This window comes from Micropterus salmoides, unplaced genomic scaffold (genome assembly GCF_014851395.1).
Source record: "Micropterus salmoides isolate LMB-PRFRI ecotype aquatic unplaced genomic scaffold, ASM1485139v1 Ms_hic_scaffold_13, whole genome shotgun sequence".
Taxonomy (NCBI): Eukaryota; Metazoa; Chordata; class Actinopteri; order Centrarchiformes; family Centrarchidae; genus Micropterus; species Micropterus salmoides.
The window spans coordinates 14171242-14315420 of record NW_024040374.1 but is presented as its reverse complement, the minus strand read 5'-3'; the positions used below and the strand labels follow the sequence as shown (position 1 = coordinate 14315420).

At 39.0% G+C, this 144179-nt stretch overlaps 7 protein-coding genes and 3 long non-coding RNA genes across 12 annotated transcripts in view; 3 read left to right on the top strand and 7 right to left on the bottom strand.

Annotated features, from left to right (window-relative positions):
• Positions 1 to 19293, bottom strand: part of LOC119901350 (5-hydroxytryptamine receptor 3C-like) — a 27615-nt gene extending 8322 nt beyond the window's left edge. Inside the window, exons 1-3 of the mRNA XM_038716981.1 lie at positions 19188 to 19293; positions 10933 to 11114; positions 6466 to 6480 (exon numbers count right to left, since the gene is read on the bottom strand). Of these exons, the coding sequence (XP_038572909.1) occupies positions 6466 to 6480; positions 10933 to 11114; positions 19188 to 19293 (303 nt within the window). The remainder of the gene's footprint in view (positions 1 to 6465; positions 6481 to 10932; positions 11115 to 19187) is intronic.
• Positions 19294 to 39151: 19858 nt separating this feature from the next.
• On the bottom strand, positions 39152 to 47639 carry LOC119900586 (5-hydroxytryptamine receptor 3A-like). The gene is made up of 8 exons (XM_038715673.1): positions 47478 to 47639; positions 44882 to 44926; positions 44598 to 44707; positions 43968 to 44137; positions 43577 to 43737; positions 42190 to 42400; positions 40733 to 41023; positions 39152 to 39524 (listed from the first exon to the last, which is right to left on the bottom strand). Exons 1-8 carry the CDS (start codon positions 47577 to 47579, stop codon positions 39307 to 39309), a joined length of 1308 nt encoding a protein of 435 aa, XP_038571601.1. The 5' UTR covers positions 47580 to 47639; the 3' UTR covers positions 39152 to 39306.
• LOC119900588 lies at positions 42335 to 49442 on the top strand. Its single transcript, XR_005444081.1, has 3 exons — positions 42335 to 42481; positions 43581 to 43672; positions 48887 to 49442. It is a non-coding gene; the product is annotated as an uncharacterized LOC119900588 (long non-coding RNA).
• Positions 49443 to 57916: 8474 nt separating this feature from the next.
• LOC119901349 (5-hydroxytryptamine receptor 3A-like) lies at positions 57917 to 65280 on the bottom strand (the record flags this gene model as incomplete). The annotated part of the gene is made up of 7 exons (XM_038716979.1): positions 57917 to 58752; positions 59231 to 59521; positions 60850 to 61060; positions 61883 to 62043; positions 64259 to 64428; positions 64886 to 64995; positions 65158 to 65280. Coding segments are annotated over 7 exons (1284 nt in total), but the record flags the coding sequence as incomplete, so codon positions are not given.
• A 208-nt stretch (positions 65281 to 65488) lies between these two features.
• Positions 65489 to 68881, bottom strand: LOC119900587. The gene is made up of 3 exons (XR_005444080.1): positions 68029 to 68881; positions 66425 to 66523; positions 65489 to 65643 (listed from the first exon to the last, which is right to left on the bottom strand). It is a non-coding gene; the product is annotated as an uncharacterized LOC119900587 (long non-coding RNA).
• A 6623-nt stretch (positions 68882 to 75504) lies between these two features.
• LOC119900585 (5-hydroxytryptamine receptor 3A-like) lies at positions 75505 to 83844 on the bottom strand. Its single transcript, XM_038715672.1, has 10 exons — positions 82968 to 83844; positions 82735 to 82789; positions 82249 to 82412; positions 81853 to 81897; positions 81610 to 81716; positions 80780 to 80949; positions 80017 to 80180; positions 77474 to 77684; positions 77133 to 77342; positions 75505 to 76836 (listed from the first exon to the last, which is right to left on the bottom strand). The coding sequence occupies exons 1-10, from the start codon at positions 82992 to 82994 to the stop codon at positions 76553 to 76555; spliced, it is 1437 nt and encodes a 478-aa protein (XP_038571600.1). The 5' UTR covers positions 82995 to 83844; the 3' UTR covers positions 75505 to 76552.
• Positions 83845 to 84368: 524 nt separating this feature from the next.
• On the bottom strand, positions 84369 to 85749 carry LOC119900584 (receptor-transporting protein 2-like). The gene is given in 3 exon segments (XM_038715671.1): positions 84369 to 84649; positions 84652 to 84761; positions 85484 to 85749. Coding segments are annotated over 3 exon segments (585 nt in total). The 5' UTR covers positions 85741 to 85749; the 3' UTR covers positions 84369 to 84431.
• Positions 85750 to 86290: 541 nt separating this feature from the next.
• si:ch211-276k2.2 (receptor-transporting protein 2-like) lies at positions 86291 to 113062 on the bottom strand. The gene is made up of 4 exons (XM_038715667.1): positions 112860 to 113062; positions 88772 to 88846; positions 87860 to 88034; positions 86291 to 86911 (listed from the first exon to the last, which is right to left on the bottom strand). The coding sequence occupies exons 3-4, from the start codon at positions 88006 to 88008 to the stop codon at positions 86581 to 86583; spliced, it is 480 nt and encodes a 159-aa protein (XP_038571595.1). The 5' UTR covers positions 88009 to 88034; positions 88772 to 88846; positions 112860 to 113062; the 3' UTR covers positions 86291 to 86580.
• dynlt2b (dynein light chain Tctex-type 2B) lies at positions 90691 to 94059 on the top strand. 3 transcript variants are annotated; one of them, XM_038715668.1, is made up of 5 exons: positions 90691 to 90846; positions 91258 to 91391; positions 91960 to 92029; positions 92908 to 92971; positions 93067 to 94059. In XM_038715668.1, the coding sequence occupies exons 1-5, from the start codon at positions 90800 to 90802 to the stop codon at positions 93145 to 93147; spliced, it is 396 nt and encodes a 131-aa protein (XP_038571596.1). In that variant the 5' UTR covers positions 90691 to 90799; the 3' UTR covers positions 93148 to 94059. The 3 variants fall into 3 exon arrangements, with proteins under 3 accessions (XP_038571596.1, XP_038571597.1, XP_038571598.1); XM_038715669.1 differs by having other exon boundaries at positions 93062 to 94059; XM_038715670.1 differs by lacking the exon at positions 90691 to 90846 and adding an exon at positions 90982 to 91104.
• Positions 113063 to 134066: 21004 nt separating the features above from the next.
• LOC119901387 lies at positions 134067 to 134757 on the top strand. Its single transcript, XR_005444183.1, has 3 exons — positions 134067 to 134198; positions 134341 to 134418; positions 134509 to 134757. It is a non-coding gene; the product is annotated as an uncharacterized LOC119901387 (long non-coding RNA).
• Positions 134758 to 144179: the final 9422 nt, after the last annotated feature.

Sequence of the window (144179 nt, the reverse complement as noted above, 5' to 3'; positions counted from 1 at the left end):
TGACGTGATGAATATGATGTTTTAAAAATTTTATAAGGATGATAATAATTGATACAATTTATTGAGACAACTGAGGATGATAATAAATTACCAGCAGTTTTAATAACAAATATGTGCTTTACCTGACAAAGAGTATTAGTATATATCAGCTGATCAGTAATTGGCAATAAAATAGTAACTTCCAGCATTGAAGCTCAGATAAGCCAGCTATACTTTTACTGCCCTGGTAGAAAGAATTTGTAGTTGGATTGTAATTTCATGTGGTTATTCTCCAGCGCTCTGTTATGGCTTTGCTATAAAACAGTAACAACATTGAAGTTCAGATCCACAGCTAAACATCACATTTTACTGCCCTGGTGGAAAACATGTATGTCTTTTTACTGCTAATGGTGACACGATAACAAGACCGTATGCCTATCAAGTGTCCAAAAATGAATACTTTCTGAATTTGCATTAAAAGTTTTTTTTTGTTGGATATTGCTTCGCTACTGTGCACACTACGCGATAATTTAATAATTCACATTGCCCATTAAAAACGTTGCACCGTTTTACCACTAGCTGAAATTGTCAGAACTGCTTTGTGTTTCTGTTGTATTTCAAAAAATAAAAAATATATTTTGGTAATATTTTTATGCTTATCTAATTAGGCAAAGCAAGAGGAGCCTTGATCCTCACCTGACAACGCCTTTGTAAACGTCATGTATTATGTGGTTTATAATGGACTGTGGTGCAGAAACAGTAAGGCTTACATTTTCCTGTTATCTGTCAGTGGTCATACTTGATGCACTAGATTAAATAGTTTTGAGATGTTCTTAATTTAAGATGTTACAAAATGTATGATTACAGTACAGTAAAATAATGTATTACAGGAGTATAAGACATCATGTAGCACTTTATTTCTTGATGTGGCTGTGGTTTAATGAACAAGTAACAATAATAATCACAATTATATATGGTTTTACTTAACAATTAAGTAAATATGCTTTCTTAATATATCTATCTTAAGAAGCCTAATTTTATGACTGGCAACTCTCTATCTCATACACGACATCTTTTGTCCTGTCTCAGGCACCATAGCTATAGTACTGGCTTGGATAGGGGAGGGGGCTGGTGCAATTTGTTGTAATTGGCAACTCTCACCACTAGATGTCACTAAAACTTACACACTAAACCTTTAAGCCTAGTCTTAAAAGTGGTGATGTTGTCGAAATTGGGACCCATTTCCATAATGGAGGTTCTTGATAAATTAATGCTCTGGCTACCACTTAACCTTAGAGACATTAGGCACTACAGTTGCATTTTGATAATGCAGTGCTCTAGTGAGGTATAATGAGCTCTTTGAGGTAAGATGGTGCCTGGCCATTTAACCTAACCCTTTGTAGGTAGGCAGAACAATTTTAAATTCTATTCCGTATTTCACAGGTAGCCAGTGTAGCGAGGCTAGAACAGGAGAAATATACTCTCTTATCCTGCTTCTCGGAATAAATGTGTGGACCAGCAGCATTTTGAGACAGGATGTTCCTGATCTTCTGGCCTGATCGATAGATATAGCGGAGAATCATCATAGCAGTGGAAATTCATGGCGTGGAAATACAAGATAACATATAGAATACGATTTCACAGAATTACCCCGTGTTTAATGGATTAATCGAGGTAAAAAACTATCGAGCAGTTTTAATGAAGGCAATTCCATTGAGGAAACCTTGGACAACAAGGGTTGGGAATAATCTCTTCCCAGTATGTTTCCAGTTAACTCTTAAATGGCAACACACACATTTTAAATGATGGTTCTTTAAAGGGGGCATTATGGAGTTTCCAGCAGCCACTAGTGGTGCGGTTTTAAGACTGCTACCAGGCGCGTGCTCGTACGCATGCTCGCTTGAACTCATGTGCGAGTATAATCCGAAACACAGCCACTTTCATACAGAAATCCTGCAATACACGCAGGAACACAAGCATGCAGGCTGTGGCTTTTCACTCAGACATGTTCAGGCTCTCTTCAACGTTCCCGTCTCAGAGGCAGATCAGATCAGCAGCTCCGTAACGTTACTTCATTCAGCGCAGCCAGCCGCATATCGGCACAATCCTCCTGGAAAAAGCCACAGTGACAGCTATAGACAGGCACAGGGAGACAGCTTCACACAATATACTGGAAACTCAGGTAAACCCCTACTGCAACGTTACAGTAATAGTTTTATCAGCTGCAGGTTGAACTAATCCACTAATCCTACTGTAACATTAGCTGGCTGTTCCTGGCTGCATCACTATAGGCTAATGTTAGTAAACAAATTCCTCCACATTTGCTTTTTACCGTTACATCCGTTCTTGCAGGCTAAATAAACAGTTGTACACAGGATAGTAACATGGGTCACGTTAGTTGGTGGAGTAATGTGGAAAGCCATATAACTTTGCACTGGATAACATTAGCAACTGCACGGCGTTACCCGGCGAGCTAACGTGACTTTCTCTATGTTTCTGCAGCTTTACTAATGCTCACTTTGTTCTTACTCGACATCATCTGAACCTGCTTGGTGTGAATCCGACCTGGAGTCTCCCCATTAAAGCAGAATAGTGGCTCATGCAAGCAACGGAGAAAACAGGCGTATGCTTCATTTCTAAGTGAGTTTCGAGCCCATTGACAATTAAGCAATGAAAATTTGATTAATTTCATTGAAAAACTTACATACAGTCCCTTTAAACCTATTATGCTTTTTCACATTTTATGACTTAAAATGCAGCGTCTCGACTGTTCCCGCCGTCAGGCCCTCCTCAAGGAACTGGGCCCCCTCAGGGCCAGACCCACAGTCTCCACAGGGTGGGGCAAGTGTGAAAGACCTGGCCCTCTGCCTGAGACAGCAGAGGGACCTGCCACGGCGGGCCCTCCAGAAGCGAGATTATGTCTGAGAACCATACTCGGGCCGGCCAAAACAGGGCTACTAACAGCAGGCTGACACCGTCTTGACGGACAGAACCCCCGGGAGCAGAGCAACTGGGGGAAAAGCATACAGACGCAGCCTTGGCCACGTCTGCACAATGGCATCCAGCCCTAGCGGGGCTGGGGGCGAGAGGGAGAACCACAGTGGACAGTGCCTCGGGGTGGAGTCTCCCTTCCATGGGCCTCAGCCCCTGTCTCGACAGCAGGTCTGCTCACTGATTCAGGGTTCCAGGGATATACATCGCTCTGAGAGACAGCGGTCTCTGCTGGGACCACAGGAGGATCTGATGTGCCAGCTTGCATAATGGGCGCGAGCGCAGACCCCCCTGGTGATTCAAATAGGCCACCACTGGACCATGGACCCGACGCGTGCAGGCGACAGGTGGGCCCGCATTGTCGTTGAGTCCCACACCACCCCTAGGAATGTAGTCCGTTAGGTGGGCGTCAGCACGCTCTTCTTTGCGTTGAGCCGCAGCCCCAAACGCTGAAGGTGGGCGAGGACGACATCTCGATGCCGAAATGCTAACTCTCGAGACTGAGCCAAAATGAGCCAGTTGTCGATGTAGTTCAGTGTGCGGATGCCCTGGAGCCTCAACGGGGCCAGAGCTGCATCCATGTACTTGGTGAACGTGCGAGGGGAGAGTGCTAGGCCGAACGGAAGAACCCGATACTGGTACGCCACGCCCCCGAAGGTAAACCTCAGGAACTTCCTGTGAGAGGGACGGCTGGAGATGTGGAAATATGCGTCTCGCAGATCTATCGTGACAAACCAATCCTCGGATTGGATGTGACTGACGATGGCGGGGATGGTGAGCATCTTGAACCTGAATCTCCTCAGAGATTGGTTCAGGGACCGCAGATCTTTTTGGGAACTATGAAGTACTGGCTGTAGAACCCGGACTCCCTGACTGATGGGGAAATAAGTTCTATGGCCCCCTTTTCCAGCAGAGAGCGAACTTCTTGTCCCAACACCTGGCTCTGCTCCGAGTGAACCGCAGTCCAGACCACCCCGTTGAATCCGGGGGGGTGGACCCGGAACTGCAGCCTGTAGCCATCCACTACGGTGCGCAGGACCCACGGGGAAATGTTCGCAAGGCTTTGCCATGTTTCTGCGAAATCCGCCAAGGGAACCAGCCCCTCGGGGTTTCCGACTGCAACCCCTCGAGGTGGGCAGACCGGTGAGAGCTCGCTGGTGGCTAGCATGTCCGAAACGGCGGGAAAACAGCGCCTGTTGCCTGAGCCACCGCAAGGGAGGGGACCTTGGTCATCCTCCCTCGGGGGGTAGGAGGCGTGGGGGTGGTAGTTGGCCCCCCTACTCGAAACCTCAGGACGTCTTTCCCCGGGCCCGCCGAGACTGAATGATGGTCGTCAGATCAGTTGGCGAGAGCGCCTCCTCGCGTCTCGGAGGTTTGTTGAGGTGGACCATGGGAAGCGACACTGGCCCTGATGGTAGGAGCTAGACGAGGGCTGAGCTCGTCTCTCTTCAGCCGTCGCCGTCCTGGACCCAGACCAGCGGCTTCAGGGATGACGCTAGGGTGGGAGAAAGGTAGCTCGCTAATGCGTCCTCAACCCGAGGCATCGCTCCGTAGCCACTCTGCTTAATCTCTGTCACATTGCTGTAATCCAGCAGAGGGGAAATAGTCAGCCGTGCAGAGAAGGGTTTATTCCATGATTTACACAACTCATTGTGCAAATCAGGAAAGAATGGCAAGGACCGGAGCGGGGGTGGTGCGTGGTGCTGCAGAAAACGCTCATTTAGTTTACTGCTGCCCGCCTTTAGTTCATCATAGCTGGGCGCAGACTGATGACGTCGGCCCGGCTCCCGGAAGTCATCCTCTATGATGCTAAGCACGTCTAACTCCTCAGAATCAGACTGTGTGAGCCTCTCCGGACTCATACCTCAGGCGGGAGAAGCCGAGAAACGGGCTCCTGAATGGGGAAGAGGGGAGGCGGAGTCAGCAGACGGGGACTGGGAAAAGGCCTCAGCTGTCCCGACGCCCTCGGAGATATCGCGCTGCAGATTTCCTTCCAGGTAAGAAAATTCCTCTCGTGGTTGTACTTTTCTCTTCGTAGTCTCAAACATGCCAGAGTTCGAGTTCCCTCGAAGGGGAACAACAGCCTGGTAACATGCTTCAGGTCTTGGCCAATCAAACAACAGTGGGCTTTGAGAGGGGGGGCCTTAAAGAGACAGGAGCATCTACAGCTTGTTCTGACAGAGGCTGAAATGAAGGCCTATACGAAGAATCAGTATAAGAAAAAAATTTTTTTTTTGAACTTTGAATCATGAAAAGCTGCCATACAGGAGTCACAGAGCTACAATATAGGACTGTAAAAGCAGTATAATAGGTCTCCTTTAAAATGAAAGCATCTTAGCTTGAGCTAAAATAGCATGCTCTAAGTGTGATTGAAAACTTAGTAGTAGCCAGGTCCAGGGGCTTCGTCTTAATGATGGTCGGTTTAAGGCTTATTTTAGGATGAGTTGGGGACAGACTGTTGCAATCCAAGCAACTGTAAACTTCCGTGAGCACAACTGAGGGCCCGTCTCTCCATTCATTAGACATCGGACAATGGGAAAAAATGCAAATGACGTCAGGCACAATATTTTCAACTTCAGAAAGGGGTCGGACTGCCAGAAAGGTTAAGAACCCCTGATCTAACCAATTAGATCAATGACCGTTACACATTTTCTTTAAAATTTTTAATCTTGGTGTCAAAATTTAGAATAACACAAACTACAACACAAAACTTTGTTAAAAATAACAAGATTAAAGTTAATTGTCATGTTTAATCTTTATAAGTAGTAAATTAAATTAATTACAGATCCATCCCAGAGATGGACTTGATTGCTATTATTGATAATTATCATAAACTTTGTCTTTACCTGCTGCCGTTTATATTGTATTTATTTTATATTGTTAGGATTTTATTGATACATTTTTATACTATTTATTGGTTCTGTTCTTTATATATACTCTTATTGGTTTTTCATTACTAAATAATGTTATTTAACAAAGAATATATTTAGAACAATAATACATTTTTTATATTTTATTATAACTAACTGTTTTCAGAGCAGCAACAAAAGTAAAGTTTACGGCAGCAAAGTCAGTATATAATGATGATGTACACAAGACACATTCTTATACCATATACACTGTTTTTGTATACAAAGGCACTGTTGTGTTATCACTACATACTACACTTTGACATGTGACACCTACAAATGTAATGTCACAATTGTTAAAGGGGCTATATGCAGTTATTCAATTAAATCACTTATTAATAAATCTGTTTATTGTATTTGTTTATTGTGTTTTTACAGATTCTCAGGTACACAGCTTCTCCACCGTCTCAGTCGCTGTAACTTAGGTGACAGCCCCTTCCAACTTGGACTGATCCTAGATTTTGCTGTAATCTGACTGGCTCAAGTTTACTGGCAGGAGTTTACTTTCCATCCGGTTTGTGTGACAAGTGCAACAGAGACGGTAAATATAGCAAAAAAATTTAATTTAGAAGAAAAATGTTGGCACAAGAGGCATTTGTAACTATTTTAGCCTTCTGACTGACTGTATACATGACATGTTGGTCGCATAGGTTGGTAGTTAACAGTATATTGTGACTTAAGTGTTCCTGCTCAGGTCAGACTGTTGCAATTTTATGTTTATTTTTCTTTCTCTGTGCTGGAGTTATTTTATGAACTTGATGGCTTTATCTAGTTTTTTATTTAATTTGTAATGAACTTTATCATGTGTCTCCTCTTTATACTCCCACGCAAAAAAGCTGTACACACCTGGTTGCAATCTTAAAACCTAATGGTCGCTGAATGGCCTGAAAAAAGGCACAATTTGAGTATATTAGTATGTTCAGTGCTTTTGGTTGACCATTTTGGTCAATGGTTACGTGTCAACAAACAGTAAAAGTGAAAATCAAAACTCAACATTAAATTGACCTGTCTGTCATTAGAAAAAGCACGACAGTGGGTAAATCACGATGATTGGTTATACACTTTATTTTATTTAATTAATTTTATCAGTGCGGTGCTATATCTGTCTGCGCAACACGCATGTCAGATCTCTCATTTGTGGCTGCCTGTCCTCGCGACTGTAACTTCCACTATTTTTATCTACACTAGAAAACAAAAAGCAGAAAAGAGCATGCATGTTACTTTGTGGCTATAACAACGCTGTTGACACTATGTCCACCATACCCTATAGTCCCTGCAGTAGCATGAGAACCACATAACGTTCAGTATTTAATGTTTTTATTAGACTATAATCAAAACGCATGTTTAGTCAAATTTTTGGGACAAACAGGAAGGGAGTCAGGACAACTGCTCATAATTCAGGACGTCTAGTCACTCTATGTGTCGGTGAGGTTAAAGATGATGGAAATGATGTAACATTAGACCTCTGTATTGTTTTAATATTTGTATTTGAGAACGTAGTAAAAGTGTGAAACAAGTAGGCTCAACGGTGTTACAGCTACTGGATGTACGACCTATGGTTTTGCAACTGGCAAATAGCAGTAACTGTGAGTCATAGTACCAATTAAGACTAGGAGAGCTTAAGTATTTTTGTTGAACTTAGCAACAAATTTGTACATGGATATAATTTGTAAAATATGTTATTTGACATGTTAAACTCCATGCTGTAATGCAATGCAAAATGTGTAATTTGTTAGAAGGAAGATTATTGTCAAAGTGGTTTAAAAGAAGAAAAAAGAGATATATTCTTTTAATAAAGACAGAAAACAGCCTGCTGAACGATCACAAGTAACATCTCCTGTCTCTGCTTTTCCTATACAAAACAGGACACAATATCTGTTCACAAGTCACTCATGCTTAAGGCCTGTAACAGACACTGACATAAATAACTGACATAAATAAAACAATGTCTCCATCTCGAGTTCTTCAACAAAGGAAGTGACAGTAAACAAATTAATATTAATATAATATTAATTAATATTAGTTTTCTGTAATTTTCCATGCAGTCTTATTAAGTATTATTTAGTGCATCAAATGTTACTTGGTGCTTCAAAGGATTTCACCATTAAAACCCTGCAAAGTGGGAGTCAAACTAAATCAGCTGTCTGGTCAAAGACACATCTTTATAGTTAATGTCAAAAAATAAAATAATATACCTTTAGATGAGTGGAGAAAGACAGTGATTTGGTTGCTCTTTTTCTTTGGAGGAAGACAAACGACAGCAGCTAGATAATTTAACACGAGAACACTGAGCCAGCGAGGCACATCACTGTTCTGGCTGGAGCTCCTGGACTGGATATAAGTGATAACACTGTCTCCAGCAGGCTGGCCACCATCAAAGAGAGACTGATAGAGAAAAAATGTCTGCAGGAAACAATAACAATAACATTTTAGTACATTTTAGTTTCCAAGCAGTGTAAAGCACTCTAAGTCGTCAGAAGACTACAAAGGAGCTATACAAGCACAGTGACATTAAGTACTGTATGTTTTACATGCACGTTAGCAATCTGGTTTTAAGTCACATCTTGGTTATGATCTAATTCTGGGAAATTATGATAACCTTAAACTTGAAAAACCTGTTATTTATCTCCTTGTAAAAACTAGGGCTGAACGATTAATTGCATTTGTGACATTATCGCGATATGATATGATATGATTAGCACTCACGGGTAAATTGGTGGTTGTGGTGGGTGAAATCACTTTGGCGGACAGGAACAAATGCACACCAGAAAGACACGTGTCGTAAGGTAAGCGTATTGTGGCTATCGGCGCCTATGTCACCTATGCCACCAGTCAGCTCAGGAACTATTTACGTAACAGCGTTTCAAACCAAACGCACAAGTCTGAAAGAGGACCAGCCTGTCTGAGTTATACAGCCTGGTTACAATTGTGCGCTGCTCACCAGCATCGGAGGCTGCACGGGAAGTCCGGTGTTGTCGGAGAATTACTAAGCTTGTCTATTAAACACGAGAAGTGTCACTTGGTTTTCTTTTCGTTGGCCAACTTTAGAAATGAACCTCAAACTGAGTATTTCTGGAGGTTTTTTATGAGAGATGGACTCATTAATTGGTGGTTGAACAGTGGGTTTTGTATTGAGCACTTACTGTATAATACAGATCACACTGGTGAACTTAGTTTTTCTTGTGGTCTGTAGGTAGGCCTACCTGATGATGTTATATCATATTATTTAATGCCATGACTTGACTCTCTAAATATCTTTCTCATATTATTATAATTTGATATTTAATCATAATAATAATTCATGCAATTCATGCATCACCTAATTTCATCATAACACAGGTCTGGCCTACAAGTATTGTGTTGGTCATACTATACACTGATTTACTGCTTGTCCGTTTTGAATAATACAGGAGCTAAAGAGCTTAAAAATTAATTGCATATGAAACTGCAATTGCAATATTGGTAAAAAAATTGCAATTAGATTATTTACCAAAATTGTTCAGCCCTAGTAAAAACCCAACTATCGACCCTTTACTAGGTATATACTATGTTCCATGTCTGTTTTATTTATATATTTTATTTTACCATCATTTTACCAGGAAGTCCCAGCCACTACTGCAGTTTTAACTGCTGACCTTGTTGGTGTGAGGTCCAAATTAACTACAATAACAACCAGGAGGAGATTACACGGCCACTTACATTTACATTTATTCATTTAGCTGACGCTTTTATCCAAAGCGACTTACAATTGCTATATATGTCAGAGGTTGTGCACATCTGGAGCAACTAGGGGTTAAGTGTCTTGCTCAGGGACACATTGGTGTCTCACAGTGGATTCGAAAACCAAAGGCATGTTGTCTTATCCACTGCACCATCACCACCACTTCCCTTTTACCTCAGGCACTAGCCCAGTTGGTGCCCCTCACAGTTCGAAAACCTCTGTTTTAGTGGAAATTAGCCCTGCAGTTTTGGTTTCATTTGTACAGCTTTTGAGACATTAGTCTCTGAGATTTCTGCTTTCACTCCAACGGAGGTGAACAGAATGTCGGCATTTAAAAACAGCACCATCTCTTTTCAAAAAGAGTCAGTGAATTCAGTGTTATTCTACATAATAAAACTAAATACAGAACTCACTTTAAACAACTTTCACTGGAACTTCTTTCAACAGAAACAGTGCCTATCCAGACATTTGATAATAAACACTTTCGTCTGTTGTTGATATTGCCACTGTTGTTCAGTTGCCTGCAGCAGTCCCTATGTGTGTGTGGTCAAACTAAGCAGCAGCTCTTAGCTTTAAAAGCACATGTGCAGTAGTGAATTTCATAAAGATGTGTATGTCCATATCCTTCAACTTTCTCTGGAATAAGATCACAGGTGTCACTTACTGATGAGGGGTGTTACTTTAGGTTTCGTGTCACATTGTATGTGTGTTATCCTGCATATTCTGACAGTGCTGTGGATGGCATTTCCCCATATTAACTTTAATAACTCTGAACCACTGAATATATTTTGTAAAATTCGTATGACTGAAAGTAGCCCACAGGTTACAATTATGTATTGCTACCATCAAACTGGTAAGGTATGGGACAGACAGACACCATCACTAATAGAGTCATTAAAAACAAATCCATACCTCCATACATATTAATTCCATGAGTATGTAGTGTGTTCACTCTAGATACATACTAGAACAATATGCATACGAAGAAACACTTGATTTTTGTCTGTGCTGTATATATACACTGTTCTCCAATAATGCAATGTATGAAGAAAAAAGATAAAGGTTTATCACAACTGGAAAACTTTCAGACTAATTGAGAGTGGCGATAAAACAGCTTTGTACAATTGTGTTATTCTTAAACTGCAGTTTGACTGAAGTGTCAAACTTCAGACTCTAAAACTTTGTGTTAGTATAAAATGGTTAATTATGTCGATTTCTTATATACTCAAAGCAAGAATTGTTAACTATCATCAGTATTTCGTCTATACTGTACGCAATTAGTGTGGAATGAGTACAGATATTATAATACAAAATAAGTGATCATGGACTAACTAGAATAATAAAAATGCTTACAGAGTATATGATCTCAGAGTAGCTTTCCCCACCAAACACCAAGGTAAAATTGCTAACGCCGATATCTATGAGTTCCCACTCCCCATTGGTCTCCAACACGGCTCTGGACTCCGCCAGAATCTCTTCTGACGAGTAGCCTTGAACCATCCTTATGTCCGTATCTTGAAAAACATTAAACAGTACAGTTTAGTTTTGAGTTATTAGAAGCTCAGAAGTGAAGTTTTGTGTCAACCCCCATCCATGGAATATTGTATCACTTTTTTCACAGGTGAATTTAATAAATAAGCTGAACAGAGATGATCCAACAGAAAAACTGAGCATGGAGCAGCTGTGATTATGGGTGAATTTTGGCTTGTAAATGTGTTCAGGGCAGGACTCTTATCAAACATATAACGTTTGGTGCAGATGTGAGCATGTACACTGAAGCTACAACAACTTCCGGTTTTATGCGGAATCATGGATTTTGGAAGCCACGCCACAGGCACGCCGTTAACCGAAACCTCATCACACTCATCACTCCTGTACAACTTTTAATTGTCAATGGGTTTAGAGTAGACAGTGACAATCTGAAGTTGGCCGGACTAATTCTCAAGGAGGAGTTTGTTAAAGCACAGAGTGTATAAATCATCCAAAAATAACCATAAAATTAAAAATGGCCGACTTCCTGTTGGGATTTGGGCATTGATCCATGAGTCTTTTTGGTACGTCTGGACCGTACACTGTACATGATAAATGGACGTAGTCATCGCGACATCACCCGTTGGTTTGTGGACTGCCATTTTGAAGCCCCGAGTTTGGCCGATAGGTCGCTGCCATGTTGAGTTTTTGCAAATAGGAAGTGCCCAGAAGTGCCCATATTTGGACGAGACGGCGGAGCTAACGGCCGTGTGCGGCGCTAGCTAGCTTGCTTAGCTAGGTGGATATGCAATTCATGTTAACTGTCATTTTAACAGGGCTTAACGAGTCGCCTCTAGCCTGATTGACAGGTAACGACTCGTCAATCTTTGATAATCCCGCACTGAAACACACTCTGCTTTATGGTCTATTTTCCTCTAAATGGGACCATAATTTACTAAATGAACATCATGCTGTATTGAAGATGACATGAAACTAGCCAATTAGACCATAAACTCATCAGGAAAGTGTTTACTGAGGTAATTATTTGGCATGTACATGTGTTCAGGGTGGGACTCTTATTGAACAGGTAAAATTTCGTACAGATCTGAGCATGTACAGTCAAGTTACAACAACTTCCTGTGTCATGGCGAAACATTTAACTTAACCGTCACGCCACGACCATGTCCTTAACCAAAATCTTACAAATTTTACAACATGGCCCCATCAATGACAGTTTTGAAGTTGATATGGCCAACCTGCTAGGAGTAGTTCATCACAACTTAAAATGTGTCATTTCCTGTTGCCAGCAGGTGGCGCTATGACTTTGAGTGAATATTGGCATATGAATGTGTTCAGGGTGGGACTGTCCAAATTTGGTACAGATATGAGCATCTAGACTGAGGTTACAACAATAACAGCAACAAAAGTCAACAAATGTAGCTAATTTATTGTTTTTACAGCTACCCTAAATCAAATATTAGAAAATAGAATAAATAATTATAAACATTAAACATTAAATAAACTTTTTTTTTTTTTTTTACTTTTAATGGACACATGCAAAATGTTTTATACTTTATGTGAATATGATATAATCCAATTAATCTTATTTCCATAATGTACAGACGTTGAATCCTCACGCTAAATTCATCAAGTGCGACCCAATTTGATAAATAATGTTGTATGTGGTTCTCATATCGCGCAACATGAAGACTTCACAGCCTCTCTTCAGGTAGGACTCTCATATTGCAACACTTGTCTTTGTAAAGAGAGAAAATGATAGGATCGCTAATCTGCCTGTCAGCTCGCTCTGATCCGTTTCAGTTACTGTACTATTAAGGCTTTAATACGTGTGCACTCCTAATTTAGGCACGGCAAGCTTAATCGCTTTCTCACAAACGAGTGACAGAAACAGACTGTTACCATAGTTACCTCAAAAGAAAAGTGGTTGTCTCGAGTCGGATGCCAAAGTGTGTGAGCGTGCGAGCTTACAGCAGCCCAGAGCAGCTCCCACAAAACACAATTTTAGAGGTTTGTAATGTTATTATAAGTGTAAAAGTGTGTAAAAATATTTTCGGTTTATTTTGAGACTATGGTGGAGCAAATTAGACTGTGGCGGGCTGCCATGGTCTCGTTAATTAATGTTACGTTAACGTACGCACCCTGTAAATGGTATAACATGGGTTAAAATTGCACTTTCAATTCCAAATGGCAGACTTCCTGTTGAGTTTAGGGTATAAGTCCTCGAGGCTTTCCAAAATATTTCGTGCATGTAAGTTGAACGTGGCCAGGGGGCTAAATTTTTCCAATATTGTAGGTGTCGCTAGCGAGCCATTTTGCCCTGCTTATGTGCAGGATCCATAAAATATGTAATTTTTCGCTACTTCTGACATGTGTGCAAAGTTTGGTGAGCTTTAGAGCATGTTTAGGCCGCCAAAAATGAGCTTACTTTGCAGTAAAAAGAAAATTTGTTCAGTTCCAATAGGGACCTCCCATGTTTCATGCTCGGCCCTAAAATTCATCCCTTCAGTTTCAATGGAGACCTCACACGTTTCGTACTCGGGCCCTAAAAATACCCTTGTTAATCCCCTGTCAACATTTGTCAATTCTAATCACTGCTTACACAAGACATTTTGCAGAGAAGCATTTTATCATGCAGTTCAAAGTTCACACTTTATATGTTCAAGTAGCCTTACCAACATGTAGAAATGATCCAAAGGTCAGCGTACAGTTTTGGATATCGAAGGGGAAAGTGTAGATTATTAATTGGCAAGTGGTGACCACTCTGGTTGGTTTACTATCAAAAACGAGACCTGTGTTGTGTAAGTAGACGTCGGGAGTTCGGGAAGGTGTGTCCTCTTTCGTACTGGAAAGAATAATAAAAACATTTTTATTTTCATTTAATTTATTAATCAAATTCACAAAATTTGATTAATAAAGGAAAAGGAAAGAGAAAAACAAAGACAACAAGCTTAATTTCTGTCTCAGACAGTCTTAATTTTTTAAAATCTGAATTTGTATTATATTTTCTTTCATGATGAAAAAGAACAGAGTAGAATAGAGAAAACATTTTACTTATTAATTAATTAGTTAATTATTAAAAGACAATTTAATAAGAGAGGAAAAAGACAAAAAGTTTCATATCTGTCTCAAAGGGATTGCTCTTTTCTTAAAAAAAATCATTTGCATTATATTTTCATCAAAAATCTGTTGGTCTTTTTATACTCTAAATAAAGTAATTATTATTAGCATAAAATGGATTAAAATGGGCAAAGATAAGATTTCTTATAGATCCTTAGTACGAATGTTGTTTTCCCGTGACATGGGATAATTTTCTTATGATCTTGAGATAGCGAATGTTGTTTTTCCGCGATGACGGTCTCATTTTCTCGTGATCTTGAGATAACAAAACAGTAGTTTAACATAGGGGTTGGCGGGAACCTTTCTTACTGGTAATATCATTGTGATTGTAAGTATCACTGGTTAGCTATCTTGTTATCTTGTAAGGGTTGTGATTCAATCCTCATAGAAGGCCATAAAATTTCATAATCCTCTTCTTCAAAGTTCATATGAAGACATTGTTTCACTAACTAATAAAATAAAGCACATGCTGGACTGTGTGCGTCACGGCTATTGGTCCACATCCATCAACCTATGGACTTTTAATTCATCCATCATTGCCAGGCAGAGGAAATTCCTGTGCTTCTCCTTCAGGGGATCCATTTAACATTACACATTTCCTGACGGCTATTTTGGAACCTTTGAAATAGCTGTCGGGAAATGTGTGATTGGATTCCCCTGAATCTCTTCATAACAACTTGCTGCAGAGGATAATAAAAACACACAAAAGAAGAAAAGAAATGTTGCAAAGAGCAGGAGTCAAAGACACAATCCTTTGATTGCAAGTCCTGCGCTCTACCAACTAAGCTAACCAGTGACACTGAATTTGAAAGTGAAGTTCTCCTAAAGAAACGCACCTGACAATGGCTGCCAACCCCTGTATGGTTTGTTATCTCGAGAAAATTATCCCGTTATCATGGGGAAACAACATTCGTTATCTCGAGATTATGAGAAAATTTCACGTTATCACGGGAAAATGGAGTAAAAAAAAAAATGTAATTGATGGGCGCTTAGGGCTTCCTGACCTTAGTATCAACAACCATAAGACTTTACACCCGCGGAGAGGTTTATCTGTCTTCTCTCAGGTTTACAGGGTCTACAATTGCTTTCCAAGTGTTCATATTTTAGATTTTTACTTTACTTCAAGGTTAATTCCTCTGATTTGGACATTAATCTGAGAAAGTTCACAGACTACTGAAAATCCTTTGAACGTACAGCTCTGTAATGTGGATGTCTGGGACCCACAGATTTGTTCGAGGGACAGAGACTCTTTTGGTTCCACATTCCTCCTCCTCCCAGCTCAGTCCCTCTATGTTCCACTGCTGCATTAAACAGAATAATACAGATGTGATGTGCAGCTTTAGAAAATGCCATCCATTTGAACTGTGTCACTTCATAAACAGAAAGAAAAAAGAAACACAAATATGGCATTTCATGTAAAATACTATATTTCAGAATCAGAATCAGCTTTATTGCCAGGTATGTGTACACATACGAGGAATTTGACTCAGGATTGTACGTTGCTCATGATGTGCTTACTCATTCAAAAATACCATAACACAATAATAACATAAAATCAGACACAAACTACAGTATAGACAACACTAATATACACACTATGAACAAAACAATATAGACATATTGACAAATAGTGCAGTGATCAGAGTAAACTATTATTCTCATTATGTACATGTTGAAGGTGGATATGATATACAGGTACACATACATGCATACATGTACACATGTACACAGTGTGATGGAGTATAGTGCAAAGGATGCTGGAAAAAATAAATAAGACCTATGACCTTACGACCTGAGGTAGGTGTATTGAACAGCACTGAAATAGAGAATGGTGAATAAATAAATAATAAGTGGTAACCAGTAAACAGGTGGCTGATAAGAGACAGAGTTACTGGGTTATTGCACAGGAATTGTTCCTGACACTGTGAGTCAGAAATCAGCTGTTCATCAGAATGATGGCTTGTGGAAAGAAACTGCTTCTGTGTCTGTTGGTTTTGGCGTACGGTGCTCTGTAGCGCCTACCAGAGGGGAGGAGCTGGAACAGGTTGTGTCCGGTGTGAGATGGAAACAAACCTACAGTAGAAACCATTCAGCTCGTCTACCAGTTGTTGAGTACATGCAGTGTTGGGGGATGGTCTCTTGTAGTTTGTGAGTGTCCACAAGCCACTCCACACTGATGCTGTTATTTAGCTTTTCAGCGTAGCACCTCTTTGCAGCTTTGATCTCTTTAGTCAGCGTGTTCCTGGCCTGGTTGTAAAAGACTCTGTCCCCACTTATGAAGGCCTCTTCTTTGGTCTGACGAAGCTGCCTGAGTTTCGCTGTGAACCAAGGTTCTTGGTTATTGTATGTGCGGAAGGTTTTAGTCGGCACACACATGTCCTCACAAAAACTGATGCAAGATGTCACAGTGTCAGTTAGTTCTAAGGCTGCATGGGGAACAGAGCAATAGGCATCCTTTAATGTTGTGTAGCATTGGTCCAGTGTCAGTTAATGTCCCTTGTGGGACACTTATATGCTGTCTGTACTTTGGAAGTTTGTGGCTGAGGTTTGCTCTGTTGAAGTCCCCAAGAACAATGAGCAGGGAGTCTGGGTGTTTTTTCTCCACTATCTGGTCGGCCAGGTGTAGTAACGCCTCACTAACAGGCCTGAGGTGGAATGTATAGAGAAACAGAGTCCGCCTCCCCGTGTTTTTCCCGTGAGCTCCCTTTCGCGATCTGCGCGGATGAGATTAAATCCCGGTAGATGAAGTACGCTGTCCGGGATGCGCTCGGTGAGCCAGGATTCGGTCAAACAGAGGGCAGCAGATCTGCAGAAGTCTGAGTTAGTTCTGTTGAGGAGCAGCAGTTCATCCATTTTGTTGACCAGAGAGCAGACATTCGCCAGGTGGATTGAAGGGAGCGCAGTGCGAAATCCCCGCTGTCTCAGTTTAACCAGCGCGCCTGCTCGTTTTCCCCTGCGCCGCTTCCGGAGGATCCCAAACAGAGCTGCTGCTCCTCCAACTAATAACTCTGGGAAAGTTCCAGGGTCAATAAAGAGCGGTGGAATAGTATGAGCAGTTGAAAGTCCAATGTTTAAGAGCTCTTAGAGGGACGGCAGAAAACAGCGTTAATTAACAAAAAGCACTATGGAGCGTAATCCTGAGGCGGCCTCTGCGGCGCCATCTTGGTTATTTCTGAATGACATATTTTAATTGTGCGGGGAAAAGTCGAAATGTTACCATGATGAGGATAAGCATATAAGACATTTCAACATTTTGCACAAAAATGTCTTTTGTCACAAGTTAATGACCAATAGCAAGTAAATTAAGAGTAAAAAGTATCATTTGGAATAAGAAAAAAATTTTTCGACAGCTAGAACCTGCAAATTTCTGATGTTGGTGCCTCCAGTGGTTGTCTCCTAACCTTGAATTGGCTTATTTTGCTATAAATAAAAATTAATGTAATGACAATAATTCTGAAGATTCTATAAAGATATAAAATATCTACACATGGTGGATTTAATTTGACTAAGAATTCAGAATTTATTGATGTTTATGTCAGTGCTCTGAAAACTTACCAGATCTTGCCATAAGACTGTTGTAAGGGTTTCAGCCTTGTCATCCCATGGATGAGACATATGTTTTGTGAGCCCGTAATAAAGAATAATTATGAATTAGAATGACTGACCATTTCCACTGCTATGCGGATGACACCCAGCTCTACCTGTCCACCAAACCTACCACATCTCTCCCACCCACCTCCCTCTCTGATTGCCTAACCGAAATCAAATCCTGGTTCTTTTGCAAATTCCTCAAACTTAACAGTGACAAAACTGAGGTTCTCCTCATTGGCACCAAATCCACTTTGGCTAAATCTGACAGTTTTTCTCTTACAATTGAAAACTCCCCAATTTCCCCCTCCCCTTCGGTCAAGAGTCTGGGTGTGATCCTCGACAGCACACTTTGAATAATAACCCAGGCGTCCATATGGGACAGGCCTTTAATTCCTTTTTGCACAAAACTGAAACTACTATGAAACAGTTTTTTTTATTTCAAACACAAAACTTACTGTACAAAACTTATCCAATAATATCAACACCACGAAAACAACATGGTGCAGGATGAGAGAAGTTAGCAGACAGAGAGTGATGGACTTCACATGACAGGATTTACAACTTGGATAAATTTTTATGAAAAGCTGTTTTGATTCTTTTTTATCGGTGGACCCTTACAGACTAAAGAAATATAAATAATCAAGGAATGGACACATTTGGACTCAACCAGCGGACTTAACGAGCTCTTCAAAGGTAACGGCATTCATCACCTTTTTTCCTTTCCTCTCTCGTACCATGCAGGTTCCGCCAGTAAATCTATAAGAATTAGACTTTGGGGCTCGTTGTTTGAATTGTGGAGAATCTAACGATCTAACGATGTGTAGCATTACATACTGACATATTGATCATACGTTTAAACATTAATAAGGGGTTTAAGAGGTTTTATACATCCAAAGAACTTCTATAAAAACCAGACCAGACATTTAATGGGGACATGCGTTTATTTTTCAAAATGTGTTCCCACACCAGGCCAGTACAGGAGATAGGTGGCTATTTGGGACTCGGCTATTAATTGAAGTTTTACAGTAATGTCACTCGGTCTGCATACTTCCATTTACGTAACATTACTTTCCTCCGACCGTCTTTCTCACCCGCTAGTACAGCCAATCTCGTTCATACACTGGTCACATCCCGCATTGATTATTGTAATTCTCTTCTCATTGGTCTTCCTCTCAAATCAACTCTGCTACCCATATCATCACCAGAACCCTTTCTATAAATCATAACAGCTTCATTGCCTCCCAGTTAAATACTGCATTGATTTCAAGACTCTGCTCCTGACCTTCAAGGCCGTTCAAAACCGTGCCCTCTGTACCTCAATGACCTCCTTCATATTAACACATCCACCCGTACTCTTAGGTCGTCTTCTTCTATTCACCTCACTTTACCTCCTGCTTGTTTGACCACCATGGGGTTCAGAGCCTTTAGCTGCTCTGCCCCTCGTCTCCGGAACTCTCTTCCACCAGACATCTGCAACATGGACTCGCTTTCCATTTTTAAATCCCTCCTGAAAATACATCTTTTAACAACTGCCATTTCCCACATGATCACTATTTTTCAGGTCACAGCAATCTAAAACCAGTTGTTATGTACCCTGATTTTTTGCACTGTAATTATAGTTGTTAATTTTATCGATTTATTGCTGTACTGTTTTATTATGTTTTGTGAGGTGACCTTGAGTGTTCAGAAAGGCGCCTATAAATAAAATGGATTATTATTATTATTAAAAAACGTCATAATGTGCAGGCATAAATAGGTGTTGTGTAGACTCACCAATCCTAAAACTCCCACCACAGTGATATCAATGGTCACGTTAGTTGGATTTGAAAAATATTTGACGGGACGCACCAGTTGTTTTTGGAATAATTCCTCTTTAAGTGCATCAAACAAGGAATCAGGAGTTGGGCTGGTGCAATTCAATGCTGCTACAAAACCTGAGTTTAAAAAGAGAAAGTAGAAAATGAAATTTGTGAGAAAGCTCATACATGCACAAGGAAGTACAGCAGCTCTTTTATTGTGCTATTATGCGCACAGAAGCATTGTAGCTCTTTCTTTGTCTGCTGTACACAATATGAGTATGTTAGAGAAGCCAACAATGGCTGTGGTTACAATAGTTTTGTTATCTTGAGATCACAGGGGTAAAATTAAATTACTACAATTGCTGTTATCGGCTTCTAAAGGTAAAGGTACTTTCCTGTCACATACACATACAGTACATAGCGAAATTCATCCTCTGCATTTAACCCATCCCCCAAAAGAGCAGTTTGCAGCCACTGTTCAGCGCCACTTGGGCACTATGCTGTGGTGGGAGACTGCACACATTCAAGAGCTTCAGTCACATTATAGCCTCTTGCCTTTGATACATCTGAAAATCTGAGATCTTTAGAGTCACTGTATGTCTTTCAGACACTTATAAAAAGTGTTAATGAGTTGTAACTGAAGGCTTCATTAATGGTCAGTGAAGACCAGCTTTTTCCACAACATGGCAATGCAAAAGTTCTTATAATAGCTTATAATGTCCATAAAATATTAGTAATAAATGTCCATAAAATATTAGTAATTAGTAAGTATCAATATTAATCCGCATGTGGACCTTTGGTGGTCTTAATTCAGTCATTAATAAAGGCCCAAACATTGTTTATAAAATAAATAAAGCCATTAGTCACAACTTACAAAAAGCTTCCAGTATAAAGGGTGCCTCAGTAGAATATAGGCACTGTTTTTTAAAAATCACATTTGTGCACAATAACTTTGACAATCTTTTAATAACCACAATAGAGATGAATTCTCTGAATTTCTGAAAAATAAAAGTTAGAAATTATTATTATTACACTTTATTGTCCACCTTAGTGGAAATTTGTCTTCGATTCCTCAGAACAGATAAACAACAGTGACACCACAGTTAAAATTATAAATTTAAATAATAAATGAATTCCTCATAGAAACAAGGTCTGAAACAATATTTATAAATGTACCATGTTATAAAACTAATTTAGTCAATATGCAAACTGTTATATATATAACTGTTGGCATATATTAATTTATTTATTTTCTTGTCTTTTATAACTACATATATATGTTCTAAAACGGGAAAGGGCAATACTTGCATTTCACTTGAGATTGTTTGTATTTTATGACAACAAATCTTAAGTTAACTTTCAACTAAACTTTTTTGAAAGAGGTTTCCACTGTATAGGACCAGAAGAAACGTGCCCAACTACCAACTTGCAATGTTTAAGACTTTGACAGGTCATCTTCTTAGCTTATTTTCTGAATAGTCATAATGTATTCCTGCCTTATCGTGAAACAGCATGAAACAGATGAAGATGAGCTCAGCAGGCTTTAACTCTGTCATTTTCATTCTCAGTGAAGCCTCTACTATAATAAGTGCCTCAGATCACATACCAAAGAAGTCAAAACAGTGTGCTCCATCAGAGTGAGATGTTCTGCAGGGGTAACATCAATTTATCAGTAATTAGGTGAAATTTGTAACCACCTCCACTGACTAATATTGACTCAGTTGACTGATTGATGTGGCATGACTTAAGCCATAGGGGTTTTCCCAGTTGCTTGCAGAGATCCACTCATTTTTGAGTAACCATATTTGCATAATGATTGCATAGATTGTACAACAGGTTGTTGAATCATCAACAGGTAGATTTGCTTCATAATGTGTATTCTTGTATTTGTGACAGCTGAGGCCAAGGCAAACACAAAGGTAGGCACTTGGATGGTTGTTGTATCAGTTGAGAATGTACAAAAATTATGCTTTGCCTCTTTTAGTGCTGCGATGGTTAAATATGTTAGTGAGGCTGAGGAGGCTGAAAATCAGATACCTTTAGTCATATCAATTCAAATCCATTCAATCTAGCTTTATTGGCATGAATGTAAAACAACAAATGACACTGCCAAAGCCACAAATAAATTACAAAAGAGCAATTCATTTTATACAGTTCATTAATAACTATAAAAAATAAAAAATAAAGATAAAGTAAATAATACAGTAATAGGGTTTGTGTATGTGTGTTAAAAAATAAAATATTAAAATTTAAATAAATAAATAAAACAGTATCAAATGTGAGATTAAAAAAAAACTAATATATTTAGTGCATGAGGTTAGAAAGTGCAGCTCTGTCTCTACCTGTCGTCTGTCACACTGGGAGCAGATTCTCTTCTCTATCTGTGGCGACCCTTTTCTATGGCCAGGCTGTGTTCACTTAGTCTGTATGTTGTCAACATTTTTCTTAGTTTAGGACATTTTATTTTGCTCAGGTAATATGCCAGTGTGAATTCTCTTTTTAGGGTCAGATAACATTGTAATTTACTTTGTGTTTTGATCGTTTCTTTCCAGTATTCAATATATTTTTCTTTTTGCATGCTGATAATTTGGTCTGGTCTGCTTGAGTTGGTGTTGCTGTGCTGAGTCTGGAGACTTGTTACTGCAGAGAGCCTCAGGATCAGCTGGCTGAGGGGCCTCTTCTCTGGTTTCAGCTCCTGGTATGTTACGGCTTTGTGATGGTATATCTGGGGGTTAACTGATTTTAAGTCATTGTAAAATTTAATTGATCTTTTCTGTATTTTTAGTAAGAGGGGGTATTGGCCAAGCTCTGCTCTGCACAGATTATTTGTTGTTTATCATTGCACCTGCAGGATGCTCTTACAGAACTCGGTGTGGAAAGTTTCTATGATTGCTTTGTCCCACTTGTCAAATTCATTATTTAGTTTTGGTCCTACCATATAGAATTATTGGTTCTAGTACAAGAGAAAGCTGTCCTTGCTTTGTCCTAAAGATCTTTCACAGCCATGTTGAGTTTTCCTGTGTATGTAATGTTGAGGCCAAGGTAATTTTTGTACGTTGCAATTTAGTGGTGTTTTTTTTTGTGTGTAACCTGATTTCTGTATTGTTTCTGAAAGATCATTATCTTAGTCTGTGTTTACTGTCAGGGCCCAGGTCTGACAAAATCTCTGCAGGAGATTAAGGTGCTGCTGCAAACCTTCTTTAGTAGGTGAAAGCAACACTAAGTCATCTGCATACAACAGGCCTCTGATCTCTGTGTCGTTCAGGGTGAGGCCATGTGCTGTGGAACGCTCTAGTTCAGGGGTATTCAATTAGAATTCAAAGAGGTCTAGTTAGAGAAAATTTCCCGAAGCAGATCCGGAACATCGATTAACTTACGTTATCATTCAGTACCATAACATATGTTTTTAGTCAACAACGGACTGTCAAATCAAATAATATTTCAGTCAGTGCCTAATTGTTTGAAAAAATGAAATAAAAAATGTAGCTTGAAGTGATGAAGTGTAGTCTTAACAAATTTTATAATAAACACTCAACACATCATAACAAATGTACAGCTGTAATGCCTCCTCTTTTACTAATACTAATACTGTGTTTGACCCCCTTTCGCCTTCAGAACTGCCTTAATTCTACGTGGCATTGATTCAACAAGGTGCTGAAAGCATTCTTTAGAAATGTTGGCCCATATTGATAGGATAGCATCTTGCAGTTGATGGAGATTTGTGGGATGCACATCCAGGGCACGAAGCTCCCGTTCTACCACATCCCAAAGATGCTCTATTGGGTTGAGATCTGGTGACTGTGGGGGCCATTTTAGTACAGCGAACTCATTGTCATGTTCAAGAAACCAATTTGAAATGATTCGAGCTTTGTGACATGCTGCATTATCCTGCTGGAAGTAGCCATCAGAGGATGGGTACATGGTGGCCATAAAAGGATGGACATGGTCAGAAACAATGCTCAGGTAGGCCGTGGCATTTAAACGATGCCCAATTGGCACTAAGGGGCCTAAAGTGTGCCAAGAAAACATCCCCCACACCATTACACTACCAAATTCTGACTCTACCATCTGAATGTCTCAACAGAAATCGAGACTCATCAGACCAGGCAACATTTTTCCAGTCTTCAACTGTCCAATTTTGGTGAGCTCTTGCAAATTGAAGCCTCTTTTTCCTATTTGTAGTGGAGATGTGTGGTACCCGGTGGGGTTTTCTGCTGTTGTAGCCCATCCGCCTCAAGGTTGTGCGTGTTGTGGCTTCACAAATGCTTTGCTGCATACCTCAGTTGTAACGAGTGGTTATTTCAGTCAAAGTTGCTCTTCTATCAGCTTGAATCAGTTGGCCTATTCTCCTCTGACCTCTAGCATCAACAAGGCATTTTCGCCCACATGACTGCCGCATACTGGATTTTTTTCCCTTTTCACACCATTCTTTGTAAACCCTAGAAATGGTTGTGTGTGAAAATCCTAGTAACTGAGCAGATTGTGAAATACTCAGACCGGCCCGTCTGGCACCAACAACCATGCCACGCTCAAAATTGCTTAAATCACCTTTCTTTCCCATTCTGACATTCAGTTTGGAGTTCAGGAGATTGTCTTGACCACCACACCCCTAAATACATTGAAGCAACTGCCATGTGATTGGTTGATTAGATAATTGCATTAATGAGAAATTGGAAAACAGGTGTTCCTAATAATCCTTTAGGTGAGTGTATATTAGCTGTTAAGATCAGTGGAGATGATGCACAGGGACAGGATGATGACCCCAGTCATGTTGAGGAGGAGGAGGAGGAGGAGGAGGAGGAGGAGGAGAGAAAGTAAATGGAAACAGACAAAACAGTGACAGGTACATGGGTTTGTTTGTCACCTGTGTAGCTGTACAATCAGTAAAAGCAGACACACACACACTCTCACAGCATTGTAGTTTTTGAGGTGAAGGTCTTCAGCATAATCTGATTCACTGTATACAACACTAATATGTATTAAAATAACTGCAAAAAATATTTCTCCCCGCCCCCAAAGGGCGCTTGCATAGAAAACCTCTCCGTCTCAATGTCCCGGGCTGAATTTCAGTCAGGTGTTTACAATAGACTGTATAAAGGTGTTTACACCTTTACTCAAGCACTGGAGGTTTTCAGGTCAGGGGCGGGGGGACAGAGCAGGGCATGATAGCGGGGTGTGGTGCCTAATTGGGAATCGGAGCCGGGCGAGCGGGCACCTAAACTGCCCTCGGCAGCCTCCCAGTAAACACGGCATGAACAGGACCAAACACAGCCTCAGAGACCAACGGGGAATACAGTACCGAGGTGATTTACAGAGCTTCTTGATGGACAAGATCTTGATGATAGTTTTACCTTTTGCTAAACCACTAAACGCTGCAAGTAGTCTACATTATCTGTCTGTCTCTGTTAGCTCGGTTAGCAGTGTGGCTAGCGCTCCTATTAGCTGACTCAGACCCGGGGTGCCGAGACCCAAACCTGGCAAGAAAACCACGTAGGGACTGTTTTACCAGTGGTCAAACTGGCCTCTGTTGGTCTTGAAGGATGTGTTCGGTCCTGGTGCAGCTGCCGTGTCCACTCACTGGGACAGCACATTCAGTGCGACACGTCGCATGACATTATGATGTCTGCTGATTCTGGAAAATACACTGTTCTAGTTCTCTTGGATCTGTCTTCCGCCTTTGACACCGTCGACCATCAGGTTTTGCTGGAAAGATTAAGGGATCAAGTAGGGCTGTCAGGGTCAGTTCTGCAGTGGTTCACCTCATATTTATCTGGGCGTAGTTTTAGTGTTACAGCAAACCAAATAAGGTCTGAGTCTGCAGACTTGCTTTGTGGAGTGCCTCAAGGCTCTGTTCTGGGCCCCGTTTTATTTTTGTTGTATTTGATCCCTTTGGGAAAGATCATACAAAGGTTCAATGATGTTTCTTTTCATCTATTTGCTGATGATATCCAACTTTACTGCTGCTTCAAGCCGTCAGAGATCTGGAAGTTAAACTCCTTGCTCCATTGTCTTGTGGAAATTAAAAAATGGCTAAGTGAAAACTCCCTGCAGCTAAATGCAGACAAAACAGAAACATTAATCATTGCCCCTGAGGATGCAATTCCAGGAATTAAACAATACTTGGGTGATTTAGGCCAGTCTGCTAAGCAAAGTCTTAGAAATTTGGGAGTTGTCCTGGACAAAGACATGTCGTTAGTGCAGCACTGCAAGCAGCTGACGAGAAACTGCTTCTTTCAATTAAGGAAAATCTCAAAACTTAGAAATATAGTTTCAAGAAATGATTTGGAGCTAATCATTCACGCCTTTGTGTCGTCGCGGTTAGACTATTGTAATAGTTTATTTTTATGCCTAAACCAGAAGGAGCTCTCTCGACTGCAATTAGTACAAAACTCTGCAGCCAGAATTTTAACACGTACTAATAGGAGGTCTCACATATCACCAATCCTAAAAGAACTTCATTGGCTACCAGTGTCTTATAGGATAAATTTTAAAATTTTGGTTTTAGTTTTCAGAGCTTTACATGGCCAGGCTCCACCCTATATTAGTGACCTGATTCAGCGTTATACCCCTGTGCGTGCTCTGAGGTCTGTGGATCAGAACCTGCTGACGGTTCCACGCACTCGCTACCGTACTAGAGGTGACCGATCTTTTCAGGCTGTTGCCCCTAGGTTGTGGAATGACCTTCCACCATCTATGCGCTCTTCTGATTCTGTTGATGCCTTCAAATGCAGACTAAAGACACATTTATTTGTTCAGGCTTTCAATTAGCTACTTGTGGGTTGATATGATCATGTACTGTCTATGCTTTTATTGTGTGTATTTTATGATATTAATGTTTTTGTTGTGAAGCACTTTGTGGCCCTATACCTGTGAAAGGTGCTATAGAAATAAACTTTTACTTACTTACTTACTTACGTCCCTCTAGCTTTGTGTTTTTACAGGAAACACGGAAGCAAATAGCATTGCGCTTTCATGGAAACATTCTGGTTAAAGTAATCCCTATGCATAATCCCCAATTTTACAAAATGTACCTGTAATCTGATTACATCTTTATTTCTGTACTGTAACGGAATACAGTTACTTTTTTTTGTATCCTGATTATGTAATGCCATTTAAGTAATCTGAAACACAAGGAGATTCCCCAACCCTGCAAATAGCCTAAATAACAGCAGCAAGGACTATAGCTGTCTCAATTTGCACACTTCCATACTTACACTTACTATTTTGAGGGCATAAGTGTGTTCACACTGAGAAGTACAGCAAAATGCAGTGCACTGAGAGTACCCGGATGGTGCACTCATGACGGCTAAAAATTTGTGTATGGAACGCTGGACACTTCTCACCCTCAACGACCACCATTTTAGCTATGTAGCGGAAGGGGGCGGGACCAACAACATGGGTGAAGCAGAAAGCAGCAGAGAAAGAGGCCAACAACAGAATGTCTTTTACAAGTTTTGTACACTATTTCATCACTAAATCCACTTCTGTGTCGATGTCGAATATTGACAGTTTTACGAAAAGTGAAGGAAAATGTGCTTGAATGTTTTTGGAGTTGAGAATCTACGCAAGTGGCGGTGGGACAAGCTCGCGCCAACCCTAGGGAGGAGCTAGCGAGGCCGGCCAGCTGTCCGCTCACAATCTGCCATCTGCTCCTGCTGTCACACAGACCTCTGCAGCCAACGCAGTGAGTTGGTTATGGCTGCATCTCCCGTCAGTCTTGAACGCAGCAGCAGACGAATCCAGCAACAACAGCAGAGGAAAACACAGCTGTAAGACAGTTTTAATGTTCGTACTGCTTACAGTAATTACATTACAGTAATTTAAATTAAAGGAAGAGACATCTGGCTCATGATGTACAGAAAATTCTTGGCTTGTGAAACTTAAAAAAATAAATAAACAGAAATAGTATGAAAAGGGGACTGTCGTTACTTTATTTATTATTATATCAGACATTACATTGTTGGTGTACAGTTGTGGTTACAATACTTGCTTATAAAGAAAATGACTTGTAAGTTTGAACTTGGCAATAAACCCGATTCTGAGCATTTTATTTTGGGTGATACAGCCAAGCTGTTATTTTGGAGCTCTGCAGGCGGCCTCGGGGTATTGGGCAAAGTTGCGATAGTCATTTGCGGTTAGTGCACAACAGCAGTGTTTGATTTGAGACAGCACTACCCTGTCGAAATTAACGCACTAAGCAAATAAGTCCATAGTGTATGCAGTGTACTGCATGCTAGTATACTCAAGGAAGTACAAGAATTGAGACACAGCATATGTTTTACAAAACATAACGTTTCTTAACGCCACTGACTAAAATAAAAAAAATGAAGCAAATAAATCCTGACCTTTGAACTTTTTCTGCACATTTATAAGAGCAGTATTGTAGTGTATATCTACGAGTTTCATATTGCTGTGCTGCCTTAGCAGATGCTTCAATAAATTAGATTGTTGAAAGCGTTTTGCTGGTTGCATAAAGTTTACAATTAACAACAATGTTCTTACATCTTAGACTGTGACACAAATAATGACAATACTTACAGCTTTGGAAAGAACGCCTCACCCTTGTTCTCCATTCTTTCTTTATCTTTTTGGCTAACAGCTGACCTTCCACGCAGTCACGCATTCACATCAAGAATGGTGCATTCTAGTAATGTAGTATTATTTGGATTAGTAACTGTAACAATATTAGTGTTTTTGAAAGAGTAATCCCTTACAATACTAGTTACTGGGAAAAGTAATAATATTACTGGTATATGTTTTATTTATCTAATTAAAACCACTATGTAATGTGTAATTAATGTTTGCTTTAATTGTACGTGGACATGTTTTATGTTTTATTTGTTGCACACCACTGTGTGTGTCTACGTTTTACAGTGATTGCTGTATAGCACTTTGTTACCTGTATTAAAAAGTGCTATACAATTAAAGATATTATTATCACTAGTGCAGTACCCATTCACAGGGGCCGATGTGAAACCTCCCTGCGCTTTTTAGATGTGCAGTGCTTGTTCAAAATGTGTGTCTCACATTAGTTTCACCTACAGCATTAATAACACAGCAATAACACTGAAACAACACGACAATGGCGGAGATAGCCTGCTGCTAGATAGGGGTGTGACGAGATCTCGCAAAGTTAAAACCTGTCTCGCAAGACTCACGCAATTGACATTTTTCACATGTTGTCCTGCCACAGATTAATTTTCTCACACAGTGTCAGGGAAATAATTTCTTCACAAAGAATACGGAGTCAAAAGATGTGATGAATCATTCTTTATATGTGGCCACGGAGAGAAAGATCATGAGTATCTCCCGACGTCTCCCTCTCCTTAAATACACTCCAGTAAATAACACAAACAACAAATGGTAGACTGCAGAACAAATGGCAAATCATGTCTGGAATATTTACACTCAATGGCTCTTCCTGAGCTAACAAAAGATTGCAAATGTAATTTAGCCTCAGAGATGCCCCTCCTACCCCAATTGTCTCATCCATTGGTCTGTGTTAAAATCTCACTTACTTACATGCAGCAGACGTTTGTTGTAAGATCCTTTGATTAGTGATTTACTGTGACCAAGACTTAAGACCAAGAGAGTTACATATAAGGAGTCCTAAGAATTTACAACCTAAAATTTGTTTCTCACATTTAAAAAACAATTGTATAACTGACAACTTTGACTTGTGGAGCCCAGTTGATGTGATCCCGGTGAATGCTGTGATAGTAATTGAGCGAACCTCTTGCTCTGTGAGTCCACACAGGAGGAGACAGTTTTGACGGAGCGGTAACATAGCTGGTAAATTATATATAAACTTATAATATAAACATCATACTGAGGCGCAAACTTGCTGTGTTTGGGACTGTGAGCTGCACTTTATGCGGTGTGCTGAAGTTAATGTGTGTGGATTTGTGGTGAGATTTCTGCCTGATCACAAGTGTTGTCGGTTACTTTTGGTTTCACATGCAACATGCAGTCCCAAACTGTGTCGGTCAAACAGTCTGAAGGAGAAAATATAAGCGGAGCAATAATGTAATGCACAGCAGCATTATTATTATTATTTAGGGCATCAAATGATGGTGATTTTGATGCTTCAAATGATTTCACCATCAAATAACTACAAAACTGGGGGTCAAACTAAATTAGTTGTCTGGTAAATGTCAATAATAATAATAATATATAATAATATATAAAAAGTATAATTATACCTCTAGTATGTGAGTTGAGGAAGACAGCGATTCGATTGTTCTTTTTCTTTGGAGGGAGACAAACCGCAACAGCTATATATCGTAACACGAGGACACTGAGTTATTTATTTCCTCGTAAGAACCAGAACATAAGGATACCAGGAACCAGGACACTAATGTTAAAGTAAACACAGTTTTTCTTTATACAGGGTGGAACCAGAGGTGAAGAGTAACAAATTACAATCACTCACGTTACTGTAATTGAGTAGTTTTTTTGTGTACTCATACACGGGGTGGCTGTGGCTCAGGAGGTAGAGCGGGTTGCCTGTTAATTGAAAGACTGATGGTTCAATCTCTGGCTACTACTGGCTGGCTGTCGCAGTGTCCTTGGGCAAAATACTGAACCCTGAATTCCCCCTGCTGACTGTTCCACCAGTGTATGAATGTGTGTGAATGTTAGTTTCTGTTTGAGGCTTGGTGTATGAATGGAGAGTGGTCACAAAAACTAGAAAGGCGCTATACAAATACAGCACATTTACTTATTTAAGTCGTTTTTATAATCTGTAATTTAACTTTTACTTAAAGGCTCAGTGTGTAAGACAGTGTGTAAGATTTAGTGGCATCTAATGGTGAGGGTTGTGAATAACAACCATAGGTCCAGTTTACCACTGCCCCCTAACCTTTCAAAGAGCATAGGACAGCGACAGTGTCTGACAAAGCACAAAAGGTGTCTCTTCTGAGACAGCAGAGAGTAGCCAGTCAAGAAATGAGGTTTCTTTAGGTAAATATATTAAGAAATTATATTTACTTAATAATTCAGTACAACCATATGTTACTGCAACTTGGCCACTGACAGATAACATGGAAAATGTAAGCCAAGAGTGTGAAACACTGTCACTGTTTCTGCACCACAGTCCATTGTAAACCACATATTAAATAAAGTTTATACAAATACTGACAAGGGAAACACATTCATTCTCTCTGTGATTATGGACCCTCGCCAAAACTGGCCGCCAAAAATAATATCTGGCCCGCGGCCAGATTATATTGCTTTGATAGCGGCAAAAAATATAAATAAATAAATACTCATGACAGCAACATTTACTCACATAATCACTTCCTCTTAAAGGCCCATTTATACTCCTGCGTAGGGTCTACGTGCGTACCTACGCCTAGGCATTAAGAGGCTAACCAGCCGACCAATCATAGAGCTTACAGTCCACGTCGACTCGATGTGTAGTTACATTTTGGAGGAGGTGCACGACAGGCGACAGCGTAGCCTCTGCGTAGCCCCGTAGCCTATGCCGTCACCTGCGCCGTCGATGTGGTTTTGCCTACAGAATAAAAGCGCGAGAAGCTTGTTTACTGCATTGCTGTATTTGGAGTTATACTGAGCTTTTACTTTGAAAAATTATGATCAACATTAAAAGAGTCTGTAGCCTGCTTGACAAACCTCTGAAAGAGCCGTCAGAAAACGTGATTCCCCTAAATGTCCTCTGCATGGAGATACTAGGGAATGATAAAGCGTATAGTACCATAGTTTGATCACCGAAACACAGAAACAGTGCAGCACATGCCGTGATCTGAGAAACGAGAGAAAAAAAACAAGTATTAACCCTTGAGTTACAAATCACACACCTTACCAACTGAGCTAACTAAGTCAATGTGGTGGCTTATATTCTCACCCACCATCTAAGGGTTGAAAATATTTCTCTGATGCAAAACATATTTGCCGACCCCTTTAGTATATTATTACTACTTCTTCTTCTTCTAACGTAGGTATTCAACACAGTGATGACTGTCTACACTGCCTGAATTCTACCAGAAGTACATCAAAGAAGAATGTAGTGACAAAACGCGCTCTGTAGCGCTTTTTGTCCGTTTTCAGCTACTGTAGAAACATGATGATGCAACGTGGCGACGTCCATGGAAGGGGGTGCCCGCGGTTATGGAGATATAAATGTCTCATTCTAAGGTAATAAAAACATAATGGTTTATTATATAAGGTCTTTACACACCACTGAAAACATAGTTATGGATCTTATATTGCATTTTTGTCGATAGATCCTCAGAAATATTACAAACTGAACCTTTAACTATGTTTTCTTCTATTGTACTTCACTGCATTTTAAATCACATCCGTTACTGAGTAAAAAAAAAGCTTGCACGTGGCTCAAAGACAGGACTGACTGTGACTCTTGCTGTGGAAAGTCCCCAGCTGCAGTAGCACATGCTTAAAACAGGAGCGTTGGACTTGATCTAGCCAAAGGGAACAGAGGGAACGATCACCAACCGTCCGCAGCGAGAAGGAGTGGACAGGGTCAGGGAGAGGAGGTCGCGGAGAAATAGCACATCATGTCTTTTTAAGAGGAGCCAAGCCTCTCCGTATTTCGCACCCTGCTTGTACCACAGGAAGTTGGTAAAAGAAGTTTTCATAGTTTGGTAAGAGGCTCAAATGCTCAAATTAGCCAAAAAGATATTGGTGCATGATATAATTAATGTTGATTGGCACTAGCAACCTAGTGGTAACTACTTCTTTATGCTTAGGCCTATGTTAATAGACAATTAATTATGCTAAAGCATATGATTTCCATTAAAATTACCACTTGTTTGACTGTAGCCTAAATAGGGAAATTACTTATTTCAAATTATTATTTTGAGGCCACAAATTAATAATTTGCTGCATGAGAAATATGGGTATTACGTACTTTTATTTACGGACAGTTCTAAAAATCCAGAGAACGGAAAATCAAGCTGTGCTTTTTACATTCTAGAATTAAAAATTAAGGTGTTTAAAAAATTAACCGATCATTTATCGGTATGTGCAGCAGAAATGATGGCAATCTTGTTAGCATTACAGTGGATAGAGGAAGTCAAACCCATGAGAATGCTTATTTGTTCAGATTCAAGTGCAGCTCAAGTCTGAAAAGTACAACATCAAAATGTAGGGAGGATATTATGTTTGATGTTCAGTTTTTATGGGTCCCAGCACACACTGGCATCCAAGGGAACGAGATGGCAGACACTTTAGCTAAAAATGGGTTGACTAAAAAAGGTGGCCAGTGTTGGGCAAGTCACTCAGAAATTGTAATATATTACTAGTTACTTATTACTCCTTAAAAAAAGTAATATTATTACTTTACTTATTACTGGGTGATAAAAGTAACTAGTTACGTTACTCGTTACGTTACTATATTACTTTGTTTGCTACAGTATGACAGCGCAGCTGGGGGTGCACCATTGTTCACAAGAGAGAGAAAGAGGGAGTGAGCGAGCGAGAGGAGGTGCTGCATGAATATGTGCTCCTCAATACAGCTCCTCAATCAAATATGATTTTAAATAAGCCTAGTAAAAGATGGATGACACCACCCTCATTGGGCTCATCTCAGGTGGGGATGAGTCCGCCTACAGGTGGGAGATCGACCATCTGGTGCAGCAGTCTGGAGTTTAACACTCAGACTTGAGAAAGAGCACAGCCCCACCCTCCCACCTCATCCTGTGTGACTCCCCAGTCACCACTGTGGACTCCTTCTGCTTCCTGGGCACCATCATCTCCCAGGACCTCAAGTGGGAACTGAACATCACCTCCATCATCAAAAAGGCCCAGCAGAGGATGAACCTCCTGTGGCAGTTGAAGATGTTCAGCCTGCCAAACTGACAATGATGGTGCACTTCTACACCGCCATCATTGAGTCCATCCTCACCTCCTCCATCACCATCTGGTACGCTGCTATCACTGCCAAGGACAAGGGCAGGCTGCAGCGCATCATTCGCTCTGCAGAGAAGGTGATTGGCTGCAATCTTCCTTCTCTTCTGGACCTGTACTCCTCGAGGACTCTGAGGAGTGCAGGAAAGATTGCAGCTGACCCCTCCCACCCCGGACACAAACTGTTTCAGACTCTCCCCTCTGGCAGGAGGCTGCGGTCCATCAGGACCAAAACCTCTCGCCACAAAAACAGCTTCTACCCATCTGCAGCTAGCCGCATTAACAAGGTCCGGGTCCCCCACTGACACTCCCCCCTTGCAAATGATACAAATGTCTCTGCACATGTAAATACTGTTTCATCTCGTGTCATGCACAGACCTGGCACGTTGCACATATTTGTTGTTGATTGTTGATCTTTGTTGTTGTATATTTTTATGTTGTCAGTTTATATATTTATATGAACACAATATTCTCTTCAGTTGCGTTACTTCTGCACGGCACAGACCCAGAGTAATTCACATATATATATCTGCAACATTGTTCTTCTACATTTATTTATGTCGACTGTATGTTTGTCTACATGTAGCACCTTATCACCACAGCAAATTCCTTGTATGTGTAAAGCACTACTTGGTAATAAAGCTCCTTCTGATTTTGACAAAGTCTGGTGCTGCTGACCTGCCACACCGTCACGCTTTCACGTCATGGATGGTGCGTTCAGTAACGAGTAACCCAGCGTTACTTGACTTAGTAACTGTAATATTACTATTTTAGAAAAGTACTTAGTTACACAACTAGTTACTGGGAAAAGGAATAGGCCTATTATTATGCGTTACTGGAACGTTACTGAGTAACGCATTACTGCCCAACACTGGAGATGGCAGTACCAGCAAAGCAGAGATCAAAGCATGGAGGAGTTTATGGGATAATGGAAATAAAGGAAGACATTTATACAAGATTCAGCAGAAAGTGAGGGAGGAAAGATCAATGGGGAAGAGCAGGAGGGAACAGTGTCAAGGTAGCAGAATTAGACTAGGTCACACAAAGTTAAATGCATCTCTGCACCTTATTGGAAAACATCCATCTGGAAATTGTGAGGCATGCAGTCAACCAAAAACTGTGGAATGTGTGCTGTTTGAATGCACTAAAAACTCAAAGGAAAGATTGGATTTAAGGTATGGACTGGAACATGAAGGAATTAAAGAAATGGACATTAAAACTATTTTCTCAAACAACTCCGGAAAGATGGTGTTTAAACACATCTCAACTTTTTTACAACAAACTGGACTGAACACAAGGATTTAAGCATATGTAACTACGATATAGTAGGTGGGGATGATGTTCCATCTGGATGCAAGTCGCCAGTAAAAAGGACCATCCTTCACGAAAGGAAAGGAGATAATGGCGTCCCATAATTCCTTGCGAAGTACGTTCTCAAACTCAAACGATAAAATCCATTGACCTTTAACATTTAGCAAAATCACTGCAATACAGACGCACATTATGATTCTTGAATAAGACAATTTGCTTCTTTCTTTTGGTTTGTTTTCTTTTGGCTTTGCTGTAATCTAATGCTGTTTAAACACCGATTTATGTTTCAGATTGTTGAAATAAGCTTACGTGTTGTATTAGAATTTTATGACGGATAAAGGATGTTGATCAAGTTACCAATGGCTATCAAGCAAAGTGCAACCTTATTGGTTCTTGGATGGAAAAACAGATCTTAGGGCTTAAAACCAGTCTCTAGCAACGTATTTGAAGCCTACTGTCGCTGCTTAATGAATGAGCGCGGTATTAAAATTTCACACGATCGTTAATGATTATCAGTAAGCTATGGTAACACTCAAGGCATGGCTGTCTCCCTCACCTTTTTCTTCAAATGACGAGTGAATGTGAAGGAGAGAGCGACAGAAAGTGACAGTGAAAGTTAGCGGAGGATAAGATCAGCATTAAAGTGTCAGGTTACAGCTCTGTCCTCTACTGTACATCCTGATAGTTAAATTAAATTAAAAAGAAAGGACGGTGTTGACCACGGAGGAGCTGAGATTAATAATGTTAAAGCAAATTAGGGATACAAACTAACGTTAGTCCTTCTAAGCTAATGAGGAGAAGTCTTTTGGATTTTGATGTACAAATGAAATGCTTGTAATAATACAGAAGGGAGGTGGTTCTCATGTTGCCTATTATTTATGTTAAATTCTATAATGTATAAAGCAGTAAATTAAGACACAAAAGTCAAACATGAATAATCTGTAATGATTCTGTGGTCATGTTTTCCTGCCATTATTAGGGGGTGATGCTCAAAACAGCTGAGTGCTGCGCAATGCATGTAAAATCACTGTGGAGAGCATCAAAACTAAATTTTCTCAGATCTAATGGTTATAATTCCACCCCAGTTGACTTATTTAGCAAGTTTAGCTTTTGGGGTGTAGTTTATTGCAAATCTGCTCTAGATTCCTATTACATTTCATACTTATTCACAGATGTGGTAATAACAATGTTCCAAAATTATGAGGAACTGCATATATCTTTATTGGAAAACATGAAGGAGGACCGCCAATCCCCCACATTAAAATACCATCTTAATTTTTTACATTATACTGCCCTGTGAAAGCATGTCTCAATCCCTATGGGCATTATTTCTGTTATTATTTGTAAATGTACCTTCTTTATGCCTGCCTCGACTTCTCCCTGCACTCACTCACTCACTCACTCACTCACACACCTATACCTCTGGTATCTCACTGCAAATACTTTGCACTTTACCTGCTTCTCTCTGTCTCCCTGTCTGCTCCCCTGAGTTTATCCATCAGCAGTAGGTTATGTTTTATAAAGTCACTGAAAAGACACAGAACTCTTTTCTTTTTTCCACCAGTGATCTATTTTTTACGTCAGCAGGTGCACCGCATGCCAGCTTGTTAATTACGTAGCTTATCAATATCATCGTACATCCCGGTGTTTCACTGTTGACATGACATCGTCCGATGCCAATTTTGTAGACATCACTCAACCCTAATTTGAACACATTGACTTACTCTGCAAGTAATTTTGTGACTGCATTTCCTTTGTGTGCTTATTTTTTTAAGTTGTGATATAGGTTTTAAATTTCATTCATAATGGTCTTAAAAAGTCTTAAATGTGACCAGGTGAATCCTGCAGAAACCCTGATATTGTTACATCACCTTGTCTACCTTACTTAACAATTTGCATAGTGTGGGACTTCTTATTTTAAACAATCTTTATTAGCTATCTTTATTTGCTTATGATTACATAAAACTCCACATTTAAAGCTCCCTTTTATATTATTTAAGTAAAAGTGCTGCTGATGAAATAAAATTATGCATAGTCGCTTTTTCCACAAAACACAGTAAAGTAAGTAGTAAAAGGAAATTTTTTTAGCTCAAGATTCAAGTTATCACTTAACATCAAAAAATGTGGAAATAGAGAATGTTTAACATTATTCCAAAAAAGAATGAAAACAAATTGATTATCAAAATTGTTCTTTGTTAATTATCTGATCAAGCAGTCAATTACTTAGTCTATTCAGCTTTATGCAAGATGTGCCTTATTTCGTGTCTGTTAAATGTAGAAATGACGGAAGATGTCGTGAGAAGATGATACTAATAAAGGGAACCTGAATTGTAATAATGGAGTTGTATTTGTATCTATCTGAAAATTTTGTAAATTTTAAGTTTACTAGTAGTAATTTTGTTGAGTAAGTTTCCATTAGTATTTGAGTCTAGCTCAATTAATTTTTTTGAGTAGATTTCCCTCAGAGTATAAGTTGTGCACAATTACATTTATTGAGTAAAGAACAAGTGGAATTAATTTTAATAAGCATCAGTGAATCGATGTAATTTAGTATGCGGAAATTAAAGGTTTTTTAAAAATTTATTATATTTAAGTTAAGGTTTACTCAAAAACTTTCCACATATATTTTGAGTATTCTGAAATTATTCGGGTTTACAGTGTATCATTACGCTAAATCCTCATTAATTTACTGTTAAATACGATTTAGGATAGATGTTTTCCTACAGTGCTATTACTTTCACTGCTGCTAATGCAAATTTTTGTATGTATAGAGCTTGCAGAGGGAAGTCCTGAATGGCCACCTTATTCCTACTCCATATCTCAGTCTGACATTTGTTCTTGTTAGTTGTTGTGGGTTGAAATAGGATTTGATTTGCGCCGACAAAACAGTGTAGTGTAGAGTTAGCATAAGTCAAGCAAGTTAACAGAAAACTACAATAAGATATACATGTTGATGCAAAAATATTTTTCATAAAATAATAATAAAAAAGGTGATTTAGTGAGAAAAGAGAGAAAGAAGTTCATCCACCAATCTTAGGCATCTTAGATTGCATTTCCAATAACCAAAGGGGGCAGCACTGTCGCCTCACAGCAAGAAGGTCGTGGGTTCAAACCGGCCTTTCTGTGTGGAGTTTGCATGTTCTCCCTGTGTCTTCCTCCTACCATCCAAGGCTAGGTTAATTGGTGTCTCTAAAATTGTCGTTAGGTGTGAGTGTGAGTGGTTGTTTGTCTATGTGTGGCCCTGCGATGGACAGCCAACCTGTCCAGGGTGTACTCCGCCTTTCGCCCGATGTCAGCTGGGCTTGGCTCCAGCCCCCCGCGACCCTGTACGCAGGATAAGTGGATAGATGGATAGATGGATAACCAAAGGGGAGACTGTGTTAAATAACCTTAAGACAAATAACTGAAACAATGAAGGTTCATTGAAGACAGAATGCCACATGTCATTATTGTGATACATGAGTTTATTCCATAATTCTCATGTTAAATTATTTTACATTAAACATTTCATGTGAACAACTTGTCATCCCCAAACTTGAAATTCGAAAAAAAGACATTCTGGTCAAAATATCACCTGACTGGAGGCAGTCAGCTTGATCTCATGACGTTATTGCTGCCTGTGTGTGACGCCACATCAAATCAGGAGCAAGTCACAACTACTTCAGACTAATTTGGTGCAAGCCTAGCTCAACTCAAGTACTCAGTACTGGATGCAGGCCATTTACATTCAAAAAATTGTCGAGTTGAATTATACCAGCCTTTTCAATTATTTTCCCAATAAAATTATTATTCAATACAGTCCAGGATGCACCTACTTAGAAAGGACAAAATAACTGCAGTTTTCAGTGATTTTGAAAAAAAGAAAGGTAAGCAATGGATGAGCTAGAAATTCACTCCTGATTACCCCTTACAATTCCAGATCATCCATTGCTAAGCAACTGAAAATATAAAAAAAACCAAAAACATAATGGGGCAGCATTTCAAAAACAGCAGGTAGATTATTTAAGGCGCTTAACTGCAACCTCCAGAGTTTTGGCATTGACAGCATTGAAAGTGGACATTGTAGCCAATTGTCTTGTTCCATTGTTTGACATGGAGGAATTTGGGGTCATGTTGATATTTTAGATGTTGCAAACTAATTACATTTACTGACAGAGAATAGATCAGGGGCTAATTGTGGGGGATTGGGGATTAGTTATCAACAGCAGAAAATAACACACGGGAATAGTAAATATGTTTTGTTGACGATGATGGTGATGATAATTACAATTATACAGTTATTGTCCCTAAACCATTATGTTGCATTTACTTATTAGTCCATCCTCTTGAAAACAAAACTAACAGTACTGCATGTACATGGAAAATCTAACAGAAAACAAATATGAATCTGATAGATGGTGGCAGAGGCTTTGTTTTTCCTTCTGCTTTTACTTATTGCTTTTTAGTCATTTGTAATTTAGGCATCCTAAGAATTGATCCCAGCGCTGGTTCACAGCTGACCGATGTCCCATTAGGACTGGTTGATCCAAACGCACCACATGAAGATGATGACCAGGGCATAACAGGAGATGAGCAGCAGATAGATGCGAAAGAGCAGGTAGTCGAGGACATATCCTACGTGGCACCACTTGTCCTGCAGCTCGCTCTCCTTCTGCAGCGAAGTGAGGTGGTCACGAAGGTCCCCTAGGTATTGACAGATCTGTTGCAGCTCAGGCAGAGCAGCAGTACCTGGAAGGAGATTAGCAATAGAAGGGATGACAGTCTACACCTAGTGAGCTGTAACTGTTATAGCTGTCTGAACCACCTGACTAATGTTAGCTTGCTAATATGTGATCTGTTTAGAGTGAAAAATTAAATAGGTAATATGGTCAGAAACATGACCTGCAATTTAAACTTTACTACTGTATAGTCTTTAATATCATATATCATATAATATTAATACATCACAACCCCTCCAGGTGTTGTCATCTGTGCTTTGTTTTGGTAGCTGGTATGGCTGCACATGCATGAAAGTATCTCCCTGTGAAACAGATAGCCTTAAGGAGAGTGATGTAATGGCTATTTTGTGCAGAGAACTACAGATTTATTTCCAACAATCCAGAGCTGGTGATTGTTTTCATCCAATCTTGAAATGTGTTTTTTACGATCATCTGCGAAGCCCCCATTTGTTTTGGTCTGAGATGGTGGCGCTCTACTGCGACATTTAGTGGCAGTAAATGTTGCATACAGTACCTTTAATAGCTAAGACATTTGATAAAGCAATAATTTTAAGGACTTCATACACAAGTAAGTTAGTTATTCTTATACAAATAGCTGGTGTAAGTTTGTTGCTTTAAATTGGCTTTGTGAATATATACACATATATTGGCAGGCTAAAGGAAACCATGAGGAGGCAGCAGGGAAGGCCGCCACAGCCAAAAACCTACAAAGAACAAGGCAGGACCTGAAAAGTCAGCTGAATGGGAAGAAGAAGACCGAGCAATCAACATATACGCCCTGCCAGTCATCAGTCTTTACACTAGGCGGAGCGAGAAACCGAGGGCTAGTGAGTGTCAAGATCACTGTCTAGGATGAAACAACAAATATCCAGGAGTACGTAAGGAAGAATATGTATATGTACTGTATGTGTATATATATACGGCATATATGGAAAAAAACTGCTTATGAGTTGTTTGATTATGGAGATGAAACATTATGAGCAAAAGCAAAAATGGTCTAACTAGCTTTAGTGAGACAGCTATCATCAGTATTAAACTTAACTGTGATTCACTGTTAGAGGCATGTCTTTTTTAGATGCTACATATTTCCTTTCCTGACATACATAGATTCATATTTTTGTTTGTTTTAATAGATAACATCCAGTATGTTCAAGGTCAGGGCACTGAACAGCTCAAAGTTGCAGGTAATGTCAAAATAGTATTTGTCTGTTTAATTACCTCCAGTGCGGGCTGGGTGCTGGGCAGGTGTCTGGCTTGCTGGTTGGATGATCCACGGCCCTGAAACGCCATTTGAGCTGTCAGGTTTATCCTTTTGTGTTACAGACGGGGGCTGGACATCCTCCGACCATCGGTAGCAGATGAGGTTGGCGATGTATTTGAGCACAACCACCCTTATCCAGTGTGGGACCTCTTGATATTTCATGGAGCTGTGGTGGAGGACATTGGTAATGACGACTGTCTCCAGTAGACTGATGACCATGAGGGCCAGACACACAGAGAAATAGATACCTAGATTGACGGATAGAGATCAAAGGATACACATTTCAGGACATACAGTATTTTTTCCTTAGTGAAAGTATATGGTCTCTGTTTCAATTAGTTAGCTTACCCATCTGTATTGTCAAAATGGTACTTTTATTATTTGTGTTAACTGAAAGTCACAACAGATCAAGTGCATGGTTCACTTTAACAACTCAGTTATAACACAAATTCTTATTTTTAATAAGTGTTGCACCAGTGTGGGATTCATGAGAAAATCTAGTTTCTCTCTGAATGATGGAGCATAATATGCAAATGAAGAGATGTATTGATGAACTGACTACTGAGTTTTGTAGTATAATTGTTGTAGCATGACAGACCTAGCTCTGCAAAATTTTGCTGTCTATTTTCACCAGTCCATAAAAAGTAATTACAATTCTGTGGTCCCAATTAAGAAAAAAATAGTCATTGAGCGCAATGAAATTTGTATTTTTTGCCACTACTTATGCCGTTACTTATTGGGACGACTTCAAGGAGGATTGTGACATTAGGACCTGTAAAAAAGATTACTTCTTTTTTAATTGACAGATACAGCATCTACTGAAGAAAATTAAAGTGAAACTCCCATGTGTGGTTGCTTGATTGCATAATTTCCAAAATTGATGTTTACCACATTGATATCACTAAATTAAACAGGTTTAAAATTACACTGTATGTTCTTTATAATTAATTTGTAGTTCCTACAATGGTCTTGAGAACAGAATATTAGAATGACTTGGGTCATGAGAATTTTGGGATGTAAAAATTGAGTTACTGACCAGAAAACCCTGAAAAATTATTTTTATTCTGACTATTTTGATTACTTTCAGTTATTTGTATCTATGTTGATTGGCTGTTGCATTGTCAGATATTTGGACTGTTTTGTAGTTTGGCAAAATCAAGCAAAGGGGAAAAATTTAAAACTGCGTTAATAGATTTATTGGCCACTTGGGGGCAACAGAAAACACAACACTACATATTATCACCTGACAGACTTATAATATCTAACATGTTGGCAAACGGAATACTTTTTACACATTTACATACATGAGCAATGTCTTTCAAATTCAAAAGTCATTTGATAATATTGGTTAAATGAAACCTTGATTAGTGCAGCTTTAAGAAAACGGCTTGTGGTGGGTGTCACCACTTCTGACCTATGATGGGCGTGCCGTTTGCTGTGCTGGGCAGCAGGTCGTTCATGATGAGCAGGAAGACGGTGTAGCCCAGGATGAGGGTCATCTTAAAGGAAGCGCGGTCAACGCTATGGGGGGGCAGGTAGAAGGACAGGATGTCGATGACCATGAGGAAGGAGCTGGGGATCAGCAAGTTGACCACATAGAGAATTGGCTGGCGCTTTATGACCACCTAGTGAAGAGTCAGTTTGAAGAATCTCAACAGATTTACTGTACAGGACATCAATAACCTTCTTCTAACAAAATGTTCATGGTAGGCTACTTATCATAACATATATCAAACTATCTTTACTATATGAAGAGGAAAAAATAGGCTACATTACAAGGTAACATGTACACCAAGTTAAAAAGAGTAATAATTCTTGAGGAAACATATATTTATGTATTGTTAATTCTATGTTAAACTTGCAATAACTGATGTCTTGGTCCTTGGTCCAAGTTGTGAACACTGTATTGACATATCATCACTTTTTAATCAATGACGAACTTGTTAGCAAAGAGTTGCTTTTTTACACATAGCAGGAATAGACAATCTTTTTAGTTATTTAGAGTCATGTTGCTGTCCACCTGATGAATGTAAGTCCAATATTCACTCTCTTTAAGCTGTCTGTTTTTGGTCTGTACCAACTCTTGAGGGACATATCGGGCTGTTTAGCTGCTAAAATATGGTATATGTTCACCAGCTAGTCGCTAACTATATGTCTGCTGTTTGCTGGTGAGCAGGTAGTGGACAGAGGGTTTTTTAGAGCTTTTCTCTGAAAACAGCTGCATGCTGTGGCAACAATGCTATGAAAGTGGTGAGAGTGAACCAAAACAGTAAAGTTGCAGGCCAGACAGATAGAGCTGAAACTCAATATAAAGCTCCGTAGAAGCCGAGAAGAGTCATTGATTTGGGTGAAAATGCTCTATTCGCTCATCAGTATGAACAACCACTTTTACAATGTCATATTGTTTTCACCTCATCATTTGATTTGATTTTTATTGCCACTTTTAAGGAATAATGTTACATTTTGTCCATACCCATTCGCTCTGTTAGATCAGATTTGTTGCTGCCACTTGCCAGGACACTCTTATAAAAGAGATTTTTAATCTCAAGGAGTTTTTTGTCCTGGTTAAATAAAGGTTTGAATGAATGAATGAATCAGATTATCAATACCATTGCCATGTTTGTATGTTAAAGGTACAGTATGTAGGAATTGGCCACTTGTCAAATTCCTACTCCAAATGTCAAACAATCCCTTTATCAGAAGTGACTGTTGTTACTGTACTATGTCTGATAGCCAGATGTTTTGTATACAGCTATTACATTTGCAGATGTAAGAGTAGTAAACTCAGGGGTTTTCCTCACCCAGAAGGTGATGATGTCCCACTCGTCAATCCCAAACTGGAGGATGGAGGTCTCCCCCAGTATGTCCACCAGCTCCCACTCTCCACTGGCTTCCAGGTAACGCTTTGAGTTTTCAGACATCTCCTTAAAGGTCAGGGCTGGACTCACCCTTACGTCCTTTACTGTGAAAGAAAGAGAAAAAACAATGAGAGACTGAAAACTAGCCTAATAGTTCTTCGCTACAATCTCAGCAAACCATACTGCAAAAGATCCCAAAAGTGCAACAGACTGTAGTTGCATTTCCTGACCCACTATTGAGCCAGCCTGAAGCTGGTTTGGTCTAAGTTATTGACAATATTTGTCTAAGTGTAGCCAATGGCTTGGTGAGTTTATGACTGTGTAAATGTCTTACTGGTGTGCATGTAGGAGCCAAATGTAAATGTGCAATTCTGCACGTCAAAAGGAAAGCTGAAGATCTCCAGGTTGCAGGCTGAGACAAGCCTAAGCATCCTGTCCCAGCGGATGCGACCTGTGTGGTTCAAGTAGACGTAAGGACACGCTTGGGAAACATCATCATCCACACTGGGAGGGTTGAATGTGGAGAAGTCAGGATGAAGTTAAAAAAATAAACAGAAACACAGTGACAGAAGAGATGAATGAGATGGTTAATTCAATGAGACTCCATGGGGAAACAAACAGAAGTAAAATCACTTTCACAATTCATACAATTTTTCTGCTCCCTCAACTTCGCATGGTGAATTTTAAAACATGTTTAACTAGAGCCGTCTTTCTCAACTGGGGCGCATCGAGCCACTTAAAGGAGTCATGGATTTTGAGCGGTCCTTAAGTTGCATAAATATGATTCATGTGGTGACAAAAAAAAAACAAAAGTGCTCTGATGCAAGCAACGCTATTTTGCTAACCTGGGGTGCAGCTTTTGCATTTTTTGGCTTCTGAATGGACCACTGAATTAGGGGGTGAGTACAAAACTCTCAACAATCCATCAAAAAGGAACAAAAGCTTTTACAGTTGGAGAACTTACAACTCATACACAATGATGTCCGGAGACCAGAGCCGACTCACAGGGAGAGAAATCCTGGTGACGCCGTCACACTCATCAGGGTCCCAAACTAGGAACTCATGGTGCCAGTACTGCAGTTAATTAGTCATCAATGTTAAACTTGCAATAGAAAACCACAATGTCTGCTTGCCTGTCATTTTATAATCTCTAAAGCGGTTCCTGCTGTGGTTACAGACACATGATACATATGTATCGGATTCCATAAAATTTTTTGAAAGTCTATTATTTCTTTCCGTGCTACTTACCAGTCTCAGCCATAAGAAAGTAGTGAGTATCTGTGTTTTTTCATTCTGAAATACAGTAAACAACAAGTAAACCTCACGTGAAGCTGATTGGTACCTCTTAGACCAGGTTAGAGTTAAGTCAAAAATGCAAATATCTATAACAATACATATGATCATACTGACCTGTGTTTACTGTGTTGGATATGTTGAATGAGTTACATTTAAGAATGGGAAAACAAAATTTAAATTTAGTTAGATTAAACTTACATGGAGCTATGGAAGCTATGAAAATAGAATTATTATATTATAATTGGCAAAATGTTTATGTTAAAGATGTTAATGATTCATATAATGCATTCTTGGAAATATTTACACAAATTTATGATAATCATTGAAAAGTCATGTAAAAAGAAGAACAAGCTATATATGGATTTTATTAAGTGTCCAACCAAGGAAAAAGAGCAACAGTATAAAAAATATAAAAATAGACTAACATCAGTACTAAGAAAGCAAAAAAAGGATTACTATCACCAGCTATTGCAAAAATACAGACATGATATAAAGGGTACTTGGAGGATTATCAATAACATAATGAAAAATCATAAAGAGAGAGACTTCCCATTGTGTATCAAACATAATAACACAATTATAGAAAATAAAGAGGCTATTGTTGATGCCTTTAACCAGTATTTTGTTAATATTGGTCCAAATTTGGCTAATGAGCTACCAAAGTTTAATAAGGAATATATCAGCCCTACATTTAATAATATTAATAAAATGTTTCTTGGAGGAGTATGTGACAGTGATGTTTTAGAAGTAGTAAGAAAGTTTAAAAATAAAAAGTCTACTGACTGCAATAATATTGATATGGACCTTATCAAAGAAGTCATCCACTGTATTATTAAACCCTTCACCTACATTTGTAATAGATCTTTCTTAACTGGAACTTTTCCTGATGAAATGAAAATAGCAAAGGTGTTTCCAGTTTATAAAAGTGGAGATAAGCAAACACTATCTAACTATAGACCTATATCACTGTTACCCCAGTTTTCAAAAATACTTTTAAAAATTGTTTATAAACAGGTTGGAATCCTTTCTTAATAAATATGATGATCTAAGTGAGCACCAAAATGGATTTAGGAACAACTGCTCCACATCCTTAGCTGTGATGGAGCTTGTTGAACATGTTGCAGTTGCAGTTGACCAAAAACTCAACACAGTGGGTGTGTTTATTGATTTACGTAAAGCATTTGACACTATTGACCATGCTTTATTGCTGAAAAAATGTGAACAATATGGTTTGCGAGGGGTCACACATCAGTGGTTAAAGAGTTATTTAAGTAATAGATTTCAGTATGTACAAATTAACAATACACAGTCACAATTAGAAACAGTAATATGCGGTCTTCCTCAAGGTTCAGTTTTGAGACCAAAATTATTTATTCTCTATTTAAATGACATCTTTATAGTATCCACAATGTTGAAATTTATAACGTTCGCTGATGACACAAATATTTTCTGTTCTGGAAAAAATATGGATGAATTATTGCAGTCGGTAGAAAAAGAATTAACTGTGTTAAAGAAGTGGTTTGACTATAATAAGATATCTTTAAATGAAAATAAAACTAAATTTATGATATTTTCTGGTAATAGGACTCACAGTAATGCAAAATTACGTTAAATGGAGTTGAAATTGAAAGAGTCTATGAAACCAAATTCTTAGGTGTGATCCTAGATAATAAATTTAGTTGGAAACCACATATTGAATACATTAGAAGCAAGGTAGCAAAATCAATCGGAATATTTTATAAAACAACAGATCTAACAAATAAAAAAGGCTTGAGTATTATATTCCTCCTTAGTTATGCCTTATCTGTCATACTGTTCAGAAATATGGGGAAATGCAAATAAAACAAACATAGATGTGTTAATTAAGTTACAAAAAAGAGCTATTAGACTTATTAATAAAGTAGGATATCGCAAACCAACCAACAAACTCTTTATTCAAAGTAATACCTTAAAATTCACAGATATTGTATATAAAAATATTGGAAATAATGTACAGAGCATTTAACAAAAGTCTTCCATCTTCCAAATTATTTAAGTTAAGAGAGGGTAGATATAATCTAAGAGGCCTGTTTATGTTTGAATGTGGAAAAGACAGAACTAATGTAAAATCTAGATGTGTTTCAGTTATGGGTGTGAAATTATGGAATTCACTAAAAGATGATTTGAAATTATATACTTCTCGTTTAGCTTCAAAAGATCTTTAAAAAAGAAAATTGTTAATGATTATTCAGTTAGTATGTAAATCTTGTTAATACTATGTAAAAAATGTATGTGCAGTATTGTATAATTATGTATACTGTTTTTATAATTTATAATGCTGATTCTTCAGGTATATGGTTAAATAGGGTAGGCAAATATAAGCCTTGGCTTCAGCCTACTCTTTTTTGGTTATTTCATTGTAAATTTACCAAATAAAAAAATCATTCATTCATTCATTCATTCATTCATACAATACATATGATAATCCATAGTATGAATTTGAGTGGTGCTAGCACATATTTTGAAAATGCTGTTAGAGCCAACATCTGTTTCTAATTAACAAACTCACCACCCCCAGGACAGCATACAGAGTGAAGGAGATGTTGGTTATGGTGGGATTGCTGAGGTTCACTGCTGGCCTGAAGGATTGTAGGTCAAACACAGCCTGCATGGATTCATAGGTTGGACCACTGTGGCCTTGTTTGCAGGACAGTTTACTAAAACATAGAGACACTGACGATAGAGAAAGAGAAAAAACATTTTTGCATTTATTACATCTTATTTGCACTTTCCCATTATCAATTAATGAAAATGAAGAGCTGTTTTCTAAATATTATGCTACTAAACAACTTAAAACAAAATGCTGTTTTTCTTTTACAAGTTTGCTTACAAACAAGGTTACTAACAAGGTTACTAAACTGATTAATATAAATCTGGAAATCATTATTATAAAAATCATTTGGACATAGCACTAAAAGATCTTTGAAAAATCATTATTTAATTAAACTGGTTGCCAAAAACTCTTATATACAATAACAACTCTATTCAAATTTGCTCAGGCAAAAAAAGAAAATATGACATTAATATATCACCGCATTGTAAGGGTCCTATTACTAAAATATTAACAGTACTGCTTATTATTCACATGAGGAGAAAGAGGATTGTTCAGTTGCAGAGCTAAACATGCATTAGTCTGGAAAACAAAATGCATACATAACTAAAAGCAATAAAGTAGTGAATAAAAATAGGTTATCATTACCTGAAATTAAGAGTAAAGCTGAGATGATGCAGATGCTCTGCTGAGACAGACTCATGCTGAATGTTTCTTATGAACCAAATATCCTCCACAACCACCAATCTAATTGTGTGTAAATCAAAGATAGTTCCTACTGCAGTGTAAATGCACACACACATGCATTTGTCTTAGCAAGATGTAGAAATTAATTCCCTGGAGACTTCCCCTAACTCTAACCACAACAACTACATGCCCAACTCCAGCCCAACCCATAACATAACCCTAACCTTAAACAAAGACTAAATCTCAAATTTGATGGTTTACATTTTAAAAAACAGCATCTTGTAGCTCAACATTAAATGAGTCCCCATAATGTGACTATGTGAACTTTTTTTATTCCTTACAGCATGAGTTATACACACACACATACACACATACAGTTGCATGCAGACTATACCTCTACAAATGAACAAAACAAGGGACTAATTAAAATAGGTATATGTTAATTTATTTGCAATTGTGTATACTTTTTCTTTCAGTACAAACCTTTTCAAACTTTTATATCACAAACACGTTTACAGGCAGAATATGTCCTCTCCTTTGAAGGGCATTCAGTCCTGATGAATAGATATAAATGAACAGAAATTAAAAGGACAGAACTGAGTTATTGCCAGATCATAAGCACATACAGGGACATGTTGTTTTACACCTCTGGTAACAACTTGTTTTCATTTTTTTTTCAGCACCTACACGTCCAAATGGGAGTTAGAATCTGAATGAAGGTGTTATTGGAGCAAAACAACTGAGCACCTGTGACAGTGGAATTGTAGGGTTGTAGAAAATAGTAGCCTTGACGATATGGCAGCTACAGAAGTTTGGAAAATGGCGACATACATGACGTAACAATAGCTAACCTGGCTAATTGTAAACAATGGCTGGCCTTTTTCCGACATGTAACCTTATTTGAAGATGAGTAGTACTGTTTTTTAAATAAAATTTGTGCCCAATAAGTTTGATAACCTTATAACCTAACCAAAAGAAAGAGACACATTCCCTGATTTTCTGAAAAATCTAAGCTAGAAATAATGAATAAATACCTCATAGTAACAAGGACTGAAACAATATTTATTAATGTGCCATGTAGCTGTTGACAATATGCAAACTGTTGGCATATATCAGTCTGTTTGTTATCTTGTATTTTATAACTACATATATATTATTAATGCATAAAGTAATAAAGAGCAGTACTTACAACAAACCTTAATTTAATTTTCAAATAAACTTTTTTACATTTACTCATTTGGCAGACACTTTTATCCAAAGCGACTTACATTTGAAGAACAACATACAAGCATCAACAAAGCATCAATACAGCAAGAAAGAGGTTCCCACTGTATAGGACCAGAAGTAACTGAAGTACCCCTTTACCTAACACCTTGCAGTGTTTAGGATTTTAATAGGTCATCTTCTTTGCTTATTTTGTGAATAGTCATAATGTCCATATTACCGTGAAGCCACATGAAACAATGATGAAGATGAGCTCAGCAGGCTATCACTCTGTCATTTTCATTCTCAGTTAAGCTCCCACTGTGTTAAATGCCTCAGATTACAAAACTAATAAGTCAACAGTCTGCTCCATCAGACTGAGACATTCTGCTGGAGCAACATTAATTTATCATAATTTGGTGAAATGTGTAACCACCAGAGGCTTATATTGAGTCAATTGACTGATTGATGTGGCATTACTTAAACCGGTGGTGTATTAGCGTAATTAATGCTTAGATTGTACAACAGGTGCATTTGCTTTATTCTCATGTTTTCGTAATAGCTGACGCCAAGGCAAACACAAAGGTATGCAAGTGGCATATATATATATATACTACCGTATACAACCGTACTTTGGGGTCACTTAGAAATGTCCTTATTTTTGAAAGAAAAAAGATTTTCTTCAATGAAGATTAAATTAATCAGAAATGCAGTCTAGACATTGTTAATGCGGTGAATTACTATTCTAGCTGGAAAGCTGATTTTTTATGGAATACCTACATAGGTGTACATAGGCCCATTTCCAGCAACCATCACTCCTGTGTTCTAATGGTACATTGTGTTAGCTAATCGTGTTGAAAGGCTAATTGATGATTACAAAACCCTTGTGCAATTATGTTAGCACAGCTGAAAACTGTTGTGCTTCTTCTTTTTAGAGAAGCTATAAAACTGGCCTTCCTTTGAGCTAGTTGAGTATCTGGAGCGTCAGTATTTGTGGGTTCGATTATACTCTCAAAATGGCCAGAAAAAGAGAACTTTCTTCTGAAACTCAACAGTCTATTCTTGTTCTGAGAAATGAAGGCTATTCCATGCGAGAAATTGCCAAGACACTTGAGATTTCCAACAACAGTGTGCACTACTCCCTTCGGAGAACAGCACAAACGGGCTCTAACCAGAATAGAAAGAGAAGTGGGAGGCCCTGGTGCACCACTAAGCAAGAGGACAAGCACATTAGAGTCACTATTTTGAGAAATAGACACCTCACAAGTCCTCAGCTGGCAGCTTCATTAAATGGTACCCGCAAAACGCCAGTCTCAACGTCCACAGTGAAGAGGCGACTCCGGAATGCTGGCCTTTTAAGCAGAGTGGCAAAGAAAAAGACATATCTGAGACTGGTCAATAAAAGGAAAAGATTAAGATGGGCAAAGAAGGGGAAAAAAGTGTTATGGACAGACAAATCCAAGTCTGAGGTGTTTGGATCACACAGAAGAACATTTGTGAGACGCAGAACAAGTGAACAGATGCTGAAGGAGTGCCTGACGCTATCTGTCAAGCATGGAGGTAATGTAATGGTCTGGGGCTGCTTTGGTGCTGGTAAAGTGGGAGATTTGTACAATCAACATATATTATTTGTACATAAAATGTCACTTGGTGCTTCAAATTTTTTACTGTCAAATAAACTACTGTCCCTGCAAACTAAATCAGCTGTCTGATCAAATATCTCACATCTTTTATAGTTAATGTCAAAATATAAATATATAAATAAACAATAATAATATAAATATATCTCTAGTAAATGAGTTGAGGAAGACAGTGATTTGGTTGCTCTTTTCCTTTGGAGGGAGACAAATGACAACAGCTAAATATTTTAACACCAGGACACTGAGCCAGTGAGGCACCACACTGGAGCTGCTGAACTGGATCTTAGTGATAAACACCGTCTCCAGCAGGCTGGCCACCATCAAAGAGAGACCGATGGAGAAGAAAATGACTGCAGGAAACAACAACAGCAAAAATTCAGTATACTTTTCATTTCCAAGATGTGGCTTAGAGGAACAGTGCCACTAATCAGAATATGAGATGCTCAGTCACTGTCTTCCCATGTCAAAGTGCCCTTAGACAAGATACTGAACCCCAAATTGCTGCTAGTGAGTGAGTGTGTTTGTGAAAGATGAGAAAACCTCTGTTTTAGTGGAATTTACCCTACCAATAGTTTTGGTTTCATTTGTACAACTTTTGACACATATGTCTCTGAGATTATTGCTCTCACTCAATTAGAGGTGAACAGAAAGTCGTCACTTAAAATATGTAATAGTAGCATGTCTTTAAAAAACTGTCACTGAATTCAGTGTTATTCTAAATAATATAATTAAATACTCACTTTAAACAGCTTTTACTGGTTCAACTTTCAAGTGAAGAAACAGTGCCTATCCAGACATTTGATAATGAACACTTTCCTTCCTTGTTCACATTGCCACTGTTGTTCAGTTGCCTGAAGCAGTCCCTATGTGTGTGGTCAAACTAAGCAGCTCTTAGCCTCAAAAGCACATGGGCAGTAGTAAATTTCATAAAGATGTGTATGTCCATATCCTTCAACTTTCTCTGGAATAAGATCACAGGTGTCACTTACTGATGAGGGGTGTCCTTCTGCCAGTGGAAGGCAGCAGGTTGTTCATGATGAGCAGGAAAACTGTGTAGCCCAGGATGAGGGTCATCTTGAAGGAGGATCGGTCCACACTGTGGGGAGGCAGCAGGAAGCTGAAGAGTTGTGATGAGGAAGCAGCTGGGGATCAGGAGGTTCACCACATAGAGGAGTGACCTATGTCTTAAAATGATCTGAGGAAAAGACATGAGTACAATGCTTTTGTGCTCCACTTTAAACTAATTGTGGATGACAATGAAACAGCTTTGTTTAATTGTGTCATTCTTAAGCTGCAGTTTGATTGATTTCTGATGACCCACATATTTTTTCATTTCATGTTATTATAAAATGGTTAACTATGTTGATTTCTTCTATACTCACAGAAAAAACAGTACACTGTCATTAGTATATCGTCTATAATGTATGCAATTATGATTTTTAAAGGATCTTTATTAAATTTCAAACATGACATAGCAATTCCAAAAATACACACCTAAATAGCCTAAACATTATTAAATCAACACAAAATGATTAAAACAAACCTATACATTAATAAAGTGCTTACCCAAAAGTAGAAAGTGCCATGTGCCAAGTGGTATGCAATTACCAGGCAGTGTGGAATTAGGTTTGATCAGCTATTACAATTCAAATTAAGTGATCATAGAACAACTAGAATAATGAAAAGTGCTTACAAAGTATTTGATCTGAGAGTAGTTTCCCACATCTTGCACCAGGGTAGAATGTTCCACAAAGATATCTATGAGATCCTACTGCCCATTGGTCTTCATCACATCTCTGGACTCTGCCAGGATCTCTTTAGATGAGACGCCTTGAACCATCCTTATGTCTGTATCTTAAATAACAGTTTACATTTATAACAGTTGGGGGGCACGGTGGTCCAGTGGATAGTACTGTGTGGTTGCTGGTTCAAACCCTGGTTGCCCCGGCCTTTCTGTTGGAGTTTGCATGGTGTTTGCGTGTCACCTAATTTTCCTGGGAGACTCCAATTTTTCATTGCCCTCCCCCGGTTTCCTCCTGGGTCACTGCAGTATGATTAATGTTACAGTTAGGGCTGTCCCCGACTAAGGATTTAAATAGTCGAATCAGAATTGCCTATAGTTGACTGATAGTCGAATCATGTACGTGTGTTTGTGTGTTCGTATGCTTGTGTGCGGCCACTGCGAGCGGAGGAGGGAGTGTAACACTAGCTCCGCTTTAATCTTGACAAGATGCAGACTCAGTGTCACTTACACTGTACATTTCCAGCTAAATTGAGTCTTATTTTTGACCCATTTCTCTCTCTCGCCTGCTATTCACCAGTCTTGTGCAGAGTTTTGCGTAAGCCCTAGTTACAGTAGTTGAGTGGTGGAGGCTAAGCTGCTGACAGACTTGATTGTAGATTTACTTCTGAAACAACCTGGCAGTTCCATTGAAGGGTCCTTCATTTCTCCTTGTTCATCACTTACTTCCTGACTTACTTCAATATTTCTAATTTCGCTTATAGCAGCTAATGGTGCCCATTGCTAAATTAGATTAAGTACAAAACTAGTTAATGCTTAACCAATGTAATTTCAGTTTGTTTCGATTGATGTAAACTGAGCCAATTGGAAATCACTTGAGGGGAGGGTAGAAAAAGATAGTCGGAAGAGAAAGAACCACTGATGTGAGGAGGGACCCCGCCCACGGGAATTGCATCACCGCGCGGACATCTACCTACTGCACCTCGCCATTCTGCTGTATCGTCTACCAGCCTGTGGATTCTTTGGAAGTGTCGGAGCGACGAGCCGCGTGAGTAAGGGCAGACTTTTCTGACCATTGAACTGTACTACCAGGGAGTTAAAAGATCACTCTTTCATTGAACTGTGATGGTACAGATGTGTATACTTGGGACTTTATTATACTAGAGTGGTACCTTTTGTTATTGATACCTGTACAGGTTACATTTATTTTCATTCAGTTCACACACACACACACACACAGTTTAATATTTTTTCTATTCCATCCTAAGAGAAACAAGACAGGGAAGTGTTACTTGAAGAGTACCAGAGTGGTTTGATAAAGCATCTTTTTGGCTATTTGTCAGTATATTAAGGGTTCATGTAAGGTTTAAGCTCTGAACTTGTTTTTGAGAGTACCGGGAAAGAAAAAATAAATGTGTGTTCCCCTTTTTCATACTATATACTGTTGTTGTTCATATTTGACTTACTTATAAGTACTTACCATTATTCTGGGGAACTTCAGTACAGTTCTGAAGGTGAGCTTAGTAGTTCCACAGTGGAGGCACCACGCTATTATTGTTCTTACACACATTGTTTATTTGTTGTCTATGCCTACTTATCCTGCCTGAAGTCACTTACCAAATATTAGTAAACAGGGAATATTTAGCCAGCTCGCCATCAACAGCTAAGAACCCAGGATCCTGTTTAACACACTTTTAATATAGTAGCCCGGTGTGATAGTAAGGTACACCTTAGGTCTTGTTTGATCAGCTCTACTGGTGTCAGTAAAGGGTTACAATAATTTGATGAGTCACAACCGTCACAACCCCCCCCAAAATTTGACACCTGAAAAATCCACCATGTGCTCCTGCTGCTGCTAAAGCTAGCCTCAGGTTGTGCTGCGCTCCCTATGGGTGCGCTGCTAACACTAGCCTCCTCCGGTCTTTGGTTAGCTTGCTTGTCATCTTACACAACTTCTTCAGCCTGATTCACTTCCTGGCTCCTTTTGAATAGATGGCACGTCTCAATAAAGACATGCCTCCCTCTCCTCTTCTTCTCTGTTTCGTTTGCTTTTACAACCACCACTTCTCTCACTCATTTTGAGCACGATAACTATCTTATTCCCACAGTCCGCTTGATTCAGCACTGGGTTATGAGATGACCGGGCTTTTACGTGCTTTCTACACTTACACATTTTTACTTCCCCTCGCTTGGGCACGTGCCCAGAATGCCCATTGGATAATCCAGCCCAGTGTGTATGTATGGACATTTGTGGAATCTTTTTGCCCTGTGCCTTCTTTCATTCCCATGAGAGCCTGAGTTTTAACCCTGACAGAAGCCTCCCTGTGGACTTCACAATTACTCCTTTAAATTAAGAGCCAGGAACTGCTTTAAATGTTTTAGTTGTCGGTTGCTCTGGGCTAAATGCTTTGAATTGCCCTTGGGTGTGCACGTCCTCTGGCCCAGCTGAACTGTTTTGAGTACTTCTGTTCATTTCTACTGAAGTAAATATCAAAACTTATTTATTTCTTCACTTCTCTACCGGGAAATATACAATTTCCACCACAGTTTCCGTTTGGTCAGTAGGCTTCATCTTCAGGGAATATGGTGCGTTCCATTTGAAATGGGAAGTCAGAATTTCTGAGTTCAAAGGTCAAAAGTTCAAAGGTCAAAATTTCAAAGGGAACGCCCCCTTAAGTCGGAATCCCGACTTAAGTCGAGAATCGCAATACCCCGACTTCGTGATCCAAGATGGCTATCAACAGTTAGTGAAAGCTGTAGTTTATACTGTTTATTAGTACTTCTGTGTACTTGTGTCTTATAGAAATGTCACAAGAGTCATGCTGCTAGCATGGCTGACAATACAGTTCACTAGTCTGGTTAAGAAAGCATACACCAATTAGCCCCATTATGACCACAGGTGAAGTGAATAACATTGATTATCTCATTACCATGGCACCTGTTGCACCTTACAGCTACTTACAGGATTTAATGGATCTGCCGCTAATGTCTTGATGCCAGATACCACAGCACATCTTCAGAGGTAGTGGAGTCCGTGTCTCCACAGGCCAGTGCTGTTTTGGTGGCAAAAGGGATCTACACAATATTAGGCAGGTGGTCACAATGTTATGGCTGATCAGCGTATATTGATGAATCACTCTCCACATTACATTGATAAGGAATCAGCATTAATTCAATGTTCAATAGCAGAGTTAGCATTGGTCAAGCAAGTTCACAGAGAACCACGTTAATATATAAATTTACAAGAATACTGTTTATGCAAAAAAAAAATATTTTGATAAATAAGCGATATTTAGTGATTTGCACAAAGCTATGTCCTGGAATACAAAAGTAGATATAAAATATAAATACGATTTTTTACACCACTCTTAGGCATCTTAGATTGCATTACCAGTAAAATAAGGTGAGACTGTGTTTTAATAACATAACTGAGGCAATGAAGGTTTATTGAAGACAGAATGCCACATGTCATGATTGTGAAACATGGGTTTATTCCCTAATTCTCATGTAATATTATTTTAATAAAACATTTCATTCGAACATCCTGTCAACCCCAAACTTATCTTCATCTCAAAAAAAAGAAATTCTGGTCAAAATATAACCTGGCTGTAGGCAGTCGGCTTGATCTCATGAGGTTATTGTTGCCTGTGTTTGTGTGACGCCACAACACAGAAGCGAGTCACAACCACTGCAGACTAATTTGGTGCAGGCCTAGCTCCACTCAAATGAACTTCAATAAAGGAATAGAAATAAAAATGGATAACATGAATCACAGAAAAAGTACATTTTATTATCATATGTTAAAACAATATTAGTTTTCTTTATTGCATTATTCGGCATGGAGCTTTCAGGTTGAATTATAGAGGTAAGAGAATCGAACCCTAGGGGACTCTGCTCAGATTTATGACCAATGGCAACAACATAGTCTCTGCTTTCAAAATATGACCTGAAAATGGGATAATCCTACCACTCAAGACATGTTACTGTAGGACTATGTGGTCGAGGTGGTAGAAGATAATCCTACTTTAGAAGTATTTCTGGACAGAAGCATCAAATGCTGCACTTAGAATCAGCAGTACAAGAACTAATGTTTTAACTGAACCAGTATTTGAATGTGCATCTTCATCAGTACTGTCTGGACGTGATTGGAAGCCAAATTTAACCTTGTCCAACAGGCCATTTACATTCAATAAATTGTTGAGTTGAATAAAAACAGCTTTTTCAATAATTTTCCCAATTAAATTATTATTCAGTAGAGTTCAGGATGCCTCTTTAAAAGGGACGAAATATCTGCAGTTTTCAAGGTTTTTTGAGAAAAAAAAAGATGCTTGACAATTGGATGAGCTCCTGATAACACCTGATAACCCCTCACTTTCAGCTCATCCATTGCTAAGCAACTTAACAACTAGGAAAGAACAGCCTAATTGATGTCTGTGAAGATTCTCAGTCATCCAGGTCATAGTTATCCAAAGAAGGTTAAAGTCAAGGGCAACTGGACTTGATTGAAGATACTAGAATACTAGAAGACGTTTCATCCCTCATCCAAAGGACTTCTTCAGTTCTGACTGACTGGTAGGGAAACTCAGCTATTTAACCTCAGTGGGGTCGTTTGCCAGGATCGTTGATACTGCTGGTTCGTTAGTGTTTGTGGCTGTCGTTATGGTTGGTGAACGACCATTGTTGGCATCCTCACCTGAGGCCAATAGGTTACGTTTGTTGAGTTTCCTGGGAAGTGATGAAAGGACAGCATTGTAAGTGGGGGATAAGTGGTGGCGTAGACCCCCTCATCTGTTCAGCGACGGCTTCTCAGCCCGGGTGTAGATGGCTTCCTTGACACCTCTTTCAAACCATCCATCCTCTCTGTCTAAAATGTGCACCTGGTGGTCCTCAAACGAGTGTCCTCTGTCCTTCAGATGTAAGTAAACAGCAGAGTCTTGACCTGAGGAGTTGGCCCTTCTGTGTTGAACCATGTGTTTGTGTAGTGGTTGTTTAGTCTCCCCAATATACAGGTCTGTGCATTCCTCACTGCATTGGACCGCATACACTAGATTGCTTTTCTTGTGTTTGGGTGTGCAGTCTTTGGGGTGTACTAGCATCTGTCTTTGTGTGTTCTTGGGTTTAAAAAACACAGAGATGTTGTGTTTGTTGAAAATCCTCCTGAGTTTCTCTGAAACTCCAGACGCGTATGGTCAACCAAGTCCAGTTGCCCTTAACTTTAACCTTCTTTGGATTGTACAGGATCTCTGTGGTGGTGTAGTGGTCTTCTTCCATTGTTTTGAAATCGAGGAATTTGGGGTCACTCTGATATTTTAGATTTTGTCCTTGAAGAAAGATGCAAAATAATAACATTTTGACAGAGAAAATATCAGAGACTAACTGTGTTTGGGGATTAGTTATCTTATCAACAGCAGCAAATAACACATAGGAATAGAATTTTTTTTTTGTTAATGATGATGGTGATGACAATAAAGAATATACAGTTATTGTCCCTAAACCATTATATTGTACTTAGTTATTGGTCCATCCTCTTGGATACAAAACTAGCAAAATTGCATAAACATGGTTTTCTAAGCAAAATCAAACAAAAAAATTTGAACAAACACTACAGAAACAACACCTACTAATAAATGGTGGCAGAGGCTTTGTTTTGCCACACTACTACTTCTACTTCTTGCTTTTGAATTTGTCATTTAGACATCCTAAGAATTGATCCTAGCAATCATTCACAGCTGACCGATGTCTAGTTAGGACTGGTTGATCCAGACGCACCACATGAAGATGATGACCAGGGCATAACAGGAGATGAGCAGCAGATAGATGCGAAAGAGCAGGTAGTCGAGGACATATCCTACGTGGCACCACTTGTCCTGCAGCTCGTTCTCCTTCTGCAGCTTGGTGAGGTGGTCACGAAGGTCTCCTAGATATTGACAGATCTGTTGCAGCTCAGGCAGAGCAGCTGTACCTGGCAGGAGATCAGCAATAGAAGGGATGACAGTCTACACCGAGTGAGCTGTAACTGTTATAGCTGCTTGACTCAAACTTTCATTCCATGTATTCAGACGTTATATATACAGTATACTTATATAAACTCAGTGTGTGTGTGTGTGTGTATAAAATTCAAAAAAGCTCAGGTCCTCTGCCAGAGGCACAGTTTCAGCATTCTGTGCAGTCTCTTAGCTGTTCCTAGTACTGCACTCTTGGCTGGAGTCACTCTCCCAGTTTGGGTGTCACAGCCCCCAGGGCTCTGATTACCACTGGCACCGCTGTTGCTTTTACTCTCCACATCCTTTTCGAAAAGTGTTCAACTGATGATTCACTGTTATAGGCATGTCATTATTATTATTTCTGTGTTTATATATAACCTCCGTATTTTCAAGGTCAGGCCACTGGGCAGCTCCAGTTGGCAAAGTAATGTTTGTCATTTAAATCTGTTTAATTACCTCCGGTGCTGGCTGGGTGCTGGTCAGGTGTCTGGCTTGCTGGTTGGATGATCCACGGCCCTGAAACACCATTTGAGCTGTCAGTTTTATCCTTCTGTGGTATAGACAGGGGCTGGACATCCTCCGACCATCGGTAGCAGATGAGGTTGGCGATGTATTTGAGCACAACCACCCTTATCCAGTGTGGGACCTCTTGATATTTCATGGAGCTGTGGTGGAGGACATTGGTAATGACGACTGTCTCCAGTAGACTGATGACCATGAGGGCCAGACACACAGAGAAATAGATACCTAGATTGAAGGATAGATTGAGAGATCAAAGGGTACACATTAAACATGTCAAATGGAAAACTTATTTCCTCAGTACCAGAAGACAGCCATAATGTATCTGCAGGGAGCAGATAGAGTTGTTGGTCAGTTCAATTTACTCAGTGACTCAGTCTCAGTCTTTTACAAATTTCTCAGATTTCCAGCTTTCAAAACTCACGTTCAAGAACATAATACAGTATAACAAAATATTGTATTGCCTCACCAGCAAAAGTGTGAAGTCTCTGTTTTAATTAATTTGCTTACCTATCTGTATTGTCAAAATGGAATTTTTAGTATTTGTGTTCATTGAAAGTCACCATCGATCAAGGGCATGGGTCACTTTAACAACTCAGTTATTTAACAGATTCTTATTTTTAATCATTTGTGTTGCACCTGTGTGGGATGCATGGGAAAATCTAGTTTCCTTCTCTATGATGGAGCATGTGCACAAGACGTGATGTGTTGATGTATTACAAAAAATTAACTACTGTATGCTGTTTTGTAGTGTATTATTGTAGCATGGCAGACCTAGTCCTGCAAAATGTCTCTGGCCCTTTCAGCAGTCCATAAAAAGTAATTACATTTCTGTGGTCCCAAATAAGAAAACAATAATAGTTATGCAGCACAATAATTTAAGTATGTATGTTTTGGTGCTACCTTTACTCATTGTGGTGACTCCAAGTAGCACTGTGTCAAAAGATTACTTCTTTTTTAATTGACAGGTACAGCATCTACTGCAGAAATCTAAAGTGAAAGACCCCATGTGTGGTTTCAATTCATAATTTCTAAAAATTGTTTACCATATTGATAAAACTAAATAGGTTCAAAATATATTACACTGTATGTTCTTTATAATTAATTTGTAGTTCCCACCATTGTGTTGAGAACAGAATACCAGAATTACTTGGGTCATGACAATTTTGGGATGTAAAAATTGATATGCTGACCATTTTCATTCTGACTATTTTGATTACTTTCAGTTATTTGTATCTATGTTAATTGGTAGTTGCATTGTCAGATAGTTAGACAGTTATATAGTTTGGCAAAATCACAAAAGCAAAGGGGAAAAACTTAAAACTGCGTTAATAGATTTTTTGGCCACTTGGGGCAACAGAAAACACAACACTGCAAATTATCACCTGATAGACTTATAATATCTAACATGTTGGCAAACAGACTTTTTACACATTTACATACATGTGCGATGTCTTTCAAATTCCACACAGTCATTTGATAATATTGGTTAAATGAAAACATTGATAAGTGCAGCTTTAAGAAAACGGCTTGTGGTGGGGGTCACCACTTCTGACCTATGATGGGCGTGCCGTTTGCTGTGCTGGGCAGCAGGTTGTTCATGATGAGCAGGAAGACGGTGTAGCCCAGGATGAGGGTCATCTTAAAGGTGGCGCGGTCGACACTATGGGGGGGCAGGTAGAAGGACAGGATGTCGATGAGCATGAGGAAGGAGCTGGGGATCAGCAGGTTGACCACGTAGAGAATTGGCCGGCGTTTTATGACCACCTAGTGAACAAGAGTCAGTTTGAAGAATCTCAACACATTTACTGTACAGGACATCAATAATAATAACCTTCATCTAACAAAGTTCATGGTAGACTACTTATCATAACATATAACAAACTATCTTTACTATCTAAGGAGGGAAATGTAAATGTAAATACTCCGTATTTGTATAGCTCCTGTCTAGTGTTTTTGCGACCCAGCATTTACACTATATTGCATTGAGCATTCACAGGCATTCATACTCTGTGGAATTTTCAATTCTTTCAATTAACGGGCAACCGCTGTACCTCCGCCAATATATAGGCTAAGATAACATGTAACAAATGTAATACATGCACTAAGTTAAAAAGAGTACTAATTAACAGTAATAATTCTTGAGGAAACATTTGTACTTTGTATTGTTAGTTCTGTGTTAAATATAATATATATAAAATGATATTTTGGTCCTTTGTAGCAGAAACAAGTTGTGACACAACATATCATCACCTTTTAAGTTACGGCAAACTTGTTAGCAAACAGTTTGCACATGTAGTAATTATGGACAACATTATCATTTATTTGAATGTAAGACCAATATTAATCTTCTTTAGCTGCTAAAGTCTCCAATATGATATTTTATATATATATATATATATTTATATATAAATAATGTGTGTGTGTGTGTGTGAGAGTAGTTGCTGATTTAGATGATAATGCTCCAGTGTCTCCTCTAGGATTTTTTTCAGCAGCAGGGGCAGGCCAATCTGTCTTATAGTCAGATGTTTTGCATACAGCTGTTAAATTTGCAGATGTAAGAATAGTAAACTCAGGGGTTTTCCTCACCCAGAAGGTGATGATGTCCAACTCATCAACCCCAAACTGGAGGATGGAGGTCTCCCCCAGTATGTCCACCAGCTCCCACTCTCCACTGGCTTCCAGGTAACGCTTTGAGTTTTCAGACATCTCCTTAAAGGTCAGGGCCGGACTCACCCTCAAGTCCTTTACTGTGAGAGAAAGAGCTATTAGTGTGCAGAATTATTAGGCAACTAAATTACAAAAATAATTCCTATCAAATGACTTAATTCTCAATTCTTAGAGTAAGTGTAACAACATAAAATGATAATTAAATAACAATTTTGGCCTTTCTTCCTCTTCCTGTGCCACTGCTTGAAAAAAATGATCTACCAGAAACTGGCAGTAGGTTTGGGAGTCAAGTTTCAGTCCATCTTTAACCTAAAAAGGTCCAACTATCTCATCCTTAATGATAGCTGCCCATACCAGTAGACCTCCTCGACCCCGAAGTCAAAGTGGTGCCCTGTGTCCATCAGTGATCCAACAATTGGTAAGAAAGAGGCGTGGTCCTGTTTCTGAACTTTAGTTACATTACTGCATTTAACTCTCGTTTTTGGCCCATTTTACCAGAGGTAATGAAGGTACAAGGTAAATGAATAACAAAATAATAAAGCTGCCTAATCATTATGCACACCTTGATACAAGGTGTGAGTCACTTTCACCACACCCTCCCCCATTACACAAATACTGTACATATCACCTGAAAATGATTAATTCCAATGAGCATTCAAGTTTACAGTTGGTACGGAAAGTATTCAGACCCCTTTAAATTTTTCACTCTTTGTTTCATTGCAGCCATTTTCCAAAAATCAAAAAAGTTCATTTTATTTCTCAGTAATGTACACTCAGCACCCCATCTTGACAGAAAAAAACAGAAATGTAGAAATTTTTGCAAATGTATTAAAAAAAAACCCTGAAATATCACATGGTCATAAGTATTCAGACCCTTTGCCGTGACACTCATATTTAACTCAGGTGGTTCTACACCTTCATTTGAGTCCAGCTGTGTTTGATTATACTGATTGGACTTGATTAGGAAAGCCACACACCTGTCTATATAAGACCTTACAGCTCACAGTGCATGTCAGAGCAAATGAGAATCATGAGGTCAAAGGAACTGCCTGAAGAGCTCAGAGACAGAATTGTGGCAAGGCACAGATCTGGCCAAGGTTAAATTTCTGCTGCACTTAAGGTTCCTAAGAGCACAGTGGCCTCCATAATCCTCAAATGGAAGACGTTTGGGACGACAAGAACCCTTCCTAGAGCTGGCCGTCCGGCCAAACTGAGCTATCGGGGGAGAAGAGCCTTGGTGAGAGAGGTAAAGAAAAACCCAAAGGTCACTGTGGCTGAGCTCCAGAGATGCAGTCGGGAGATGGGAGAAAGTTGTAGTAAGTCAACCATCACTGCAGCAGACACAAAGTTTGCTAAAAAACACCTGAAGGACTCCAAGATGGTGATAAATAAGATCCTCTGGTCTGATGAGACCAAGATAGAACTTTTTGGCCTTAATTCTAAGCGGTATGTGTGGAGAAAACCAGGCACTGCTCATCACCTGTCCAATGCAGTCTCAACAGTGAAGCATGGTGGTGGCAGCATCATGCTGTGGGGGTGTTTTTCAGCTGCAGGGACAGGACGACTGGTTGCAATCGAGGGAAAGATGAATGCGGCCAAGTACAGGGATATCCTGGACGAAAACCTTTTCCAGAGTGCTCTGGACCTCAGACTGGGCCGAAGGTTTACCTTCCAACAAGACAATGACCCTAAGCACAAAATAACAAAGGAGTGGCTTCACAACAACTCCGTGGCTGTTCTTGAATGGCCCAGCCAGAGCCCTGACTTAAACCCAATTGAGAATCTCTGGAGAGACCTGAAAATGGCTGTCCACCAACGTTTACCATCCAACCTGACAGAACTGGAGAGGATCTGCAAGGAGGAATGGCAGAGGATACCCAAATCCAGATGTGAAAAACTTGTTGCATCTTTCCCAAAACGACTCATGGCTGTATTAGATCAAAAGGGTGCTTCTACTAAATACTGAGCAAAGGGTCTGAATACTTATGACCATGTGATATTTCAGTTTGCAAAAATTTCTACATTTCTGTTTTTTTCAGTCAAGATGGGGTGCTGAGTGTACATTACTGAGAAATAAAATGAACTTTTTTGATTTTTGGAAAATGGCTGCAATGAAACAAAGAGTGAAAAATTTAAAGGGGTCTGAATACTTTCCGTACCCACTGTATGTGGTTTGGAGAAATTGTGCATAGAAATAATAATCGGAATCGGAATACTTACTTGCCTAATAATTGTGCACTCAGTGTTAAGCGTAGCGAATGACTTGGTGAGTTTATGACTGTGTAAATGTCTTACTGGTGTGCATGTAGGAGCCAAATGTAAATGTGCAATTCTGCACGTCAAAAGGAAAGCTGAAGATCTCCAGGTTGCAGGCTGAGACAAGCCTAAGCATCCGGTCCCAGCGGATGCGACCTGTGTAGTTCAAGTAGACGTAAGGACACGCTTGGGAAACATCATCATCCACACTGGGAGGGTTGAATGTGGAGAAGTCAGGATGAAGTTAAAAAAATAAACAGAAACACAGTGACAGAAGAGATGAATGAGATGGTTAATTCAATGAGACTCCATGGGGAAACAAACAGAAGTAAAATCACTTTCACAATTCATACAATTTTTCTGCTCCCTCAACTTCGCATGGTGAATTTTAAAACATGTTTAACTAGAGCCGTCTTTCTCAACTGGGGCGCATGAGCCACTTAAAGGGTCATGGATTTTGAGCGGTCCTAAGTTGCATAAATATGATTCATGTGGTGACAAAAAAAAAACAAAAGTGCTCTGATGCAAGCAATGCTATTTTGCTAACCTGGGGTGCAGCTTTTGCATTTTTTGGCTTCTGAATGGACCACTGAATTAGGGGGTGAGTACAAAACTCTCAACAATCCATCAAAAAGGAACAAAAGCTTTTACAGTTGGAGAACTTACAACTCATACACAATGATGTCCGGAGACCAGAGCCGACTCACAGGGAGAGAAATCCTGGTGACGCCGTCACACTCATCAGGGTCCCAAACTAGGAACTCATGGTGCCAGTACTGCAGTTAATTAGTCATCAATGTTAAACTTGCAATAGAAAACCACAATGTCATTTTATAATCTCTAAAGCGGTTCCTGCTGTGGTTACAGACACATGATACATATGTATCGGATTCCATAAAATTTATTGAAAGTCTATTATTTCTTTCCATGCTACTTACCAGTCTCAGCCATAAGAAAGTAGTGAGTATCTGTGTTTTTTCATTCTGAAATACAGTAAACAACAAGTAAACCTCACGTGAAGCTGATTGGTACCTCTTAGACCAGGTTAGAGTTAAGTCAAAAATGCAATGATTAATAACAATACATAATGTCACATGAATTCAAGTGATGCATGCACATATTTTGACAATTTTATTAGAGCCAACATATGTTGATCTACATTTAAATTGCCTGACATTCCCTATGTCAGCTATAGTGGAGGTTCTGAATCTGGATTCAGGTGCTCTTTGTATTTTCTTAGATTGCTAATCGATGAACTCACCACCCCAGGACAGCATACAGAGTGAAGGAGATGTTGGTTATGGTGGGATTGCTGAGGTTCACTGCTGGCCTGAAGGATTGTAGGTCAAACACAGCCTGCATGGATTCATAGGTTGGACCACTGTGGCCTTGTTTGCAGGACAGTTTACTAAAACATAGAGACACTGACGATAGAGAAAGTTTATAAAACACTTTATTTTTGCATTTATTACATCTTAATTGCACTTTTAAACAATTAAACTTTCCCATTATCAATGAAAATGAAGAGCTGTTTTCTAAATATAAAGCTATACTAAACAATAAACAAAATGCTGTACTTTTCATTTACCGGTTTGCTTACAAACAAGGTTACTACACAGATTATTATAAATCTGGAAATCATAATTATTTGGACATGGAACAAAAAAGAGCTTTCAATAGTCATTGTTTCATTAAACTGGAAGCCAAAAATCTTGAGTAATTATTATTATTATATATTATTGAGTAATATTATCTTGATATGATTTCACATGGCACAGCTAATACTGTAAGATAGTAGATGACATCCTTTAATTACTTCAACATGTTCTTCTTATCATAATTTACAACTCAAATTACCTAAAATATTCCTTTATTTTGAATTCAACACAAAACATAATTGATCACAAATTTGTAATACAGTGGATTGATACTTGATAGAAGAATGTTTTCAGGGTTTGTTCTTCATTTATACATGCTTACATACAATAATAGTATATAAAGATTTGCTAGAGTGCTAGATCATTGGAGTGTTACAATACAGTCTGACTGTACAATAACTAATACTAAAATAATAACAGTGCTGCTATTCACATGAGTAGCAAGAGGGATGTTCAGTTGCAGAGCTAAACATGCATTAGTCTGGAAAACAAAATGCATACATAACAAAAAGCAATAAAGTAGTGAATAAAAATAGGTTATCATTACCTGAATTTAAGAGTAAACTTGAGATGATGCAGATGCTCTGCTGAGACAGACTCATGGTGGATGTTTCTGATGAACCAAATATCCTCCACAACCACCAATCTAATTGTGTGTAAAGCAAAGATAGTTCCTACTGCAGTGTAAATGCACACACACACATTTGTCTTTGTCACTTAGCAGGATGTAGAAATTAATTCTCTGGAGACTTCCCCTAACTCTAACCACAACCACTACATGCCCAACTCCAGCCCAACCCATAGCATAACTACATGCAGACTATAACTCTTCAAATGAAGACAACACAGGACCAATTAAAATAGGTATATATATTTTTGCCCCATTAACTATTAAATGTATGTTTTTTTTTCTTTCAGTACTAACCTCAAGTTCAAACTTTTATATCACAAACACGTTTACAGGCAGAATATGTCCTGTGTTTGTGTGTGTGTATGTGTATATATGTGTGTATATATGTATGTATGTATATATATATACATATATAGATATAGATATATAGATATAGATATAAGTGAAAAAAGATAAAAAATAAGATAAGATAATAAGATAAATAAAAAATAGATAAAAATGAACAGAAATGAAAAACACAGAACTGTGTTATTGCCAGATCATAAGCACATACAGGACATGTTGTTTTACACCTCTGGTAACAACTCGTTACTATTTTTTTTTTCAGCACCTACACGTCCAAATGGGAGTTACAATCTGAATGAAGGTGTTATTGGAGCAAAACAACTAAGCACCTGTGACAGTGGAATTTGTAGTTGTAGAAAATAGTCACATATGTGTATCAGTAATTTTGAAGTCACAGAGAAGAAATGCTTTTAGGAGCTGCAAACCCACAAAAACAACATTTACTTCTTGCTGATGTACAAATCCTATGCTACAAATTACAAATTAATAAACTCATACACTCACATTTTTGCTATACTTGTGGCAGTGAAGGTGGTGCAAAACACATTCACACACCGGTATCAAGAAGTTTGAAGTCACTGACAAAACTTGCACATCCACAAATGAATATGTGAATTCATGCAATGAGAGTTGCTCACCTGTAGGATATTCTCTCATAAATGATTAGTTTTCTTCTTTGAGCACAAACACAAGGCAAAAACTACAACTGCTTGAATTTACTGCTACTAAGTCTCAAATATTGTTTTTTTTCTCATAATTGACAAGATCTACGCACTCTCAATATACCAATCAGATGAGGCCACTGCTTAACTGTGATTAGTCAGGATGATGCCAAGGGAAGCCAGCCGCTGTCTGGCTTCATGCCAAACAAATCACAGCATGCGATCAACGTCATTCAGATGAAATAACGGGAGCTGTTAGCAGCTTTAGCTGGTGCAGTTATGGAGGGTGGAGATTTGGAGTTTTTAGTTATAATTAGAGATGCAAATTATCAATTAATTCATTAATCATTAGTTGATTGACCTTATCGACTGATTAATGATTAACTGATAAGCGGCTATTTTCAATCAATAGTGTCTTTAACATAAATAACAAAATATTGCTTATATACTGAGTAAAAATGCATGTTATATTGCTCTATTGATGTTTTATTGTAGTTTAAGTGTTTGACCAACCTGCCAGCAGCTGCAATTACTCGGTTGACACCAGCAGCAGCGAATCCGTTGTTGACGGCCAGATTTAAAGTATGTGCAAAGCAAGAAACTGATTTCCAACTGACTCGTGCGGGGTTGTTTGCTGAGACGATGTTCCGAGCGTTGTCATGCACACAGGCTATTACATGCCCGGGGAGTCCCCATGACTCCACAGCCTGGTTGAGTTTGTCAGCTAAATTATCAGCTATATGTCTCTCTGAGAGGCTCTCCGTGAGAAGGACTGCTGACTTTACCTGCCAGTCGTTTTCAGTGTAGGACAAGTGATTGTAATGTAGCTTTCTGAAGTCAGTGACGTCCAACAATCTGTCGTCAGAGCCACATTAGCCGCGGCTAACTGTGTTTTTAGCTCAGCCTTCTCGTTTTTGTAGCGTGTTTCCAAGTGGGTAGTTCGAGAAGGGATATTATATCCTGGCTCCATGAAGTGTATTAACTCCCGAAATCCCTCACCATCAGTGGTGCTAACTGGCATCATATCTTTTTCGATCATGCCGCAAATCCTCTGAGTAATGCCCTCCGCTTTCCTGTGGTCACATACTCGCCTTCCCACCAAAGCAGCGATTGTAGGTTGTGAACGCGACAGACTTCCTCCCTGCAACACGGCTGTATGCAAGTTATGAAGGTGGTATCTTAGCAAACTCGTAGAGCTGTTGTACTTAATCGTAGAACCGCAAAGTTTGCATTGAGAGTCTTTGTCATCATCAATTAATTTGAAATGCTTCCACACTCCACTCCGTTTTGACCGCCTCATGTTTGGTTTCTTTTTTGCCGCCCCCAATTTGGTGTCGGGTCTCTCGCCGCCTGCGAGAATCTTGTGTCACGTTCGCATTGTTCAATTAGCCAACAATTAATTTAATTTAATCGAGCAAATTCTTGTAATGACAAGTAATCGATAATCGATTAACCGTTTACATTCCTAGTTATAATTAATAGTTTTACTAAACTACTACTACAGCAGCAATTTAAGATTAAATCTGACGGAAGACCAACGCCAAAACTGGAGCTGGGCGTGGAGAGAAAAAGGGGGTTTTGGACGTTCAATGAGGAAAACTATATCCGTACAGTGTGGCTAGCTGGTAGCGCCAAACTTCAACTGATCCTATTATTGCGGAGGACGAAAAGCCAGTGGGAAATTTTATAACTTGGTTATTGATCACTTCGCCACCATGACAGACAGGAGAATGCCCTTCCTTTTCAAATAGGGTGAGTGAAATGACACCTCCTTCTCTCTCTGAACTTAACTGAACTGCAGCTATTTGTGCGATTCTTAATGTGGTCATATTGTTTGTTTTGTTTGCTTGCCTGAATTTAGCTGTGAATGAATAGTCAGTTGAAGTAACCTTATTGTTTTTACTATGGTTGTGTACGCATAGATAATGAGCACCACAGACAGCACCTGCCACAGGGCACTGGGCCAGGTTAGGCTACCTGAATAATAGTTTTTACTCTGTTGGTCGGGTATTCGGTTGTTAGTCTTCAGTGATATTGTGAACATTTGGCCAAGCATTAAGAAGTATCTAGGCCTATTTGATACATGCACCACTGCTACTATGCAAATGTCTTCAATCGTCTTCTGATTGAGCTTGTGAATGCTTCTTTTATTCTTAACCTGCACCATAAGCCACGGGCTATGTATGCTATTTGGGGTGAGAGAGAGTGAGCGAGAGAGAGCGCAAGTCTCGATAAATGCAACTTTCAGCGTGTGTATTGATAACAGATAGTGCGCATCTTTAAAGTTTGATTAAATTTTTTTAAATTATACCCTGCACTGTAATAGCACAATGCATTAGATAATTGCCCTCCAAAAAGGACATCCCTCTGACTTGGCTTTACCCCACCCCATGCCACTGATCATTTTACCAATCCAGTTGATATGAAACCACGCCCACTTCCGTATGACGAAAGCCTCAATGGTATACAATGGCTAGTAGCTTGGAAAATAACGACATGGGGCACTGAAATTTGATGTTTAGTTTACTGTTCAGACTGTTGACTAATGGGAAAACTTAGTGGTCATAATATACTAATTTTCAGGTTAATAATTTCATTTAGGAGTTGTACCAGAACAGGTTTGCATGGTTCCATTTTTTTCGACATGCTGCACATTGCTGCAGCACCTCTTTTCACCCTGTGTGTTTCACTGAGCTACCAAGGGAAAATCTCACTTCTATAAGATTTTTGGTGGGAGTTGCACATGCGCAGTACCTAGGTAACTACTAGGCAATCAGAAGCAGAGTAGCGCAGGTCCTGGCAAACAAGGAAGTGTGATCCAAAACAAAGCCGCTCCAGGTAGTAAACACAGTTTTGGTTCAGCCATTTATGATCCCGAAACACAGGCAGAACATCCCGAACCAGCTGGACTGACTGGACAGACTGGAGCAAGATGTTGCCCCTCATCCTGTTTTAATGAAGTAAGGGTCATTTCCCCAGACTTCAGTCTGAAAAGAGGCTAAAATAATCAGTGACACATCCCTACAATGGGACAATTCAAACCCCATAAACTGTTACACTAACAGGTGTTAAAATCTGTAGGTTGGACTTTCCAATCAAGAGTTTGAAACAACAGGCACTTGAAACTTTTGTCTTTTGTAGCCTCACTTTACTGATAAAACAGGTGTATTTTTCATATAAGGCATACATCACATCCACTGATAAAATGAGAAATATCTCTCAACAAATATCAAATTTTCCCTTTTACTAGCTTGCACACTGCGGCCTTCAGTTAACTAAACCATCACAGTGCCATGATGGCAAGAAAGTGTGTAAAGATAACTATAAAGTTGTCTTTGCACATTTTAGGTGGCAAATACATCAATGAGGTAAAAACTATTTTTTGTTATTGAAGTTGTAACCATGCTAGCAGAGAAGGGCAGGTCTTAAGAAACAAGGTAGTGTGATCCAAATCAAAGCTGCTTCAGACTGCAACCGTAACCTAGCAGATGGTATAATGGTGCGTTCCATTTACCTCGGAAGTCGGAGGTTGATGGCGTTCCGGTTAACAAGTCAGAAAACCTCACTCAGCCAGCCGTTGTTTACAACTAGCCAGGTTAGCTATTGATATGCTGGTTGATTAAAAAAAACGCATTGTGCGGTATTTACTCAACACTGTAGCAACATGACCACATACAGCTATTGGACAGCACTTTCTGTACGAACATTTCTATGAGATACAAGTACACAGAAGTGCTAATAAATAGTATAAACTAGAGCTTTCACTAACTGTTGATACCCCGACAGTCACGAAGTCCGGGTAGTGCGATTCTCCCGACTTCCGGGGCCTTTCCGAAACTAGACCCTCGCCACTTCCACTCCGACACGGAGTGAACTCTGGTCAATGGCATCCTCCAGGCCAAATCAATCTCCCTAACCCACATAGGGTTTAAATACAGCGACAACTTTCGGACGAACTACCCCTCTCCCCAGCATAAATAGGATCTGATGTTACCGCTACACTCACTGCTATAATACGTGTATCAAATAAACAACAGTGGTATTAAGATTTAGGATTGATGTTGAGGAAAAGTGTGTTTTTTGCAATAACAAAACTGAAAGCATTGTCATTCATTTTGTGTTTGTGTCGAATATTTCTTTAAAAACATGACTTTATATATTTACGAAAAATAAATATTATATTCTTTTATGAAAAGATTGATATTCATTGTAAAGAAAAGCCTATTTATTTGAACCTCTTTAACTTAGCCTATATGAAAAATGTTACATTCACAAATACAACATTTCAATATAAATCATATGGGCTACGTTGTTAACCTGTGAATGGTGACATGACAAAGTTATTGTAGTTTCGAAAAAAAAAATTGTTAACCGGCAAAGTCACACGGAACGCAAATTGAAAGAAAGGTCCCCCATCGTGTTACGGAATCCCCGAAGTCGGGATTCCGACTTAAGGGGGCGTTCCCTTTGAACTCGGAAATTCCAACTTCCCATGTCAAATGGAACGCACCATAAGTCCACAACCACACATCATTGTTCCACATCTTACCATAAATCACTACAAAAACAACCATATTTAAACTCAATTTTACATAAAAATTGGCCAAACAATTTGAACGTTTGCTCAGTAGCTTTCACATCAGGTGTAACGTTAGCATTATAGTTATAACTTTAGCTGTGTTAGCCAACGTTTACAACAACTCAGCACTTGAACAGTCTGTGAAGTTACATTGCCGTGTTTATTTTAAATATAATTCACAACCAATAAAGCATATTTACAGGTTGTGATTGTGAATTTCCAGGACCAAACAGAGTCGGAGTTGCACCGTCTTTTAGGTTAAACGTTGAACTGTTGCCGGTGTTCTGATGATCTATGCTGCCTTGCTGAAAAATGCTACCATAGCGCAAATCAATAGACTCAACTCTACTCGGCCCTTCTCCGTTTTCCATTGCAGATAGTATCCAGAGATAGTACGTAGCTTGTCGTCATAGCGACGCCACACACAACTGCCGTGACGTAATGTTCAATGCGATACACACACCAGCGATCCACACAGATTTCTCTTTTTGAAGTTAAGACGTTTCAACATTCCTCAGAATGTAAAAGACAGATAAGCAGTATGAAAACCTTCCAGTTGTATTTTCCTCTGCCGTTGTTGCTGCAGCGGTCTGTGTGACGGCGGGAGCAGAGGGCTCTGTGAGCGGGCGGCTGGCCGGCCTCACACGCTCCTCCCACGGGTTGGCACAGGCATCCCCCACAGCCACTTGCGGAGCTCCTCAACTCTGAAAATATTCAAGCACATTTTTGTAGATAAGCCCTGTTGTTCTCCATGATTAGTTTAGAGCAAAAGACTGTTTATTCCTGTAGATTGAAGGGGGGTTTCACGTCTGGGAATTGGCGCTCTTTTGTTCGACCAAAAGTAACATAGAGTAAGGTACACCCTTCCTAATTGGGTGACGAAGAAGTGACCAAACGACCAATGGCTATGGTCCTGGGCCATTTGGAGGAAAAGACCCGCCTACATACCTGGAGGATATTAACAATTCATTTTGCGAGAATCAGGACTGTAAGCTGTAAATCTGAAAAGAGGAACAACTTTCCAGTCCACTGCAGTGTTTTTGTTTTGTTGTTTGTTCTGTAATGCCATCTTTTATTCACCTATTTTTTATTAAATTTTCTAGTTAATTTTCATTGGATCCAGCCTCTCCTTTCTCAAAATCTGAAAAAAAAACGCAACACTGGCCTCTGTCTGGCACACACAATGATGATGCAGTGAATAGTGAATATTCTCTCTGACCAATCAGCAGTCTGTCGTGTTTTCACATTACATTTTAGTGTCCCTCAGCTTGCTTGGAACCTCGACGGAGGTGAGGTGATACGAAAAAAAGTACCCGGAAGCAGGTACAGGTACAACATTTCTACAATGGAAAACCAAACAAAGGTGAGTCGAGCCAAGTCGAGCTGGTAATGTGCAGTGGAAAAGGGGCTTAACTAAAATCAAAGGGCCTCCGCTCAGCCTAGCTTGGTTTGAGGGCGTGCCTGACCCTGCTAGCCGCTTGGCAAGCTTTATGATGCATTTTCAGTGAAGGAAGGGAAACGAGTAGCATGTAGCTGCAGTACCGTTATTGATTATATGCATGTTGACCGGTTAACCCTACAGCTGCGCACATCGGCCCATCTAGCAGACAGGGTTAACCTCCTTCGTGTTGCTGTGCATTACCACCACCACTCCACTAGATGGCGCTGTCACAAAGAACTAGGGTCCTAGAACTGCGGTCCCAGGATCGCAGGGGTCCTGAAACTGCAGCCTCCGGTACTGCAGCTTCATACTATTGAGGGAAACGGCTGGACTACAAACGAGCTGTTTTCAAGCAGTGAATTCTATTACTTGAAGGGGTACTTTACGATTCTTATCTAATACACTTTTTGTTAAATTCGGCAAATATTTCCTCATGTCAATTATGAAAATAAACCCTGACTCAGCCCCAAAACAGCTGAATATTTCTGAATACAATTCTTGACATATAACAAATGTGAGACATTATTCCACTTTTCATTTATCATTCTTGAAACAACTTCAACTTTACTCAGTTACACCTCATCACTGCCAGCACTCATGATTATTAATTATTATTACACTAGGGCCTATATCTTTCCTGCTAATTATCATTACACCTTTGGTTAATAAGCTACTGTATAATACTGTAGATATCCACATTTATTATCATTATTAGGCTGTATTCTTAGATTTGTATACTTTGTTATATTCTCTACTCACTAACTTCAACTACCTGTTATTTCTATTCCTTTTATGTCCTGTGAGTATCTGCAACAAAGACTTCACCCTCGGAAATCAAAGTATTCCGATTAGGTAGGTGTCACCGTGGAGACGGGTGTCGAAGTGTTTCTAAGCCTCGACACAATTCCGGCACAATTGCTTCAAACGTTTCAATGTTTCACAAAGCCTCGCTTCGCCCATCACTATTAATTTCCTGTTATTTCTCCTGTCGCCATCACGCATGTTCGTCTCCTCTCTCTTTCTCGCATACAATAGCGCAGGGTTGCGCAAGATCATGCAGATATGTCGTAACCTGTCAATCATGTTCAGCTGGGAGGGGTAATGATCGTTCCTGATTGGCTAAACTTACTAAAGAGACATTACGTTTTTTCAAAACATTTTTAAGTTTGTTTAACCCTGTGTTGTCCCTGGGTTGCAAAGTGCATATCTACAGTTTTTTTTTTTATTTTATTTTTTTAAATAAACTTTGTTTATTATAAATGACAAAAATAGTCAGATGCATACAAAAACACAGAACAAAGTCAGAGAGCCAATACATTTTCCATATCACAAATATATATGCATAAAAAAAAACGCACAATCAAAACATACATAAAATTTTCACTTATCCTTATCAGATAGCTAACACTATGGGGGGAAAAAACAACCAAATAAACAAAATAAATAATATATATATATGTATTTCAGAAAAAGAAAATTAAAGAATACATGCAAGAAATAACCAGGCACGGGATACAAAAATTCATCATACATTAACAATACATAAAGGATATATTAAGCGCCATAATATCAGGGAAGCTTACCAAATATACTTTTATAACACTCTGTGAATCTGTTACTTTTGTTATTGTCTATCAGGGAAAGGGATTTGAAAAGTGATAGTCCCTACAGTAGGAAACCATAATAGTCATCATCATCATCCAGACAATAAAAGTGTGTTTTTCATTTAAGACCCAAAAGGACACGTGAGTGTTCAAGGTGTCCAACATTAATGTGATTTTGGGTAGTGCAGATAAGATAAATAAGATTTAAGTAAGTAAGATTTTTGTTTTACAGTACACTGCAAATGTACACGTTGTGATCCATGTTTTCCTTTTCTAAAACAAAATACTTAAGTCTGAACAGCTGACAGGAATGCTGTTTTGGTAAATGATTTCAAATGACCCTCCTGCTTGCCTCCTGGCAAGTTCTGCATATTCAGAACTACATGTACTATGAATCTTCAAGATTAAAAAAACTATTGGGTGTAAAATAGTTTTTTATCATGGAGTTTGCTTATTATGTTATTGCATGTGGGAAGGTATGAAGACATATATTGGGCCAGGCCACTTAATTCATCATGCATCTGAACAGCATTCAGTTATATTTTAGACGACCGTGTGCTTCCAGCTTTTTGGCACAGAGCCCTGGACTCAACCCATTCCAAAACGTTTAGGATCATTCGAAAGGCTGATTGTGAGCCAGGTCTTATCGCCCAACATCAGTGCCGTAACTTGCTAATCCCTGCAGCAAAGTCTTGTGATTAAATGTCCACATACTTATGGCCATGCTGTAGGCCTATAGCATTTTTATTCTACCAAATTATTTATTCACTAACTAGACAAATGTTTATTGCTTTGATTTTTAAAAACAGTCTTAAGTTTCTTCATAATTTTAGAGATTGGGTTAAAAATTGGGTTATAAATTCAGTAAAGGCATGGCATTTGTTGGGATTTTTGTTAAAATCATAATCATAGCCTACTATCTATAGATCAAATGACAGCTGCTATTTATCTTACAGGATTTATTTCATTGTTATATTCTCTTTTGGGTGAGCCACTGATAGCAGATAACTACATTTTCTAATTATGTTGGCTCTTGACTGTCAACGATAGGATTCAAAACTGACATTAAAATTACAAAATCAATAAAAATAACAATTGGAACATGATTATTATGTTAGAAATGAATGTCAGTCGAAAACTGAAAAGAATTTCTTCAAGTCATTTTATTTGTATAAAATAGTTTCCTCAATCATAACACAAAGGGGTTTAAACTATAGGCAATATAGTAATAATTTAATGTCCAATAGTGATAATATTTCCATTATTATTAACAACTAGGCAATAACTTTGGAGTTTGTATAAATATCTAATCAAATCAAAATAAAAAAATCATGTATTCCAAAAACATTTGAGTCACTCCATACATACATACATACTGCAGAAATTGAGCCCCTTAAAGCATACAGCAGGTAGTTACTGACCATATGAGTTTACCCAGATAATGATGATGGTAATGAAGCTGACTGATATGAAGAGGAGGTAGATGCCGAACAGCAGGCGGTCTATGACGAAACCCACCTGGATCCATTCCTCCGATTTCTGGCTTCCACCCAGATGCTGCTCCACTTGGAGGCGGATGGCCTGGAGGTCCCTGGCCAGGCTCATCAGCTCCTGAAAGGCTTTTCCCTCCACCGCTGGACCTTTCTCCTCGAGAGGCCTCTCATCTGCTTTTTGCTGTGCCAACACAGGTTTCATGTCTAGTTTTAAAGGAAAAATGTTGAATTTTTTTCGTTTAAAGTGGTGTATGTGTGACAACCATCATGTTGATCCATCTGATGTACTTTGTATATTCAGTCATTTTCTAATTAATTTTAACCACCATAAAACTACCTATTAATGGTATACCTCAATCCCTTAGTCTTCTGAGACAGGCAAACAAGACAGCCCAGAATTTGCAGAACAAACGCAGACTTTCTGCACCTCATAATGCACATGACTGCATGAATAGTTTTGCCTTTGTGTGAAACCACATCCCAAGTCTACCTAGTCATACCTAGTGCAGCAGGATTGTGGATGACTGTGTCCTCTAGATCTCTGGGCTTTGGAGGAAGCCGTACCAAGCAGCCAAGGATGTGAAGAACAAACACCCTGACCCAGTGAGGGACGGGAGGGAAGTCAGCAGAGCCGCACAGCAGATTGGTAATGATGATAGTCTCCAGTAGACTTGCCACCATCAGAGCCAGGCAGATAGAGAAGAACACATCTGGCAGAGAGAGCCGAGTGAGATATGTATGTCTAAAGATGCTTCTTAGTAACAACTAGATTAACAGCAGAATAAAAAAAACACATTTAAAAGCAAGCTACAGATATAACAGGTTTCAATAGATAACTGACTTATGAGAGGTATGGTGTTTCCAGTGATAGGCAGCAGGTCGTTCATGATGAGCAGGAAGACTGTGTAGCCCAGGATCAGGGTCATCTTGAAGGAGGATCGGTCCACAGTCTGGGGAGGCAACAGGAAGCTGAAGAGGTCCACTGTGATGAGGAAACAGCTCGGGATCAGGAGATTCACCACATACATGGTGGGCCGGCGCTTCACTCTGATCTGCAGAGGGAATAAAGCAAAACGCCAGGCACCTTTTCTGTTCAGTTTTGAAATTGAAAAACTGTATATTTAAAGGGTAATGATGATTAAACGAACATACAGTGCAATTTTGAGTTAGAGAAATCGTCAGTCATAGTGAAAATGGAAAGACATCAAGTATTTCCCTGTTGTTTTAGCCCTTTCATGCATGAATTATGACAGCCTCTGTCAGGATTTTTTTCCTATGTGTTTTTATTGCTCTTTAGGCATGCAAAATAAAAAACATTTTTTCAAACAAATTTTTCAAGGAGTTTTTTAAATGTCCACTAAGGTGGACAGCATGCGCCTAAGGTTTTAACTGCAGAAATATTTATTTAACAAACCAATGAATAAAATAATATGGTATGCGAAAACTATATTTTCAAGGCTGTTAAACTAATGTGGTTACATATTTTAACATATTCTAATACATTTTAATGCAATGCAAAAACATTGAACCTCACGTCTGACTTCTCAGCCTCTCTTTCTCAGCACCCTCAGCTCCACTATCACTGCTGCTAGCGTTTGGGGTTCCACCTATTTCTGGCAGCCATTCATCATCACTGCCACTAATATTATCCTTACTTGCTGATGGAATTTGCTCCACTATCCTGAATGTCTTTCTATTACTTGCTGCAACACACTACATGTTACTCACATAATGGAACTAATCTGCACAAAATATTGTTTTTGTTACAAAAACTGCAAGTTTTACATTCTAATAACATAAATCCATTGATTTACATCCAAAAAGGTTAGTGCACATAAAGTATTTTCAAGAAATACAGTAATCAGTAATAGTTAATTGTTTTTGAAATATAGCCAGCAATGCATAATGTCCAATTTAGTGGACAGATACTGTATCTGTTTCTGCTAGGGTTTCCCAAAGCAGTTTTTCAGGTGTGCTGTACCAAGTACTTTGTGCAATCTTACACAGGATGGGCAGGTAAATATACGATTTCCACATATTCGGGATGCTCTGAATGAAAAAAATAACTTTTTTACGCAGTGGCTACTTTCCTTCCTGACTCTACATGGCGCAAACCATTAAAACACGCAAAACCCTCATTTAAATACTGCCACCTCCATTGTGATTGCACCTGTTGTCATCTACGCAGTAATTCAGAAACAATAAACAATAACAATAAACAGAAATCCTGGTCATCGGGTCCCAGCAGATGGCAAATCAAATACTGCCATCTGCTGGTTCCCTAGTAAATCACATTAAGCCTGTGGCAAAGAACCTTGGTGTTTGGTTTGATAGTAATTTAAATTTCGAGCAGCACACCACAAAGCTTGTTCAATCATGTTTTTATCAACTTAGAGATATAGCAAAAATTCGATCTATGTTAACTTTTAAGGACACCAAGACCATTTTACACGCCTTCATCTCATCATGCCTGGATTATTGCAACAGCCTTTTCACCTGTTTAACCCAAAAATCTATTGATCGACTCCAGACTGTCCAGAACTCAGCTGCCAGGCTTTTAACCAGAACAAAGAAATATGACCACATTACCCTATTTTAGCTTCATTACACTGGCTCCCAGTATGTTTTAGAATTGACTTTAAAATTCTATTGATCACTTTTAAAGCTCTTCATGGCCTCTCGCCTTGTTATATTTCTGACCTTTTAGTCCCATACGCACCAGCACGTACCTTGAGATCCTCGGGCAGAGGTCTGTTGTCTGTTCCAGAGTCTTGACTGAAAACTAAAGGGGACAGAGCGTTTGCTGTCAGGGCCCCGAGGCTCTGGAACAGCCTGCCCGAGGAAATCAGGTCAGCTGAGTCAGTGAACTCTTTTAAGTCCCTTCATAAAACATACTTTTATAGGAGAGCCTTTCCCAATCTTATTTGACTTTATTTTATCCCTTTTATTTTATTCTATTTTACTAATTTTATATTTATCTTAAACGTGTATTTTAGTCTTTTCTTTTCTCTTATCTTGTATTGTTTTTGTATTATTGTTTTTTGGGTATTATTGCCTTTCCACTTGTTAAAGCACTTTGTAACTTGTTTTTCAAAAGTGCTCTACAAATAAAGATTATTATTATTATTATTATTATTATTATTATTATTATTAATTCTTAGTTAAGGTTACAATAGGTAACTACAATAACACATGCAATATTTTGGAACATATACGCACTTCTGTACTCTTTATTCAGGGTGTTAGTAAATTCGGCCCATAGTATCTTCACTGTACTGCAACTTCACAATATAGGTTTGCTTGCTTTTAACCCAGTTATCCACTCTTTCAATCTAATCGTGAAATGCAGCTTACTGTCAATTTAAGACATTATAATCAACTTACATGAAATGCAAGCTCATCAATGTATTGACTTTCATCAAGTCCTGGGTCGTCCTTGTGGGAGGTGATATCCAGCAGCTCCCACTCCCCCATGGTGGTCATCACCATCTTGGAGTTTTCAGTGATGTTTTCTGCAGACGTGCCCAGTAAAATCTTTACGTCCATCGCTGGGGAGAGATTAACAATGAAATCTACCATCCGGTAATTGTCAAGGCAGATAAACACACATATCCACATTAGAGAGATGTAGGAATTAATTATTTATTATTATATTCATGAAATTTGCATAGATTATATATATATATTTTATTCATGTTTGTTGTTCCAAACTCCTGACAAAAAGGGTAAAAATGTTGAAAAAAAGCTAGAAATAGTGGACCCCTCTGAAACTCTCTGTGATTGTGCATAGACTACAGGTGAATCAATTTGCAATGACTGAACTGAAATTGGCTCATAATGCAACAGATGTTGTCATGGTGCATTAACAATAAAACCTTTGTCCAGAGACACAGTGAACCTAAGGTATCACACGTCACATGGTGTTTTTGTTATAGTTTAACTTTGGCTTGCACACAAACGTTTATTAAATACATGATTATTTGTCTGTTTCCTTTTTCCTTTGGTAAGTGGCCGTGGTACAAAATAAGCACAAAAAAGGCACTCTCATGCATTATTTTTACAGAAGGGACAAAGCTTACTTACTGCCTCTTTACGGTCACATTTCCAATTCTTTTGACCAAAACTGACATTGTGTGAAGTGCCTTACCAAAGTGCAGGTAGGAGTTGAAAGTCAAAGTGCAGTTTTGTATGTCGAAGGGGAAGGTGTAGATATCGAGGTTACAGGAGCTGACAACTTTGACTGGAAGAGCATCGTTTATCATACCATTGCTATTCACGTACAAATACGGGACAAAGGGAGCGGTGTTTTCATCCATACTGCAAGACAGGAACCAGCAGAGGAGTTATGAGTGAAAAGTTTGCAATATGAGAGCATGGTCCTATTTCTAAATTATAGCATAAAGCAGAGGAAACAAGAAGTTCTGGCTTCACATTTTTGGCCTTTGCCCAGACTGGGTATCTGTTCTTCCCATCAAAGCCAATCATTTCAAATAATTTCACGATATACAGCAGCGCTAACTAGTCAGTAAGTTGTACAAAGCACAGTCATGTTAGGTTCAGCTGCTATGTGATACTTTACATTGAATTTATCACAGAGACAATAGAGTCAAAGGACCTAGCAGTGGAGAGCCCTGCTTTCTGTGGTGCTTTGGAGAGACGCAGTTTGCATTTCAGAATTTAGATGTGTCACTTTTTGCTGCTGCCCGAAATACTCACTAGACCACCAAATATGTATTAATCTGCTGCTGAAAAGAGTCACACACAATTTATTCCTGTTTGAGTGAAGTTTGGTATGAGCTTTGAGATACGGACTAACACATCATTGGTTTTGGTCTTTTCATGGGACTTGTTGACAGTAATAAAAATGTTGTGTAATACCAGCCTTATCCTTAACAAATAAGTATTGTAAGAGTGTGTTGTATGTACTGTAAATACAGTGCCTGGTTTTATATAGAGTATATATAGTATGGAACTCACAATTCATTGATTACAACATCTGGAATCCAAAACTTTTGTCTGGGAAGAGATATCCTGCTGGTTCCGCAGGTGATTGGGTCCCAACTGATAAACTCGTTTATCCACCACTGAAACAACAAAACTGGCATCAGCACGCAGAGCAGGTATACCATAAGTAACAATCACATAATTCACAAAAAATAATCCCACAGTTGTCTTTACACTACTGACTGCGAAATTAGAATGGAGGTTTACACTACTCACATAATTAAGCCAAATGTAAGTGATCAAGAGTTGAGCCTTTTCATCCTGAAAGACAAGATACTTTAACCTAATGTGTTTTTTGGGGGACAGCACGAATCCTTAAGGAAGTCTCAGTGGAGCACAGCAACACAAAGACGTTGTTTAATGGAGGAAACATTTGGTTAAAGACAGGAGAATGATATGTGTCAGTTTTCTTGTGACTCTTTATTGTTTATCAATATTAAATGTATTATACTAAATTATACATTTATAAAGCTCCTCCTTGTATATAAATGACTTATTAGTGATTTGCCAAATTTACTATACATCAGAGGAATTTCATTCTAAGAGAAGTGCCAAATGCTAAATAAAGGGTACAATGCATATACACACTCAGTCCACTCATCTGCAACATACCACTCCTAGTATCCCATACATGATGAAGTCTGTAAAGATGTTGGTGCAGGTTGTCATGTTCATGACAGGTCGTATATCGCTCAGGTTAAAGACTGGATTTAGAGCATTCAGCAGGGCGGGTTGGTTTGGCTGAGAGCAGTTCATCTGAATAGCACTCCACACACCTGATGAGGAGATTTGTCATAAGTCCAGTCATAAACATGATTTGGCTCCTGTGATTTTCAACAAAACAGAAGACCTGCAACTTACAAAGTGCTCAGCTTTAGTTTGCCAGTAAGCACTGGGATTTTGATTGACTTACAGTCTTCCAGTATTTGGCTTGACAATATGGCACATACAATATATATAGTTCAGCTGTTCATGCAGTATACATTGTTCTGTGCTTTCATGATTCGTTACTGGTGCTACCTTGTTGGTTATGTTTCTGAGAATAACTTTTGATGTGAGGAAGACCTCATGCCTAAAAGTCCTTACCCAAAAGCTTACCTGGTATGAGAATGACAAACATGACCAGAGTGGGCCTGACTGATGGAGGGAGACACTAAAATAGAACAACAATTGTTTCAATTTAAGCACCTAAAATATTAAAACCATTTACGTATTTAGGTATTCACTATTAAAGAAAAGGTTATCAGTTACAGAGACAGTCTATTAGAACTGATGCTGTGTTTAGTCTTAGAAATAACATACAGAATGTGCAGCAGGAGAAGTTACTTTACCTTCAGTATAATGTCCTTGGATTTCATGATGTCAAGATTTAGTCTTTATCTTTCTACAGCTGTCAAATGAAAGCAGTTCTTCAGTATAGCACAGAACACACAGAATAATCCTCACACTGCTTTATGAGAACATTTACTTTTATTTGTCTATTGTATCAGTCATCTAAAATGTAGACAGTCTATTTAGATTCTAATAAGTCTGCTGATCTTATCCATAAATAACCATTGCCAGACAACAAAGACAGACTCACCACTTACCTGGCAAACCAACTCTTGCTAGACTAAATTCAGCCTTAGTGAACAAGATATACATAGCGCCACTGTAAACCAAGCGTGATGTGGACAAAGTCCTGGCAAATGATGTGGGAAATGGAAAACTCTGCAAGGCGGCTACTTTTCCTGCAAGTGGTTTCATACAAAATACAGATAACCCACAGTTAATGGGTTGTATCGAAGTGTGTGACTTGTAGATGGTGACAAATGACCACAGCGGCATCAGTGTCACACCTGCCAACTGTACGCAAATAAGCAGTGGGTGGCCTGAAACATATGTTCTCTGGCCTCACCTCAAGCTTTCTGTCAGCCAACCCTTTTTTTGTTTTATATTAATGTTGTCCATCAAAAAATTAAACAGGCTGCACAACTCTGCTCCAATACACAATGCTTTAATCCCCATAACTCCTGCCAGTCAACCTTTTTTGAGACAGTGTGACACTTGTTCTTTGTTGTTTCAAATTGTTGTTTATCTCTTAATTCAAACAAATTGCTGAACACCGTCATAAACATGTAGTGCATCACTTTCTGTGTACCATGGACTAAAATTCAGACCAGACCAGTTGCCTTAGTGACTTTTTTATACGTGTCAGTATTCTTTGACAGGCCTTCATTCTCTCATTTAGTTCCATATTTACATATTAAATAATAATAAATACATTTGACCAATTTATTTGAAAACACAAATTACCCATACTACAAATCACAAATACATTTAGTTTGCTGCTCGTGCAAGCTTTATTTATCCATTACATTTCTGTTTGATAGAAGGCATGTTTAATGCTTTCGAGATAAAGAGTTAATATGTTAAAGAAACTGACTGCCAACAAGCAAAAACATGAAAGCATACATGTACTTGATTGTTGTATAGAGGAAAAATATTTAGAGGAAGCAAGAAAATGAAGCTGAATGACATGGGGAAGCGTCTTATTCTGCCAGTTGATGCTAGTATGAGCTCAGGCAGTAAATATCCATCCATCTATCCATCGTCAACCGCTTATCCTGTGTACAGGGTCGCGGGGGGCTGGAGTCTATCCCAGCTGACATCGGGCGAAAGGCGGGGTACAACCTGGACAGGTCGCCAGTGCAGTAAACATTATTAAAACTAAAAAAAATCTTCAAAACAGCTTGAGACAAATATGATTTATTTGTTTTTAATGAAAGAAAGGCTGACTTGAAAGCAACACAAGCTTAACTCCTTGTACAGATGCCTTGAATGCAGGCCTCACAATGAGCAGGCTCATGGGGACTTTTGACATCCAGGCTTATAAAAGGCCTGTTCCCTCTGCCCAGGTCTTCATGGTAGCATTTCATTCTTATCTTCTCCACCAGATTCTCCAGGAGGATATCGATGTTCTCTGTGGAGATGCTGGGCGTCTCCATTGGAGCTTTGTCGCACTTCTTGCATTCTGACGGAAGCGCCTCACCTTGACAACGCCCTGCCTGTCTACCAGGCGCATGTGGAAGACCACCATCACCTTGTTAGAAGGCCAGCCTCTTTTACACCAGCTGCAGTCAAACCTTGAAAATGAAAGCTGAAGGTAAAGAAAGTCTAAACTGGCTCTTTAACAAAATTAATGCCAACCAAAGTTACGATGGAAACTCAAGTTTTAGCTATAGACAAAGTTCTTGGAAGCAGCGACAATCTGGTAGAAGACATTATGTGATTGAGTTTACATGTCTTTTGGCTGACCCAAGTGATTGACTCTCTAGCTAAATAACATGGTGAGATACAAATGCATAAGGTAAATAGGAGGAGACAGAGCAATGTGAAGTCACCTTCCTCCTGATTACATTATGAAACCAGAACTCTTTCTCTGCCATTTAAGTGTTGCCAACCTAAAACCTATAGCTTAGCCAATGAGATTATTTCTTCTTTCAAGATAACTCTTAACTCCCAAATAACACAGCTTTTGTCACACTGTAGATGGCATTAATTTCCATTAACTTGACTCTTATCCTAATCTTAATCAGTAAACAAGTCTTTACCCTAAACTGGAATGGTTTACCTTGACGGGGCCAGTTTTTGTCCCCAAATCAGACGTGAGTCACCACAGTCTGACTATGTGAACAGATTTTTTTCCATTCAACTTAAGTGGTGCAAATACACATAGTACACACACACACAAACCTTAATAAACCTATAGTGCACCACTATACCATAATTTATACTAACCTGACATATACAATACTGTAAATACACACACCAACCATTGTGATTAACAATAGTCCAGCATACTCACCATGCACCTGTGTTCCTGATGTACTCCTCCCATCCCAGGTTTGGGCTGTTAGGCACAATACTTTCATCAAACTGCAGATGCCAGGAATCTCCTTGTTTAAGAATATTTGCTTTCATCTGGAAGATACTTGTCCACTCGGGTTGTGCCATCATCAGTGTCCGTGGTGCCCAAAGAGGATACAAAACAGGGCTGAAGGAGGGATGCAACTCACACAGCTGATCTGTACAGTACACAAACAACTTGTCAAAATGACTCATCCCTAGGCTGAGAGACTTTGACTGTGAACATACCAAAAGAGAGTTTCAGGAAAATGAAACCTAAAAGCTGAAAATTGGTTTCCTTAAGTTTCGGGTCTAGTTTAGTACTATGAATGGAGTGAGGAACGCACGTTTGTTTCACTATGACAGATGTTAAGCATATAAAAACATTACTCACTGTGACTGACAGTGCAGTTCTTGTATGTATTTCCAACAAACCGCTCATAATCGCTGCTGTCAGAAATGTAGTGCATCACTTTCTGTGTGCCATAGACTCTTTAGCACCCAGCTGACACCATTAATAAGAAAGTTAAAACCTACTGTAATAAAAATTCCATTTTTTGATATTCTCACCTGCACATGTCCAAGTATTCTACTGTTAAAGGAGTCACCAGTTGCCTTAGTGACTCCTTTATACATGCTTTAAGTGTCAGCATTCACGGACAGGCCTTCATTCTCTCATTTAGTGCCTTATTTAAACATTTCACATATTCACAGAATTTATTTGAAAACAGAAAATACCCACAAAACAAATCACAAAGACATTTAGTTTACTGATTGTATAAGCTTTATTTATCAATTACAGTTCTGTTTCAAGGCTTGCTTAATGGTTTTGAGCAACAAGCAAATGTGTTACAGAAAACTGAGCACCAACAAGAATACATATAATAACTTACAACAATTGATGCTTTTCTCATAGGAGTTTAGGCATAAAACATCATTAAAACTCTTAATAAAATAAAATAAAAACTTCAGGAATAAATACAAGACCGTCTGAGGCAACTATGACATACGTTTTTAAATTAATAGATGGCTTTAATTAATAGAAGCAACACAAGCTCAACTCCTCGTACAGATGCCTTGAATGCAGGCCTCACAATGAGCAGGCTCATGGGGACTTTTGACATCCAGGCTTATATTAGGCCTGTTCCTTCTGCCCAGGTTTTCATGGTAGCATTTCATTCTTATCTTCTCCACCAGATTTTCCAGTAGGATGTCAATGTTCTCGGAGCTGATGCTAGGCGTCTCCATTGGAGCTTTGTCGCACATCTTGCAGTTCTGACGGAAGCACCTCACCTTGACAAAGCCAATGCCGCCTGTCAAGCACATGTGGAAGACCACCATCACCCGGTTAGAAGGCCAGCCCCTTCCACACTTGGTGCATTTGAACCTTTAAAATGAAAGAAGACGCAAGTTAAAGAAAGTATTGCAACAACCAACCAAAGTTACGATGGAAAGTCAAGTTTTAGCTATAGACACAATACTTGGAAGCAGCGATAATCTGGAAGAAGAAATTATATTGGGTTAAAAAGTACTGACTCTTTGGCTAATTAATGTTGTTTGTAAAGACTGAAGTCAGTGCAAAAAGTAAATGTGAGGAGATATAGCCATTTGACGTCACCTCTTTCCTGCTTACTAGTGATGAGCAGATGAAGCCATAAGAAGCTTTAGGTCTCTCTTTCTATTTGTGCCAAAAGAAAAACAACTATTCAAAACTTTGGGGCTTCAAATGCAACACAGTGACACCTGGTGGTTTGCAAACTTATAGCAGCCCTTCTAGATCAAGGCCAAAGCACACAACACCTCTCTGATTTTAACTGCTTTAGTCTCATGTGTGCAATAAAAAGCCAAGAAGCCTGCATGTTATTATTAAATCTATGACTTTTTGTTTAGAATTGCTGCATTAAATGCATATATTGTGTGATATGTTACAGTAAAATAATTAATACAAGCATTGTCCATAAAGCCTAAATATAAAATATTTTACATGGTAATGTACCTTATTGGTGTAGTTTGTGCAAACTTAATTTGTGTCACATGCCATTTGTGTCACAATGTTATGTGATTGGAAATTGATATTCATTAAATTAGCCTATTACTTTTATTACATTATTACTTAGGCATGAGCTGGAGATGTTCTCAAATTAATTACTATGTACCTCCCTTTCTAATCGCCATATTTTTGATTTATCTATCTTCTTATCCCAGTAATGTACCTATCACATTTCATCAGTTTAGCTGCAAAACTTTCAAAACTGATCATTTATATTAACCTAACATATAGAATAATATATGTACACACTAACAGAAGTAATTAACAGTAGTCCAGCACACTGACCTTGCACATGTGTTCCTGATGTACTGCTTCCAGCCCATGTTTGGGCAATCAGGCACAAGATTTTCATCAAACCCCAGACACCAGAAGTCCTCTTGTTTAAGTTTCTTTGCTTTAATCTTGAAGATACTTGTCCATTCCTGTAGTGCCATGCTGTTAGTGTCAGTGGTGTCAGGTCCTGAAGAGGAGACAAAACTCTAACAGCTGATCTGTACAATACACAAACAAGGTGTGCAAATGACTCATCACTTTGACTGTAATACAGAGTTTGGGGAAAGTGAAACTTAAGTGTGGAAACCTTCTAGTCGAGTTTTACACATACACTGTATATAAAATGGTTTTACTATATAAATTAAATTTTAAATTCAAGTTTGATTTGCTAAGGAAGATGTTGATCATATAAAAAGCATTAGTCACTTGACTGTCTACTTGAATGAAGAGAAGGGAATGCCCATGAAATGAAAATATAACTGCTTTGCTTGTGTTTGGATAGTTAAGGTGCCCTAGGACGCTTATCTCTGACTGATCTCTGACTATCATTAATTTACTAATATATTATACACATAAGAAATGTGCTTAGTGTGGATTGACTGAAATATATAGTAACTACTAAAAGAATGCAAGAGAAATGAAACTGAAACTGTTTTCCAGATTACGCAACACTGCCACCTGCAGTTATGCTGCATCACTTCTCTGTTTTACAGGCAATGAAAACATATACTAATATTTTCCATCCATCCATCCATTGTCAACCGCTTATCCTGCGTACAGGGTCGCAGAATAACTTCTATATTTTTATTCAAATAGAAGGCACTTTCAGAATATGTATAAAAACATTTGCAGAGGATGGCCTGTAATTGAGCTACTGTCATTATCATTGCCATATACAGAAACAGATATACAGTAGCTCCTCACAATGAATGCCACCTTCTCCTGTGCATGGTTCCACTTCAACTTTCACTTCAAGTCCAGCTTTAACTTCTTTTCTGTCTGAGAAATAAATCAATTGAAAAAAGAGATTAAAAAGTGTTTATTAGATTTGATTGTGCAATGAAACATTCTTATATGATGCTTTACAGATTAACCTGAGTCCCACTCAGCTATCAAGAGTAAATGATGCTTAACATTAAATAATGAACTCATAAACCTTTAATCTCCTTTGGTGAACTACGCATGTAGACACTTTTTATCAGCATCTCATTGTAACAAACCATTAAGGTCTAATGCTTTGCTAACTTAATTTGCAGGTTTAATTTTAGAAGATAGGGTAATTCAATTACTGTAATTTGCCATTCATACCTCATCAGGGCCTGTGTGATGAACAATACTGATTGTAATGAATTACACCATGTTCAACCGTTAGCCTCATTATTATCTGATATGAAAGGCTTACCTCTCCCCTCCTGTTGGCCTGCAGTCCTCTAAATAATGAGAAATTAAACTGAGTACACAGTGTTTACCCTTCTGGCTTTTTGACACAAGCACAATTGATCTGGAATGCATACTGAGTAACTTCAATGATTCTAATATATCATCATGTAGCCTACATTTGAAACAGAATCACTGCAGATGCAGACAATATGCAGAAAGTTCAAATTGGCCAATATGTGATATTTGATACTTAAAATGGACTGGATACTTTGATTTTATTTGGTACAGTGTAGTGTGGAAAATCTCTTCCATTTTCCTCCTACTTACGTGTGATTTAAATCCAATCTTCCTATCTTAACAGCAAGCAAAGATGGGAGATTTACACAGAGAGAATGTGCCAGGACTATCCCTGCTGCTATCAAAGTTAGAGACTAATCTTTAAAGACAGAAAATAAAATCTATGAAATCATAGCAATGTTGTGCCTCTTTTTTCAGGCAAGTGAAGCCAATTCACCTGAAGCCTGACCTGGCTGCAGTTGAAGAGGCCTTGAAAGCAGAGGAGTTCTGAAATCATGATGAAGACAGCAGTGAACTGGATCTGCTGTGTTATATCATTGGATACTGGACTAAGGCTAGCCGTAAACCTAATACCAATCCATGTGGGAGTAAAGGGAATGGAAGGGAATGGGGTAATATAAAAAAAAAGGTCAAGGTTACAGTGACATTTTAGTAGCAAATGACATCAAAGGCTTTCCTTGTCAGAAAAAGAAACCTTGTGAATAAAGAGACGAAGTAGGGATTTTTGTTCCTCTCAAAAATCAGGGATAAGGACAGAAATACAAATTCAGTAGCAGGAGACATAAGCAATTTGGTTGAGGTAGTAGGTTTTAGGCAACATCTCTGTCAAGCTTATATGAGAAATATCTTGGAGAAACTGAGAGGTCCTTGAGTTGTTGTACAAGACTTCCTTGTATGACTGTAGCTGTGTCTTTATTTACATTTTTCTCTGTATGACAAAATAATCTTCAAGTTCTACTTACTGGCCTTTTATGGAGCTGCCAATGGCATCTTCCCATTTGCCTTTCACACTGACTGAAAATTATATGGTAAGAGCACTGAGAAAACTTCACCACGCACAAATTATTAAATATTCTGGAGGAGGAAATGTTACCGAATGAAACATGAAGCATGAAAGTTCATTTTTGATCTTAGAAGTAGTAGTTTGACTTTCAACAGAAGCTCAGTCTTTTTGAACAGAAGGAAAAATAGCACAGAAATAAAAGGCAATTTGATCAAATAAAAAAACTTTCTTTTCAAGATCTTTACAAAACTCTGGAATAGATACACTTAAAATAAATACCCCACTAATCACTGGTTTAGAGTACACCATTGAACAGTCCAGTACGAACGTCTTTACCGTACTCTTATTTTGAAACAGGAAACTATGAAAACTAGGAACGTCGCTATGGTAACGGATACAAATCTGCTAAGATTAGCTTGTTAGCAACCGTCTTCCTTCTTCATGTCCTCTCTGTTGTTGTAGCGAGCATTCAGTTATATTATTGACATGCGATGGAGGGGTCAGACACATACCTCATACGACCTAATCACCAGCACAAGTGAGTTGGTTAGAGTGGTTTAATATCATTTCTAGCAGGTGAAGTTAGCTTTTAGCCTTTTAGCTTTTGTTGCTAACAATATGTTTATATGTTAGCAAAGCAACGACTGGCGTTGGTCTGGGGTTTTGTTTTCAAACAGCACTGGCGTCAGTACTGTAGCGTTAGTTAGTAGGCTTATGGACTGTCAGTTAACCTAACGATAGCTGTAAGGACAATGTGAGGAAAAGTGTGAAACATATCTCCAGTCAAATGCCAAATGTAGGTGGATTAATATAATAATAACATAATTTTTTAAAACAATTTCTGTAACTTTATGATCCCTAATGAGAGAGGCCGATGAGTTGACAGAGCAGGCTCTGTGACTGATTCAAGTAAAATTTCTGACTTTTTGCTCACTGTAAAATCTTCCAGGTTTAAGCCAGCCGTCGTGAAGGAGTGTATTCGGGAAACTGTTAGGGAGCAACTGTCTGGAATGCGGTATGACCCGGAGCAAGTCCCAGAGCTGTCCCGTTCACTGGCGGACTGCATTAAGGGCAAAGTGAAGAGTGAGTGATGCTTCTCCCTCTCTTGTGTTATAACTCAGAATGACACGGAATCCAAGTACTGTTGTATATTTAAAGTGTAGTTCAAAACAATTACTCAAATATAAGTGAAAATGGTTACCCGAAGTGATTTAATATTCAGAATACATATTCAGTGAAATGGCGATATGATCGTTATTTGAACGTGTCTTTTTGGGTTAAACAAAATCGCCTTGGAAATTATCCTCAAGGCAAAAGACTGAAGGGATCCTACCAGTTATGAAACAAACTGCTGCTTTTTATTAATGGGGCCTGGAAGTGCAGAAGCAGGATGAATCCCTTGGGGAGGGAAACAAGTACAATGTGAAGTTAATGAAACATGTAGCCAGAAGAATGAAGCTAAATAAAAGGGTATAAAGTAATTTTTTTTTTTACAGTATAGTCACCAGTATTCATCCTTCTAGTAAAATGTTTTAAATGAGTAGTAGTAGTAAATGCTACACTGTGAATTTAGCATATTGATACACCATACCTGTATTGTTCCTGCACCATGTTCGCAGCACTATAACAGATAATTTCTCTTCCTCAACAGATGCAGGGTTTGACAGATATAAGATTGTTGTGCAGGTGGTCATTGGGGAACAACGAGGACAAGGAGTCAAGTGAGTTATTATTTGGTACTGAAAAAAATAGCTGTTACAATTTGTACACTACTATATTTTAGTGGTATTCTATTGTCTGAGTAAAGCAGGTGTAAAATATGTTGTGCACTGCTGACAGTTTTATAGGGAACAGGGGCAGCCAGAGATTATATAAGTTTGACCCTTTTTACCATAATAAAAGCAAGTTAGAGGATGTGTGTGTGTATTGTGCAGTTAATGGATTCCCAAGTGGCAGTATTACTGTAATACAATTTTTCTGCCCTCACCACTGTCCTGTAGTGGCATTTTGCTTGAATTTACACTTCTGTTACAGTATTTTTTACAGCACTAATATTGTCAACTGTGACACAAAAAGTTTTACTCCAATGTATTTAAAAGTATTAAGAAGACATTTAAGAATTCCAGGAAAGATTTCCAATCAATCACTGCTGACAGCATTATTTAACTAACATTTCCTGAGTTGAATCCTTCTTTTTACTGTGTGATTATGGTTTCAAAATAGCAATATACTCAACCATTTCAGTAGTAGTAGCCAGTAGCTGATATGGACTCAGCTCTGCTCTACACATATACATCAACTTAAAATCAATCCCACAATGTTTATTGACAGTGTCAGGTAGGTATTGACTCACTAATTTTTATGGCTGTAGTTTTATATTGAAAAGTGTTTCTAATATTCTGCCTATATCATGTACGTAAATGGAGCTGGACAAAATATCTCAAATACCACAGAGTAGAATGTTCTCTCTGACTTATTGTCAACAAAATGTTATAATGGTAATATCATAGTGCAGGGCACTTCCTTTTGATTACATTGCGTTGTAGTTTTTCTGAAAGTAGTTCAGAGCTTCAAACATGAATTTTTCTCATGTTTTCAGGATGTCTTCAAGGTGTTTGTGGGATTCTGACACAGACAACTATGCAGAAGATGTTTTCATGAATGTAGGTGCCTTTGTTTTGTTCAGTCAGATGTAAGGGGGAAAACAGACTTCTCAAAGACAGTTTTTTGTTAACTGTGTTTTACCTCTGTAGGACAGCTTGTTCTGCATGGTGGCAGTTTTTGGAAGCTATTACTACTGAAGACAAGAAGGTGGATGACAGAGAATTCTTTCAGATGAAAAGATGTGAGGTGAACATCCAAACGAGACTGCTCAGCGTCAGCATTTCGGGTCCATCTGAAGTAACTGTGAATGGATTTGCTAAATCTTGAGATCAACAGAGATGACATCCATTGTAAAAGTGATGGATCTGTGCTGATACTGTAGTGATTTTAAAATGAGGGATTTCACCAGGTTTTTCCTGACAAAATGATTATTAAAGACTCAAATAATAACTAAAAATACTAAATACTTTGACAGATATCATGTTTTACCTTGAAATATGTCATTCTTGAGTCCTTAAATGTCACCAAACATGTCCTCAAAGGTGGTGAGAAGTTTGACGTTAGTGTGGGTGTGGGAATCCTCAGTGTATTCATGAGATGCTATGTTTACTAGAGAAGGCAGCTGATTTTCACATTCATCAGGGAAAATGTCAAAAGTTACCACATTTTCCTTGACTTTATAAGATAAATCCTTAAAATATTGACCACTTAATTACCAATAGATTCAAATACCTCCACGAATATTTCCGAAAACATTATAATGTGTGCTTAGCAGACCTACTAGATTAGCAGATTGCTTGAGATCACACACATTACAAGCTTTATGGACGACTGCAGCAGCACGAGTACTTTTAGCTGCACAGTAAGGCAACTGAATATAATTCAGTACAATCCGTATTTGCACTACACTTTACATGCTTGATTTAGCACAGCAGCTACGGTAGAGGTCAGTATTTGTCTCAACATCATGACATGATCATTTCTAAAAGTTGTAAATATACAGTAATTGAACAGGAAAGACTTTACTAGAAATCTGACCATTGTCAAGTGTATCACCGCCTTTATGATTGTAAACCTCATTCTGCCTCCAGTTATGCTTTGACTGAAGTCCTTGCACTGTAAATATTAAATCAACCCTTAGTTGACACCATGACTTTGTTGTCTCTTAATGTGGGCATCCTATTCAGCAGTAAACAATTATCTAACACAGAAGTGATGTAGCTTGGCATTTTGAAGACTGTAACAACATAAAAAATTCTTTCTATATCAGATATCCAATAATATAATTTGAAAAGGTTTGCCTACTGTTATCATATAAGAAGTTTTTTATATACACTGTATACACTACCGTAACATTACAAAAATCAAAAATTATTATCACATTGAGCATTTGTAGAAAAACTAAAAACAAATCAAACCACCACCGAAAATATTTTAAACCTTTGCACTGTATTATACGGTTCATTGTTGGATTTTTGCAAGTGTAAAATGAACAGAATTGAATTTGGATAAAACAGGAATAGGCACTGTTCTCCCAAAGCAAAGACATAAAGTAATAACCTTCTTTTAATTACAAAATGAAAAGAGGTTGGTTATCTTGGTTAAAACAAACAAAAAAACATTGGCACTAACAATGCACATCACTAAACCATGATTCCACTTGTTTATTTTAACTAAAATATCACAACTAATTTGACATTATAAAAATGCACATTTTCACATAATGTGCTACAGGACTTATGCCTGCATGAAAATGAGGATAGATATCTGTTTTGATTGGATGATTGTACACTTTTTTACAATGTTAATACAATAGCGTTGACTTTATACGTGGAGGTTGTTTTGCTTCATACATGCATGGGACTCATTTAGGATTAGAATGCAAACACTGGCTACCATATGTCAATAGTAAAACGGATTTCAAAAGCATTGAACTCTTTTAGTGGGTCATAAGGGATGAGAGCCAGTGACATAAGCTGGTTGTATGTCACTGGCCCTGGGTTGCCCTCATCCTGGAGCCTTCTTGATGAAAAATAGCTGAAGAGTCAACTGATTTGCTGCTATCAAGGGATTTCTGTGTTGCTACACTGTACTGAAGTCATGATGGAGAAAGCAGCTTCCTCCAAATTCTCAAAAATCACAATCAGTCTCTCTCAGACGCACGAGAAGAGATATCCGCTTAGGGGTGCTGCACAGTAGAAATGCGCACATGACACGACTGTGTGTGGGCACGCACTTGCACACTTTCCCTCAACACAGAGTGGTTACAAGCATGGTCATATGAGGTTACCGACCTTTGTAATTATATGTATTTATAAATAAAATCTTTCGAATAAAAACATTGATAACACAATCAATTTAAATGAAGGCTATGCGGGCGCAGCTGATTACACCGTTGCTACCCTCATTTCAACTTGAAAAACTTTTCCACGCTCAGTGTCTACACTTAGCACAAACCTGCTGTATTTTATATTGTCACATTGTTCCCATTTGACAAGAGACATGCTGGAAACCTTTTGTTAAAATAGCATCACTAAGAGGTGCTTCACATTACTGGATCTTTGGAGTACACCAGATGGCCAGTAACAGCCCATCAAACTGTAAGCCATCACAAAGCACCAAAAGATAACACAGTTTGACCATACGAATAAATATTAGTGAATGACAAAGAAACACATATTCGATCACTTTAAACAGAATATTAAATCACATGCACAGCTTTTAGGTTGGCTTAACATTTGTACGTTGTTATGTCAACACAATTTTGAAATACAATACAAGCTCTGTTGACTGAAATATATTCTATTGACTGAAATGTTATCATTGTTAAAACTTAATTTCACTTCTGTTTTTGTGTGTTTTGCTCGTGATAGTTGATAGTCTGTCTTCCTTTAGGAAGCCATCAGGACTTAAATAGTTGTTTTTGGGCTGCTGGCAAAGACTATAAACCGCGATATTCTTTTCACACAAGGCACTTTCCCTTTAACTACAGTATTTGTAACTATTGCCAGTTATCTGTCTAACAAAGATAACTGAATCTAAGTGAAACGTTTGCCAACTCTTCTCCCCTGTAATTTGTTGGTGAAATTGAGATGTCGGTCTTCAATTAGACAGGAAGTCATTATCAGATGTTGCTGTGTTTTTGTAATTACTCTTGAGCCTCTTCCATTAATTTCAGCAAACCGTCCCCCAGCTGGAAAACTAGATGCTTTTCAGACTATATATAAAGACTAATGAGACGGATGTGAGCAGCTGAAGTGATCAAGCGTAGCTGAATCAATTAGTCAAATGACTCAAACTGTGATTACATATACATGCCAAAGTAGGTTTTACCCTGCTATTTCTGGTTGTAAAGTACAGCTAAGTTGTGAATTAACTTCTAGAATCTCAAATACATCACTCATATCCTCTGGCCATTGTAATTTCTTCCCAATATTATAATAAATAGCATAGTATTAGTATTATAGTCATAGTTTGTCATACACATTGCTACATATTATCTTTTGCTGCAAAACCACATCAGTAAGTATTTACCTAAATGGATCATAATTTTGAATCGTAATTTTGAAGGCTGACTATTTGGACAAATAGTTCCTCTTGAGGAGTTTGAGGTGGAATCACTTCCAAATAAGATGAAAAACAGCAACTAGACAAAAAAAACAGAGACGTCACGGTGTTGTATGCCTATATATCCCCTGAGCCGCATGTGCCTTATGCATTGTTCAGTGTTTGTTCCTTTTTTGTTATGTGAACATAAATTAAAGTATTAATACGTGATTACAAGTGACAGAAGAGACATAGTTCATTTAATATTTATTTATAGAATTTACTGTACCGTATGTTTACATCTTGTTTGCTCATTGAAGCTTCTACTGTTTTGACACATCTCATTCTCGCTAATCATCTTCCAGCTGATGAAACAAAACAGACTTCTTATGGAACTGAGTGGACATCAAACAAATTACCTGAACTACTCTGAGAGTTATTTCAATATGTGTACGTTTGTGTGGGGGCTCATTAAAGGATCATTTTGGCATTTTTAAACCTGGGCCCTATTTTTACATATTTCGGTGTCGAAATGACTAGTTGGTTTTGGATTCTGTGCAGTAGATAGATTCAGCCACTGCAGCCGTGAACCGGCGTGACTCCCGGAGACCCTTTGTTTTTAACAAGAAACAACTCTCTGAAATTGAAGGGAGTTATTTGCAGTTGTAGTTATTTTGGAATTGTCAGTGGAAAAAAGGGAGTGGAGTTTGTTGTGTACAAAGAGGAACTACTAGCAAGCCTTTATTTCCGAACTTTACACAACAATCTGCTCTCTCCAACTCTGACAACGTCTTCCTGCAACATCTCGCCTCTCACAAGAGTGAGAATTGTCCCTGAGCGTTTCTGCTGTGTTTGCTCAGAGATGAGACAGAAACAGAGGATTTGATGCTGCGCTGTAATTGCACTATATACACTTTAAAATGATTGTTAGTTTTGGTTTTTATGTAAAAAAAAATCTAGGAATGTATTACATATTGAATATAAAAAAATAGATCAATAATTAAAGTTTACCTGTAGCATAATCAGCAGGTGTTTGCATTTGAATCACTTCACTTTTCAATACGGGGTTTACTATAAACCATCCTCTTGCAGTTGGGAAGACAAGTCGCGGCGAGAGGGACCGGAGTCCTGGTGAGGCTACACTTGTGGATTATGTTTTATTGGCTGAATTTAAGGCTACTGCTTTCACAAAAAAATCTTAAGTTCTTAAGTTATTACAAGATTCAGACTAACCTCACCCAACAGAGTGTTACTGACACCCCTGAATCAGGCCAATTTGCAGAATGTGAACTAACAAGTCTCCACTCAGCACATTTATCACTTGAATTAGATGATCTAGTGTTTTTGATAAGAAAATCACAGTTAAAGAATTCAGCTGGTTATATTCTATATTTTTCTCTTTGTCAAGAGCAAAACCAACAACTGATTTATCCTCCTAACAAGTATTTTTGGTGTAACCAAATATAGCTTGTGTCTACATTGCCACAAGCCTACATAGCCACCACCTGTTGAAAATGCCTTAAAAAGTTAGTATTTAAAAACAAATCAATATGTGACTTTTAAGCTCACATGAAACCATAGATAGACTCATGTTAATTCTTTCTGACTTGATTGGTTTTTACTTTTTTACTTTTGGACTTTGTCTTGTCCTGTATATAGAACGATCAGCTTTCCTCACCATTTATGTCATCTTGTGTTATTCAAACCTTCCATCTGTAGTCAACAGATGTCATTGTCTATTCCCACGAGCCTGTGTATTGATTAAGTTATATTGATTTTCTCCTGACCCTTAATTTCTTTTCTGGCTTAAAGCCAACAGTATCTGGATACCTGCCCTTCAGAACGTAACCCAGAACTGCTCTGGTTGAAGATGCTTTAACCCAAGTGCAGAAGAGTACTCTTTAAAATCCCAATGTGTGAGTAAATGTTATATTGAGGGAAATATTCAAATCAACCCACCGTGACTAAATTAATTTATTGGATGAGCTGCTAAGAAAATGAAAGTACGAGGTGACTTTCATAATCCTTTTTAATGTATGTTTTAACTTTTACCACTTGAAAACCATGCACCTCTATATGAGGGTGTCACATTACTCCCACAGGACCCTATTGGATTCCTTCACAGCTACCTTTTCTAATCGACTCTCACTGAATTTGAACATCAGTGTTATCAAAGACGGTTGTTGCTATTATCAACATTTAAAGGATGTTGTGTGACACTGCAGAAACTCTTCACTTAGTCAAAGGAATAACCTTTTATTTTTTACTTTATTTAAAGGTGAAAGTTTCAGTGACATCTATTGGTGAGTGTTGTGAATTGCAACAAATTGCAAAAAAACTCCTCACACAACGTAAGCTATCCAAGTGCCTCAGATAGCTACAGTGGCCGACACAGGACAAAAGAGAGTAGCCAGTCAAGAAATGATTTCTTAGATAGATATAATGAGAAATTATCCATCCATCCATCCATCGTCAACCGCTTATCCTGCGTACAGGGTCGCGGGGGGCTGGAGCCAATCCCAGCTTACATTGGGCGAAAGGTGGGGTAAACCCTAGACAGGTCACCAGTCCATCGCAGGGCCACTCACACTCACATCCACACCTATGGACAATTTTGGAATAAGAAATTATATCTTACTTAATTATTCAGTAAAACCATATTGCTAATATTATTGTTAATTGTTTATCAAACAACCGCAACATCAATAAATGAAGTGCTACGTGATGTGGCATACTCCTGTAATACATTATTCTACTATACTGTTATCATGAATTTTGTTCTTGGGAGGGTTGTCTCATCTGGACTAACATACGAATCACATCTAGTACAAGTATGACCAATGACAGGAAAATGTAAGCTCACTGTTTCTGTACCACCGTCCATTATAAACCACATAAGACATGAAGTTTACAAAGGCATAGTCAGGTGAGGGTCAAGCTCCTCTCCACACGTCTTGTAATCATAATGCTGTTAGCAGTAGGCTAAAGTATTTTTCACCAGGGCAGTAATGTGACCTTTAGCTAGCTGATCTGAACTTCCATGCTGTACCGTTTTATTTTTATAAATTTTATTTTTCTAGGGCAGTACAAGTTTAGCTCGCTTATCTGAGCTTCCAGCTGTAGGTTATGGTTTGATTGATAATAAATTAGCTGATTGTCTCATGAACGTAAGCAGCACAATTCTGTTTACAGCAAAGCCAAAATACACACTGAAGAATCATGTTAATGAAATTACAATCAAACTATATATTTTCCGCCACTTACAGGGGAAACACAGTACTTCTCTTGGTGGCCAGCTTCTAGCTAAAGCTATCAAACAACAGTTTTTAGCATTAGCGCCTTCCATCTGGGAAAACTCACAACAATTATATCCTTTATTTCTGCCGTCATCTGTCTGCATCTGTCACAACTTAGTCTGGCTTCATCATGTTTTTGCTTGTTTGATTATTGATGATTGATTTGTTGATTCACACACCGTCAGCTCAAGCGAAATAATACGCGTAGGCCTCCATTTGTCCAAATGCCACTTCTCTTCTTACTTCTAATACACCAGATGACAACTAAGAGACTGTTTATTATTAGGCATCCAAGCAGCGAAGCTTCTGGAGCCCTATTGGTTTTGTTCTGATTCTTCTTTCTTTCTTTCTTTCTTTGCTAAAAGTGTTTGAGCAGCAAATGCCGCTGGATGAAAACTCACCAAAATTGGCACGTATGTCGCAAATTCCACCCACTACTCATGCCCTCATAGACCTCATTGTGGCACTATAACAATCAACTTTGCGTTTTTGCAATTATCTCGATAATGGCTTAATTTAGAGTCAAACTTCTTTCATCATTGTAATCTCTAGATCAGCACATCCTCTTATTTGTGACTAACGTTTGCCTCACTGCAACCTATGGTCAATTCAGATGTCTATATTTTTTAGAATATTCCAAATCAATTAACATCTGTATCTCCACAAGTCCTTCTTCAAGAGGTACCAAAGTTCCAAATTCTTTCATCACTTTCATCTCTTATGTCATCGGTGTCTGTTCTTCTCTGAAAATGTGAAATGTACTATTGTAATTGTTGAGTGGGAGCTCAAATATTACATTAGTCATTAGGAGTGTGACTAATGATCATTTTCATTATGGATTAATCTGCTGATTATTATCTCTATTCATCAATGTTCGAAATTCTAAAATAGTGACAAATGCTGTCACAATTACCCAGAGCCCTAAATGACACCTTCACAATGCTCACTTTGTCTAACTAACAGTACAAAGCTCAAAATTATTACAAATAAATTAAAATAATTAAAAGGAAAAGCAGCAACTCTTCACTTGTGAAGGTAGAACCATAAAATGTTTTCTACATAAAAACTGTCATAAACAATCAAAGTTGTTGCAAGTTAATTTCTATGTTATGAGTTATATTGATCTTCAGTCATTTAAAATAAGCTGTAGATAAAATCTAATTGTGTTAAATGTTTTCATATATTTATATTATATGGGATCTTTAAGATAAGTTATTGCAATTTTTTAGAGCTGAATCATTTTTATAGTTTTTGGTTAAAGTCCTTAACCTGTACTACCCCTAAACATTACAATTGCTTTACCTCAGCATTATATCATTCTCATTGTAAGCATATTATTACGCAGATGTTAGCATTTAGCATATCTAAGCACCGCTATGTCTAAGTATAGTCTCATATGACAAGTAGATATTTCACATTATCTTATCATAAAGATAGTCTAGCGGGCCAGATGCACCACCCAGCCTTGACTGGAAAGTGACTAGTGAGTCATGTGGGAAGGTCTTTGTGTCAAAGAGTTAGTGACTCTGTCTAGGACTAAAATAATGGTTGCAGTCTTATGTCTCACAAGTAAGTAAGTCACATTTCAAGCTAAAAATACAAGAAAAAACACGTGACTAAATAGCTATTAGTTCAGTAATTAATACTCTAAAAAATCACCTCATATTATTTATGAGATTGTAATTCAGTTGGCTTTTTATGACATGCCATGGCTATTCTTTAAAAGATGGATGTTTTTGATCACATTCTACAATAGAATAAAGCAGCACTAGTGTAAGTAAATGTGACACTACTTCACCTTTCTGTTCAGACTGTACTTAAAATCTGGCCTTCTGTCAAGGCTGCAATGCTTGCAAAAGCATCGCACAGCATTTTTTAATGTTGGTATTATCTTGTAAGAGTTTCTTCACCACTCATGTGTGATCATTCCCCTAATGCCCCCCTCTTTGAAATAAACTGCCTTCTTGGATGCCCCTGTCATTAAACATGATGAAGTGCTCTCTATGGTGGAGCAATGTGCAAGACAATATGATAAAGTGCCCCTCCAGTGGAGGAAACGTGATGTGCACTATTGGTTGCCCTTAAAATTGAGAAAACGCAATGCAGTACTGTAGAGCTGTATTGCCCGTGTGTTTTTTTTACAGAGATGTGGTAGTTATGATTTTAATCTGAGTCACATAATAAAACAATTTTAATGCTAACCAGAGTTTTTTCACCATTAATGCCTCATGACCTTCTGCTTTTTGGTGCCCCATCACATGCATTTAATAAAAATGTAACCCCTGCCCCTCAAACAGCCTGATATCAATTACATTTTGGTTTAATCACACTGACTATAGCTAACGTGAAACCTGCGTGTTTTCTTGGTTTTAAGCACTTAAGTATTATTAAGTGCCAAGTCAGTATTTCAGATATAGGCTATCGTAGCTTTCGGTAGATGCTCACTTTCCCAGCTGTAATTATGACCTGGATGTTGACTTTAATGCCCAGTGTGCTAAAGTCTTTAGTTTGTAAATTCCTCTCTTCGAAGCATAAAATCATCTATATGATGGCAGGTGTTTAAACTGGACTGTGTGATTGCAGACTGAGAGAAACAGAGTCTCCTGGTGTGGCTTGAGAACTTGCTGCAGGGTGTTACATATCTCAGTGCCCACAGATAGCTGGTGATGGCAGCTGTATTGTCTGGAAGATAATAAGGTCTGTGACAGACTGATAGAACTAAGAATAAACACACACACAATGAACACTAAGAAGGCTACAATAAACAGCAACAATAATAAACATGAACACCCACTCAACACAAACAGACATGGAGGACTGCCACTACTGTGCTATAACGGTAACATAAGCTGACACATTAGGTGTTTTATTTACACACTCACACTTTCACTGACAATAAAATGACGTACCATATATTGCACATGCCACTGTTAGTGGCTCAACTGAAGGAACACGTCCACATGACTTCATGATGGCTGTTCAGTGTAAATTTAGTCCCAGATGAAAAAGATTGAGATGAATTTGATGAAAGTGAAAAGGCAACATATGATATTTCTTGCGGTCATGTGACAGCTGTTAGCCAGGTCCCTGCAGGTGAACGCTGTTTACATAAACAGACTTGTCTGATTAATCTACAGGACATCCTTCACCTGGTTAGTCACTACTCCTCTGCCTCTCTACGCATTCAGTAGTCCCCTTCATGTGAACACTTTGTTCAGTGAAGTTGTTGAGGGCAACACCAAAATGCATAAATAAAAGCAATGTTCATAGAATAATCTTCAATATCTCTATTTAAATTTCAGTTTGCTAGGCTTTTTGGGCTCTTTCACTGACTGAAACTATACAACGGGAAATCTGACATAGGATTGAGGGACTTGCAGACATACATTTAAGAAAGGGTCAAACTTGACTTAGCAGAGGTTAATGTGCTCTTTTCGTAGTCACTAGTGTGACTCAAACCACAAAATCACTAGATACTACACATCCCATAAAACAACTCTCTAGAGCACCTCTCTGCATGGTAAACACCCACATCCCTCAATGTCCATGACCTCAGACTTCTACGAGCCCATCCTGAGATACCTGGGTAAAGTTACTTGGATTATTTTCTCAGACAGAAGACATACAATTGTCTGTGTGAGGTATACCCCATGAATAGTAAGCTGACTTTGAAATGTAAGATCAGTGCAGTGCACTTTTTTCACTTTCGTTCTTTCCATGTGTGTTATGTCTACTTTATGCATTCGTCCTCGCAACACCAGTAGAAACACTTCCAGTTACATTCCCATGACTGAATGGGACATTAAGCAGAAGAGCAAACACTTTACAGAGTAAATATGTGCCTTGGAGAGAGTGCAACTGCCTGTCTGGAACAGTGTGTGGATCAATGTGATGCTGAGCTTTGGAATGCTGGGATGGTCATGTTTCAGGAAAACAAGGTATTTGACTGACCATAGCCTGCCCATCACACAAAAGTGTCAACAGAGTGACACACTGATGGACAGGGACTGAAAGTGCAATACACATCACTGGTTTTACCCTCTTTCTGCAGGATCACCACACACACGTAACATTCACAGGCAGGTAACATACTTTACATAGCATCACAAATAATCAAATATTAATATACCTGAACACGTTATGCAGTAATGTAGTAATCAGAAAAGTAAACAGACTATCTTTTCCGCATAAGGAAACCATACCTTTATGGTTGCATCCATCGTCGTTTTCATGGACAATGTATGAGCTACAAAACCTAGCTACAATCGCCTGGCAATTATTCTGCAACACGACAGAATACAGTCAAAGTTTAACTAGTTAACAGCTGGATTTTAAATCCATTTATTTACATAATAAACATCTACCTATTTGTGCTCAGATGTCAAAAGTATGGAATTTCAAAATGGTAGATGAGTAGTGTGTCAGTCAATTCAGAAATTATGTGAAGTTGAAAAGAATATAGTATAATAATATATTAATATTATAATTGTAAAAATATTCTACTGTCGAGATCAATCCCCTTACGGGTGTCATTGGTTGTCTCACCTACGGCACCAAAATATCCAGACACTGCCCTGGGTGATATCTTATCTTGGTCTGTATCATTCTTTCTTTAAGTCTTTTTAATGTTTTAAGGCTTTTATTAGATCACACGTTCTAGTACCAACTTCTTGTTAAATTGTTAGTTAGTAGAAAATACCATAAATTGTTAGTTAGTAGAAAATACCATAAAATGTATTGTGGATATTCATGATCCCAAGAGCTTGGGTTGAACACTGCTGTAGTGGTGGCCCCAGGTTCTTTCCTTGACTGCCTAATCCTAATGGGCACATTAGTATGCAATTTAACTAAATGCTACCAGCCTCCTCTCCCTCCATTTTGTTTATTACACGATCTATAATGCCTTTGTTTTATGTGACCAGGTGTTTAGGAAAAAGTCAAATAAGATGTAGAAGGCTGTAACACGGTGGATCAATATATTTGACTGTCACAACCCGAGCGAAATGACTCGTTTCATTATCAGAATGTGATCCACTCGGTCGGTAACATTTGAAAAGCCTATACCAGTCGCACGTTTACAATTTTACCCTCATTCACGTTAGCGGAGGGCTAAACCGGAAGTTAGCCTGCTCGGCCGGCAAACGTCAATAGAACCTGACTGCAGTTTCTTCGTCGTATCCGACTTGAGTGGGTAAGCATACTAACCGGACATGTCACCCACTGAGCATGTTTGGGATGCTCTGGATCGGTGTATACAACAGTGTGTTCCAGGTCCTGCCAATATCCAGCAACTTCGCACAGCCATTGAAGAGGAGTTGATCAACATTCCACAGGGCACAATCAACAACCTGATCAACTCTATGCAGAGGAGATGTGTTGCACTGCGTGAGGCAAATGGTGGTCACACCAGATACTGACTGGTTTCCGGACCCCCCCAGTCCCACGCAATACAGTGAAACTGCAAATTTTCAAGTGACCTTTTATTGTGGCCAGCCTAAGGCACACCTGTACAATACCCATGCTGACTGATCAGCATCTTGATATGCCACACCTATGAGGTGGATGGATTATGCCGGCAAAGGAGAAGTGCTCACTAACACAGATTTTGACAGATTTGTGAACAATATTTGAGAGAAATAGACCTTTTGTGTACATAGAGAAAGTCTTTGAGTTCAGCTCATGATGAATGGGGGCAAAAACAAAAGTGTTGCATTTATAGTGTAGCTTTGTTTCTGCTCGTCTCACCAGTGCTCCGCACCTTCCTTATCCTTTTATTCTAACCAAAAAATTTCCTCAGCCTGTTTTTCTGGACTAAATTTTCTTTATTATCATATTACTTTAGTAGGCAGTTTTAGTTTCACTACATTTTTCCTCGTTCAACAATCATAACTATTCTTTTACTAATTTGCTTATCCTCAGGACATTATTGGTTTTAAAAACTTTTATATATTCTGTTATTATTAACTCATTAGTAATTAGCGATAGTGTGCAGTTATATTATAAAGGCGCAACAGGTCACAAAACTTGTCAGCGGTATCCACAAGCTGGTGAAAAATATAAGTGGGGCTGTGCCATATCCAGTTAGTTTCAGTAACAACAGTCCAAATACAATTTAACTGCAGGATACCAGTGCTTTGTGAAATAGTCAGAAATTATTTAATGCCAATATTAAAACGTTTCTTACAAAAAAACTAACATAGAAAGTGGCATGAAAAGAAAATACTCAAGTAAAGTACATACCTATACCTCTAATTTGTACTTCAGTACAGTAGGCCTACTTAATTTACTGTTCACCACTGGAAATAACCACATCTTAACACTTCAGGGCTGCCTATAAACTATACAGTTTACCTCTGTAGTGTAGTGAACCTACTTACAGTTAATGAAATTATGAAGAATAATATTTTGAAATATATCATAAGCACTCATTTAGGGTACCACCTAAAATTTGCTGTCCGCCTGAGGCTTTTAGGACTTCTTGGGTATAGCTTGATAATTACACAATTTTCTAGTAAATTGTTAATTATTAATGGTCCAAAACTGGTAAGTTTGATCAGTCAGTCTCAAATCTGAAAGTGAATCCTCTGTACAGGGACCCGGACGCTAAACAGTACACACACACAAATCACTGTGATCAAGGGGAAATTTATTAACTAACTAAAGTGATTACAATAGTGTGAGTAAATATAGGAATATCATGGAAATAGCAGTACAAACAGAAAACAAACCAGAATGTAATCAACAGAATATAGAGCAGGGTAGGTTTAGCGTAATAGGTTCAATGTGAATTCAGTTTGCTATTGTGGAAGGAAGGTTCTAAGGGAATAAGGGAACGAATGAGCGTAAGTTATGGCGATAATTGAGTTTAAAGGGAAACTATGGGTTTCAAAACTAAGGACTAAAGGACCAAAGCTAAAGGACAACAACTCGGCCACAGAATGTAGCTTGTTTGCCTTACTGTTGTTGTTTTCTCCACTGCCTGGTCCTCGAAAGCTCACTGTCAGCTGGCTCATTCGTTGTGTTCAAGGCCCTCAGCAGCTTGGCACACCACACAGCCTCTAGAGCGGATCTTCGGCCGATGGGGGTATCCCGGAGTCCTTTGGCTGGCTGGTGGTTGCGGGAAACTTTTCGCAGTAAACGGGCAGTCAGCCCTGGCTTGGCGCTCTGAGTTAGACTGATGTCGCTAATAGCTCAGTTGACTACGCTTCACTCTGTCGTTGGGAGCTGTGGCTAGTTCAAACCGAGGTGAGGGTTGAAAGAACTTGCTGGGTTTCTGGATCAAAACTTGCGTAAACTGAACAGTTAGATAACTGCAAAAACAACAAAATCAAATAGAACACATACATTCACTGCAGGTTCACAAGGCCTCAGGAATATAGGCTAGTTAACGTTGTTGAGTTTAAACAAATAGTCTGGGAAATTTTCATCCCAGTGAGGCTCCAAAACAATAGTAACAAAATAAGAAAATTTGAAATCATGGAGCTTCCTCGGGTTGTCTTGAAGGAAGTTGAGAAGCAAAAGAAGAACAAGCAAGAACAAAGAGAGACTAGAGAGCGGGACAAGGGACCGCGAGGTCTTTTATCCATTTTCTTTTCGGGATGTGTGACGTCAATTTGGAGTGCATGGGGAGTAACCTCTTGGGTCTCGAAGTTTTAACTTTAATCTGACAAAAGTGTATTCGCAGGTGTTTCAATTAATTTCCTTTCCACAATATCAACACTGGTAAAGTTGTTAATTTTAACCATTTATATAAAAGAAAACAAAACTAGAAGCTAGAGTGTTATTTGTTCTTAATTGGAAAACTGTTGGCTCTACATGACACATTTATAATACTCATAGGTGCAAGTACATATTTCCAGGATAATATTGATGGTTACATGTTTTACTTAAGGAGATATATATGTAAACCAAATGCTACTTAACTGTGCCAGAACAAACTGGACCAAGGCTGCTATACCAGTATAGGAATGTAAATTTTATTTATGTTATATCAAAACGAAACAAAAGGAAAAACACAATTCAGGACTAGACTGCATCACCAGGGAAACAGATGTAGAGTTGAAGAGCTCAAACCAAATTAAAACATACTATGGAAAAACATACACACTCACATATACACACACACACACACACACACAGCACACTAACTACACAAAACACCCATGCAAAATGGTTACTCTACCCGTCAGTTCCCCCCTTTAACACAGCCAGAAACACAAAATATGGCCCATTCAAGGATCTAGTGTGAGCACAATAAATCTAACAGGTGGGAAAAAGTGGTTGGCTCTCCTAATAACATCTTGCTTGACTTAGAAGCACATTCCCCTCCCGCAGTTGAAGGCATGCAGGTGACTGGGATCTGTGCTTTAGCTGATGTGTTTAAACAATCAGTCCAAGCTTTGGACCCTCACCACCATGAAGAATCCAATCAAGCACCAAACAAAGGCTGGCCTCAGCTGCTCTCTCAGGTGTGTGACTGCTGAAAGAAAGGACCAGGTGAGCTTCCCTCCCCTATGTATAGACTCTGCCCCTTACCTGGTGTGTAGTGCTAGACCCCTGTTGCCTTCCCTATCACATCTATGAAAGCATTTGAACATGGCATCCGTTAAACAATTAGTGATAAAAAAAAAAAAAAACACAGTGATAGATACTTGATACTTATACAGTATTTGTAGGATGAGAAAGTCTAGACAATGGCATGTTATATATCTCTTTTGTCCTCTTGGCGGAGCTCTGGTCTCATACAAGGATGCTTGATTAAACTTTAAAATCAATCCTTGTCTAACACAGGATAGTAATTGTTACGTGTTCTTAAGAAAATACATCAAAAGGCGTTAAACCTGGTGTTGATACAAAACATAAACACATAATATAAACTCATACTATAAAACCTAGAACACAGGCAGGAAGATAACTGAGCCACAGAGAACTGAAAATTAAGAGTACAGCAGGTTAACTTTACTTATGACTCTTTAGCTTTACAAACATAGTATTTAAAGAATAAAGACATGGTAATTACTACTAAAATATAAGAGGCGAGCGCCACTACTAATTTAACAAAGTTTATTGATTAAACAGAACAACAAAACCATTTATACTGAAAAACCTTTGTTCGCAAGGTTTGAATTAGGGTAGTGTCCGTTTGCCCCAATCCGTCGATTCACATTCCTGTTGCTTATCTCGTTCGCACATCGGCTAGAGAGGGGTTGGGTGATTGGTCGTGTGTGTGTAGGTATTAGATACCAAGTTTTATGACTTTAACCATTTGGAGGGAGTAGAGAACCAGGGTTGTATTTTCCTTTGATGTTTAAGGGAACCTCCAGGGTGAGAGGGGTTGATGTGGTTACCTTGCCCTTTTGTTCATCCTGCAGAGAGTCCATATTGACACCTTTACCGCGGGATAGGTTTGGATGGTCCCTGAATAAACAATTTTTAAGTCTGTCATGTCCGATTGAGTCTGTGCAGGGTCCTTACACAAGCAACAAGGCCATGTCTCTACTTTACATGTCAAAAGGCCAACTCTTCAGAATGAGGCCCCCCTGTGGTAAATCTGATCTCACCTCCTCTTGAGGAGGAAGGCTGGATACAGTAGCCAACCGCTGTTGTTCTCCTTGTCAATGTACCGTACCCCAAGCACCAACTAGCAGTGGGTGGAAATGTCAGTTGTTTCATCTGCCTGAATAGCAAGATATACAGCAATTTTAGTTCCTCCAAAAGTTTGTTTTGCACAGCATTTGAGGTGCCTTTGAAAACAGTAGCTTTCTTAAGGTGCTCTTCCAACACGCTGTCCAGCGAGGCAACAAGATCTACTGGAAATCCCTCTATCACCGACTGACTCTGCTTTGGCGAAATTATTTTCACCCTTCAGGCATCAGATTCGAGGACGCTGATTAGCTTAATTTATGTTTCTATGGGCATATCTTGTGTCAGCTATTGGCTGTGCTGCCTTGGCAATATTTTAGCACCCCAGCAGAGATCAGTGGATGAACAGGAAACAAATTTTGCCCCAAACATAATTATTTAGTCTAGATTTCATATATTACACATTGTGTATTTTAAACACATGCTTAAAAAAGTAGTTACTGTTTATTTCAAAAATGTTTATTTTAAAAAGAAAAATCAAAATACTTTCCACCACCAGGGAGGGCAGCACCCTAGTACCCTCTATTGGGCAGCCGCCACTGCCGCAAGCGCCTGTGTATTACTCTTTTTCTCTTCTAGATTTTCAACTTAAGTACTTTACTCATGTGGTGTGGAAGGGTGGTGGAGCAGGTTGGTGGACCCAAATGCAGAACACTAAGGCTGACTGGTGCAGTTCAGAAGTTTATTAAGCAAACAAAAGACAAGGACACTTACAACTGAGTAGCTGAGTCCATAATCCAAATAATAGTACTCCAAGCAAACAAGGTGATCCAACAGAAAGTCCAAAAAACAAGTATAATCCAAAAACCAAAGAACTAACAGGGAACAGGACGAGACAGCGCAAACTAAAATCACAACAACAGACAGAGTGTCTACACGCTACAATGACCAGACAAAGACTGAGGGGAAACAAGCAAGCATATGTACACACAGGGTTAACGAGCTGGGTGGGGATACACAGGTGAGAGACATGAGACTAATGAGACACAGGCAGCCAGAGAGAGCAGGGGAAAACAGAGAGACTAGCAGGCAGGCAGATTACTGAGGGGGGAACATACAAAACACAACTACTGAAACATGGACCATATCAAAATAAGTAGTAACAGATCAGAATTATAAAAATAAGAAACTAACTCAGACACAAGCAGACAGATCACAACTAAACTAACCCCAACAAGGAACACAGACTGAAGCTAAGATAAAACAGAACTCAGAGCAGACATGGGCAAAACAACACAGAATTTTACAGACCAGAAATAAACATTAAGGCATGAACTAAGGCACAGGACTGGGAACTACGACACAGAACAAGGAACTAAGACAAGCGACAAAACAGATACTAAGTAAACTAAAAGATGCGGATGAATAATAATAGTAAAGGCTACACAGAGACTAAAGCAGAATGATCAAAAACAGATTAATTAATGAAACTGGCAGAGAACATAAATAGACACCTAGCAAACAGACAGAACTCAAGCATGATGGTACAGAAACTAATACAAGAGACTGGAACAGAACTGAAATCAGGAAAATACCAAAACACCACTAAACACCAGCTGACAGATAATAACCAGAAAAACAATAACATCAGGTAGAGGACGCACACTAAAGGTAGCAAGCAAACTAAAAACTAAGTCTAAGGGGTTAAGGGAGACAAGATAACAGAACAACACAGACCACGAAGACTGGATACAAGAACACAGACTATATAACAGATACTAACTGATAAATTAATAAACTCAGAGAACTAAATGGAACACATGACAGGACTAACATGCAGATGCAAAACCAAACCCTCAGAATCAAAACCCCAAAACAGAACTGTTGAATAATTATGTTGTTTTATGTATAATTACTTTATTATTTTAATCCTAGCAGTGCTGTATTACTTAGAAGCGCACTTACTGTTGTCACTGAGGGAATGACTGTGGTCTCACTGGGTAAAGCTATTGACTATTGATGTCATTCTTTTAGTGTAACGTTTGACTACTAAGTTAAGGTTTGATTACTAGTATTTTATTCTTAAGACTTAAGGATTATATTCTGTGTGTTATTCATGAACTTATGCCCTTTCAATGTGTCTACATGAGCAGAGAAACTGTTCAGGCAGAATATGCAAAACATAGCTTCGCCTGACTGTGAACATGCAAATAAGCCAACGCTGCACATGCAAAATCTAGCTAGCAGACGGCAGGTACTGTCATCTAAAAAGAAGATAAGAAGAGGTAATATGAATTAAAGACGGGACAAGATGATGCAGCTAAAGCCTACCAAAGAATCTGATAGCATATAAAATAGCAGTAAAACAACTGCTGCAAGTCACCTACGCCAATAATGAGATCATTATGGGCACACTGGGAATGATGTCGACTGTAAGAAACCAAGCCTTTGTATGAGACACGGCATTGCATACTCATATTTGATGTGTTGAATCATGCTATTCATTTATCAATTATATTATTCCTTTATTAATTCATATTAATACATAAATACAATTGTAAGTTTTAATGGTGTCAAATCATGCCTGTATAACTTTTAAAAATACGGTGAGACTGAAGTTGAAACATAAAGGTGAATTTCTAGTCCAGCAATGTTAAAAATATAAAGAAGGATAAATTATAATGATAATTATGTTAAATAATAGCTAAAAATTGGTAACTTTGACATTAGTGAAAGGGTTAAATTGCTAAAACAGTACATGTAAACAACCACAAGATGGCAGCAGAGGATAAGAAATTCACCATTAGTAAGGGAGTGGTCAGCGAACACTATAGGCGGAGACCAGGTGTAACGCCCACCTGGAAGGTGGAGTTTAAGGTGGATATAAGGCGATGTTCGCTGACCACCAGATCAGTTCCATTTTGAGACCTGCAGGGATGTTACTCGGGTTTACTTGTCCCTTATTGGAATAAACTCTTTTGCACCGACTCTTGACCGTCTCCAGTTAAGTTTTTTGACTACGAAGTTATTGACAAAAAAGACAGTTAATAGAGTATTATTTGCTGAGTTTAATAAGTTGGTTAGGGTAGGGACCAGGCCTTCTACTGGCCCGGCCTGTCCTTATTTCCAACCCAACAGGACCCACTCAGGATGGGATCGTGACACACTATCTATCTATCTATCATGCATACACACAAACATTTAGCACCATTTCATCCATGCATTTTACACTACAGCACACTCATTCAGAGCTCCTGCCTGTATTAATCATACATTAGCACCAATCTTTGACAGACTAGCGGTTCGTAATTTGTACACAATTCTGATTTCTCCATTTTTAACAAATTCAATTAAACTTTTAATAATTGTCCTTATTGTATTCTTGTTTTTTCTATCTATACAATAATAACTATAGGTTCAAGAATGAGAAAGCATTCAGAAACTTTACCTGGGCAGAGAATCCTGTACTCACTAATGAGACACACTAATATGCAGAAATATTAGAAAAAGGTTTTCTGCTTACCTTTGTTATGTGCACGTGTCACTGAGATACTAGTTGTCCATCCCGATCAAAGTCCTCCGGCCCCTATTCAACTGTCCTGGCCGGCTCGCCAAATAATGATGGAGACAAAGTCTGGACTAGGCCAGCTAAAAACCCATTACAAAGTCTTCACCACTTTAAGAAACTCACCAAAATAATCAATAACTTGCAGTCCAAAAACCTATCTGGAGACAGTCAAAAATTGGTGCAAAAGAGTTTTTATTCCATTAAAAGACAAAAAAACCTAGTTACATCCTAGCATCAGGATGAACTGAGTGTAAAGTTCACAAACATCATCTTTTATAATCCTCAATCTCCTCCTGCTTAGGTGGTGTCTGTTTTCAATTCCCGCCTTTTTTCCCCAAATGTGTTTTTAATTTTCTGGAACCTTCTACACTCCATAATCTTCTTCCTCTATGTTCGCTGACCACACCCTTTTTAGTTCCGATGGTGAATTTCTTATCCTCTACTGCAATCTAGTGGCTACTTTACTTATTTTTATAAATCATTCTACTTTTGTTTTATTAAATATAACTATGTTTAAAGCTCTGATCCTAAAATTCACCATTAGAACCACAAAAAGGTCAAACTGCAGTGTTTGCTGGAAAAGTGAAGCCTGTTTGCGCTAGCTAAATAAAATGCACCTCTGAAGGGAGGATGTTTCTCATGTTGCACACAAAAGGCAAACATGAACAGCCGTATCTATAACGATTCTGAGGTCATATTAAAACCACCTCCTACCTGGCACCTATTTCTAGGAAAAAACGCTAAAATAACATATCCAAAATAAATCAGTAATATCTCCTCAACCATTAGGCCTAGATGCATAATTCTGGTCTCCTTTGAAAGGTCAGAAGCTAAGGAATATAAATCCATTGTAGATTATTTATTTTACCATTACAGACTACATGGATATGAAATACAGAAAAAAATATAATATTTTCATCCTCGCCTGGTAAAAAAAGCTTTATTTTGATGCAATAAACCATCAAAACCATCCTAAGGTAGACTATAATGCACCTGAATAGCTTCTAATACACCTACAATACAACTGTAACTGTAAATTTGATGAAAAGAAACTCATATACAACAGTTATTACACAATCTTTCAAAAATATACCAAGCGAATGTCCATGTTTTGACCATATTTACTGTTTATATGTTCACTTTTATTGCTAGTTATCTTCTAAACATTATTTCTCTCCATACAACCATGTTCCAAATAACATAAAGCTTCCAAAACACTGAAATATAAATAAAGATAAAAACAGTCAATATAAATGACCAAAAGCACTCCCATGCTTTACAGGCCCACAGCTTGAGAACAGAACATCCTACAGGGCTGTGGGCTTATTTTGTTCGTCTCGACAAGATGATTTCAGGCATATCCTGCATGTCTGTGTAGCCCCTACAGTTCGCCTCCGCCAAACTACACTCTTCTTCGGCTCTCATACCACGTGCCCAAAACATGCTGTGCCATAAATGTAACATCACTGTGGAGAGCATCATAACCAACCGAAGTACTTGACCCAAATCTAAAGGTTGTAGTTCCTCCCCAGTAGACTGATCTTTACTTATTATCTGCTCTAGCTTTTCCAACTATTTGTTCAGAGATATGGTGACGATAATGGTCCACTGTGATATGAAATTACATATTTTTCATTGGAAAATACAAAATTTTCTTGGGGGAGGCAGTCGTTGAGTACCAGCCCAGTTGGGGGAAGGTCTCCTGTAGTTAGTAAGTGTTATCAGGCCTTTCCACACTGACGCAGGGTCACTGGCTGTGAAGCTGTTTCCTAGCTTTTCAGCGTAGCACCTCTTTGCTGCTTTGATCTCTTTAGTAAGTGTATTCCTGGCCTGGTTGTACAGGACTCTGTTCCTACTTCTGAAGGCCCCCTCTTTGGTCTGACGAAGCTGCCTGAGTTTCGCTGTGAACCAGGGTTTTTGTTTGTTTTATGTGCAGCAGGTTTTAGTCTGCACACACATGTCCTCACAAAAAGTGATGTAAGATGTCACAGTGTCAGTTAGTTCGTCCAGGTCAGTGGCTGCAGCCTCAAAAACACTCCAGTCAGTGCAGTCAAAGCAGGCCTGTAACTCCAGCTTTGACTCATTCTTCCATCTTTTCACACTCTTTACAACAGGTATAGTAGATTTCAGTCGCTGCCGGTAAGTCGGATAAGATGAACCAGACAGTGATCAGAGAGTCCTAAGGCTGCACAGGGGACAGAGCGATAGGCTTCCTTTAATTGTAGTGTAGCAGTGGTCCAGTATGTTAGTGTCCCTGGTGGGACACTTAATATGCTGTCTGTACTTTGGAAGTTCATGGCTGAGGTTTGCTCTGTTGAAGTCCCCGAGAACAATAAGCAGGGAGTCTGGATGTTTTTTCTCCACGTTAATTATCTGGCTGGCCAGGTGTAGTAACGCCTTGCTAACACAGGCCTGAGGTGGAATGTAAACAGCGACCAGAACAAACAAGGAAAACTCCTGCGGTGAATAAAAAGGTTTACAGTTTATGAATAATGTCTCTAAGTGAGGGCTGCCTGATTTCTTCAGCACTGTTACATCTGTACATAGGGTTGCCACCCATCCCTTAAAATATGGAATCATCCCATATTTGAGAACTAAAATCGAGTCACATATTGATTCAAAACGGGGCGCGATTTGTCCCGTATTTCCGAGTTGTCTTTAATGCAGCATCCCATGCAAATCATACCATCTGCATTCTTTGAATACTCCTCATTTTCTACCTCTGATTGGGCAATCGGAGTCAGTTAAGGACGGGGCTCTTGTCAAGGAGTCTAGTTGAAATAACTTCGGCAGTAGCTCGAGAAATCCCCCGCGTGCCCTCTGAAACAAAAGCAAATGCAAAAAGTACCGACAACGGTGAGAGTGGGAGAAATCAAATAACCTACTTGATGAGTATCAAGCCAAACTGCACAATTTGTCGACCATGTTCTGTGTGGTGCACGGTGGCTTGTCAGACGTGTGACAGCATGCTGAGGCAGTGTAATGATTTAATAACATATAGCCTACTAATTTTCTGATGGTTACTCTGGTTTTAGAAGAACAAATATTGTTACAATGTCAGTGAATCACATGCCTACATTATGGTATGATTTGTTTTTTAAGGTTGAGGTGTACAGTCAGACATACAGTATAAGCATTAATTTAATAAGAGATATCAAAATATAGTGGCTATGTGAAGACTATAAATAACCATGTGTTATGCTTAACCAATCTATAGAATTGCATGATTCAATACTATAGAATTAACAATAGGCTGAATGAAAACTGAAAAAATAAATACATAAATATATTTACTGACCAATCATAAAAATGGTGTTGAATTAAATTGAGAAATGTTTGTCGATAGATTATTTATTTCATTGTTTGGATAGTATTACTGCAAACAATGACAAATGTTTTAGCCAAAATCTCTGTCCACACCCCACTTTAGAATTACTCAAGTTTCTCAGCAAGAACAGGTGCTCTGTGGAGCTCATTAGGAGTGAGCTTTTTCTGTTCATAGTTTTACTGTAGCTGAAAGAGAAACAGCTGCTCAGTGCTGCACGAGTAGTGTACTTCTGACTACAAAAAATTTATAAAAGGAAGTACGCCTAACATGCTCCAATACTGCACACAAGGCTAACTACTTCTGGTCCACTGATGTTCATGGAAAATCCTTTGCAAAAGTCTTTTCAATCAAATCGTAAAAGCATTTGTTTAAGTCTATTTATAGTTCATAAGTTATGGACATATTGATTTAATAAGTTCAGTTAAGAATAAAGTTCACAGTTCACATGCTATTTTTTTGTGTTCTCACTGTCACACATTGTTGGCCTATGTTTATTATTGTAGCTGTGTGTTCAGATATGACAATATGACCACTAGTCTGCTGAGTTGTGACAGAGAGAGACTGAGTGCATCTGTTCACACTGATTTCAATAGCAGATAGCTTATTATATTGTCCATTGGTATAAATCTTAATGCTTTCATGAAAACATGTTTTAAGTTATGATATACCACCACTGGCACACCATTGGGCCTGTCGTTGCCGGGCCCCCCGCAGGCGTCCCTTATTTTTCTGTATTGAAGGTGGCAACCCTATCTGTACACCAACCTTTGCTTATGTAGATACATAGTCCACCTCCCCTTGTTTTTCCTGTGAATTCCATTACGCGGTCCGCCCGGAAAAGATTAAATTCTGGTAGGTGAGCCAGGACTCAGTAAAACAGAGGGCAGATCTGCAGAACTCCGAATTAGTTCTGTTGAGGAGCAGCAGTTCATCCATTTTGTTGGCCAGAGAGTGGACATTCGCCAGATAGATGGGAGCGCAGTGCGAAAACCCTGTTGTCTCAGTTAAACCAGTGCACTTGCACACTTGGCCATTCGGCCTCTCCGGGAGATCCCAAACAGAGCTGCCGCTCTTCCAACTAATAACTCCAGGAAAGTTCCAGTTTCGATAAGGAGCGGTTGAATAGTATGAACAGTTGAAAGTCCAATATTTAAGAGTTCTTCTCTGGTAAAAGTTACCAGAGAGGGACGGTAGAAAACAGAGTTAATAAACAAAAACACAAAAAGCACTACGGAGCATAATCCAGAGGCTGCCATCCTGCACGGCGCCATCTTGACTATTAAACATGTGGCTATCCTTCTGCTCACAAATTCCCATCCTTCCACTTGAAATCCACCGGACCACAAGGTCTCTTCTGAGTTACGTGCATGCTACTTGTCCGTGCGGACACAGTGGAGATTACTGGTTGCTGAGATGATTACTGCGTTTCACGCAGAGTAACCTGATAACTAGGGAGTAGTCTGATTACAATGTTTCACAGTGTAACCTGATAACTAGAGACTAATCTGTTTACTGCGTGTCATAGTGTAACCTGATAACTAGAGAGTAATCTGATTACTGTGTTTAACACAGTTAAACCAGTTAACAAGAAAGTAATCTAATTACTGTGTTTCCTACAGTTAAACCTGACAACAAGAGAGAAATCTGATTACTGCGTTTCATACAGTTAAATCTGATAACTAGAGAGTAATCTGATTTCTGTGTTTAACAATGTGTAACCTGATAACTAGAGAGTAATCTGATTACTGCGTTTCACAGTTAAACCTGATAACTAGAGAGTAATCTGATTTCTGTGTTTAACAATGTGTAACCTGATAACTAGATAGTAATCTGATTTCTGTGTTTAACACAGTTACACCTGATAACTAGAGTAATCCGTCTCTCTCAACAACATGGAGGGAGACACAGTGCTGGTCAACACTGTTAAAGACCTGGCTTGTAAAAAGAAAAGCACGGTTCATTCAGTGTTTCCCACACATACACTTTACTTCAGCGGTCTGCCCAGCTTAGGCATTTATCAGAGAAACACAGTGATTACGTTACAAGTTGCAACACTGTGGATATTTTACAAGAGCAGACCAGGTAATGCGACAGCGAACACACCAGTCAGATGTTTTTCGTTAGCTACAGTTCAGCTGCTGCTGTGAAGGGAATCACCGGAGGAAACGTCCAGAAGACAAGTTTTTCTTCAGTGACTTTATACAGCCTAGCCTACAACTGATGGAGAAAGTCACCGAAGCGGACATACAGGGAGAGAGAGATGGTAAAGCCCCTTTTCCACTGCATGGTACTAGCTCGACTTGCCTCGACTCTACTCGCCTTCTGATGTGTTTGCAGCAGAGGTACGTTAGGTCTGTGAGTGTGAAGAGAACTGAAGGAGGCGATTCAATAAGTGAGTGATACTTAAGATGGAGAATGAAGTATAATTAAAACGGTGAAATAAAAAACAAGCTAAGTTACTAAAAATATTAAAAACATGCCCGATAAAACCGCTCCCAATCCCCTCCCCCGCCCGCTTAGCAGAAAATACCGATATATATATTATACCGGAATTCTGCCTAACAGTACCGGGATATGACTTTTTGGCCATATGGCCCAGCCCTGGTGTGTAACAGGTGAGATATGGTCATATACATATCACGCACGGGGTCACTTGAAAATAGAAGTAGAATGACACAACTCAACAGCAGCTGTTCAGAGAGGGATGCTTTATTACCTTGGAGACCAAGGACTAGAGAAATAGGGGGCTTGGTGTACTTCTTCAGTCTTAGATGTTTACAGACTGTTTGTCTCCATGTGTGGCTACACATAATTTATGCTACTAAAGACAGAAAAGGGATTAATACTGTGGACCAAGAAGGAATCTTGAGATATGGTTTTGCACTACTCTGTGTTCACACTCGATATTGCAGATGCCATTGTCCCTCGGCGAGCTTCACTGATTTCCTTTCTTCTTCAAGAGTTGACTCACTGACGACATTTCCATCACATTATTAAGATTAATAGGCAGGCGGATTTGTAATTCATCAACGTGGATCTTTGGGTCGGCTACACAGTTTTCATTTCATGGGGCTTTTTTTCATAGCGGCCAAGCCTTTGAGGACTACAAAGGTTCTTCAGTGGAAGAGAACTGTCATTTGCTTTGTTTGCCTGCTTTGGTCTTATTTAGAGTATTAAAAATGTTGAAGCTTTTATTCAGTCTGAAACCTTCACCTTTTAAATGTTGATTCAGGTTTTAAACTAAATGAAGTGCAACAGCTGGTTTTGCCATGCCTTGATCTATTAATATACTTGCATGAATCAGTAGCACTTGAATATGTGAATGTTATTTCCAGCAGTCATACACATTTATTTCATCCCAGCAAACACTTTATGATGAAATAAGTTATTGTGCTTTCCATAATAATGGAAGTCTAACAAAAGAATTAGAATTGCTAGGCAAGTCTTATTAATCCAAACCTACAGCACAGTCTTATTTTGATCTTTTACCTGATCTGAATCTTATGCTGGTTTTGATCATATTTGAAATTTAGTGTTTACATGGAACAACATGAAGGCTTTTTAAACTAGGATCCTTGTACACATCAAAATGCACTTAATGATAAATATTGTCATATTTGAACCTTTACTAAAAAGAGCACTGTCCTGTACTGCCTTGTCTTTGATGTTCTTTGGTAGAGTAATTTTTAAATATTACACAACCGCTCATCAAAATGTCCATCCATCCATCCATCGTCAACCGCTTATCCTGCGTACAGGGTTGCGGGGGGCCGGTGCCAATCCAGCTGACATCGGGCGAAAGGCGGGGTACACCTGGACACATCGCCAGTCCATCGCAGGGCTCATCAGAATGTAAATGACAGAATTTTTTCCCTTTCCTCAAAGTTGCAGGTGTCCTCTTAGGCTGTGTACAATCTTAAGCGCCATGGCTGCAATCTGCATGGATTTTTGCTGAGGAAAATTCCTAACTGAGGCAGCCATGATCAGAGCTGCTAGAATTCTCTAAATGCTATGGGAAGGTGTTTCAGTGCTTCATTTCTTATCTGCTTTAGCTTAGAGTACACTGGACCATCATTTACGGCTGCAACATTTAAAGTGATGAGCCATTGTAGTTTACCACGGCAGACATAGAGAAAAACAGAGCACCTATTTTATTTATGCTCGGGGGCGGAGCTAGACTGTCAGCACAGTGGGGGCGAAGCTTCATCGTGGGCCCACCTGCTACAAAGACATATTAACCAAGTTTACATGACCCCAGACTCACTCCGAAAGTCCACAGAGTCTGTCTGCTTCGCTGCTGCTGGAGCAGCCTTTCTACTAAATGTTTTTGCTTACACCAGAAGCACTGCAGTGCGTCCATAGACTGAGTGCGTCCAGGAAGCGTCCCAGTGTCAGGCAGCACAGCGCAGATGAACCGGGCAGGAAGTCAGACACAGAAACGGCAGAGAAATGGTCAATTTTCAAAATAATATACCGTTACAGACTTCCGATCGTACATCAACAAAGCATTTTTAACTACCTTACTACGTAGCCTACTTAATCATAGTAGAAGCGCAAAAAGCAAGCACTAATCACCAAATCAACAAAATCTAAACATGTTGGCAAAATCTGGAAGGTAAAACGCTCTTATTCTGAAATGCTACCTGTGGTAGTTGCTAGATGCAAAGCGAGCCACAGAGAGCTTTGAAGAATGTAGTAGAAGCACAAAAAGGACAATTAAAACAAGTCATTAATGTGGGGCAGGCTACACGCTTTGCTGCTGAAATGCTTCTGAGAGGCTTCCAGTGGAAGTTGATGCCCGTGAACCGCTGCGCACACTCAGCCTACGCCCCTCCCTCAGAATTCCCATGATGCATGAGTGTGAAGAGAGTTTTCTTAAAACGTGCTAATAAGTTTGCCATTTGTTTGAAATACAAATGTTACTTTTTAATTTCTGTTTATTAAAACGTGTCTCCGTAGAATCTAGTGTGTTTGTTGGTAATTATCATTCTTGTGGTGGTTTACCATTGAAACCATGAGTGAAGGGGCTGTTTCATTTGATAAGAGCTGCTGAATTGTCTTAGTATAGTGTGTTGTCGTATACTGTTGTTGTTTGTGTCTGTCTGATATAATCAGCTGAGCTTAACTTTGTAGGGCATGTAGTGGGACCTAGATTGGCTGCCCCCATGTACCCACGCTACCTCTGCTTATGGACATGATTCAAAACATATGGAACTCCTTGAGTGATTGGCTGAGCTCCAATCCATAAATATGGGATTCCCTTTCAAATCGATCCAGTTTGGATAGTTTGCAGTCTTGAAGAACAAGCATACTGCATTTATAGTTAACAATATCATCATCATAACAAAATAAAGTCATTTTGCTAAATCTCCCACATCGTGGAATTCACTAAGAAGAATAAAAAAGTCTGTGTCGGAATATAACTAACTCTCATCCCTCAATTCCTTATATTTATTGTATTATTAGTTTAATGGCTCTATCTGTATATTTCTTATATGTTATTATATTACTTCAGCAATTGTTTTGTTTTTGTTTTTATTTTCAACAATGTCGATTTTGTTGTTTCTTCCTATAAGTGATTGATGGTTAAATGTACCCTACATATAAATTGAAAATATCCTTTAGGAGGTGTTTTTGACAGGAAATGTTACTTGAATTGTACAGTATTGAGTTTGTCACTGTACTTACTGTATCTTCCATGTGTTGTAAATGAAGTTGTTTTAAAAAAAAAGCCTTGTGTAAGTGCAGTTGGATTCTCTTAACATTGCATTGTGAATTCTCCATCACATCTTTCCTGGACCTTGTGACGTTATCCATTGAGGTGTTTAGGAATAGACATAGGACTTGAAAAGTAAGGGAGACATGTACACCTTGTAGTGTACCAACAGTGTGGATTTGGGCATGTTATATCAAATAATTTGGAGACTCAAAATTCCTTCCCTCTCTCTCTCTGAGAAAAGGAGGGGTAGGAAAGTTTTCCTCCCCTGGAGTAGGCCTTTTGACATGCAAAAAGAAGGGACATTGCCTGGGGTTTGGATAAGGTTCTGCAGAGACTCAATCAGACATGCATCGCTTAAGGACCGTGTATTCAAAGAGCCTTAGTGAACCCCTCTCGCCATAAAGGTGTTTATAAAGACACTTAGCAGGACAGCAAAGGAATTGTCCAATCCCTCTCCCTCCATAGGGTGCCTCAGGACATCAAAGTACCGCCTGTTCTGATCCCTTTTCCCATAGAATGGCTGAGCCATAAAACACCACTCCCTTCTCTTCTTTTAGCTGATGTGCAAATGTGATAAGCCATGCGAAAGGGGGACACAAACAACTCCTGCCTTCTTGAGCTAAAACAATGTTTTATTATAAAATGTTCTGTTTAAACAATAATCCTTGCTAAGTTAGTAGTGGCATTTGCCTCCATTTGAGTAGTTATGTTACCATGTTGGTGTTATTTGTTGTTGGAAAAGAATAAGTTAATTTTGCAGTGTTTTAATTTTCAGCGAGCATTCATTTTGGTGAATCAAAGCTATCGTCATGTAACCCGAGCTCCCCCAAGTGGACAAAATAAGTATTACAGGCCATCGTCTGAAATGCCGTTTAATGTATAAATATCACTCTGTATTTACCTGTCCAATAATCTGATGCCATTCGTGTAGCTTGCTTATATTCTCTAAGAACGTGTAACAGCCAATATATCCAGAAAGCTAGTTAAGTTCCTCTCATCTGTGATTCCTATGAAATGCTAACCTTTTAAGGTCTAACTACTGACAATTGTTTTCCTTTTTATCAAGTGCTTAAAACTAAGAATGGTACAACCGTTTGACAATTAAGGTTTGATTGTGGGAAGATATTTGATTACAATACGCGCAAATAGATTTTTGATTAACTTTTAATATGTCTAAAGACAGACGGTCTCTCGAAAACTGGAAACAAGCCCTCCCTCAGGGGAACACGCCCCAACAGACAAAAGCAGCGACCCACGTTGTCTTGCTCTCTCTTGTCCTCTGCTTGTTCCTGGCTCTCCAACTGCACTTCGGCAAGCGCCCAGCGTGCCCCCTCTCCCGGCAACACCCTAAGCAGTTCGACCCGGCGCAATGAAGCCCTTTGTTCGTTTTGAAGCCACACACGCGAAGTGCCGCAACATCGATTTTTCCCTCGTTTCCAGCAAATTTACTTGCGTTTTATTTGCTTTGGTTTTGTTAAAAGTTATCAGTCCGTTAAGTTACACTAGTTTAATTCAAGAACGACCAAGTTCTTTTTAAGCTTTATGCGTCAAGCTAATCCCACTGAGGTCGGACCCCGACACGTGGTCCCGCCAGCAGTAACAAAGAACGACCAAACCTCTGACCCGAGCCAGGGGTGGAAAGGACCCCACTGCGAGTTTCTTCAGTAAGCCGACAAAAGACGGACCTCCGGAGCAATTCCCTGGCAGAGAAAGCGACGGCTTTAAGCTGTCCTAACCGAGAACGCATGGAACTCAGCTATTGTGAGGCCGTCTGCCAGCAACCCGGCTGGGGGAAACGACATGCAGTGAGGCCAAAACCCTGCATTCTGTGGTCAGTGATGTCCAATAGTTTGTTAATCCATTATCTTTTGTCCTTAAACTCCTAGACAATTGAGTTAGTATCATCTAACTACTTTCGTTAGTTCTCTTCTGCCGTATGAGTCAAATCCTCTCCACAATAGAAACCCACATTCTTAGCCATTGTTAGCCATTGTTTATGTCTTGGATGTATATTTTAACCGCATTTTTATATTCACCTTAATTAGTTAATAAAATCACTGTAATCAAAGGAACTGTGTGTGTATTCCCTGCCACGAGAATTTACCCCTTCGATATGAGATTGACTGACTAAGATAATTGAGCGATTGTTAACTGATCACTAGTGAATGATTGTCTAATTATTAACCATACTCAGGGAATCCCAAGACCCTGGGCGAACGGAATATCGGGTGGTGCCCCGCGAGAGATTTATGAATTAATATTTTCTGAATATTAAAATTCATAATTTGGTATTAATTATCATAAATGTATTAAAACATAGTAGATATGCAACAACCTATCCCTCAGGGGCGTAGGTATAGACCAGGGGTCTAAGTATAAAACTAAGTATTTAATTGAAGTGTATTTTATTTGTGTTAGTTCTTTTTTCGCCTTTGGAGTCCTGTCCATCTTCGGATCCACATATGTATGTGAGCAGCTATTCTCTACCATGAACTACATTAAAAACAAACACCGCTCACGCCTCACAGATGACAGCTTACAGTCCTGCGTAAAGATGAAAGTGACTTCGTACAGCCCCGATTTGCAGACGCTGTGCGCAGAGGTTCAGGAGCAGAAGTCCCATTAACCAGGTAAAATAAATATTTATGCAGATATTTTGCAAATATTTATTTTTCATTGTTTAGTGACACAGGCTTTTTTTCTCAATTTATTTTTTAAATTCAGGTCAAGGCTCCGCTACATGCTCTGAAAGCCCAAAGGCATACTATAAGGATGACGGCTCACGGCATTTTTTGCTTTTGTTTGCTACATGGATATTTTAAGTTCAGCTTTTTAATTTATTTGAAAGAGACATTCAGAAATTGTTATTATTTTTTCAAGAATTCAAAATGTTCAAAATGTTCAAAGCACTAATAAGTGTATGGCTGGGGTGAACCCCGAAGCATGAAAGGGAAGTTGTTGTTGTTTTTTTTTTTTATAAATGCGGGTTTTTTTCATTTTAGATGTCAAAAAGTAGCGGCTCCCAGTGTTTTCTTTTCCATGGAAACCGAGTTCAAATGGCTCTTTCGGTATTAAAGGTTGCCGACCCCTGGTATAGACAGTGCAGCTGCTCTGGGGCCTGTGACGGTAGTGGCTGGACTTTGTCAGTTGAGACGTATGCAGTACCAGAGGCTGCACTTTCAGGACTGCAATCCTAGGACTGCAATCCTAGGACCGCACATCGCAGATAAGGTTAACCTCCTTTGTGTTGCTGTGCATTACCACCCCCGCTCCACCAGATGGTTTTTTATTCTTCTTTTGTGTTTCTTTTTATCATTCTCTTCAACAAAGTTGTTATGAAGAGATTCAGGGAAATCCTCATTTCCCGACGGCTATTTCAAAGGTTCAGAAATAGATTAATTGTGAGCATGTGAGTCAGTCATCTTCATAACAACTTTGATGAAGAGGAATATGAAAAAGATTTTTTTTAAAGTTAGTCCATGAGGATCAAACTCACAATCTTACAAGTTACATACCTTACTCACTGAGCTAATTAGTGACACTAAAACCACCTTGAAATTACCATTAAACGTTCTTGATAACCCCTGCGTTAAACTGCTGTTTTGTTATCCCGAGATCACGAGAAAATTATCCCGTTATCACGAGAAAACAACAGTCGTTATCCTGAGATCACGAGAAAATTATCCTGTTATCAAGAGAAAACAACAGTCGTTATGTCGAGATCACAAGAAAATTATCTCGTTATCATGAGAAAACGGAGTAAAATAAAGATATGAATCGATGGCTGCTTAGGGCTTCCGTACCACAGAAGAAGATTTTCTTTGCTATTCGTGTCACATAGCCATCATATGCAGTGATGATTGCTGGGTAATATGTATATGGCTGCCCAATCTTAAGTTTCTATTTGATCATGTGACAAGAGTCCAGAAACTGGGTGAAACGCAAAATCTGCCAAGTAGACTAGCAGAGCACATGTGCAATCAGTCATGCTATTCAAACATAAAAGTTGTTTAAAGAATAGACAGAAGATAGAAGAACAGGAGGAGAGGGCCGCAAAGCTCCCAAATAAGATTGTTTTGGATTACGGAGGACATTATCAAAGATTTTGCTCAATGCAAGGCTCGTCAGATGCCTTTCAAATAGGTGAGTAACTTTTCAAGTGCTTTTCAATGGATTTGGTGTGGCTGCTGTACCGCTGTTTTAAAGGCTAATATCATTTTGGGGACAGGTCACTGCTGAGTAGGCCTACCTGTTTAATTGTATGGATGTGCATGTGGGTGTGTGCGCCGTAGCTGGTCTGTTTTCAGGACATGGTATTGTGTTATGAGAAGGGCACTTTTCTTTCTTATTCACCATAATGTCTGCCTCTCTGTCGAAGAGGAATGTGGTTGTCATGATTTGGGAGGTTAGTGTACTGAAATTGCCCGAAAAAATGGGCACCATTTCAGCATTGTGGACACCTCCTGCACTCAGCTGTTTATAGTGACGTTTCAGGATTTTGACAATGACAGCACTGGCCATGCTCCTTATAACTTTATCTTTGACATCTGTACTTTGCAAATATAATAGTCTAGGTGACACAGTCCGACTCTAAAATCCATCACATGACGGTACTTTGCTTTAGACGGCTGCGTCCAGACGCACGCAACACAGTGGCAGCAGCAGCATGTGTGCAAAACAAGGACACAAGGCACACAAATTTGCCAATATAGGGTTCCCTTCTAGACACAAACGCAGTGTGTGTGCATGTGCTTCCTAACTGTGTGTAGCCTGTGTAGTGTGAACTAGGGCCCATCATAACAGCCTGCACTGGGACACGTTGTTGGTACCTTACGCTTCAACCTAGTGAAAATCTGAAAAAAAAATCAGAAAAACTGAGACTTCTGGCTTCTTTTCATACTCTGTCACTCTGTCAGCTATTTAAAATAGATAAAACAGTGATACCAACACTGTTAAAAACCTATTAAATATGAAATTAAAATATTTGCTTTTAAATGTAGTGTGGTCTGTAACAGAAGTCAAGAACAGCCATAATGGCTCATATATATATTTCTTACCTCCAGACTTCCTTATTTTATTAGCTAGGAACTATTTCTTTCTTCTGCATCAGAGGACATCCCAACATCTTATTATCTAGTGGTGTTCTGTGTTTTTAGACTTAAGACTGATCCAGATATAAAGACATAATTTTGGTAAATCAAGACATCAAACATTTTTTGTTATGTTAATGACTTAAATATTGATTATTAATATTGTTATTAATAACTAAATTATGTAAGGCTAGCTTCAAAATAATATACCAGTCAGCATGAGCACAAAGTACTGCAACTACAGTAAAGGGATAACGTGTTTCAGGCTTATTCTGTATCTTGATATGCGTATGCTATATAAGAGTTACTCAGAGGTGTTGTCATCTGAAGCGCACCTTGCATGTAATAAGTGAAGATCAGACATTTTTATGCAAGTGCATTTAAGAGAGAATTTTGCAAATAATGGCATCTGTCATTGATTGTGCTGTCTGTTAGATTTACTTATTTTTCACGCAACTTAACTTAGGATAAGCTTTCTATGGAAAATCTTATCTCTAAACCAGGAAAAATTTAGCTCAGTAGGAGGGGACTGTGTCGATGCAGCAGACGAAAGTGAGCGCATCACAAGAGTAAGGATTTTTTTCTGCATCTTTATACCAGATGGCTAAATAATTTTCTCAGGTGGAGTTCTCAGCAGGCCTCAGTAAATGCTTGTTACATAATGAATGACTCACCATATGATGAATCACTGCAATTTGATTGGTAATTCATGCTTACTGAAAACCCAACCTTTGAACTGTGTCATTGGTTGGCAGTCCCAGTTGAAGAAGAAGATACTTTTGTCACATACCCATACATGTTGCGAAATTCATTCTCTGCATTTAACCATTTCCACAAGGGAGCAGTGGGCAGCTGGGACCAACTCCAGATGGAGAACCTAACCTGTTTTGATGGTGGGGCGAAACCGAAGCACCTGGAGGAAACCCACACAGACACGGGGAGAACATGCAAACTCCAATACACAGAAAGGCCAGGGTTTGAACCTGCAACCTTCTTGCTGTGAGGCCACAGTGCTATCCACAGCCTAAAGGGAGGGGGAAGGGGACTTTTGTTCTCTGCATTTAACCAATCCTAAGTAGGAGCAGTAGGCTGCCATCGTATGGTGCCCGGGGAACAATTGGGGGTTCAGAGCCTTGCTCAGGAGCACCTTCGACAATGGTTCATGCTGTAAGAGATGACCCACTGGTGACCCACTGGTTCCCAAGATAAGTCCTAACAGACAGCTAATGCCAGATTGGTGACTCCATAATTAACCAATATACATAATATACATACAGTATAATAATATAATAAAACATTAAGTTTGTGCCAGTGTAAGTGCAAAGTGAATGAACCTAAATGTGCTTTTGTCTAAATGTGTGTCCCAAAGGACATTAGTAATTGTTATGTAAACAATTCTCCCAACTAAAGGCAACTCTTGCATTGGTTCCATCAGGCTACGATAAAGTCCAGAAAATTCATTTATAAAATTGCCACTCAACCTGTTACTTGGTATTGTGAACCATCACGCATTTGTTGATCATCATTTTAGTGTGTCCAGGATGGCAGTCATGGCCTATGAATTGAAAACAGACAGACAAAGGTCTCTTTTGCTTTGTGCCATTAGATGCAAATCCTCTCAACATTTTCTCAGAGCACAATGTAAGAGGAGGCATAATCTCAGAGAACAGTTTGACTCTTTGTTGTCATAAATGGACCTTTGGCGTACACAGGGGATAGCGCATTTGACTTCACTTTCAAGTTAATTGAGACATTATCCAGTTTCTATAGCAACATTATCTGATGACTGTAAGTACCCAGAGACAAAAGCCACATGGTGTAAACTGGTGAGCTCTCTAGTGTTTGAAAGAGTGTTTTTGGGTTGCAAGTTGTTCATAATGTGGTGATGAAAGAACAATTTTGAACATGAAAGCTGCTGGTGATCATGTAATACCTTGTGTTCCTGGGTCCATTTTGTTGTTGCTGTAGATCACTGGTTAAGCTGCAATTGAGTTTGATAAAGATTTTCAGCTATAAAATAATAGAGGATAAATCACAATTGTGAAATTGTAGTGTCAGGAAACAATAATCTGTGATCCAGGGCATCTTTATAGAACTGTTCTTTGTACCAACTCTGAACAATCATAGAGAAATCCACATTGTTTGAGTTTATTTGGCAGTGGTACAGAAGAAAAATGATCACCTACCAGAGTAATTGGGTCTGTTCTCATTTTAATAATGCTATTTTTATTTTGCAGTCCATTTTTATTTTGTATCTTAATTTCTTGAAAAATGTACATATATTAGCAGAAGGAGAGCTATAGCCTCCCATCTCCTGCTTCATAGACATTGTAATCAAACTAGAGGGGACTTGGAAAGCGCACTTCTGTCAAAGCCAATAGTTTTGTGAGTATAATCTTGATATACCACTACACAACCACTATATATGTATGGATATATTTCCAAAACTATTAGAATTACAGTATGTCAAAATATGGTTGTGCCTGGCTGAAGCCTCATCATCTCAGCTCTGCATTTTTTATGTACTTTGCAAACAAACCACATCCCTGATTACTTATTTGTGACATACCTGCTGCATTTGTTTCTATAACAATGTTTGAGGTGGCTATTATGTTAACAAAAGTGAAAAAAATCATTTGTATGTGCTCCGTGATTCAGATCCATTCCAAAATGTAATGGGTTCTTTCTTGACCCTTGCACTACACCATTCACCAAGTTTAATGAAAACACAACCTCCATGGTGGAGGTAACAAAAAATAGCTTTTGTCGTTTTACTGATGTCACTGAGTTACAGTGTAACTCTACATTTCCTCTATTGTAAATGCAGGGATTATGATGATGATTGCCTTTATTTTAGCTGATCAGATTTAAGATTTTGTTTGCACTCTTCCTCCTGGATCCAAGTGAAGGCTGTGCGTGTGCATTCACAATCTACTGACAGAACTTGTCACTTGACACTACAATGTTGAAACTAGGACATAACAAATTGACTCATTTGCTGATTAAAATATTTCTCTACTATTTTGTAACCGCATGCGCCAGACATTATTGTGGCACCGTAGCTTCAGTCTGCCTTCAATTGCCTATGTAATTATTTTACAATTACTCCCATCCACTGAGTGCTCTTCCTAGATTTAGTTGTCTACTTAGATGCTGTTGACAATGACATCTTACAAATAGGACAGAGTGATGACTGTGCCTAAAAATATCCAATTTGCACATTAATGGAGATACTGTCTACCTTATTTTCATTTGAGAAGATCAACAGGCATTTTCTGCAATCTGAAGTTAATGGGTTCCTATGTGACAACATAATTTCACCGCAGAGTTAAGCTTTTGTTTGCTCTCTTCCAGATGGATCCAAGTGAAGGCTGTGTGTGTGCATTCACTATCTACTGATGGACTCAGTTCAGAGCTGTGCCTGTGCATCGATGAGGCCTTATTTTACAATCTTCACCTCCCCTTTTGGGAAAAGCAAGCTATGAGGTGATCATGGGCTGTTTATGTCAGTGGTACCCAATTTTTCTTCAAAATTTTTAACTATGCCTAATCTATCTTGGCAACTGGTCCAAGGGGTTCAAGCACTATTTAAGTCATTTATGGCGTGGGGATTCATTTTAAACAGGTTAGATCCATTTGAGAGAACATGTCTGATATTCTGTGTATACTGTATCTACATTATGTATTGATAATATTAAAACAAACATATTTCTTCTACCATTGAAAGGCCTTTACTAGTTGTACAATACTGGTAATCCATTAGTTTGAGTCTCTTTCTGGCAATGATTTTGTTCAGTACAGATGTTACATGTTTGCATACAGTATCTTACCAGTTAAGTAATCGATGAACCTAACCTAACTAGGTTAAACACAATAAAAAACATTTTTAGAAAGTGGTTAATAGTCTTTTTTCCATTGTCTCATTCGGTAAGTGGCCTTGGTATATGTGTGATAATGCACTCTGTTCTGACATACTTCTTTACATTGTGGTGTTCTTCATCTCCACTTCATCCTTTATTTTCTCATATTGGAACATCTCATCATAAATTATTGCTTAGAAGGTGTAGGCTATTAAAGCTAACGTTCAAAATTTTGTAGTTTTTACCTAGGGTTATTTGCCAGACTATTTCTTGGCTCTAAGCAGTTGCCAGGCAACCAGCTGAGACTCCAGGTAGTGACTGTACCTACCATGTAATAGTCCAGCACATAAGCAAATTTTTACATTTTGGTTTTTGTATGGATTAGAAAAAGAATATACAGTGTGTTACTTAGTGAGCTTTAGAGATGCTGGTAGGCTTGAGCCACACAAATGTTTCCCTGTTTCCAGCCGTTGTTCTAAGCTAATCTAACTGGCTGCTGGCTGTAGATTTATATTTAACTTACGCAAATAAGAGTGGTATTAATCTTGCTGTCTAACTCTCTGCCAGAAAGCAAATACGTGTTTTTGCCAAACTGTTTGTGCCAAATTTGCCACTCAAAACAATACATTAAATACAGTTTAATTTTAAGTAATTCTGCAATATGCAAATTTTGAATCAAATTAGAGATCAGACATTTAGAGGAGAGCCCCTAATTTGTTTTGTTCCATTTCCATGCTAAGCATTAATTTTCTTCACTAGTACGTGCTATTTCAATAAGGATAGATCAACTGAAAGTGTAAACAATCAGGTCAATATATATTTGGACACTGACACAAGTTTTGTTATTTTAGCTGTTTACCAAAACATATTAAAGTTACAGTTAAATAATGAATATGGGCTTAAAGTGCAGTGAGATCAGCAACACCAAAAGTCCTGGACGTCCACGGAAGAAAACAGTGGTGGATGATCGTAGGATCCTTTCAATGGTAAAGAAAAACCCCTTCACAACATCCAGCCATGTGAAGAACACTCTCCAAGTGGTAGGCATATCAATATCTAAGTCTACCATAAAGAGAAGATTCCACGAGAGCATATACAGAGGCTTCACAACAAGGTGCCAACCATTCAAAAGCCTCAGGTATAGAAAGGCCACATTAGACTTTGCCAAAAAACATCTTAAAAAGTCAGCTCAGTTCTGGAAAAGCTTTCTTTGGTCAGATGAAACTAAGATCTGCCTGTAACAGAATGATGGGAAGAAAAAAGTATGGAGAAGGTTCCAAACAGCTCATGATCCAAAGCATACCACATCTGTAAAATATGGTGGAGGCAGTGTGATGGCATGATGTGCATGGCTTCCAATGGCACTGGGTCACTAGTGTTTATTGATGATGTGACAGAAGACAGAAGCAGTCGGATGAATTCTGAAGTGTATAGCAATATATTATTTGCTCAGATTCAGACAAATTCAGTGAAGTTGATTGGACAACGCTTAACATTACAGATGGGCAATGACCCAAAACATACTGCAAAAGCAAACCAGGAGGCAAAAAGTGGAATATTCTGTAATGGCTGAGTCAGTCACCTGATCTTAACCTGATTGCATGCATTTCAATTGCTGAATACAAAACTTAAGGCAGAAAGACCCCTCGAACATCCAACAACTAAAGATGGCTGCAGTAAAGGCCAGGCAAAGCATCACAAAGGAAGAAACCCAGTGTTTGGTAATTTCCTTGGGTTTCAGTTATTGCAGTTATTGCCTGCAAAATATTCTCAACAAAGTATTAAAAATGAACATTTTATTCATGATTATGTTAATTTGTCCAATTACATTTGAGCCCCTAAAATAAGGGAACTGTGTATGAAAATGGTACAATTCCTAAACGTTTCAGATTATATTTTTGTTCAACCCCACGAATTAAAGCTGAAAGTCTGCACTTCAATTGCACCTCTGGTGTTTAATTTCAAATCCGTTATGGCGGCGTACAGAGCCAAAATTATGAGAACTGAGTGACTGTCCAAATCTTTCCGGACTGAACTGTAACTAATTGAAAGGGATGCAACTCATTAAGCATAGGCCCATGAAGATGAGAAGAGACAGGTGGAATCTCCTGGAGTCCAGACACTGATGGTGGTGGACTAAGCAGCAGATAAACCTTTCAGTGGAATCACCTGGATCATCATGAGGGACAAGGTGGTGATGGAGAGGTGGTGGGTTGCTAAATCGCAGGTCTGAATGATGCAGCGTCTGAGGACTGATTGGCTCAAGGAAACCGGGCAGAAATTGTCATCTCACTACTCTCACGTTGTCTCCTTGTCAATCATTGTCAAGATATGGCTAAGTCAGAAGTGAATGGCAGAGATTCTGACAACGTGAAAAGCAGAAGTGACAGAGAAGAAAAGGCAGGAAAATAGCAAGAATTCCCAACAGAAAGAAAAGCAAGAGGGAAAAGATTTTCTTTATTGACGTTTTGGCATTAAATAAAATCGATAAATTGTTCAAGGTCATAAAACACTTTGAAAACAGTGATGACTGGTCTGTGAATATTTAGAATAGCATTTGTTATTTGAAAAGAAATACTACTTATTTACTCACAAAAAAGTTGTTTTTAGTCCAAAGTATACAGCTGTTAGGATTTGGTTTTGTGCTGTTGTTTTTCCTGTGGTTATTTGATATTGTCATGGTTGGAGTTTTTGTAGTCTAGTTTATTATTTTGGTTCATTTGATTTAAGTTTTATTAGTATCTGTCTTGTCTCATATTCTAGTTATGTCCTGCATTCTCATCCGTGTCTTAGCTTATACTCTTGCTCCTGTGTTTTAGTTCTTTGTCTTTGTTCCCATTCCTGTGCCTTGGTTCATGTTTTAGTATTTACTTCAGGTTCCTTGTCTACATTATTTTGGTTTAGTCTCCTTTGTACTCTGTGTTCTAGCTCTGTGTTCTCCTTTAGGTTCTGGTACTTTGTAACATGTGTGTTTCTGTCTTTGTTGGTTATTCTTTTGCCCCATGTCTGCCTGTCAAGTGTTCTCTCTGTTTTTCCCCCCACTCTCTCTCTCTCTCTCTGCCTGCCTGTGTCTGTCTGTAATCCCATTAGTATCACCTGTGTGCTCCCGCCCTGCTCGTTAGTCCCTGTATATATACCTGGTGTTTCTGTCTTGTATTTGTCAGGTCATTATCTCCTGTTATGTTGCGGTATTGTCTGCTCTGTCTTGTCGTGTTTGGATTTTGGACTTTTGCCTGTTTTCTGGATTGCATTTTGGATACCTTGTTTGTGGACTTTGTTTTATCAGCCACTCCACCAGTAAGTGTGCTCGCTTTTTGTTGTTTTATAAATAAATCTTTGAACTATACCTGCCAGCCGTGTGTCCTGCATTTGGGTCCTCCAACCTGCCTTACCGTAACAACAGCTGCCTTAACCATGTATAGCATAACATTAATTTCAGAGTTCCATCTGAACATTTAAAGAAAAATGCATGTCGGTGAAGCGAAGACCTCAAGATGCATCAAGTACGTTGTGCAAGGTGAAATGCAACAATAGAGAAGATTAAATGTTTCCTTTGATGTGTACAGTAAGTGTTGACCTCACAATAGCTCTGCAATTTATATTGCAGGTACAGAATTTTGACTGGGAGGAAGCTCAGCCTCTCACTTAGCTGGAATGGATAATTTAAAGCCTTGACAAGCTTTGAAGGCAGTCAAACCAAGCTACAGCCTCCACTGAAGTACCCTCATTATTCATTTGACCTGTGATAAGAAGAAAATGGAAAAATGCCTCTAAAATTGAGATTTGTCGCATACAACTGTCATAAGACATGTGCAGTAGTACCCTGAATTAAATATTTATGAGAAGACATGCACCATATTGTGTGTGTGTGTGTGTGTGTGTGTATCTATCTTCAAGATTTGTTGTCTCAGATGAACCATGGTTTTATTTGTTATAAGTTTATTAGCATTAATAATTTGTAATTACTTGTACTGAAATGTGTAATGCCCTCTTACATTTCCTTGGTAAAACATGATGGCTAAAACAATTTACTTAAAATTCATTGACTTAGGTAATTGCCTATAGGTAATATAAGCGATAAGGTAGACTTTATTGATCCTACACTTACATACACACAACAGATAAGAAAATGCACATAAAATAAAAGTAGAAGGAAATATAATAGAAAAATAAGTTATGTACACTATTTACTGCTCAAAAAAATAAAAGGGAACACTTAAACAACACAATGTAACTCCAAGTCAATCACACTCCTGTGAAATCAAACTGTCCACTTAAGAAGCAACACTGACTGACAATCAATTTCCCATGCTGTTGTGCAAATGGAATAGACAGCAGCTGAAAATTATAGGCAATTAGCAAGACACCCCCAATAAAGGAGTGGTTCTGCACGTCGTGACCACGGACCACTTCTCAGTTCCTATGCTTCCTGGCTGATGTTTTGGTCACTTTTGAATGCTGGTGGCACTTTCACTCTATTGTGTTATTTTAGTGTTCCCTTTTTGAGCAGTGTATTATACAGGGATGTGGGCAGGGGCTCAAGTGGAAAAAAAGGGCATTTTTTAAAACAAGACAAATATATAACTCAACATTTTTACTTTTGTACAAGATAATCAGTTCACACAGAGACCACGGTCTTCTTTAGTATTCACTAGGTTTATCACAGGAGCAGGCGACACTGCCACAATGTGCATGTTTTCTATGCTACTAAAGTATATATTTAGAATAAATGACAGTTTCATGACTGAATTACTGATGGTGACATGGACTTAGCTTCACATTTGAGGGAGGGCTGTCTGTATATGTAAAGATCTATCAGCATACAACAAACTAATAGAATGGATAGTTATTAGATGAGCCTACCATCAAAACTAAGTTACTCTTTAAGGCACTTTTGAGACTTTGGTCTATTTTGCTTCCATGTCTTCTTTTACTCTAATGGAAATAAAACTTCAAGAATAAACATTTAGATGGTGCTGGTTTTAAGCTCAATACCCTTGGTCTATTAGCATCTATAGATTTCTTCTATATTAACCAAAACAACCTAATCTGCATATTTACACGGCGCATTTCAGAGGAAAATACTCTTGATGTAAGTCATTAACTGGGGAAGTTCTGTGGTGATATGCTTTAGTTATTTTCTTTATCCCATTCACATGCAGTAACTTGTCAAATGTTTGCAAATTAGTGCATTTTAATTAGTTAACACCTAATTTGCATATCAATGTGGCGATTGTGATGACGCTATTAGACATGTGTTCACCTGTAGTGTCTCCATCAGTACATTAGGTTGTAAGGCCATGAGATATTGCCTTAGCTAAACTTCAGCTAACTTATTACATTAGCTCAGCTCATGAGTCATGCCTTAGCAAGACATAGGCCTATATTGTCTTCTGTTTAATTAGCGGTAAACTCGAGGCACTGGTATAGTTTAGTCTTTTGTTCATCACCACTCACCTCCACACAAGGCAAGAAACACTGCTCAGGAACAAAGAAAGTTCAGCACTGAGAAAGTTGTGTCTCCTATAACCGCTTGCGCAGTGTGGAAAGACTGGGTTTGCTTTACCTCCTTACAGTCCCATGAAGAACTGGGAACGGCACAGAGGGTTGAGAGATGTTCAGTTTTATACCCACGTTCACAAAATGGCTGTACTTCCTGGGATTACTCCGCCCCCCTAAAAGCTTTAGCCAGTACAAACCTTTGGTTTGTTTTTAAAAGTTCGATTTCACAGGTAGGTGTGAATTAATTAACTAGGGGCTATCTGGGCTTTCCATTGTTCTGAATGACTGAATGTGAAACTGAATTCTGTGAATGTTGTTATTCTTTCAATGTAAAGTTTGACTACTAAATGTTTAATAAGTGTGTACCAACTCATATTTTATTCCTATACTCTGTGTGTTTATGAACATGTGCCTTTTCAAAGTGCCAGCATGAGCAGAGCAGCTGCTCAGACAGCGCAGGCAAAACCTAGTCAACCGTAACATATACACTGGTAGTAGGTACCTGCTGTGAGTCACGTACGCCAGGCCTGAGATCCTGGCACACTGAGGCCAAGAATGAGATCATGACACACTGTGATTAATGGCGCCTGGTACTGCAAGGTACGGCCAGGTACTGCATGAAACCAAGCTTTGCACTGCCAAAACTACACTTGTGTGAGACACAGCACCCTCATGGTTGGCATTGTTGAATCATATTATGCATGTATCAAATATGTTATTCCTTATTAATTCTTTTAAAAAATACAATTGTAAGTGTTTGAGTTTTAATGGTGTCAAATTACGCCTGTATAGCTTTTAAAAAATACGGTGAGACTGAAGTTGAAACCTATTGGAAAAGTGGAAATTGTGACATTAGTGAAAGGGTTAATTTTGTTAAAACATGAAAACGGCCACTAGATGGCAACAGAGGATAAGAAATTCACCAAAGGAGAGGAGTGGTCAGCGAACACTGTAGGTGGAGTTAAGGTGTAACGCCCACCTGGAAGGAGGAGATAAGGTGGAGTTAAGGTGTAACGCACACCTGGAAGGAGGAGATAAGGTGGAGCTTAAGGTGAATATAAGGTGATGTTCGCTGACCACCAGCTCAGTTCCATCCTGAGACCTGCAGGAATGTTACTCGGGTTTATCTGTCCTTTATTGGAATAAACTCTTTTGCACCGACTCTTGACCGTCTCCAGTGAAGTCTGTGACTACGCAGTTTTTGACTAAAGAAGAAAGCTCGACTGCACGAGTTGAGCTAACGCCAATCTAAGTAAGGTGTTTGCCAACACCCACTGCCACAGCCCACCCTTTGGGATGGGCGCGTTACACATGCGCCATTGCCAGAAGGGCTGCTGTTTGCGTTCCGCCCCGCCCCACCCCATCTCATCCCTCCAGTTAGGTTGATGTTCGTCATTCTGGTAGAAGTGATGCAGCCTACAGTGACAGAGCCCTGGCCCGTACCTATGGTCTGGAGGGCTCTGTCACAAGGGTGAGGCTTCATATGCACAATGCTGGTGTTGGGCCAGCCTCTTCAGGTTTTGCTCCTAAAATTGTGGAGAGGCAGACTCAGGCTGATCTCTCCGCTGAGGTTGCACAGACCATCCAAGCAGCGGGCAGTCTCCACCACGTCTTGCTGTAAAGCTAAGTGGTTGGGCATTCAGCGTTGATGCATTGAGAGTGAGACGGATCTGCCTACATGTTTGGTGGGATCCGTTTTCTCTTTCCTGAAAGGTCTGATGGAGAAGGGGCTGTCGCGCTGCAGCTATCTCTTCTGTCCCAGGGGGGTTTAGTGACAGTCTTCACCCATTCCCTCGTGATACGCTTTCTGCAGGGTGTGAGAAGACAGCGACCAGTGTCGTGTCTCTTGGCGCCTCAGTAGGACTTGCTGCTTGTGTTGGTGGCTCTAATATCTGCACCTTATGAGCCCCTGGAGCAGTCCACATTGAAAATGCTATTGAACAGCCCTGCGCCTTGCTCTCACCTCTGCTAAGAAGGTGAGTGAGCTGTGTGCCTGTCGGTTCACCCCAGCTGCATGCTGGTACTTGGTGTCCACAGTGCAGCCGGATTGAGAGAACACACCTCCTTTGTTCTTAAGAACATAAGGAGCATGTTCACGTACAGGACAACAAATCTGGAGGCTTTCTACCCCCCTACTCCACTTAGGGCGCAGGGAGGTGAGAGGGCATCTGTTGTGTCCATGTGTGCTATGCTAACGTCCTATGTAGAGCACACAGCCCCTATTCAATGCACTGGTCAGCTGTTCGTCTGTTTCAGTGATAGTGCAGTCAGTAAAACCCTGTCCAAGTGCATCTCCCAAGCCTGTACACAGGCGGGAACAGACCCACCCTTAGCGGTGCGTGCACATTCCACTCGGAAGTGTGAAAGTGTCTACGGCCCTTTTTCAGCGGGGAACATGGTTGCTGAATGCAAGTTCACTATCCTTCCTCTCATTGATAAAGTTAATTAGTTGATAAAGAGTGTTTGCAACAGTAATTAGGTTTTTTGGTGTGGGCTTCTGTTGTTTGAGAACAGATACAATTGCGCATTCTATCTAATCCAAAGCCAGCAACTGCTGGTGAATGAATTATTCACTGCTGGTGGCTGTAGGATAGACTGTGGTATATTGTATATAGTTTTCTCTGTGCCTTTCTCTCCTCCTTCTGCTTACTAACCCCACATGCACACACCACGTGATCTCTGAAGCTAATCAGACCACAGCAGACTTGCATCAGAGTGTGTCTCCAATTTTTTTTAGTTCAGGCAAGAGTAATTTTCCACCATCTTGATCTTGAAATCAGGCCCAATTCTGAACCGGATCTGCGACCACCCACGTGGTTAGATCCACCCACCTCTCTTAGTCCCCCCCCTCCACGCATGCTGGTTTGTTGTATGTTTTTTTGTATGTTTTTGTCTAATTGACTTTATTGCATTTTGCTTAGTAAATAGTGATTTCCTTGCTAAAGTTGTTAATCATTGATCTATGCTTGAATTGAATAAATACTATTATAATTTTAAGAAGTCGTTGCCTGTGATTATTTGTGTATAATGTTGTAGTAAGAGTTGGATGCCATGGCCAGTGTATGGATTCACTCTTCCCTATTTGCCATTTGTAGGTGGACAAACCCTCTTTTAGAATGATCATACTTGGCTCATATTTGGTTATTGGTCCCTGATTCCAGGGTGGTGCCCCGTATTTATTAATTATAATTAAGTTTTAAATATTAATAATCTTTTAATATTTCTAGAATATCTTTGATATTCAGCTAATAAACAAACCTGACCATATGTTGAAAACCCCAACATAAGTTTCAATTTATACTTCTGCGTCGAGTCTATGCCATAGCCGATGGTGTAGGCTATGTACTGTCATGACCTCTTACATGTGCGTCGGAGTCTTTGTCGCTCTGCAATTTCAGCGCCAAAACACTGGTTGGTGCTGGGGCTTCTATGTTCCAATGAAATACCAATAGAACATAGGCACCCAAGTATGTTAGGGATAGGGTTTCTTCTTCATTGGCGTAGGCAACCACAAACAATGGTGACTTAAACTGAGGGGCTCATGTTATAGTTGAAGCTGTTGAACAGCAGTAACTTTTAGGGAAATTATTAAACCAAGAAATGAGAGAAGGCATCAGAGGAGATGGTATGCAGGACCCTTGAATCGGTTGAGGCAGAACAAGCTGAGGAAATGCGATGCTACCAAGCTGACCAATCACAGTTCTTGCAGTATGCGTCGCTGCAACATGTAGTTGTACATTTTTGGAGAGGTAAGTAGTAGATTTCTAAATTCTTAGGACAAAGCAGATTAAATAAATCAACAATACACCATTTTGTTAAGTCATTGTACTTTGCACATAGTCCACCATCTAATAACACAGCTTGTGATTGGAGAGGAGTCAACATGGCTGCCAAGGATTTCATTCACCAAACAAAATAGTTGTTTGTATAGTCAGTATTAGATACATTAGTACATAACACATTGAATTATTGCTTCTATTATTTTTTGAAGGTGTCCAAAAACAATGCAGTGTTTCTATGATGGATTACCAAGCCCCTGGATGAATTATAAGAACACGCATTCTTACAGCTGGACAGGACAGTTTTGAAGTAAATCGCTACCTACATCCTTTACAAAGATATTAAAAGTATGACTTCTAATCATTTTGCATGAACGGCTTTGAATTGCAATGCCAGGTATGATGATGTTTCCAATTATGCTGTCATGTTATCCAGTTATATTGTCTTGTTAAAGCAGGCAGTTGGCTTAAATGAAAATGCCATTTTTTAAAAACTTGCAGAGATCTGGGAAGCTAAAACATCACTAGATGTCCTGTACACAAATCAACACGGCTTGAGATTGAATGACACATTCTTCTATTCTGACAAAACTCTATTAGTTGAACTATTGGTGACCAAAGTGACCAAATCTGAAAATTTTCTAAATCAGCACTTGCTAGCTCATGCTAGTTTTGGAAACTATTGACCTTATGTGTTTCAGCAACAAGGAAATGCTCCAGCTGCCTGAACTTCCTGTCTACAATAAAGGTGGGAATGTGTTACATTAAGGGTTCCCATGTAGTTTTCTGGGCGATGCATACGGCAGTGAGAAGCATGTATGATGTGTCAACCTCTATACTAATGTCACTTATGGCCCCCAGCACGAAGAGTGATGGAGAAACTGGGATTGGATACCTTAGCCATATTGATAGGTCTTCACATATCTTCTGCCAGATTGCCACAGCATGCATGTAACTATCAGATATGTTACCTGAGCAGGTCCGGTAGATGTTTGACTGCAAAAGACCCATTCTGAACATCATTTGTCCTGTATAGTGTGTTCTATGGAGAGTTTTATACTGTATGAGTTGTAGATTGGGATTTTTAGTCATTCTAAAAGTATATACATACTTGTGTCCAGAAGTTTTGGTCTGGACAAATGGATAGATCTGTCTCCCACTTTAAGAATGGGAGAAACACTGAACCAAGTGTTTTCAACAGTAACATGTTTATCTTTGATAATAGTTTTGGGGGTGAGAGTTTTAGAAAGTCTGTAATCATTGGAGGTAGATCTAAGTCCATTATGTTATCCTTAAATCTTGCCTGAATAATGGATTTAAACTGTTGATATTAATGAAATCTATTGTTGCTAATTCCATAGAGTGCCACTAGATTCTGTAATGGAATAAAGTTGCTGCCCTGCATTACATACTCTAGATGTCTTATTCCTTTATGATGCCACAGTGGGGAATTTTTTCTTATTTTGCAGGATGTCAGGATTGTTTCAGATTGGAGTAAATCTGCATGGGATTGGTGAAGACCTAGATATTTTAAAAATTTCCCACCAGGCTGCCAGGGAAGTGCTTATGTTAATGCTTTTAAAGCAGGTATGACGTTTGATGCTGAAGCTGCTGAATGGCATATCGGAAATTTTAATTTCCTTACAGAATATTTGTTGTACATCAGTGAGGTCCAGGGGGCTTTGATTGATCCATTTTGAGATATATTGTCTGCTGTAGAGGAAGTAATGAGAAACATTTGGCAGTTCTAAACCACCACAATCTTTTGCTTTGTGCAGAGTTTTTAAACTGATTTGTGGGGGTTTATTTTAGAGATGTTTGAGTCCAGTGACTTAAACCAGAAAGCAGAGGGCTGGTGGGTAACATTGAAAACAAGTAATTGATTTTAGGTAGATCCATCATTTTTATAGTGGAGACTCATGAGTGATATAGGCAATGTTGTCCATCAAACACAGTGTCATCTTCGATAGATTTAAGTAGAGGTGTATAGTTTAGCCATGTCAGCCTGGAGGAAATATTGACACCCAGTTAATTAATATTCCCTGACTTTAGCGGTGTGCTAGATATACTCATCAAAAAATCACACATTACAGGTAAAACTATGGATTTACTTCCGTTAATGGAGTAGATGGAGATGGATGAGAATTTATCCATAAGTGTGATTGTCTCAGAAAGAGAAGTTTGTGAGGTTAGGAGGAGATGTAATACATCATCTGCATAAAAGCTTGTCTTGTGGTGTACATTTTCTGTTTGAATTCCTTTAATATTTTTATTTTGTCTGATAGCGGCTGCAAGTGGTTCTATAAAAATAGAGAATAGCGAGAGAGAGAGTGGGCAACACTGCCTGGTACCCCTTTGAAGATTAAAGCTTGGTGAAAGTATGATCATTTGTCCTGTCAGAACTTTTTAATCCAGTCTATGAAAGAGTTTCCAAATCCCAATTTATGTAAAGTAGCGAATAGAAATTTCCAATTTACCCTGTCAAATGCTTTCTCTGCATCTAAAGAAACAACTGTAGTTTCTAAGTTATGAATAGTAGCGGAGTCTATTACATTAAGCCTGAATGTACTGTTGGTGGAGTGCATGCCCTTAATAAATACTGTTTGGTCGGGGAGTATTATACAAGGAGGTTATTCCCATAGTTGATTACTGATCATTTCTTTCTATGGACTTTCTGCATGATAACCTGCTCAAACACACAGTAATAAATAGGTCTGAGGGAGGCTACTCTTACGTTATCTCTTTGTTTACAAAGCTTGATGGGGCTGACTTTTTAATTTTTTCTAACAGAATATCTGCCCACAGTCTTCAACGAACATCTGCTGATGTGGTTGCACTTTTGAAAGTTTGTTCAAGTGATGAGCTCTTGCTAGTTGCCAACTTTAATAGGATGGCATGTGTGTGTGCACGCAGAAGGCGCCAAGCCCCTCCCTGTGTGAACTAGGCCACTCAACTACACATCAAAGAGGCTTGCCGACGCCGGACAGAAATCTAACATGCTAACAAATCTGGAGCCGTCAGTCGACTCGACATCCACATACAGCCAATGAGAGCAGGCAGCTGGCAGAGCAGGCAGCTACTTTTTAACTACAAAACATTTTTTACTCACCCCCAACTCTCTTTGTAGCAGAGACAATCCCTGATGCTTGCCTGTGCTAATCCATTATTTCGCCCATATTGTTTGTATTTATCATTTTTATCTTATCTGACAACAAGTGTATGTCTTAACAGCACAGCAATCTGACGAAGTTGAAAATTGTGTAGTCTGCACAAGCCTTTAAGTGCTGTGCTAGGGAAAGGCTTGACCAAAGAAGCTGAGTGCACATGCTCAGCATCATATCCATGTCCAGAGGTTGTCTTTGGGAAATAGATATATGAGTGCTGCCAGCATTGCTGCAGAGGTTGAAGGGGTGAGGGTCAGCCTTTCAGTGCCCAGATCACACCGCGCACACTGCATCAAATTGGTCTGCATGGCTATCATATTTCTTCATTTCTTCATTTATCTGACACTTTTATCCAATTGCTAAGTATCTCAGAGGTCACACGCCTCTGGAGCAAGTAGGGGTTAAGTGTCTTGCTCAGGAACACATTGGTGGACGTGTCACAGTGGGGAGCTGAACCCCGGTCTCTCACACCAAGTAAAGGTGATGGACTGGCCAAGCATGTCTCCAGACCAAAACACGATTGAGCATCTGTGGGGCATCCTCAAACAAAAGATAGAGGAGCGAAAGGTCTCAAACATCCACCAGCTCCGTTATGTCGTCATGGAGGAACGGAAGAGGACCCTAGTGGCAACCTGTGAAGCTCTGGTGAAATCCATGCCCAAGAGGGTTAAAGCAGGACTGGAAGATAATGGTGGCCACACAAAATATTGACACTTTGGGCTCAATCTGGACATTTTCACTAAGGGGTATACTCACTTTTATTGCCAGCGGTTTAGACATTAATGGCTGTGTGATGTGTTATTTTGACGGGACAGCAAATTTACACTGTCATA

Bases quoted from the DNA above. Each gene is read 5' to 3' on its own strand.
- LOC119900586 (XM_038715673.1), bottom strand. From the start codon at position 47,579: ATGCAGGCTGTGTTTGACCTACAATCCTTCAGGCCAGCAGTGAACCTC. The intron at 44,708-44,881 runs GTAAGTAGCACG...AATTAACTGCAG, and splicing joins CTTTCTTATGGCTGAGACTG to TACTGGCACCATGAGTTCCT. The intron at 41,024-42,189 runs GTCAGAAGTGGT...CCGTCAATCTAG, and splicing joins AAACGGCACGCCCATCATAG to GTATCTATTTCTCTGTGTGT.
- LOC119900585 (XM_038715672.1), bottom strand. From the start codon at position 82,994: ATGAAATCCAAGGACATTATACTGAAG. The intron at 81,898-82,248 runs GTATGTTGCAGA...CTTGTCTTTCAG, and splicing joins TGTATGGGATACTAGGAGTG to GATGAAAAGGCTCAACTCTT. The intron at 76,837-77,132 runs GTATGACTAGGT...CTTTAAAACTAG, and splicing joins CCACAATCCTGCTGCACTAG to ACATGAAACCTGTGTTGGCA.
- si:ch211-276k2.2 (XM_038715667.1), bottom strand. From the start codon at position 88,008: ATGGCACTACAGGAATGGACAAGTATCTTCAAGATTAAAGCAAAGAAA. The intron at 86,912-87,859 runs GTCAGTGTGCTG...TTCATTTTAAAG, and splicing joins ATCAGGAACACATGTGCAAG to GTTCAAATGCACCAAGTGTG.
- dynlt2b (XM_038715668.1), top strand. From the start codon at position 90,800: ATGGAGGGGTCAGACACATACCTCATACGACCTAATCACCAGCACAA. The intron at 91,392-91,959 runs GTGAGTGATGCT...CTTCCTCAACAG, and splicing joins CATTAAGGGCAAAGTGAAGA to ATGCAGGGTTTGACAGATAT. The intron at 92,030-92,907 runs GTGAGTTATTAT...TCATGTTTTCAG, and splicing joins CAACGAGGACAAGGAGTCAA to GATGTCTTCAAGGTGTTTGT.